The following is a 108,661-nucleotide window of genomic DNA, read 5'->3' on the forward strand; positions in this document are numbered from 1 at the left end:
ACCTACATGGGCCAAAAGAGCCATTCTGTTTTATGTTTCAGTGTACAATGTTTCATGCAAAGGGATTCATTCAAACTAGATCTATATATTCTATAGGCTCAAATATATCGTAATATATATAATATACACTCACCTAAAGGATTATTAGGAACACCATACTAATACTGTGTTTGACCCCCTTTCGCCTTCAGAACTGCCTTAATTCTGCATTGATTCAACAAGGTGCTGAAAGCATTCTTTAGAAATGTTGGCCCATATTGATAGGATAGCATCTTGCAGTTGATGGAGATTTGTGGGATGCACATCCAGGACATGAAGCTCCCGTTTCACCACATCCCAAAGATGCTCTATTGGGTTGAGATCTGGTGACTGTGGGGGCCATTTTAGTACAGTGAACTCATCGTCATGTTCAAGAAACCAATTTGAAATGAGTGGTAACAGTGGTAACAAGACATGATGGATCCATGCTCTCATTCTGTTTACACCAAATTCTGACTCTACCATCTGAATGATCAAGACTTATCAAACCAGGCAACATTTTTCCAGTCTTCAACTGTCCAATTTTGGTGAGCTTGTGCAAATTGTAGCCTCTTTTTCCTATTTGTAGTGGAGATGAGTGGTACCCGGTGGGGTCTTCTGCTGTTGTAGCCCATCTGCCTCAATGTTGTGCGTGTTGTGGCTTCACAAATGCTTTGCTGCATAACTCGGTTGTAACGACTGGTTATTTCAGTCAAAGTTGCTCTTCTATCAACTTCAATCAGTCAGCCCAATCTCCTCTGACCTCTAGCATCAACAAGGCATTTTCGCCCGCAGGACTGCCGCATACTGGATATTTTTCCCTTTTCTCACCATTGTTTGTAAACCCTAGAAATAGTTGTGCGTGAAAATCCCAGTAACTGAGCAGATTGTGAAATACTCAGACTGGCCCGTCTGGCACCAACAACCATGCCACACTCAAAGTTGCTTAAATCACCTTTCTTTCCCATTCTGACATTCAGTTTGGAGTTCAGGAGACCTTGTTGTCTTGACCAGGACCACACCCCTAAATGCATTGAAACAACTGCCATGTGATTGGTTGATTAGATAATTACATTAATGAGAAATTGAACCGGTGTTCCTAATAATCCTTTAGGTAAGTGTATATAGTATTTTGGGCCATTGAGTCACGCTCTGTGACAGTCTCTTGTACGTTAAGCATGCTGTACACGAATGCGAGCACGAGCAATAAGTTGCTGGCTCCAGTTCACTTAACAGCCACTGGTGCCACTAATAACAAGGGTTCTTGAAGACACTTCTTTTCAACCTTGTATCAATTTCTTACTTCTGTGAAACACACTTTCAGTATCATGAACGAGGACAAAGGGCTGCAAAGGCTTTAACATAGGGTTCCTCAAATCCATTCCCAGAGGGCTACTGTCCAGCAGAGTTGAGCTCAAACCCTGATCAAACTTATCTACTTGGGATTTTCTGCCGGAAGTGCTTGAGCACAAAGACACCGCACAAAACTGATTTTGGACAGACTACTGAGGCAGCGTGTTTAATTTTCTACAGCAAAATAAGGCAAGCTTTGGTGAGAAATAAACCAACAAGTCCCCCTGTAGTCAATAATTGTATCCCTTAAACTCATCTTTGATTACCAAGTGACATATTTAAATGTTTTTTTTTCTTCTGTAAAAGGTATTCCTGCCTTAAAATAGCCAATGTACACACAATGGCTGTCCGTCTTCACGCATTTGTTTATATTCACTTCTTCAAGTGAACTAACATAGGGAAAATGATAAAGCGATTTCGGATTCAGCCCTAGTGATCCTGAACAGATTGATTAGCTTGCTCAGGTGTGTGTGATCAGGGTTGGAGCTAAACTCTGCAGGACAAGATTTGAGGAGCCCTGACATGAAAGCAAAATACATTTTTATTTATTAATGAAACTTGCCCTTTAGGGAAATGTGCTCCATGAGAAAATCAGTGATTCTTGGACAATCATTCTTTTGAGTCAGATCTTTTCAATGAATCCAGTTCACAAAACCTGAAAGATCTGTTCACAAATTGGACAGATTTTCAATCGGTTTCAAGTTCAAGTCACTGACTCGGTGATTAACAGCTCAATAGAGGGGAACATTATCAATGAAGGACGACATAAATTACAGTCTGTTCCTCACACAATGCTATTGTATAATCTTCTGAGGACTTTTAATGTAAGCATATGAGATGTATAAAAATACATTTAATATTTTTATGCTGTTTTTGTGTCCTTCTTGAAGCTTGAAAGCCCCTGGATTAGACCAACCTGAGGGTATAATTTAATTTTCATTTTTGGACGAACTAATCCTTTAAACACTCTTTCCATGTGAATATAAACACACACTAGGCATAGTGGGAGTTTAGAGAGGTAACCACGCTAATTTTTATTCATGTCCTCCCGCTCCCACTCAAAGTCAATGGTAAGTGTATGGTGTTGAGGAGTGGAGCCTGTCATCCTCATCTTTATTCAAATGCACCTGTCCTCTCCTGATTTCCTGATTTTACTTTCTCTCTTGGGTCTGAACACTGCTGTTAGCTCCTAAATAATGCCTTCATCCCTCTTTTATTTCACTTTTGTCATTTTCCCACCGCTTTCATCTTGCACTACACTTAGACATGTTGATGGCACAAGTCTGATTTTCCTTTTGCAATTGTATGCCATTATCATTAACTTTGAATTCCACTTCACAAGACGTCTGTATTTCAGTACTTGCATTTCGCCTCTTTCATCTTATCTACCTTCACTTTTTGAGTACATTACTTCAGTGATTTCACACTACTAAAAAAAATTGATTTATTAGCATTATTTAGAAAGAATGCAAGCAGGCCAAAATGGATGCAATCAAATGAACCCATAGATCTACTGCTGTTAAAGAGGTGTAGACCCTTCTATATAAAAAGACCTTTATGGAGCTACAGGGCCTTAGGTGTCCGTTTAGAATTCCTGTAGCGTATATATAGCACAAACTTTACCTCCAGGCATGTGTATCTGTCTGTCACCAAGTGCATGACTTCAAACAGGGGCAGAAACCTTAAAAATAGACTGCGCTGTTGAGAGGACAATTATAAACAATCACTGTGATGAGAACCTAAAATAACAGCTGCGGCTAAAATGTTCCAAATGCCTCTTACCTCTAGGTCACCAGAGTTAAGAGGCGCTTTAAAACACTGCTGGGTATTTACTCCCTTTGTGTAAAATACAATAAAATGCTTTCCGCCCTTGTTTGATCATGAAGGATCATGCCGTTTAAATATTCAAAAAATGTTCTTCTCCAATTTGTCGATAACGGCTAGGCCTAGATGAAATATGCCGTCTTTTGGGGACATTTTCAGCAGGAAAATATCAAATGGATTTAAAAGTGTTAAAAAGAGACTACATTATTATGTATCAAAATATTTAATAAATGAGCAGAATGTGGTGGATGTTTAAGTTGGTGAATGAGGTGCGTTCCAAATCTGCAAGCTCTGCCCATCTATAAGGACCTGCTCATGGCTAATATCCAATTGCAGAACTTTTTTTCTCTGTCTTTGCAGCAAACTCAGCCTTAACAGTGGACTGGTTTGGCAGCCCACCAAAAAGATTTCCTTCTGAAGGTCTTCTTTCCTGTATTTTATCCCTCACAACATTGGCAGATGAAGGGAGGGAGTGTCATGACACCAATTTAACAGACATTTGAAGACAAGAAGAGGACCTTTGACTTCCTTCACGCAGCTGCCTTGTATAATTAAAAGCCATCCACAGTGCTCATGGGATAGCTGTCAGTTGGGAATTATACCGTTTATAAACGAATTGTCCACCACAACACATATTTCTATCTGCTATCTGCCAAATAACACATCTGCCAAATAACGGCAAATATTTTTTCCTTAAAGGGAGTTTCATTGTAGGCGAGAACCTTTTTTTGAAGACATGCTTAATCTTTGTTAGTAACCCCACCCCTAGAACATCACACAGCATCAGCTAATTTGAAAGGCCAAACAATTTGTTGGCATCAGCATCTTTTGGCCAAACTGCATTATTAATGGTTTTTCTTGTAAAGTCAAATGCTAGAATGTTTGCAGCCGGTTTCATTATGTTAATGGGTAATTGCTACTTTTATAGGAATAACTGAAGATAGACTATAACTATATATATTTGTTGTCAGAGATCTCTGTAATCTTTCTAATTTCTGCAGATATGGTAGTTTTTCCAAGAATATGTTCAGCAAATGCTACAGTATGAATAAAGTTGCTGATAGTGAATAGGGCTATTTCATATATTTTCCAAAGATTACCACATTCTTGTAAAAAATAAATAAAGGGATGCTCTCATAGCACTTTGGTTGACAACGCATGCATTGTCAATAGCTAAAGTCACCATGAAATCAAAATTATTAGATATTTCTATAGAATTTTGCAGTTGTTATTATAAGCAATTTATCTGTGCACAGTATTATTTAATTAATGTGTCCTCATAACTTCCCTTCCCACTTGCAGTGACATCTCTTTTCTTCTCTGATGGCATGTTCACCAGTGCAAGGGTTATATAACTCACATGAGATACTTTGGGTATTAGTTGGCTAAATCAGCATGAAAAGGAAGTCGCAATAGTCTTTTCTTCCCTATTGTGGTGCATGTACAAGTGAAACGGCGTCTCTAGATAAAATATAGGGCAGGACATGATTTGGCATCGGGAATTGATTGGATTTTGGTTTGTTGCTGATCTCATGTGAGTGACAGGTTGCCCCGCCCTCGCGCCAGTAAACACGTAATCAGAGAAGAGATGTCAAAGGGAGGGAAAGCTAGTTTGATTAAAGATTATGAGGGTACGTGATTTAAAAAAATAAATAAATAATGATATGCATTGATAAATCTTCTAACTTAATAATAGCTGCAATATTGCATAAAAAAATAAGAATGGTCAATTGACCCTTTGCCGGGAGTTTGATTGACAGGCGATCTGACCAATGCCGAATTCGCCATTTTGTCTGACAAATAAACAACAAGACAGTTAGTAGATTAACCTCGGGGGACTTGAACTTTAAAAACGGTGTGCATTGACATCTTTCACTGTTGAAACAATATACCTTCTTATTTTCCTTCCAGATTATTCATTTAATGCTAACTGAAGAGATGATCAGGTCATGTGCCGCTTGAACTGATTGGTGTAACAGCAAACTGTCAAGTCACATTAAAGAGCTACAAAACGGTATGTATTGTTTGAATTTCTTAAAAAAATAATAATACAAATTTTGACAATACAATATTGAAATTAACGTGCTCTGTCTTGTTACTCGGCACGATGTCAGTGTATTTTTGTATCTGTGTGAGAATATGCATGGTGTGACTGTGCGGGCACCACATTGGACCTTGCAAAAAGTCGTTTTTTTCCAGTGAGACAAGGGACAGTAAACTAAAGCATTTCAGTAAACGGTACGGGTCAAAACAAGGCCATAAATACATCGGATGTAAATACACGCTACGTTCACACAGAGCGCATAATATAAACTGTTTATCCACAGCGAGGTAACAGGACACTATCCCTTTAAACAGAACTTGATGATTCCATCATAGGGAGAGAGAGCGCGCGAGAGAGAGCGCGAGCTGTGCTATGAAGTGTCAGTGTGCACTACCGCAATACAGGCAAACCAAAGACAGGTCATTCCTTACTGTGCGGGGAAAAAAACGAGTGAAGAAGAGAAGCGTTTTAATTTAAACAACCATTTTACTATTTACCCCAGCAGCATTTCTCTGGAGAGGAGGGCTGAAACTGCGCAGCGCTGCTCGTGCGAGGTGGAGCGGAGACCTCTGTGAAACATTCACTGTAAACTTCTCACCCCATCGAGACGCGGACTGCACCCTTACTACAGACAACATGGAATAGAGGACTCCGAGAGAATTCCCAACAACACAAATTGATGTTTTCTGCTGAAAAACCGTTAGAGGGGAAGACACTGATCCGTTAAAATCAGCATCAAGCTCTGTAGTGGATTGAAAGAAGGAGCTCAAGATGTCTGTACCGGTAAGTTCTTCGATATAACCTCATAATCGCGATGTGGAAAAGTTACTGAACTGATTGATAGGAACTTAAATGCATTCTATTGGACGCACAGATGATGGTCTGAAAGAATAGGCAGCTTGCCTGGTTATATGGCTCTGTGGTGATGCACACGGTCATTTGCTACAAAGCAGCTGTTCAGGACGGCAGTGGAACTGAATTTTTCTAGTTCACTCAAGACAATGCACGAGCTGTGTGTCCAAACCTGAGTGAGCTGTCTACCTAAAATCGTTTTGGGCGTCATAGGCGCGTTCCGATGATGACCGACATGGTGCGCGTGCCAATGATGCCCATCAAGTCCGTCTATATGGGCAGCTTAAGGTTTTGACACACGACCTCGGAGTCCACGAGCTGTGCAAAAATGAGCGCACAAATAGGATGCAGAATTTCCTCACGACAGGTTTCCAGCCTACATATTTCACGTTTCTATACAGGTCATTTTTTATCCGTTTTCTTGGAGAGAATACGCTTCGTTTTTTTGTTGCCTATTTGAATCAGGATTTATGACATTGTCAAGAATACGTAAACAAACAAACACTTTTTTTATATAACATAATTTTTTTTATAATGGCTAAATAACTTTTGAAAAAGTGTCCCATTTCTTTATGAGTGACTTCTATGTAAAAAAAAAAAAAAAAAAAAAAAAACCTTTGGCCTTATTAAATTATCCAAATAATTTAATCAAATCTGACATTTTGTAAGATTTGGCCATGCTTTCTATGGCATAATTCAAAAGTAACTAATTACCTCTTAAAACATTACAGCTAAACACCTATAGCAATTATAATAATGGATTTGACTGTTCCATATCGACTCTTCCTGTCACAATGAGATTTATTTGTGAAACATTCATTGTGTTACCTGTGTTTACCTTTGGTGCAAGAATTGATAAATAAATATGGATAATACTGTGCATATTCACAATTAAACATGGTTGAACCTGAGGCAAGATCCGTTTTTTCACCGTGGACCTGCTTCTTCCTAAAGAGGCCCAGCTCTGAGCTCTCCATCGAGTCTCAACCTGTGAGAGCTGTGTTCTGCCTCCCTGCTGCTTTTGGCATCTCATTTCGACATACTGCTACAAGATTTAATGTTTGCCCTCACGGCTGAAGTTAAGTGGAAGAAGTCAGTGGATTGCTAATAAAGAGCTGTGGAGGATGCGCAGCCCTGCAAAACATCATTGCCGATCCCTGTGGGAGGAATGAGGTTAATTTGCATGTCTTGGCAGCTTACCTATATATTTTCCCACTGCTGTTTTTAGGAGAACTGGCATCTTGATGATGTTATGAATAAATAATAAAATCACTTCTGGTCTTTGCACCCGAGTGAGGAACTAGTCTCTTGCTCAGTTTAACTCTTTAACGCTCAATGGCAGTTCGAAAGAATTGTGTTAGTTGAGATTAAGCATTGCATGAATACTGCTGATGTCCCATGCCATTTTCAACAAACAGAAGCCAGATTGCTGTTTTTGCCCCGGGGTGATCGTGCTTGATCACAGCAGCTGCTCTTTCACAAAGACGAGAGTACGCTTTGCGTTTCTTGTGGCTCGTTTTCCACGCAACCGGTGTGATTTAGTTTACCTGAGAACAACAGATGTCACAGAGAAGTGAAAAACAAATGAGTATAATGGCTTAAAGCACTGTAATGGTATTTAATCTGAATCGGTTTATTAGAGCTCGGTATCAATACAGACTTTACAATGGTTTCAGATTACGATTCTATCCTAAATTATTTGGGCATATTCCAGTTAATATTGTTTTTTTTTTTTTTTTGAAATGTATAACCTTGTAACTGGGTATATTACAAAAATATTAATATTTGCTCAAACTAATCAACACAACCAAAATCTGATCTGTGTATAGTTAAGTAAACATTAAATTGCATTTTTTGTGTAAAACTGTTATTGTAACATAATGCAAAATGAATATATATTTATAAATTATGGCTCAATATCTTAATAGAGAAACATTTTTGTTTGCTTGCTATTATTTTGCAGTACACCAACTTTTTAATTCAGATGACAAACACAGGTAAAGCAAAGCATGACTTATTTTTTACCCTGCCCTGTTATCAGATAGCCTTATGAGTTGCAATTGAAATAATTGCTATTATTTATTATTATGAATTAGTATTATTTATATACTTAGATATTTATTATATTTATATTTATATTTTAGGTTACACTTTATTTAGCAACATGTCAACTTATATGTTACATGTACTTACCATAGTAATAACAGTACATTATGCAAAATGACATGCAGCTAACCCTCAACCAAACCCTAAGTACATGTAGTTAATTAATATTACTTAGTACTTAAATATATAACTACACTGTAACAATAACACCTTAAAATTGTAATGTGATGTAGTTACATTGTAGTTACTTAAATAGGTTCTGATACTATTAATCAACTATTATGCATTATTACATATAGTACAGTGTAACTATGTCACCTTAAAATAGTTACCATATTTTATTTCAAATTTATTTCAGTTATCAAAAATATTTTTTTAGGTAAAAATGTGAACACTGTGCCACTGACCTTTTACCAACATGTGTCCAGACCCATCTAAATGCATATTGAATTCTGCAAGTGTGTATAGATGCATACATACTTCCTTTAATACATAAATTCATAAGTTCGAGTTCTACACATGCTCGGCGTCATACATATTGATGAGTATTAATGTTTAGCTGTTAACGTCATTTGCCTCGGCTTTAGATCTTTATCCCGTTCCCTGGACGGCTCCCGGAGTGTGCACATTGCAACTGCAAGCGTGTGCTCATTCCCCCCTGCCGTCCCTCAGAGTTATGCCGCGAGAGGTTAAATGCGACGGCAGCAGGGAACGAGCTTGCTAGATCACTCTCAGACGCCTGACATTTGGTGCTTGTCATAGATGATACTCCACATACATATTAATAATGTTGGCTTAGGTGAGCTGTCGCATTTCAATCAACCAATAAAGACCTTTTGCTATTTGTATGCGTTGCCCTGGCAACTAGAGGCCACCAGCCTTCCACATATGAGTTTCATTTGCAGCTTAACTTATAGTAAACATCGTATAATGCAACACATGCCATGCATGGACAAGCATGACTCCAAAGGTGAATTGCGACAAGCACTTGTGAATGCATCTATGCAATCCTCTCTGAAATCACACTATTCATGCTAGTCCTTGCATAGTGAGTGTCTCCTCTCATAGAGATTCTTTCCTACACGCAGTCACACATCAGCGGCCCCTGCTTTGCCACTCCCGGCAGGCATCTTTATCCGTTTTTAGTGATTAAGGACGACCGTTTTTTCTCAAGTACACACACACACACACACACACACAAACACACACATACACTCTTATACCGGACGCATCTTAATCCAGAAGCCAGCTGACATGCTCATTAGTTTATTGATGTCAACGCAGGAGAAAAATGTGAATTCCAGAAGCAGCTGAAGGTGAACACATGATGAATATGAATGTAAATATTAACGTTTATGTCACCTCAGGAGTCTTTTGACAAACAGCTCTTCATATTCATCTGATTTAAATACCATACGCATCAGTATGCACTGCAGTATATGTGTAGAGTGTGAATATTCCTCATTCTCGTTTATGTCTTGGTACATTGCACACGTTTTTGTATAAGAATACAAATGAAGGGAAGATTGCATTGTGTTAGACATGCTTTGTTTCTATCTATCTATCTATCTATCTATCTATCTATCTATCTATCTATCTATCTATCTATCTATCTATCTATCTATCTATCTATCTATCTATCTATCTATCTATCTATCTATCTATCCATCTATCCATCTATCCATCCATCCATCCATCCAAAAAATTGTTTCTGTGTTTTTGTCTATCGTTCGTTTTATTTAACTAGTCAAGTCACCTTTATTTATACAGAGTTTTTACAATGCAGATTGTTTCAAAGCAGCTTCAAAATGGTAACAGGATTTTATCGAAAGTAATATATTAAATATTTAGTGTCTCCAACTGAGCATGAGCAAGCCAAAAGCCAAAGGCAACAGGGTGTTACTTGTAGCTAGTGTTCATTGTATCTTTCTATTGTTCTGTTATCGTATCAATCTGTTCTATCATTCTCTCTGTAAGGCTTGTAAACCTTTAAAGCTTTACTTTTCTGGTTAAAAATTACAGCTATGCATGTATTTCTTTTCATTAATTGGAATTCATTTTCATTCTACTTCTCTACTGCATCTAAATTTAAATTGCAATTCTCCATCTTATTTGCAACATATTTGCTTTTATATCTATTACACAGAGTATAGAGATTCTCTTTCAGATATAGTGCAATGAAATAATGCAGCTTGTGGAAATTGTGGTTTCAGTGATAATTTTCAAGTCTGCAGACTGGCAAACAAACAGATCTCTCAGAAAAGATAGTCTGACTAGTTTGTCTGAATATAGCTTGACATACTCCCAGCCTCTTCGTCCTCACCAAATGCTTTTCATCCTTTTTTTCTTCATCCGTTCCGCTTAGACCTTCATCTTTTGTCACTCAAGGTTTATACGGCTTCTTTTTGCATGTAATTTTATTTTCCTTTCTATTAACAGTGTGTGTGTGTGTGTGTATGCTTGCTTGCTTTTGTGTTGCACAGCTCTTTTGCTGTTATATTTACAGCAGCGGGGGACATATTCAGTGTGAAATCCAAGTAGGCCCCTTATGATTTCAAAAGCCGGTGTCGTTTTACTCACCCTGGCGTTGACTGTCCTGCAGACGAACGCTCTCAGCTGGTTGGGAGGACACATGCCAGTCCTCACGGGACCTAAAAGAGTCACAGTAAACATGTCTGCTGTAAACAAGTCACAACTTCCCCCTCTTGACTCCAGGGTGTTTAAGGTGTAACATCTTGTTTTCTGTGCATCAGATGGACAGGACCCTTTCCAGAGTTCTGTTTAAGCTGCTGTTTCTGTAATGCATGTGTGTCTACGTGGCTTGGCTGTGCTGAATTGCTAATGAAACGCAGGGCTTTTTCACCATATGATGATTTGAACTCGGTATAACCCGCTCTTTTGTTCCACTGCCCTGTAAATCTCTTCCGTCAGCATTAGAAGGGGGAGGAGGGAGAATATGTGTGCGTGTGTGTGTGTGTCCGTCTGTGGATGGAGATTATGTTGGGTGTGTATGTGTAAAATTTGCATGCCTCGTGTTCATGTTTTGTGTTGAGTGATTGTGTTTGTAGACAAAGAGAGAGATGGTGTTGTGCGAATTTGTTTTGCAGCTCGATGGACACTGGATCCTGATGTGGATCCTCATTATAGTGCAGCTGTGAAAGTGAAAGGGAGATAGAAAGAGCGAACGAGCGTAGTTGTGTGCATGCATCTGTGTTTTTGCCACTGCCTGTGCCAAATCGTCCCGTCGCCACCGTCGTAAATCTGCTGGCTGATGTGCGAGGTGGTCATATTAATGGAGCATCATCAATCACACCAGGCTGTCTGAGATTAGACTGTATTTGCTGGATGGGATGGGGGAGGGAGCTCTAGCTACAAGTGAACCTGACAGAAACATCTGCTTAGACTAGTCCAGGTCAACTAAAATCAGTCCAGATGAACTCAATTCAGCAGTCCAGTCGTCCTAAATCCATTATAATCCAGTTTAGCATGCCCAGTCCCGTTTATCTCAGCTAAATCCAACTCAGTCCAGTTTAGCTAAACCCAGTCAGGTTCAGTATAGTATGCCCCTCTTGTTTGGTTCCAGTTTAGTTAAATCCAGTTGTACTCAGCTAAACCCAGCCCAGCCCAGTCCAGTCTAGTTAAATAAATCCAGTCAGGTTCAGTTTAACATGCAGAGTTCATTCCAGATTGGCTATAACCAGTTCAGTTGTACTCAGCCCAGCCCAGTCTAGTCCAGCTAAACCCAGTCAGGTTCAGTTATCATGCAGAGTTCAGTCCAGATTAGCTATAACCAGTTCAGTTGTGCTCAGCTAAGCCCAGCCCAGTCCAGTTCAGCTAAACCCAGTCTGGTTCAGTTATCATGCAGAGTTCAGTCCAGTTTAGCTATAACCAGTTCAGTTCTACTCAGCTAAGCACAGCTCAGTCTAGTCCAGTTTAACTAAACCCATTCAGGTTTAGTTTAGCACGCAGAGTTCAGTCCAGTTTAGCTAAGGCCAGTCCAGTTGTACTTATTTGGCCCATCCTATATTCAGCTTTAGTTGTCCAGTTCAGTTGTACTCAGCTAAGCCCAGTCCAGTTCCATCCAGTTTTAGCTAAAGCCAGCCCATTTGCCGATTGACCAGCCTCTAAATTGCAGCTTGTTGTTTGGCAGTGATGAATGATTAAGTGAAAGGGTCAGGTGAAGAGCAGGAGGCAGGGAAAGGGGGATGGAAGAACAACAGATAAGACTAAAACTGGGAGAGTCAAGAAAACCAGGAAATAATATGAAAGTTATAAGCAGAAACACAAAATAGAAACAAAAGAGAAGCAGGGTGGAAGTGAAGGACAACACGTAGAAAACACGAGGAAGGAAAGATGACACAAGAAGCCTGGGAAAAGAATATTAAACAGAGGAAATATTAAACGCAGAGGGAAAGAAATTGAAATTTTGACGTAGAGAAGGATGAATATAGAAGATGCTTTATGTTGACTACAGGCAGACCATCCATTTGTATCTTCTGAGACCACCTGAAACCCAAATGTTTCCCAAATGTTTGTTTCTCTATTGATAAGAATTGGGGAGTTATTATTTGACCCGTCCAATTATATTTTTTGTGTTATGCATTTTATATATTTTTTTGTATAAATAGTTATTATCTATTTATTAATAGTTTTATAAAAACAATAGCAGCACTGGTCCTTTCCTAAACCTCTCCGCAGGACATGAGCATGACATCATCAGCTTTCGCCTGTGTTTTAATGAACCTCCCTGTCTGGATCCTCATTAAGAAAGTGTGAGTGTAGAGCACCTCAATCATATCCTCTCAGCAGTGTGTGTGTGTGTGTCCGTATGAGTATGTATGTGAAATATCATTTTGTATATGCACTTGGGAACTCTCAATGCTAATGAGCGTGCTTGAGTGAGTGTGTGGTGCTGGCATGCGAGTGTGTGCCTCTTATTTGATGTGCCTAAGCCACGCTGCTGCAGCATGAAGAGGCTGTAATCTTTAGTTGAAGTCCCGCTAATCCATGTGAAGGTTACTGCTGCGTTGTATGTTGCATTCCCTTCATTTAAGCAGCAGTGTACAGGATGTATGCTTTGGAATGCAGCAACTCAATTTCATAATTGATGGATCAGGCAGATTAATCAACTTCACAACGTATTAACTACATTCCAGGTTTCTGTATCCGACCTCTGGGACAATTTGGGGTCATTTTGTGGCATGCAACGTATGGTGTATGCTAACACTCTTGAAGCTATTATAATCAGGATCCCTTGGATAAACAGCTAGCGTAATGCATAATTAATGTAATTTATTTCACTCTGGTGCTGTAATAGATTAGGTGTGCCCTCTTTGATTCAGCTTGACCTCCACCATCACCTTTGCATGGTCTTCCTGGAGGAAGCGTCTTATTGGGAGTCGCCGCGGATGTGTTCTTGCTCCTGTTGACCTTTTCAATGATGGGAACTTGTGCAGTGTGATTGGGGATTTAGGGAGCACAAGACTGAAAGGAGAGAGAGTGAGAGGGAGAGAGAGAGAGAGAGAGAGAGAGAGAGAGAGAGAGAGAGAGAGAGAGAGAGAGAGAGAGAGAGAGAGAGAGAGACGGGAGGTGATGGGAGAGAGCGAGACAAAATGAGAGACAGTTTTGAAGTGGGTGACTCCATTTCACTCAGCTGCTATAATGTGACCTTTCTGCAGACCGTTGTCGCTCTCCTTCATCAATGCAGTGCGTTGGATTTAAGTTGCATCAGCAGCAGCATGGTGCTAAACTAATGTTGCATCTACCATTTTTCCACTGGATGGGCGACCTTTAAGCCGCTTGTTGCCTTTTTAATACACAAGACAGTGAGCCATGGCTGCAGAAGGATAACAAAGGGACGCTGCACATTATTACTGCAGCTTTACGGTAAAAAAAAAGCCATTTGTGGGCAACAAAGAAGCTTGATGTGAAAGAAAATTGATTTTGAAGATTGGCTTTCGATCTTTCGTAGGAATTTGCAGATCTTGGTTCTGTTGAGTGGCCGGTGACAGCTGGGATCCTGCCTTTGTGGCACTGTTTGGAGATTATCATTGGTTCCTTAATCACAGTCCCACTGCAGCTTACATACATTTCCAACCCCCCCTTACTTGAAAAACAATGTATGTATAATGTATGTTTCCAACTTTATGATAAACCATCTGATATCTATGTAAGCCCGTTTCTGCCTCAGAGTAAAGGAAATAGCATCTGCAACTATATCTTACAATTTCACCTTCATTGCATTTTTATATTCCTCGGTTGTGAGTAGAGCTGCACGTTTAATCATTAAAAGATTGCAATCTTGATTCAAACACCCACAACGATTCGGCTGTGTCTACTAAACTTTTGACTAGTACAATTACAGTGAACATTCAAATCTGTGTTGGTGGTGCTGCTGACTCAGAGCAGTTGTCATTTAAGGTATGAAACGGCTTCAAATTATCAAAAAAGTACTGGGATAAAAATGTATAGTTCATATATAATGTCAATGGTAGTGTTTAAACCACATCAAATCACCATTTGAATGTAAATTGACACTTCAAGTAAAGATTGTATAAAATACATTGTTACACCAGTTGGTGGTGACAAGTAACTGTTAAAAATATTTTTGTCATTGAATCATCATTTATTCAAGAAATTTGTTCAAAAATGCTTATTCATCCAGTAATGAAAAACTAATTAGGTCTTTATGAGTGAGATATTGAATCATTAATTTATTTATTTTTTAAATAGACTGCAGCAATTAACATTTTGTCAGAATCTCTAGTAAATAAATTGTTTTTATTTAGTTGTCTACTGAATTGAGATCTCTATTTTAAACAATTGATATGACTTTTAATTTTTCTAGAATCATGCAGCTCTAGTTGTCAAATTAAATCTGGCACACTGTAAAAAAATATTTAGAAAAAAAGTTACCTGGTTGCCTTAAAATTTTGAGTTCATTGAAAATAAATTTTTGAGTTAATACAATGATTTTTTTTTTTAGATTTAACAGCCTTTATTAAAATATTATTAAAAGATTTTGTAAGCATATTGGGTAATTGTGTGTGTGTTATTTCTGATGACGCAGTGAAACATGCCAAATTGTGCTATTTTCATGATTAATCACATTTTTTATGTGGTTCAGATACAAAAATATTTTGAGTTTCTATTTATTAAACTAATTTCCTTCATTGAATCAACTCAAAATTTTAATTTCAATGAACTCAAAATTTTAAGGCAACCAGGTTACTTACTTTTTTAAGTTAAACCAACAAAAACCACCACAAATTTTTTACAGTGCAGTGTTTTGTTTCTCGTAATTGTAACTCCAAATGTGACTTTATTTTGGAGCATGACTTTATTCCTTGTAGTTGCTTTCAGTTTTTCCATAGTTGTGAGATATCTTTTTATCTCTCAATTTTCAATATATCCCTTGCGATGCTATTTTTTTTTAATTGCAACTTTTTATCTCAAAATGTGACTCAATTTATCATTTGCAATGCCACTCAATATCTCGCTGTTGCTATTTGTATTTCACAATTGCGACTTTAATTGCCCCAATTGCTAAAAAAAAACTATTTGTCATCGTGGCTTTATTGTATTTAAATTTTTATCTCACAGTTACTGGCTTTATTTTTTACTCTATTTTACTCTTAGATTCTCCATTTGTTTATTGTGCACATACAATCATTTTATATTTGCTGAAGTTTTTCTTCCTTTATAAGGTCCTTGTGTGTATGTGTTATTGTGTTAGTCTCAGGAGGGAGTAGCTATTACACAGTTTATGTGCTATAGGAATGCTGTACTTCCTGTACTCAGAGTGCTGTATAAGAGTCCCAGCATGATCTCCGGATCGCTTCCAGACAACCACTGCAAAGTCATCAGTTATCATTAATGAACCACAGCCGGCTTTTATAGATATACCTGCTGGACATTCATATTCTCACTGCCTAGTTCTTCTCCCAAAGGTTCATACAAACTTTTATACTTAATTTAATGCATCTTTATTAGAGTTGCTCATGTGTGTGCTGATATGAGACTGGTTTGGGTCCAAAGGTATACTTCAGTCCTGAAGAAGTATCTTAGATGGAGGTGTTTGGTGTAGTGGCCATTTTTTTAAATGACACTCTCTTAGGTCTGCGATTGTATTGCACTGAGCTGATTGTATTAGTCTCTAAGTAGATAAGTAGCATGTTGACTACATAGATGTGCATCAGTACATGTGGCCTGTAGATCTTGCTATCCACTCAAGCAGGAAAATGATGTGTTTCAGGTAGAGGCAGCGTTTATCAAGGTCTTTAATTTACGTAGCAGGTGGAGGCCCCGTGTTCTTCCCTGTGGCTCATGGATCATTACTACACTTGGCAACAAATGAAGGTAACCAATGTGGCTGATTGCAGAACACAAAAAAAGCCCTTGTTACTCATGACATGAAAGGTTTGCCATATGGGCCCCCTACCTGCATTTATCCTGGTGTCTGAATTTAGCTGCATGGCTATGGGAGTCCTAGTGTTTCTGGAGATCTGCTTTGGATCAGACCAGAAAGTCTGGAAAACGTATTGTCTGCTGGTCACATTTTAAGCATGAAATCTTTTTGAACTTGGGTTGGTCAGACTGATATGCATTAAGAAGACACAGATGAATAATAATGTGAGTATATGGGACTGTTGATGGACAGATGAACCAATCTACAGTGTTCAGAGTCCGAGGAAAAGCTTTCTGGAAAAGCTTCTGTTCTTGTCCTGTGCCCCTTTGCCCTGTTGGCTGGACAGGTAATCTGTTCAACTGCCATGTGATTTAGTTTTGAACTGGGAGGGCAAGCAATTTACTGCTCATTCACAGACCATTCCCCAGCTTATGAGAAAAAAAGAGGGGGGTGAGTTTGTGAAAGATGAAGAGGAAAAGAATGGATTAGATAGAAATGGAGAGTAAAAGATAGAGGATGAGATGAGATCCATAGAAGGAGGATGAGATGAGAAACATTAAGCGAGAATGGGTAGGAGAAATATGAAGCAAAATGGAGGGATTGTGAGGAAAGAGAGAGTCGAGCAATATGCGAGACAGTGGGATCTGTTTGTATGAACTGGTATGATGGTTGTACCAGGTGTAAGATGGCTGTTCCAAGAGTCCCACTGTTTTTCCAGTATTCCTTTTCATACTATTTTGAGTGGATAAACAACCTTTGAGTTATCAGCTGTTTATAATTGTGCATAATTTCTTTGACATTTTCCTCTAAAACATAATCCAAAAGGTATCTATTGAATGCTTGTGAAATGTTAGCGTAATGTTGCGTGTAGGTTCGGGGCCTGAATTTGGTTGGAAAGCTATTTTGCAGACTTTTGGACCACCACACTGGAATGCAAGGTTCTTTTCCTCTCTTTCTCACTTTTGCTCTTTCTCTACCCCCCCCCCCCCCCCCCCCACCCCCCCCCCCCCCCAAGTTCTTTTCTTTTCCAAACTGTGTCCAGGAGCTTTGGGTCTGGAAACTCCCAGAAGCCAAAGTAAGTCTGGGCTAGACTGCTGTCATGTCAACAGCCACTGTGCTGCTAATATACACAGGCACCTCGGCACTGGATCATTTCATCGTCCAGAAGAGCCCCTAATGCCACAGGCTTCACCCCAGTGCTCAGGATAGCTGTTGTGACATAGAACAGTTTCCCGTGTGTGTCACATATCAGCGTCCCAAGGCACGACTTGGTCTACTGATTTTTTTATTTTTTAGTATTTTTAGAGGCTCAGAGCATCTTATAGCTTACTTGGATAGTATCTTGCCAGAGATAACATGTACTATAAAGGATAATATGAAAATCCCAGCATTAATCGCAGCAAGCAACATGTTAAAAGAGGATAATCTGGAAAATATTTACTCCAAGAAAGATGTTTACAGTAATTGCACTGTGGGCATTTGTTGAAAGCCTTGACAGAGTGTAGAAAAAAGAGGCTTGCCTCAACTACGGTCTTGGTAGATGTCCAGAGATAAACAGATAGACAGAAAGAATAATTGAGGCCGAAAACACACAGCTTGCATTCTTGCATTTAAAAAGAGCTCGAAAAGTAAATGCAGGAATCTATTTTTAACTTGACATTCTTGATATGCTTAAACAATGGATTGCAAAGCAAGCACTACCTGAGTCCATAACTATACAGTTAGTTATGAAAGCAGTTATGAAAGCTGTTTTTGGTTATTGTTTGCCTTAGATGGCTGTATATCTGTGCCTCTTGGCTTATTCTACTACCATAAAACTTTATAACACAAGATCATCTCACTTCAGCATTTGGTTTCAGTAATGCTGGATAAGGACACCATCTATTCTGAGATTATTTGTACCTTTATGATTGCACTGCAGAAGATATTGCTCTGAAATGAGTTAGATACAGCAGCCCACTACGCTCACGTGTGATGCTCTGTAGGCAGTGTTGTTCCCACGCGGTGGGATGTCTTAAAGGATTGTCCTCAGGAAGGAAAGAGGCGTTGAGTGGAAATTAAATGAGCATTCCTCCTTCTTTCACAGCATATATCCTCCCGGTGCCTCTTTTTATGATGGATTAAACTTGTGGCTTTACACTAAATATAATTAGCCAACAAATGAACCACTAATTAATTACCTTCACCTTGACTCACTAATGAGTTAGATTTCACTAAATACACAGCAGCCAGGTTTTTCATTAACATTAATGCCAGTCTTTAGTGTCACATGATCCTTCAGATATAATTCTTGTATTTTGAATTATACTCAATTATTGTTATTATTATCAGTCTTAAAGTAATACGTTTTTGTGGAAATCATGTTACCTTGTTATCATGGTGTCTTTTGTGTATCGGTTTGCTCAAAAATATGAAGCAGCACAACTGCTTTCAACATTGATAATAATAATAAAATGTTTCTTTAGTAGCAAATCAGCATATTAGAATGATTTCTGAAGGATCATGTGACACTGAAGACTGGAGTAATGATGCTGAATATTCAGCTTTGCCATCATATGAATAAATTAAAATTTTAAATATATATCATTAGAAGAAAACGGTTATTTTAAATTGTAATAATATTTCACAGTATTACTGTTTTTACTGTATCTTTATCAAATAAATGCAGCCCACAATATGCACAGCTCACATGCAAAAAAGTGTGTGTGTGTGTGTGTGTGTGTATAGGCAATATATATAGGCTGCTATATATTAAAGCATGGTGGGAATGAATAGATAAAAATGTCCATAAAAGTACTATTTAAAACATACAGTACTTTAATAGCTCTGTTTCGCTACTCATTCACTACCTTTATCATTGATCTTGTGAGAAGGACAGGTCTCGATCAGAGGTTTTGTGCAGCTGACCAGTCCTTTTCTCATCTGTTTAGCCAGCAGTCTCTCTTACCAGCTGAATACGGCCTTTGAACTGTGTTTGCTAACTGACCGGTGTGTGTTCTAATGTCTCTTTGATGGCAGATTGATGGTGTGTGTTAGGATGTGCTTTACTTCTGACTGATGTGTTTGTCAGTGAAGGTGCTAAGGCTGTCACACACACACATACATCCGTTTGCTGTTGACACACTGATGGATCTGGTGGTGGCACCAGCTGGGAAGAGGTATTGTCCTGGTCTCCTCCATGTTTCCTCTTCCAGCTCGCTGAGCTGGTCGTTTTACACTGTCATGTGTGTGTATGTGATGAAATAAATGGGTTGTAAATATTTATAGGCGATGGATGCGGCTATGCAGCTCTGAAATGCTGTCTGTGTGCTACATAACTGTCATCTCTCTTGAGTGTCTCTTGATTGTACCGAGATCCCAAGTTGATCTTTGAAAAAATGCTTTGTGATAGAATAAAAAAGAATCTTGGAAATCGCCTACATATATATATCTAATATCTAATATCTAATATGTAATATTATATACATGTATACTGTTTTGTATGGGCCTATATACATTAAAAATGGTTAAATTATTATATACTGTACACTGTAAAATACTTATATTTTTAATTTTTAATTTTATGATTATTATTATTTTTATTATAAAATTATCCGATTTTTGATTTTGATAATATGCACACCCTTGTGTGCATGTGTTTTGGTCAGATCAGCGGTTTCTCTTTTCATACAACCCTGGCATGATTATTCTTGATCATGTGTTCTCATTTTTCCACTTCAATCATGAGCTGAGCTTCACTTTGGATCTGAGCTTTGTGGTTGGCTCACAGAACTTCCTCCCATCATATGGTTCCCTATCAGGATTTTATCTCTTGTTTTCAAGGAGGGAGTCAGACAAACCTTAGACAGTCTTGCAGAAGTTCGATTATCTAGGACGGAGCCCACAGGGAAATCTTCCTCCGCTGGATTACTGCTCAGAGGTCATTCATTGCTCATATGTGGACAAAGCAGAAAACAGCAGTGCAGAACAAACGCAAACACTAGTCTACCCTGAGATCAAATAAAACAGAATAGATGTGGGAAAACGGCACTTGAATCTACTGTGAATCTACTTGAGGTTTTTACGGTAACAATGTGATTGAATCGTAGTGTGTTTACACTTAGCATGTTTGGTTTGATTGCTCTATTGTGCTGTTCATTTGAATAAGTGTGAACGCTGCATCTGAACCCTGGTGCGCACCAAACAAGCAGACAGAGAGAGAAAAAAAGATGAAAGCAACAAGGACCAATGACATGTAAACGAACCAAAAACAGGACATGATGTCAAAAGATGCGACCCTAAAACGGACCGATTGTGATTTGCCATAAGCTCTTTACGAATCCTCAGCTGGTCAAAATATTTTCATATAAGCTACGCACATACAATGAGTGCATTTAGCCCAGCACACAATTGGGATTGTTTTGGATGTTCAGTAAGTTCCATCTCGGAATATATACATCATTAAAGCTGACCAATCAGCTTGTGAACATACCCCTCTGCCTTTATGTTCGGTAACTATAGGTTTTGTGTAAAAAATGATATGAATGCGAATGCAATTTAGTTTTTGTTTTGGTCCAGACCAAATGAACCAAGTGTTAACCCACCCTTAATGGCACCAAACTTGCCGTTATGTTTTGATTTAGAGTTCCATTTTGAAATGAAACATTTGACTGTCCAAACACACTAATCAAGAGGGGTTTTTATACAAGTACAAGTAGTCCTTAAACAGATGGTACGATCCACACAGAGATCTAATGTCACCGTTATCAAGTCAGTCATTACATGAAAGGTCAAAAGCAATTGAGATAAAGCCTAAATTCATGGAAGAACTGTGGTAACTTCTCCAAAGCCACTTTTCTACCATCGGGCCGAACGGTAAGGAGCAGTTCTGGTTATATTTTCATTTAAGTAATCGGCACAGGATGATTGCTGACGGTTCTTGGCCTGGATTTACTTTTGAACTGGACTGGTCAGACTAGAGGAGGATCATTGGTGCTGTGTGAGCTGCCTGGAGCAGTCTTAAGAACAAGACATGATGATGTGAGTTTTCTTGGCATCATCATCATCATCATCATTTTGCCATCTCTCAGCCGTCCTGCACTGGGAATGCTCACTCAACTCTGTGTTATGGGTTAGGAAATGGACCATTCCTTTGTCCTGACTGGCTGCTGAACAGACTGAACTTGTGTGTATATCTGAGATACTGTTTATGTGTATGTGTTGTTCAGTTATGCATGCGTGTGTGTGCTCAGACGAGGGCTTGTTATGGGAGTTTTGCTGGAATGCTAATCACATGCTCACTAATGGACACAGGGAGAAGAGTAGGCAATGTTGACTGCAGAACAGCTAGATAAACAAATGCAGTGAGTGAAAGAGAGGCCTCCTAATGTGCAGTGCCTAATTCAACGTCTGAGAATACTTGATAAGAATACAACCATAATTAAAGGGGTTTTCCTGTTATCGACATTAACATGTTTTGATTTTAACTCATCCCAAAGTTTGTACACACAATCTATAATCTTGTTTTCAGTAATGCAGATGCAATAGAACATCTATAATATGATGTTTGAGCTCTAGAATAAATGTTATTGGGCTGTTTTAAAAGAATAACATAAAAGAAAGAATATCTTTTTTTCCTACTAATTCAATGGGTGCCGTCAACTCTGGTTACCAAGATTCTTTAAAATATCTTCTTTTGTGCTCAATGGAAGAAAGTAACTTGTACAGGTTTGGAAAAACATGAGGGTGAGTAAATGATGACAAATTTGTCATTTTTGCTTAAACTACCCCTTTAAGTATTAAAAACCTGAAATACTTGACCTATAAATATCTCTTGTAAGTATGTTACAACAAAATGTAGTTTTTGTTTTTCTAAATGCCATATTTTTTCTGGGGATTATGGGAAGATGCTGTCGATAAAGCTTAAAACTTGAACACATTTAACCCAAAATATTCCTTTATTACATAGTGACTCAGAACTTCATTATATCTGATATTTAACTGCTCTAAGTGAAGCATGATGCCTGTTTTAGTCATCAGACTTGTCTTGTCAGTATTTTTGGTTTGCAAGTATGCATATTCACTTGGCATGAAATGTTTCAGTGGTTTGTGCTCATAAATCAGAGCTGTTTTTATTTTCAAAGATATGATGAATTGTTCTTTCTGAGTGTTGGCTGACTCCATTCTTTAGCTTCTTGAGTCTTGAATACCCATCGTTTTCAGACTAAAGGGATTTTGTTATGATGCCCCCAGTAGCAATGCATTAGAGCTTGCCTAATGGAGAAACTTCAGAAGTAGTTTCCTACACACAGGGAAGTTGTGTGCTTGTGTTTGTGCATGGATAATTCACACTGCCCTCACTTAACCCTCTTAATCCATTATCTAAATGTAGGTCATTTTGGTGTGAAGTTGTCTCATGTGCCATGACATGTTTTCCATGCTCTGCCCACTCTCAAGCCTCAAAGCTAAAGGAAAAAATTGTCCGCATTAATACATACAGATGCATCAAATGGAATAAACAGTTTGAACAGTGACGTTTCCATGTGGCCAGATATAGTTTGAACAGTTCTTTCTTCCATACTGTCTTGACAGCAATGAGACAGAGATAGCTGCATGTGAAAGAGCTTTGATTGGGTTTCATCTATGGTGGTCGCACCAGCCAGACATTATTTCTCCTTGAGTGGACTTGGAAAGAAAGGGGGGCTCTCCTGCACTTTGCTGTCAGTGGAGCATGTCTGCATATAGATTTGAGATTAAATGGTGAAGTATACCTGATCTCTATGTGTGTGCTCAGTGCTCACTAAGAACAAAAAGTATTTTTAGACTCAAATTCCACACTTACATTGAAATGAATGTTTTTGCATTATCTATCAAAATATGAAACCATATACCATTTATTTTAAAGATGATTTAGCATCATTTGATGGCATCATATGTAATGCAGTGACATTCCGACATTTTTGTCTAAATACATTTTGGGGCTATAGCTATAGCTATAGCTATATCAGTATAGTATTATTTATATACTATTTTAGTATGCATTAGTATTTTGAATGAGGCTTTTTGGTAACACTTTAGTTTAGGGTCCAATTTTTGCTATTAACTATTTGCTTATTAGCATATGTTACTAGGATATTGGTTGTTTATTACTTATAAAGCTCATATTAATTCCTTATTCTGCATGATTTTACACCCCTTAATCCTACCAAATCCTTAAACGTAGCAACTACCTTACTATTATCAAGCAGTAATTAGGAGTTTATTGAGGCAAAAGTCATAGTTAGTATAGTTAATAGTGAGACTCGGACTCTAAACTAAAGCGTGATAATTTTATTTTATTTTTAGTTCACCCAAAAATTTAAATTTTCCCATGATGTACTCAACCTCAAGCCATCCTAGTAATATATGACATTCTTCTTTCAGATGAATACAATAACAGTTATATTAAAAATGTCCTGGCTCCTCCAAGCTCTTCCGATTCGTAAGAAGCTAATTTACTTAATAAAGTTTTAAATATGGATATTTTTCTTACACAAATGCATAGCTTCGCTTCAGAAGGCCTTTATTAACAGTTTTATTATGGACAGATGCAATTTTATGGACTTGACCCAACAGTCACTGCTATTATAAAGTTTAGAAGAGCCAGGATTTTTTTATATAACTCTGATTTTATTCATCTGAAAAAAGAATGTCATATACACTTAGGATGAATTTAGGGTGATTAAATCATGGGAAAAAATTCATTTTGGGGTGAATTAATCCATATTTGAGTTTTTGAGTTTTATTGTGTCATTTTTATTTGTTTTTGTTTTGTTAAAATATTTCTACTCGGCTTTAATATTTTTCAGTTTCAGTCATTTTTGTACTTCAGCTTATTTTATTTCAGTTAGTTGGTGTGTTATAATTTAACATTTTGGTTTAAGTTTTACTTCTTTTTTAATTTTATTTCTTGAGATTTATCTCAGTTAAGATAAATTATTATTATTCATTTAGTTTTAACTTATTGTTGCACTGCACTGTATAAATGTGTAGTGGTCAAACCGACCTCTTACCCTTGTTTTCTCTTGTCCACTTGAGTGTTCTCATCTGTCCATCACACCAACAAAATCAAGTTGTTTTTCAGTGGATGAGTGGTCTGCTCTGGGGTATATGGCATGCTTCTCACATCAGAGCAAAAACACTTGCACATTCGTAGTTCAAATAAACGTTCACAGCTTCATTGATTTACATATTTAAATTATTTGTGCACATTTTTTTATGATCTGTTTACATTGTTTATTCTCTCTAACTACAAATCTTTTTGTTAACATCAAGGTTACCTGAAACACACTAGAGATAAATGGCAGATATTATGCTGTCCAATGCTAAAGATTACATTTAAGAGTACTATTAAATTAGTGTTTTTAAATATTAACTTTGAATGAGCGTTATATCTTCACAAAAGTAATCTTATTGTTAATTCAGATGAAATCAGCATGCAGCAACAGATACAACACTGGCTGATATCGATAACCAATACTGAGCGTGCATCTCTAATATTTCTCTGCCATTACATTTAAAAAAGGCCTTTTACGCTCTGCATAAAATCATGTTTATATTGTAGATACAGTAGAAGCATTTGTGTTTGTGTGTTATAGGCCTTAAGCACTGTAAAACTAGAACAGCACTGACTAAAAATGTCTTGATACACAGTGAGCGTGTGCTGATCAGTGAGGACTGACACTCGCAGCGAGCCAACAGGTCAGGACAAGCAGACTATCAAAGAAAATGTTGCCGTAGGCGGTGAATTCCTGAGGTTATGCTTGTGTTGTAAATCCTGCTGTGTGTTATCAAGGCTCTAGTTTGTGTTCTTCTCTAGTTTGTGTCAGTATAGGGTAGGTAGTCGGATGGACAGTATGAATGGGAGCGTGTTTATGTATGTGTGAGATGAACCAGGAACATGATGCCTGTTGAGGGAGCACAGGAAAGGAAATTCTGACGAACTTACAGACATCTTTCATTAGCAGCAACATTAGGGGCTATGACACCAAGTAGTTATAGGAACTTAGTTATAGGAATCCACCAGGGTGGTTACTAGAGAACTAGATGTTTTCCTGGCTGTATTCGCACCACCTGTAGGAACTCTAATGTGATGCAAGCCATGTTTGTTTTTGTGACTTTTCATTTGACAGCGCTGAGAACACCAGCTCCTGAACACACAGCGCTCCCAACAGTCCTGTCTAATGTGTTATATTAGACGTATTTAAACAATGAACGTAAACAGTATATGCAAAAGTGTTAGCGTTTGCCATGTGGTTGATATCCAATGTCGAAATGTAATGTTTCGCTTGGTCCCCTCAAAGTTGCGAAGGATTTTCTCTTTAACGTAAAGGTTGTGAGATCCATCTTTCACTGTTTTCCATGTTCATAGAGATAGTTCGACCAGAAAGACTCGGGAGAAATATATTGACAATAGTGCATTTATTAACAGCTCAGCAAGCTGATAGTGTACAGAGTCATTTGGCGTAGGCCCCGTCCGAAGAGCATAATCCGAGGGTCTCGGATCTGCAATTCCTGTCTGAAGACGAGGGCAGGGGCGCAGCCGACCCCCCGACAGGGTATGGACAGGGCCATCCTGGTGGTGGTGGGGAGGATGGGGGTAATCGTCGCTTCAGTATCTGCGAACTCAAACATGTGTAAGTACAGAGCCTTTATACCGTGAGCATGAGAATATCATTGGATTAGAGTGAAGGCATTAAGTGACGTAGTAATTGAGTCTTCCCAGCAGAACTTATGCTAAAGCTTTCATTTCTTTGAGTAAATATGCTATAATTTGCGTGTGTACACTGCTTTTTCAAAAATAGCGAATGCTGGTGGTTCGTACATATTCAGTCAATCAGCATACACTTACGTCAATGGTCGTTCCTATTGTGTTTGGTTAGACCCTACTCTGAAGTAGGAACTAAATTAGTTCCCCCAAAAGGCGTTCCTAAAATTGTTCCCAGTTCCTGCGGTTTGAACATGCTAAAAAGCTGGTACGCTATATTGGTTCTAGGAACTAAAGGTTCCTCCAGTGTGAAAGCCCCCATTGTGTATGTCCATCTGCAGCAGGTATGCTTGTATAAATAGGCTTGTGCATGTTTTAGGGATGTTCAAAACTACATATTCTATTTGTCGAATAGCCTGAACATCTACTTAACTAAGTCTTTAAGAGTGTTTTCATCATTTAATCACCCTCAAGTCCAAACCTGTTTGACTTATTTTCCAACATCCAAAAAAAAAAACATTCCTGCTTAAGATTTTCGAAAGGGATTTTTGCAAATTCAATGTACTTTAATTTATGCTAGCCAATGACATTATCTTGATGGCACATCAGATTTTGACAAATCATAATTTGCAAAAACACTGTTTAACCAAATGTTTAAGTTTGCAAGACATAAAAATGGATGAACAAGATCAATGAATGTAAGAATTTCAGTGGCAACCAGCACTAAAGGGCTTTTGGCAGTGGACAGTAGGTGTTAGTGTATGCTCTGTGTGTTTACCTACATCTGCAAGTCTACTTATGTCTAATAGAAGCAGAGAAGTGTGGACAAATGAAAATACACAGAAATAATTCTGTCCTACAATGCCTAGATTAAGCAATACGTCATTGTGTGTAATTGATGCTTTTATTTGCTGTCGGGGAGTGTGGAGTTCAGCCTCGAAGCGTGACATGATTGGCCGATAGGAGTCTAGATGGGGTACTTTCGTAGGTGAGTGGAATCCTAATGAAATCGTGTCCCTCGGGTCTCAGTTTGGTTTCCATAGTTGCTGACTCGGAAGTTGTGTAACCACGGATTTGACATGTTGCAGGTATTACATTGAGAAAGTGTTTGGTGGGTTGAGAAAAGGATTTGCACGCAATAAGCCGCTGCTAGAATGCGATGGAAGCCGTGTCCGACTATTTGTTTTGTGTCCAAGAACTGATTGAAACAAGGATACAAGCAGCTGGTGGCATAATACCAGGTTTGAAGAAAATGAACTGCTTGTTGAGGTTTGTGTTTGGGATCATGGGAAGGATTTTAATCCCTCTGTTTGAGTGCATCCCTCTCTCTCTCTCTCTCTCTCTCTCTCTCTCTCTCTCTCTCTCTCTCTCTCTCTCTCTCTCTCTCTCTCTCGTCCATCAGTGAAGTGTCCACAGCCATTTGAAGTGATGGATGGAGGGTTGGTCTCTCTTTAAGCTGACTGGAGGTGACCTTCAAATTGCCGTTGGTCTCACACCCTCTGGAGTAACCAAGCCCCCTCCATTGCTCTCACACGCTCTGTTCAACTCAATTCAGTTCAGTTCGAATAAGCTTTATTGGCATGACAAATTGTACATTGTATTGCCAAAGCATTTATATGAGCAGGAAAAATAAAAATGAACAAAGCAGAACAGATTGTATGATGAACAAATGTAGAAAAATAGAACATTCATATACTCCTTGGCTACAGTACAGGCATAACCTGTTCTCTATGGGCAGCCAGCTCTGTTTGTATCTGCCTTTCTCTATAGCCAGACTGTGGTTGTGTACCTACCTTGTTATGTTTTTCTCAGTTTGTGGTCTGATGCTCTCTCTCTCTCTCTCTCTCTCTCTCTCTCTCTCTCTCTCTCTCTCTCTCTCTCTCTCTCTCTCTCTCTCTCTCTCTCGCTCTCTCTCTCTCTCTCTCTCTCCCCCCTCTCTGTACACTCTGCTCTCCATCAGTTGGATTAGAGATGATTGGCAATTGTTTTAAGAGTCTAAATCAGTCTTACCACAATTCCATAAGTGAAGTCATCATTCCAAAAATACACACTGCTTCATTTAGTTAAAGGGATAGTTCACCCCAAAACAATCTGTCATCATTTACTCACATTCATGCCATTCCAAACATGTATGACATCTTTTTTTGTACATACAATACTTATGCTTTCATCAGAATTCTGAAAGTTTGGTTTATATGAACCATAAATGTTGCAATCCGATTTACATATTTGTTTACATGTTTTTGTATTAACCCCCTGGAGCCGTGTGAATTACATTTATAATGAGTGGATGCTCCTTTTTTGGGCTTCAAAATTTAATGGCTTGTTTCCACCCACCGGTACAGTACAGGTATGGTACATATTCTGGATAGTAAACCCTGATCCAGCTTGTGTTTCCACTGCCAACAGTACACTTGCTTGATAAGCAAGAAAGAAGAAAGCGTCTCAGTAAACAAAATTAAGAACATACAGGATATCTTGTTCTTGCTTCTCTGCATGTGGCTGTTGTCACAAGAAGAAGACACCCTTTGTTTGAGCAAAGGCTGCAAGGAAAAACATGCAAACACACGCAAGTGACAATTATCTGTCAAACAATCAACATTCTGCAGTGAGTCTAGCTCCACCCTTTATGGCTCGTTTTCACAGAGTGGTACGGTTTAGTACAGTTAGTACTAGTAAAAAAGTAATCTGATTACTGATTACTCCTTTAAAAATGAACTTAGTTAATTTACAGATTACTTGATTTTAAAAGTAACTTACATTATTAGCTACATTCATGCCGACAACACCCCTGCCACCTCAACATAGAAACGACCGTTTTTGCCAACACTTACTTTATTGGAAGTGCATTTTTAACAGTAATATCAACAATGTATCTCCTGGCATTTTAAATCGAAATTAAAAAATATTTCCTGGGAAAAAAAACTCTCCCCGAGACGCAAGAAGAAAGCAAAAATATATTTAAAATTTTTTAATAAGGAAAATGACTAAAATAGTAACTCACGGTAACTTGGATAAATTACTTTAATCTGATTACCGGTTTGGAAATAGTAACGCGTTAGATAGTAGTCAGATTAGAGTAAAGTTACTGGCATCACTGGTTATGGTATGCAATGTTTTGCTGTTTCCATTGTCAGGAGTTGTGAATTTCAAAACGTTCAGAACCACTTTTTTGGCACCCTTTCCATATGGGTACCTAGCACAGTAGTCTGGTACTAAAGGGTAGAGCTAGACTTACTACAGAGCGGTGATTGGTTGACAGATTTGTCACTTGTGTGAGCATACATATTTTTCCTGGCTCAAAGTTAGTCTACTAGTATTTCCTTTTCCAAAGCTAGTCTGTGACAGCATCGACAAGCAAGAACAAGATCTGCTGTATGTCATCCACTGTTGTTTACTGTGTTGCTTTCTTTGCGTGAGAATGACGTTGATCACTACATCAGGCCTAAGGGTGCTGTTGGCAGTGGAAATGCAAGCCTGATGGGGTTTAGCATCCTGAATCGTGCTGAACTATACTGCTCGGTGGAAATGAGCCGTTACTGTGTTAGGTACCCCAACGGTAGGGTCCCTAAAAAGCTAAATGGTGAGGGTTAGCATGAGCATGAATAATGGTGATGCTTGTCTTAGCAAACACTGTTAATCTCAAATATCTCCTGATCATCCTCGATTAAAGCATTAGTAGGAGACTCTGTATATCATACTGAGTTGGGGTGTCTGAAGGGTTAGGATGTGGATCTCACACATTCTTGCTGGTTCTCTGGGTGAGGTAGCATGGCTGTTATTAATATGATTTAAGTAGGCCTGCTTTTCTAATTAGCCTACTCCACTTCCGAAAGGGTATAAAAAGCTTGTCTTCTCTCAGAGGAAACACTGTTCCTTCTCTCCTCGTTTTTTCACTGTTCCAAGCATGGACAGTGACGCTTATTCCAGCTGATGTGTTTGTGTGTGTGTGTGTGTGTGTGTGTGTGTGTGTGTGTGTGTGTTTGCATGCACGCATCACAGACAAACGTGTCGATGTCTGCTTGTGTTGTTGCACAGTGCTGGAAACAATCTATGATTTTAGAATAAAATTACAGATTATATTGTCTTGCCAAGGCTAATCTCATTTCCTGCTCTTCATGTATTCTCAGTACACACAATTAAATAGTACTTTTGGCAAGAAAAATTATGGAAATATGCATTACATTTTTTTAAATATATTTATTTATATATATTTTCTCAAACATGTTTCTTATTATATCAATAATTAAGCATAATAAGATTATAATCTTATTATGCTGCTTAAAGCTCTTGTGTTTGGAAACCGATTCTTTTTTGGGACCATTTCAGGCCATACTGTAGGAACCGCTGCAGAGGAGCACCGTCTCTGTGTGACTCTCCATAGACATAAACAGAGAGAAGTAGCTCCGGCTGCAACGTTCTTCCGCAAGACGTATGCAGTCCTGTTTATTACAGTTTATTAAGTTACGGACTCCAGCTTTAATTTTAATAGTAATCAAACCCATCAGTGAGTGTACCCATAATTGAGGTAATGTGTAGGCTCTGTGCATTAGAAATGTACAAATGTGTATGTCATTCCTTGTCTACATATGTTTTCGTGAGTTTGTGTGGATCCTTATATTCGAATATTGTTATTCGAGCTGCTTTTGCCCGCTGGGAGAGCTTGTCTGTGAGTTAGTTGAACAAATAGCTGGACAGTGTCTGAGCTGTCAGTCTTCATGTTCTGGAGAAGAGATTCCTCTCTCTCTCTCTCTCTCTCTCTCTCTCTCTCTCTCTCTCTCTCTCTCTCTCTCTCTCTCTCTCTCTCTCTCGCTCCCCCCCCCCCCCCCCTGTCTGTCTATTTCTCTCAATCGGTGTGTGTGTGTGTGTGTGTGTGTGTGTATGTGTATTTGTGTGGCAACACATCTAACAACACACAGACGGACACTGGCTCATGGCACTATTCTCTATTCCCCAGATCCACTCAGAACTCACTGCTCCACAGCCACAGGCTGACAAGAAGTGCCACAGTCAGGCTAGAGCAGACCGATTTGACCTCTGTGTTATTGATAAGACATTAGAATTTCATTATCTAGCAGTAATCCCATTAACTGTGGAGGCCGCTGCTTTTTATCACACATGGCTGGGTGTTAAAAAAAATCATATTTGATTTATTAAAATATTTTTGTATTTGTGTTGAAATGAAATTCAAATGTTTTTTAATCAGTCACATGGACCAAACAAAGAGTGTTGGCATATTAAATTTAAAATGTGTAATGCTAGATGTAAAATACTAAAGATCAGGTTTAATCAAAATAGTATTTAAGGCTTAAGTAAATGTAATTTTTGTTGTTGTTGCCTAAAACATTTAATGAAATGCTGGGTCTTCTGTGAATATTTGCTACATTTAATCAAATGAGTGAATTGGTACATTTCATTTAAAAATAGATCTATTCAAATAGAAAATGGCTATTTTAAATGTTGATATGTAGCAAATGAGCCCTATCTCTCAGTTTGCCCTCTTATGAATCATTAGTGATGTTTATCTATGTCTGCTATCCCTTATCCTCTTCATCCATCTTCTCAGTCCCTTTTTCCCTCCCTTTCTTCCTGTGGATGTTAATTGAAGTGGGCTGAAATGTATAGCATGCTGCTAAGTAGACATGCTTACCTACCTGTTTTTGGCAGCATGATCAGCCATTTATTCCCCACAAAGAACAGTGCTCCTCTCAGGGGCCCCTTCCATCACCATCAGCTCAGCAGCCTGATAAAGTACTTTAAAGCATTATCCTCTGAAAATGAAAAGCTTTGGTATAGCATCAGGGTGAATGTGTTTCAGGAGAGCCGTGTGTGGCACAGATAAATGTTTTGTTAGCGTGAGGGATGAGCGGGGTCAGAGGTGAGGACACATGCAGGATCAGCGTTGTGTGACCTGAGCTGATGGATGGTGGTAGGAGAATGTTGAGCACTCTGCTCTGAGTCTCTTATCAGAAGAACTGGGGAACAAGTCCAGTCCGTCTCCACTCCCTTTACTGCTACTCTCTCCTTTGGGGCTGGTAACCATAGAAACACAGTCTGACCCTTAAGCCAGTGTCAGTATGGGTTGTATGTGCAGGAATTTTGCAGATTGAATAGTTACAGTATTGATGTGATTCATTCGAAATAATGTTCAGGCTGATGACATCATCCGCTGTACAGGCTCAGCGTGGTGTTTGTGCGCATATGTGTGCGTTTGATGTTGGACATGTTGCACTCTTGAGCTCGTAGGCCTCTGGCAGTGTGGGGGGAAGAGCTGTAAAATGTTGTGGATGCAGTAAGTGCAGAACACCAGTCCTTTCTTATAGTGGCCATCATCTGGGCTTTTATGCTCTTTACCCTGCAGGATAAAGCTCAAAATGGCAGTTGTTGTGTGTTAGTCTTTCTTCAGCACAGATTTTTTGTAGAATTTAAAACTTTTAAAACATATTTTATCATATTTTACAGTAATATTTTAACTTAATAGCCATTGTTTGGAATAAGTAAATGTAATTGTATTATTTTATTTTTTAATTTAATTTGAATTATTATACATTTTATTCATTGATTATTACATTATTCAATATATGTATTGGTAAAACTTAATTATACAGTATCCTCGTTACATGTTATATGTACTTATCATAGTAATAACAATAAATTATGCATTATTACATGCAACTAACCTTCAATCAAACCCTAATACTACCCTAACCTTATAGTAAGTATATTGTTAATTAATATCACTCAGTACTTTAATATATAATTACACTTTAACAATGACACCTATGTATTTTATATATTTTTATATTATTTTACATTATTTTTTAAGTTAGGCCTTGTTTAAACCTGATATTGATATATTTTGGTTGATCTGATCACAGGTGGATGACGCTAAACAGGGTCTAAAACATTTTGAGCTTGTCCATTTTCGACCACTTCCATAGATAGTCGAAAACGCTTTTTACCGGACTGCTTTCGTGGAGACGCTCATGTCTCCGCCACAAAATGCCACCTGCTCTCCACCTACAGACCTAATGGGTAAACAAACAGTTTCATATATAAATTGCGTGAGCTTGTTTGATCCATTAGCTCAAAAGACCAAAAATAACCCATTCATTTAGCTGCCCATAGAACCTGCCCTCGAAAAAATCCACCAGGTGTAAACAGGAATGCGTCTCCTTTGTGTACTTGTGATCAGAGTGACCAAAATACATCTTAATACCAGGTGTAAACATGGCCTTAGTTTTGGCATAGCATTGCCATTTACATCTTCCATTGTCAGTGTGTAAGCCTGTTTTCTCTATTTCGGTGAAAAAACTACGACATATTTAGACAACATTTTTGGCAGCTGAGATTTCAATGTGTCCGTAGTCACAATGTTGTAATTTGACAAACTTTTAAAATGAACATGATCATCTGTGCGATTACATTGTCTTGAGTTATCGAGTCAAACGAGAGCGTGAGAGAAAGAATGTGCAGCTGTGTAAACAACAGGTTGATTCATCAAAGCCACATCGCGTGTTTTACCTGTGCGGGCAGGAGCCACATTGAACCATTGCCCTGTTTCCACGGCGACCCCAATCATAGATGAGTGCAGGCATGAAAACATGAAAAGCACAGGAACCGCCCTGAGCAGCATATTTACATCTATGACTATTGCTAGGGGGTGTATGTTTCATGCACACGTGTACATTAACACCAGAGCAGAGAAGAAGAACTTTTTTTGGAATTTGTGGTGTTTTGTCTTTGAAAAACACATAGTAATTATTAGATTGAGGGAAGCGTGTCTCCAGTGAGCCAGAACAGGATCCAACAGGTCAGGAATGAGCCATGGCGTCAGGGAAGCCTCCGAGCGCACGCCTGCACGCGTATTTGGACACGCGCCGAATATATTTGCATATGAATGCCGTTTTACCAGAGCATCCTCATTATTACTCCAAAGCAGATGATTTGAGTCAAAAAGCCTTCTAAGGTTTACAGCGTCACATGCCACACATAGGCATGGGTATCGTTAAGGTTTTAACGGTATCTTACCGATACTGCTTATCAATCCGGTACTTTAATGGTATTCTTATTAGTTCTTTTTGTTATATTTTTTTTATAATAAACAGAAAAATTAAGAACATAATTAACATTGCTTTATAATCTGAAAATGTAAAATATCTATAGCAAAGTAAACCAAGCCATGTTTGAACAAAACTAATATAAAACATCTATTTTTGTTTTATATGCATATGATAAAACAAGAACAGAAGTACAAACAAATGGTCAAATAAATACAATAAATATACAATAAAAGATACAAATGAAATACAGTGCTTTAATCTCAGAAAAGTCTAACCTAACTGTTCAGGTAATGGCCTTCAAAAGACATCTTATAAAGGAATCAAAAATAAGATAACACTTTTCACTGTACAAATTAATATTCATGCTTTTTAAAGCTATGTGTATCTTTCTGTTCGCCTTTTGTTGTTTGATTCACATTAATGACACAATCGTCAGGGTTTATTAGACGCTGCCCCTTTAAGACCAAATGCAGATCTATTAATATACACAATATTTTCTCCCAACTATTAACGCCCATTTACGACATAATCTGTGTTTAAGTGGATACTCTCCATGTGGTCAGTTTGACATAGGCTATTTGTTGTCTGTATTTGATGGTTTAGACGCGCACGCGAGTAATACTGGGTTTCGGTACCCATCCCTAGCCACGCATACGTTCTCCTAGTTTAGTAGGATTAGCGTTATGCTCAAGGTTTAGTAGAACTTGCCTTGCATAATCACAATTTCTTAAACTTCATCTCCGGATGCAGCATTTCCTTTGCACTAGAGTACACAATATAGACCTTTTCTAGTGGCTGGCATGTCCAAATCTGATGTTTGTGTAACTTCCTGCAGATGATGATGACCCACAATCCTGTGCAAGGATTTTGGCAGTTGATTAAAAGGATCAAAATGCAAATAAAAATCCACTTATACACACACAAATTCTGCATCTAATCTAGTTCTAGTAATCTAAACCTGGCATTGTGTACTACAACGATTGTTGCCTCTTTGATGAATGCTTTGTGCTCCTGTAAGTCGCTTTGGATAAAAGCGTCTGCCAAATGCATAAATGTAAATGAGATGTAGATGCTGCTCTCAAAAACGGAGGCAGATCATGAAGCAAGCTTGAGGTCGATCGTGGAGGGGTAGACTAAATGACTGAGTCCGGCATACACCACCAGATAGAAGTCAGAGATTTTGCTGGAAGATCAAGTTATGTGGTCAATTTAAAAAAAAGGGTGACACATTTACACAAGATCAGTTTTTTTTCCACATTTTGAACACAAGGCATTATTTGTATGATTTATTAACTGTATAAAGGTACTATGCACTTGAGGCCAGACTATATCGTACATAAAATGTAAGCACATTATAGCATAGACTTTATAGCATACATTCATTTTTGTATGAGTGAGATCCACACCTCCAAACTACATAATCTTAAGCCTGTGATGAAGTCTGTTGTTCTGTGTTGCTGTGCTTTCTGAAGCACAGAGCGCTGTCATATTAAGGTTGATGTGTTGTTTGTCTGAGCGGACGTCTCATCTCATCTCCTCCCTTCCCCTCCCCTCCCCTTCCAGGTGTTCTGTAAAATGTTTGACTGTCTGCAGGGGGCTTCAGCGGAGGTAGGTGCAGCATGGAGTTTGGGATAGTGAGAGAGACAGAGAGAGAGCTGACTACTGATTGCACGACTGATCATAAGATGGATCTAACAGCTGCCGGTTGCACATGGCTGCTGTTGATCTGTTTGCTTTTGTTTGCAGTGAAGTCTCTCAGAGAGTGCTGCATGATGGTGCTGTTTTTATATTGATGAATGTAGATACTTGACAATTAACCACCAGTGACATCCTTCTCCTCTTTCTGAATACTCTTCTTTCCAGCTGATTTCTCTTAATTTCCCATCCACTTCTCTCTGGCTTTCATTCTTCCTTTGTTTACGGCCTGTTACCCCTCTAATCGAGGCCCAGGCTGTGAGAAAACTCCCTCTCTTAATGAAATGGGAATTAGAAGCCCATCAGCAGGGCATTCTTCACTGCTTAAACAGATCTTCATTCTCCATAAAGCCTTGATGTGTTCTCGCAGTTTTCTCGCAGTTTTCTCGCAGTCTGTAAATTTGTATGCTGCCATTCAAAAATTTGGGGTCAGTAAGAATTTTCATCAAATTTATATATATTTAATTAAATGAATGATGATCTTTTGAACTCTTTATTAATTAAATAATTCATAAAAATGTGCATCAAAATTGACACAAAAATATTAAGCAGTACAGTTGTTTTCAACATTGATGATAAACGAAAAAAGCTTTCTCGAGCAATAAATCAGCATATTAGAATGATTTCTGAAGGATACTGTGACACTTAAGACTGGAGTAATGACTAATAATAGCTTTGCCATCATCATCAATTTTAATATATATACTGTATAATAACAAGGTTTGGAATGAGATGCATGAATATGAAGAATTATTCATGTGTGTGTGTGTGATTAAAGAAAGCAAAGTTCCCTATCCAAGTTCCCTACCCTAGCCCATTATAGTGTCCTGGTTCCTCCAGATCAGTGCAGTCATTTATCTCTGTCTCGCTGCTCTTTTGATAGATAGGACCTAGAACGCTGAACCCTTCATCCGCAGGATCTGGAGCTCATCAAGAGCATCACCTACTTCCTACAGAGCCGCTGGTAAGGAGCGACTCTCAAGGCAGCAGTGGCGCCTCCTGCTGACCGGTGAATGCACAGTATTGGCACATCACACATAACTCTCATTAACAACACAACCAGCAGTCGCGTCTGCGTTATCGCTGTTCTTCACAGCCTGATCTCATGTCTAAACAGGGCGTGAAAACGGTATGAAACATGTTTATTTGGCCTCTTGTATTTTTAGACTGAAGCTCAGGCACCTCTCAAAGTCAAACGGAGGCATAACTGTACTAAATTGGAGAGCAAAGAGTGTGTTTATGTGTGTATGCATGCTTTGGCACAAAGCTGAATGACATGTTTGTTTTCCCCTCTCCATTTATCTAACCACTAGCTCAGTGGGTCTGTAATGAGTTATTAGCCACTGGTCAGGCCTTTATTTCCAGCGCTACAGGCAGCATTAGAGTAAGAGCCATATCAGGAAGTCATGGGTCTCTGAGATGATCTCTAAGAGACGTGTTAATGGCACACAGAGCTTTGCAGAGCAGCACAGATAGTGATCTGCTCATTAAAAGCCATTATATTCACACTTTGATATACCCACACACATTTTGGAGTGATTTACAACCAGAGGTTTGTGTACCCTGGGGGTAAGCTTTTGAACATAAAACAGATATTACAACATTAATATATATATTTTAGTGTAATTGTAATATTATACATTTTGAAAATGTAAATTATAATCATATTTAACCTGATATATATAATTTATTTATCATTAATTTAAATAAATGTATTTTACTTAATGAATATAAATGCATATAAACGATATGGGATTTTCTGAGTTTTCTGATTTGTCTGTTAAATGCTGCTTTAGAGTGTATGTGTCTAATACGCTGAAACTGAGCTAGCTCAAACACTGAAGAGCACTTTGTGACCTCTGACCCCGCTGCTCGATATCATCATGAGAGAACAAGAGCGCACCCTGTTATCCATCAGATCTCATTCTCTCATGCAAAATTGCTTGCTCTGCTGTTAAATGCCTGGTATTTAGGCGATATTTGGCTTTGCCCCGTCACCCACTGTCCCTCTCTAATTTCTCAGTCACATTCCAGACCCTTTGATAAATGGGTGTTGTATTTCCCCAGCATGCACAGGGGTCAGCGACCCCACGCTGCACTGTACTTCAGCTGGGGTAATGAATGTGCCCCCTGGCCCAGTGGCCGGCTGGGAGGAGAGTTCAGAGCAACCGACCCTAACCCACTGACAATACTTCAACCCTTGAGACCCAGACACCACGGTGTCTCAAAAAATCTGTCCGTCTCTGTGAGCGTTTGCCCTCTCCTCCTGTGAGCTAAATGAGGTGTGTTAGATTATATGCTGTGGTGGAGAGACAGTCACAAGGCCAGTCCTTGCTCTCCAGTCTCTCACACAGATCAATGTGATGTTTATCTGTGGGTCAGTGGAGTTAATAATTTCATCTGACCCGTCTGAACCCTATAAGCACCGCTGCACTGCAGTGGGACTGACATGACGGTCCATGTATTACATGATGCTGCTGTTTAATGGTGTTTGAAGCATGAAACACTTTCATAATCTCTGTTTTAAAGACATTGACACACTGATTCATGTTCTGAGAATTGAGATCCAGGCGTGATCTGTAAATGCGCTCATGCATGGCTCTGTTCTCACTGGAGCCTCATCAGTGTCTACTTTGTGTAAGTTATAGGGTGGTGTGGTGTAACGGTTAAAGCTGAGGTTGATAACAAGAAGGTTGGAGGTCCAAACTCTGCAATAGGGGTGTTCCATGAGCTGCCATTGTCCCCTTGAAGTTCAAAGAGCTTAATCACAGGATGTTTTAGGGGAATTTCTGTGAAGGGCTAGATGACTAAAAGATTTCAATAGATATGATACCAACTGAAGAGCTGATGGGTGAGATCATGCCCATGCATATTCTATAGGCTTACACAATTTAATTATAGCAAATGAGATGCACACAAAACTTTTAAAAAAATGAAATTTGTTTACACAATTTGTCTGATAAATCACTATAAATATAGTAGTGGCCAAAAATGATAATGATTTGAATATTTGTTTTTTATGACCATAAGTGTGTGTGTGTGTGTGTGTGTGTGGGGGGGGGGGGGGGGGGGGGGGGTTGTGTGTGTGTGTGTTAAATATTATTGCAATATTACAAAACAATATACTAATGTATCTGATGAAATTATTTAGAAGTACAGCCACAGGTGTTATTTTACTATGCAAAGAACATACATAGAAAACCAAAAAGCTCACAGCAAAAAGCATGCATTGACTACAAAATAATCAGTTATTAATATGTTGTTGGTTCTTGTTCTTGCATGCGTTCATCATTTCTTTGTTTAACAGCCTGCATGGGCAAGAATGATGTCCACACAATTTGACATGTTTCATAGCTTTATTACAAATAAAATAGTTGATGATGGTTAAATGGTGAACATTCCTAGGCCAGACATCACTTTTGGCCACTACTGCACTTACTAGTAATGTAACCTTTCCCAGTGTGTCACTCAAAAGCTATAATGCAGATAGTAAAAAGGGTTGATTTGAGATTTGAGTGAATGTGGCAGCATATGAAATGGAAGGGACGGCAGAACTTGGAATTGAGCGAAACCAGAGACTGCATTTCAGACCTCATAACTGAACTCTGACCTCTCTCCCTTCATCTCAAACTATTTTCGTTATTAGTTATTTACTGCTGTGGTTTTGCTCAGCCATCAGTTGTTTCAGCATATCAAGCCATCTTTTCCCTCAAATACAAAACAAAGTTACAAGAATACAAATGAATACAAACTAGAAAATAATATGCTTGCATTAAATTGATTCAAAGTGACAGTAAAGACATTTGTAATTGTCCTTGTTACATATGTTACATATTAACCATAGTAATAACATTAAATTAGGCATCATTTCATACAACTCACCCTCAAACAAATGCTAATCATATACTAAGCTATTAGTAAGTACATATAGTTAATACTCAATAAATACATGTTACCTTAAATATAGTGTAACCCACTGTTCTTTTGAACTTTCTATTCATCAAAGAATCCTTAAAAGATATATACAGTTTCTACAAAAATATGAAGCAGTACAACCGTTTTCAACTCTGGTAATAATAATACATTTTTATTGAGCAGCAAATCAGCATAATAAGAATGATTTCTGAAGGTACACGTGACTGAAAACTGGAGAAAATTATGATATGCCATTACATAAGGGAATCACATTTAAAACTATATTATAATAGAAAGCAGTTCTTTTAAATTCTAATAATATTCACATTCACAATAATAATCACATTATTTCTGTTTTACTGTTTTTGATAAGATAACTGCAGATGAGTAGAGAAAGAGATTTCTTTCAAAAATATCTTTACCTCCATCACAGATATCTCAACATATGAATTTAGCTTGAGTATTAAAACTTAAAGAAATGTTTTATGTGTGACAGAGTATTTATAATCTTAATTAAAAATGTATTTTAAAAGAAGGCCACCATTTTCATGACTTTTTCACCCTAGTGTACCTCAATCTATCACTGAAAATCTATATTTGACAGTAAAGAGTGGCATGAAGACTAATCAGATGAAATTAAGACAGGAGTCGGATGGCAGAGAGACTGGTAATGAGATTACATTAGATGGCAGTTACTGATGGCCTGTCAGCTCTGGCTGGGGTGGTCTTATCTCAACATTTCCTCGAGACCTCCGCTTATTGCCTTATCCAGACACCTGGGACCCAGAGACTCTGTTTCTCACACTGACTCGCACATTTTCAAGGGCAGAGAGCGAAGTCTAGGATACACATGGCATACACACACACACACACACACACACACACACACACACACACACACACACACACACACACACACACACACACACACACACACACACACACACACACACACACACATATTCAGTGAAACGCAGTAGACTAGAAATAAACGTATGAAGCAGTATATCAGGCAATTGAGTTTATATCAAACGTTTCCCATTCCCCACAGATAGCTTCAAACAGCTGCCGCGTTCTGATTATAACTGCGTTTTTTGGATGCCCATTTCCCAAAGTAGGAAATCGCAGTGATTCGTAATGACCCTTTTAGACAGTGAAGCTATTTGTAAGAGAGTGTAATAACACCGTTAATGTCTGGGAAGAGTATTACCTCACAATTCTCCAGACTGATAGTTTATTAACAGGAGAAGTTAAAGCTGTTGTTGTGGAGACCCTTATTAATGCACGTTTGAGGTGAGGTTCAAACAGAACAGGCTACTTGGAGAAACCCAGCCCATGGGAAAACAGTCCCCTTCCTGGAAGTGATGGTCGGAGAGAGTGGCGTTCTGCTAGGGTTAGCTCCACATTCCTGCATTCCACTGAGAGGGGGAGGGGAGGCCGGCTAATACTGCGTCTGTGTTCGTCTGAAGGAGACTCGTAGGATTATTTGCCGTTCTTTAGTCTCTCATGGTGTGTGTTTGCGTGTCTGTGTCTATGCATATCTGATGGGTCTCTCTTTTCATAGTTGTTTTAGAGTTTACTCACTCTCTTGCTTCTGCGAATGCCGCAGTTCTCATTTGATTTATGTATTAGTTGTCTGTTTGCTAAATCATACAACTTCCTTAAAGCAGCCCTCGAAGGGAAAAATGATTCACAATAATGAAGGAAATAATGTTCTTGATTATTTTTAGGAGTATTGTAAAGGTTCAAATTAAGTCTGTTAACATGTAAAAACAATAGAAGGTTCTCTTTTAGATTGATAGGTAAACACAAAACGGTGCTAAACATCCCGAAAAGGGAGACACAGTAAGCTTATTTTTTATCTTGTCAATTGACACATGTGATGAACATTATTATTTTATTGGCTGATTTATTACTAATTATATTGTGAATCTTGTATTATTTTCATGTATTTCTTTCTTTCTTTTTATTTCGTTATTTACTTTTTTATTTAAATATTCTATTTACATTTTCCCTTGATTTATTTTTTCTGTATTTATTTACTACATATTATTTATTTTCTATGCTGTTTTAGTATACACTTCTGCAATATTGTAAATGTTAACACAATATTCATTACATTTATTTTCATTTTTTTATTTCTTTTTATTTAATTTATTATTTTCTTTTTTCATTAACCATTTTTTATTTTGACCTTGTCTTCTTTCTGTCCTTTATTTAATTCATCTCTTTGTTTACTGCAACATATTTCTGTACTGTACTGTACTGAGTACTGTATACACTAAATATTAACAATCATGCGACTACAGCTCTGTTGAAAGGAGGCTTTGGGAGAGAGAGCACTTTCCAATGGGATCCAGAAACCAGAGAGCATCAAAAAAAAAAAAGATTAAAATGAAAAAATCAAATCAGCACTATCTAATTAACCAGCGGGTGCCCAGGTTCATTTATTGTTCTCCTCCATCTTTCCCTTCTTTTATGTATGTGTGTGTTTGTGTGTGTGTGTGTGTGTGTGTGTGTGTGTGTGTGTGTGTGTGTGTGTGTGTGTGTGTGTGTGTGTGTGTGTGTGTGTGTGTGTGCGTGTGTGTGTGCATTTGTGGTGGGAGAGTAAAGGAGGAGGTGCTGATTGGAAGGCTCTCTGCGTTTTTGAGACTGTGTGAAGCAAACACACACACACACACACACACACACACACACACACACACACACACACACACACACACACACACACACACACACACACACACACACACACACACACACACACACACACACCCTCACACAGATTGTGAGTAATATCCCCAGCACTCCTTGATTATGCTCAACTCTACATAATGCCATTTACTTCCTGCCACATTAATGTTAATCTTTTTATTGCAGTGAGGCTAAGAAAAGTGAGCGAGTCGTCTAGTGCTGAAATTGTTCTGTGTGTGTGCTTATTTTGCTTGCTTTGCACACGCCATAAGTCTCATCCTTGCAACTTAAGATTGAAAGAGAGGAAGACTGATTCACTTTGTGGTTTTTAATCATCTTTACCATGACTGATAAGAGGACACATAATAATGAGAACCCAAATCTGAAAATAAACAAATATAATTATCTATGGAAATTAAATTTCGGTAGTGGTCTGATCAACCCTGTTTCTTCTCCTGCTGTGTGTTAAGAGCGCAAAATAAGGCTGTGATTTAGATTGTGATTGATTTTCATAGGGGCTAGATCTTGTTTTTTCCTGTTCTGTACAAATACAGACGCTTATCCTCCTTTTTATGGATAAGGGAAGACCACGAACACTCCAGAGGGGATTTTGGATAGTTGCCTGTCTGTCGCTTGCTGCATCTGCTGCAGTGTCCTGTAGGACAAATCTTTGTCATTTTTGTGTTGTACATGCTTATTTAGACCTGTGCTTTTAAGCAAGTGTGTGTGTGTGTGTGTGTGTGTGTGTGTGTGTGTGTGTGTGTGTGTGTGTGTGTGTGTGTGTGTGTGTGTGTGTGTGTGTGTGTGTGTGTGTGTGTGTGTGTGTGTGTGTGTGTGTGCGTGTGTGTTTTTTCACGTGAGTGTGTGTGTGGCTGAGGATTTTCTCTCTTCTTCGTCATAAGTAGTTAAAAGACTTTGGTGACAGACTGCGCAGCGGGCTTGACAGTCCCAACAAAGAAAGGAACTCTTTATTCCTTTGTCCTTCAAAGCTGCATGAATATTGCTGTTGGCCAGGGGGCCGGATATCTCAATACAAGGATGTGCATTGTTTTTTTCTCAGAGCAGAGACTAGAGCAGTGCATCATGGGCAGGATGCTGCTGCCACTGCTGTTGTTTTCTGGAGCTGCATTAGTAATTCTTGATGATGTGGCACCAAAGAATTAAGCTCCAATACAGCCTTCATTCAGACACAGGAAATGCTTTGAGTGTTTCTCTTGACTTTGACAGTGATCCTGGGGATTATTTTAGCCAGACTTTTCAAAGAATTCATCATAACAAGCCATAAAGTCAAATGTCACTGCCATATTGTGGTCATGTCACGGTATCGGTAGAGAAGCAACACTTGGTGATGGGAGAGCCTAAAGCTTTTTTTAAAAACATTTGTTACGTTTTTTTTAAATTATGCTTGCAGGTTTTCATGGGGGTTTAGGCAAAATATTCTATTAAATTGGGAATGTACAATTTATCTGTATCATATTGGCTATAGGACAATATAATATTTTTTTCTGACTTTGTCCTCTTATGTCCTTAACTGTCATCGATTATCCTTTTATGCATCTGAAGCTCCTCTGTGAGAAATACGAGATGTTCTCTCACGACCCTCGGCCTCGTACTGCTTGCTGAAGCAGTCATATTTACTAAAGAGAGACTGAGAAAAAATAGCACTGAAAAGGTGTGGACATATTTTTTTTCCTTATGCAGGGTTCCTCATATCTTGCCCTGGAGGGCCAATGCACTGCAGAGTTAAGTTCCAACCCTGATCAAACACACCCACCTGTGATTTTCTAATGATCCTAAAGACATTGGGCGCATCTCAATCATCTCACTAGTCCACTAGTCAGGGCACTGATTAGGACATTAGTCAATGGGCTGACTCCCTGATCAGTGCCCTGACTACTGAACTAGTGAGATGATTGAGACACGCCCATTGATTGGCATGTTCAGGTGTGTTTGATTAGGGTTAAAGCTAAACTGCAGGAAAGTGGATCATGTTGGCCAGATTTGAGGATCCCTGCCTTATTGCATATGCATTTGTAGGAGTTTCCCTTTCAGATGAAAAATGTTTGGGAGGAGAGTATTCAAATGAATCATGCAAGGTTTGTCCTAATCAATTTACTGGCGTTTGCGCCATTACTTTCCGCCCCCGCCCCCAAAAAGCATGTCTTAAAGCAAGACTCTAATTTGCGCAGCTCTTGGTAGATTGAATTGGTCATTATGGAAATTATCCGGTCTATCTGTCAGTAGATTACATACAGATCTGTCCACTCCCATCTGCTCTTTTTTGGAATTGCACTCTCGCTAATTTGCCCTTTTAAGTAAATCTGGCTCCTAGTGTTTGAAATTCTACTCTATGCTTCAAACAATGAAATTCTACTCTTGAAGCTTGGTTCTATTAAATAAATCATCTTGTTATTTTGAGATATATCCTAGTTCACCTTCCCACCAGAATTTTCCAGCAGATCCTCTTCTGGAATTTAGAGGACTGATGTAGAAAAATCCTGATAGAGTTGTTTTACTTCTTGGAATGATTCAGAGAATTGGATACCTTGATCTAAAGGGAAATGGGATTTCCATTTTCACATTATCTGACCCACATCTGTATCTCTAAATGCTTGGTCTGTTCTGGGGTGGCCGGGTCCCGGACTTGGCTGAGTCTTTCTTGCCTGATTGCCCTGAATCTCATGACACGCGCGGCATGCGGGGGGTTACAGAGGCCACGGGGCAGCGGTCATGGTTCCAGGGCCGAAACGCTGCCAGCTGAACAACATTGTGCGTAGGTGTGACAGCCTGACCAAACCGAGACCGGGCTGCTCTGACACAATGGACCTACTGTTCCACACTCACTGAGCCATATTACTCTCCAACAGAGGCTAAGGTATGGAAGACGTCATGCATATTCTAGTCATTGAATATTTTATACAGAACAATTTCAACCTTTTCACAAAAGGGTGCAGCGGTCTGTGACAAACAGCGAAGATTGTCTCATTTTCACCTCTCTAGTGCTTTGTGACAGGCAGTTAGACCTCTCACCTCCAGACGAGCATTGCCCAACACCCACCTCTTTCCGATATATAACAGGATTGTGATTAGTTGGCGCTGACGGAGGGGGCTTATTAGCTGAAGAGCGTGAGGGGGTGGGGGCGCTAATTGAAATGATGTCTGATGTGATAGCCTAATCTTTATGGTGACAAAATCCATGCACACTTGCTAATTTCAATGACAGCTCTGATGTCACTCAGGCTTAGCTGATGGAAATAAATAACAAACATCCCAGAGAACATTAGACGGAGAGAATGTCGTCTCAACCATCGAAATCCATCTTGCGTAGCAGACGCCCCGTAGTGCAAGATGAAGTGCTGCTCGATTGTCATGGAGACCAGACACGGCACCTTGTGGCCTGAGAAGACAGCCACTGCGTGAAGATAAGGGCTTTAAATTCCTATGGCACTTTCAATTAGGGAGAATCTTGCTGATTTGACACCAGTTGTGCAGTGTAATTCATGGCTCCAGATTCATAGGCTTCAGGGGATTGTAGTCGTTTGGGTAGGGGTGGGTTGTAAGGGGGCTGCTGTGTCTCAATTCCCACTCTGCCTCTCTAGAATGTGAAATGGTGTATCTTGAGCATGAATTTGGGAACTAAAAAGGGCTTTGATACGCTGAACACTGGGACGCCGATGATGACTCAATTACCTGCGACACAATTACATGGTCATGCATTAAAAGCACTGGTGTTTGATATCATCACTTTGTAACATATTTGTTTTACCTATTCAAAATTACAGTGGCATTATGAAATATGTGCATGTCTTGCATCGTTTTATTATTAGAGATGCAAGAATGTACATACACTACCGTTCAAAATTTTGGGGCCAGTAAGATTAAAAAAAGAAAGAAAAGAAATGAAATTAATGCTATTACTCAGCAAGGATGCATTCAATTGATCAAAATGACAGTAAAGACAACATTTTGTTTTTTCAATTGCAAAACAAAATATTATTTTTTCAAAAGATTAGCTGAATTTCAGTAAAAAAAATCCACAAAAATATGAACAAATCAATAAATTAGAAGGATTTCTAAAGGATTATGTGACACTGAAGACTGGAATAATTATGCTGAAAATTCAGCTGTCATCACAGGAATAAAGGGTATTTTAAAATATATTAAAATAGAAATCGCTATTTTAAATTTTAATAATTTTTCACAATATTACTGTTTTTATTGTATTTTTTAAGAGACTTCTTTCATAAGCATTACTGACCTCAAACTTTTGAACAGTAGCGTACATAATGGACAAAATGTAATAATGTATGACAAAAAACAAAAACAATCCTTAATAATATATCAGTATTTTTTCCACATACATTACCAATGAAAGGTAATTGGGCCCAATATGGCTTTGGACTTAATTGAGATTTATTGTTTGGGTGGAAAAATATTTCAAAATAATTAAAAATAGAAAAATTAAAAAAGAACGAAAGTACTTCAGGTTTGGAACAATATGGTACCATATGCACATAAACAAATTATTACAGAATGTCCTTCTTTTGAATGAATTATCATTTTAAAGACAGAATAAATTTATTCTCATCTCATTTTCCTACATCTCCTTGTATATGTACATGTAAAAAAAAATTTCAATAAATAAAAATTGTGATTATTTGCTGCCTTTTGCTGAATTTAACAGTGCATTCTGGGAACTGGGGAAATACTAGTGAACATTTTAAGTGCACCGGAATGATTTTGACAATGAAATAACTGCAGAAATTGCATCTAAATTGCAAAAAGAATCATAATTTACTCCTATCTTCATGTCGTTCCAAACCTGTATAACTGCCTTTCTTCCTCCAAACAAAAAAGACACAGGATTTTATTCATATATCCAAAATTGAAATGGTAGCCGCTGCTAAATTTTCTCCACAGGGTCATCCATCAAATCATCTATCAACATGTGATAATACAGACTGGGTTTGGAGGTTTCCAATGAGGCAGGTTTCTCCTACCTCACTGACCTTTCTCTTGACCTCAGCACCAGCCCATGATGTCAGTTTGAGGACAGTCCGCCTCTCTTCTGTCACCTCTCTTACATTCCAGCTTTTAGGAAGGAACAGTGACTTACTTTATGCCTTGCTTTCATCTAAGGACTGGAATTTCTATCTGTAAATTGCAAAAGACAGTCCATTAGGATGGGAAGCTTTTGCCTATTTACCACATTGATTTAAATGTGGATCCCAATTTGACCTCCTGACCTGGTCACTCCCTCACGGGAGAATTAAGGAATGATGTCATGTCTTGAAATTCCTGGTAAATTTTGAACACAAAAGGAGAAAGGAATGAATTAGCCAAGTTCATTTACTTAATTATCAGTAATTATTTAAATTCGTTTCATTTTTAAATAAATATATGTGCAATCAGGATTTTTTTGAATGTATGGTTATAGTATTACATTCAAAGGTTTATTTTATTTTATTGCATTTTATATCTTTTATATGTGAAAAATAGTCCAAGTGTCATTTCCCAATAATTCATATGGCATAAATTACTAAATTAATGTAGTTTAGAGTTTTAAATAATTAAGAGTTTTGCTTCGGTAATATGATATCTCTGTCTACCCAGTTTTCCCTTTTTTAATTGATGGTGATTTAAAAATTCAGGTCAGATATATAATGAACATAAGAGGTTAAACATTTCCAAACACTGCAAAAGTCAGTGGAGTTTATATTTTTGTCTCCTGTTGAAGTAGAGAAGAAGGGTTGTGTAAGGGGATTTACTTCTAGAACAAAAGGAAAAGCAACAAAAACTGCAGAAAAGGGAATACAGAACGTTTGAGGCTAAAGGAAAGGGTCTAGACAAAGCTGTGTGTTTGTGTGTGAGGGGTACAGCGGATGGCCAAAAAAAAAAAAATCTGTCTTTCTCAGGTCTACAGAGAGGTTCACTAAACATTCCTCACAGGCAGGGGGAGGAAGAGGGTAAAGCTCATTAACATAAGAACAGAGTCCTAGCGAATCAGCAGCAGGGAGTGGGAATGTCAGGTTTGAGAAGGAACTGGGAGGGTGTCAGGTTACCCTATGCATTCTTCCCTCCTCCTTTTGCCAGAGGGAGGGAGAGAACGAGCACAGGACGGACACCGAGAGAGCGAGCGAGTTCAAGACAGAGAAGTGTATGGGACAGTCTCATTCTTGCCCTCTGACATCACGGAATTGGAGTATGTGTTAGGAGCTGCACAGAGTTTCTGCCCGTCGGAGACGCAGAGAGATTTGACAAAGAGCTGGACGGTCCGAGGGAGTTTTCACCGGGGGTCAAATCTCAGGCAGTTGAGTGCTGTCTGGAGTCCCAGAGACTCACACAGCGGGGCTGAAAATGAATTATCTGGTGAGTGTGTTTGCTGTTCTCATTGTTGTGTGAATGCTTTAAGTTGGTTATGCTAAATGCCCTCGGGTAATATATCTGGGTTGAATGGAAAAGTGCACAGAAGAAAAACAAGAGACACATTTAACTTTTTTTACTTAAGACTTTTTGTCTTATTATTTACATTTTAGATTTTTTAATGAGCATTGGATCCGAACAAGTAGCCTATCAGCCTAAAAATATCTAAAAAGAGGCAATAATAATTGCTTTAACATTTCACACAGAGACCATCAGAATATTTTGGCACCATCTGAGGTTTTTAAAAATGGCTTTTCTTGAGAAGCAGTGAGTTTTGAAAGCTTAGGAGAGAGTGTGAGAAAGCAGGCGTAACGGAGAACGAAGGGAAGGAAAAGGAGCCTTGCCGCTGCGAGCTTCTCTGCTGACTCAGGACAAAGCTGAAAGATTAAGGTTTTATGGAAAGGAGCAGGGGAAAGAAGGAGAGAAAAAGGAAAAAAAGCACAGGGAGAGAAGAACAGCATGAAGCGACTGGCCGAAGCATCCGTTCCTTGCCATTGTTTGAAAGTATTGGCTCTCGTTCAGCTTGTAAGAGTTGGGAATGACACAGTGCTTTGGTATTTGGACGTGAGAGTTGGGCTGTACTGTATTTCCGTCTGTGAGGAATATGGACGCTGGGATTCACCCCCTGCAGAGGCTGGGATATTCCCCGGCCATAGAAATGGACCTTGAAATGGTTACAGTTAATTATTACTGCATTGAATATCAGACTGTGAATTGAAAACATATGATAACTGGCTTTTTAAGAAGTTTGAGGAGTATACATTTTATTTGATTGCATTTTTTATTATTATTTGATATTTTGTTGAAACCTGAGTCAGTATATATTAGTTCCTCCTGAGGTGGTCTGTGATGAAGGTGGGGAGCTACTCTTGTGAGTGGGTTTGAGATCACTTTTGAGTTGAGGTAACCAAGCTGAATCAGTTGCTAAGTTAAGAATGTTGAGTCATGTTGTGTTAGGGATCTTTAAATAAAAGAAAGACCCCTTCTTCAGAAGATAGCTGAGTAACCTGAGTCCATCTCCCCCTGTATTCCCTCCCTGACTCAATCCTGACTCACCCTCCGGAGTTTAAGAGGGAGGAATTCCCCACCGCTGGCCTGAACCCTCCACTCTCTCCTGGGGGGTCTGACGGACAGGGACCTGCTCCTCATCCTCATTATCCTTATAATCGTACACACATGAATGTCAGCATCAGGCTGTGTAGAGGAAACACTGATCTGAGCAAATTTAACCCCTTTGGTCAACATCATGCATTTGATGCCTTGGTCCAAAGTAATTCAAGCACTACAGGAAAACATTTAAGGCATTAAACCGAGGTGAGATCAGAACAAAACAGGTTGCCTGGTGTGAACTTTGATCAATACCAGAATGAAGGAGTGCTTTGGGTGCTTCCAAAAATTTCTTCAACTATGCTTTCCCTTCTGAAAAAGATCCACTTAAACCAGCTGGTTTAAAGCTGGTAATAGCTGGTTTAAGCTGGTTTTTTAAACTGTCCAAACTGTTTTTTAGCTGTAGTGGTTTCCTGAAACTACTACAGTAAAACATTTACAGACATTTAACCAAGGTGGGATCCGAATAAAACAGGTGTGACCCTTTGCTTAATACCAGAACGAAGTGCTTTGATTAAAATTTGAGGCATGGCGTTCGGTTATATTCATATGTTATATGACTTGGATGCCTAAAACAGTCATATAATCTCTTCAATGGAAATCTGATTTATTTAATGTCCCAGATGTTTCTCCTTTGAAATAGGAAATGTGTCTTTTGAAATAACTGAAACAGCTTCTGTCATAAAGTATAAAGCTGTAACATTTGCATAACAAAGCTTAGTAATTTGGTCCAGGGAGAGTTTTTTTTTTTTTTTTTTAAATCTTTAACTTTTTATTCCAGTTTCCAAATCTGAGCACAGTTTTGATCATTTCTGGGTTCTTTTAGAACTTCAATAATTTGCTCTCCCTTCTGAAAATGATCCACTTAAACCAACTGGTTTGCTTTTCTTAAATGGTTTAAGCTGGTCTTCCAGTTTGGAAAAGCTGTTTTTAGCTAGGAAAGTTCCTAAAACCAGCCAACAGACCATAGTGACCTGGCTCCAGGACCATCTAAGACCAGCAAACCAGCACTGGAAGGTTTTTTCCTCAGCTGGGTTTAACCTCATTTCTGTCTAAGAGAAGCTGTTGCTACATTTAAGAGAATTATTTGTGATTTTTCTTTCCTATTGGTCTTTTTATAGCACTTACCGTCCTCTCATTGAACACGGGCAGCAGATATTGTTTAGCTGCAGGAGTTTAAAGTGAATATGATTTTGTGTTTCTCCCCTGAGCATGAGAAATAACCTACAATAGCTTATTTCAAAGACTTAGAACTCTTGAAAGAGACAAGGGTTTCCAATACAATCATTTTTCCAATACACTGTGAAGTCGTACACATTCCATGTGAGAGCTCCTCTTCCTGTCTTTGTATCTCAATTCTCTGTGAGGTTATGGCCTCGTCACTGTTATTGAACTTGTGGAATGGCTGTTTGAGGTCGCAGTGACGCTCTGCTCTGGATAGGAATAATCGTGTTCTATTGAAGTCTGTCATTTTTGGATTTATTCTTTGGCATAGGCAGGATTCTGGACATGTTTGTGCAGTGATAAAGGTCCTTCGCTCAGGGTGAAGACGAAAGAGAGTTTATAGCACATGCTACAGTCCTTATGAAAATTCCTGTGTCCTTGTTACACATAAGTTATCTCTTTTTGACCGCCACAGCTTTGTAAATCATGGCGTAAAGATCAGCACATCGGCATTGTGTTGCCGTGGAAAAACATTGGCAGTAAACCAACACTCACTCATAGCCTGTAGCTACAAGAAGCTGTGTTGCAACCTCACCCTGCCAGGAAAGGAGGGGCAGAGTTTGTTTTTTTCCAGTCAACACGAGTGAAATGGATGGTGAGTGTTAAGTTCACGTAGTTATGTAGTTGTGTTTCTGGGATGAGCTGTGTGTTTTTAGGATTTGGATGTGTTCGTGTGATTTTGGGGTATGACAGTGGTGTCTGAGTGTGACTGAGTGTTGACTGTACTGAGGACATGGAATTAAAAAAGTGCAAAATATGGAAGTGTGACTGTGTGTTATGAGGTGGGCTAAAGGTATGGAATGTTGGCTAATATCTTGTGTTAAGATGAAGCTGTGGAATGTTTCGGGAATGAAAGGATGGGTCTACTCTTGCATTGAGAATGCTACAAACACATCGACAGAGCTATCTAAATGTGACATACCATAGATTTTATATTATAGTACAGTATGGACATTTCTATTTCAAATAAATGCTGCTCTTTTGAACTTTTTTTCCCCCCACAAGCAGCACAACTGTTTTCAACATTCATAATAAGACATTTAATTTAGTACCAAATCAGCATATTAGAATGATTTCTGAAGGATCATGTGACAATGAAGGCTGGAGTAATGATGCTGAAAATTTGCCATATAATGTATCAATTATTTTGTCTGAGGACATATAAATCCATATTTCTCCAAATTTATGAAGTAAACTATGACTGTATCATCTGTTATTGTCTGTTTTTTTGCTTAGGTACACTCAAACTAAGGATTAATTGTGCCTCCAAGCCTTTGCTCTTTGGCTCTGCAGGCCTGTTGTTAATGCTCAAGTCTGGTCTTGTCTGTTGTAAACTCACCTATATAGTAAAAATAGAGCAGGCCACTGGCCCACTGTTTGTCTCTGCCATCAACCTTCTGTTATTGTCTTCCTTTCTGTCGAGATTTTCAGGTCCCTTCCTGCAAACAGAGCCGGAATGTGCCCCATTTACATTGTAAACTTCCAGCACAATTTAATCTTTAAGAAGAGCCATTCATCCAGTTGATATACATCTAAGAAATATGTTTAAGAGAAACAGACACTGCTTATTATGATCTTAAAGAGAGCATCTAAAACGGAAAATTCTGGGGTCATTTACTCACCAGTTTCTGAGACAGATATTAAGAAGGGTTAATAAATTATTACAAAAATAGTTTTTTTTTAAATTTCTTTGTGACTTTCTTTCCATGTGTGTGTCTGTGTGTCATACATGACTGACACAGCTGATAGCGGCAAACGTCCAAACACACGTCTGGCTGTCTGAGTCATATCTCTGGGTCTTAGCTCTGATGACTATCGCTACTGTCTGATACAGCGTCTGCTCCTTGTGTATATGTCTGAAAATGTGTCTACAATAGCTTACCGTTTCTATATTCACCCACCTTATAATTACTCCAGCCAACCTGCTACTTATGCAACCAGTAAGCCCCTCAAAATAACAAGCCGACCGCAGAATAACACCCAAGACTGAGACGCTATATAGATGGAAACATTCAGAAACCTCTTACTGAGTTGTGTATATCCTATGTTCTGGCAACTCAGTTCAGATAAAAGGTCTAGCTTTTGTTCTTGTTTGGTCAGGCTCAGGTGTCTTATGTGAATGATGCGACAGAGACGGCCTTGTTTTGTCTGCAGCGCCCATCTGTTTTTAAACCAATAAAAACTTTTGATGAGGTAGGGAACGTATTCTCCCAGAGCTCAGAAGGTGGATGTGTGATGAGAATAGACCCGAGACAGATGAGACTCAATTTGGTGCGAACGAAAACCAGGCCATGAGGGACAAAAGTACAGCCTGTTCAATATGTCAGATTGCACCTGAATGTCGATCATTTACTCAAGAAGATTTTTAGTGTTTCAGTTGAACAATCAACTCTCAGGTGCACAGCTTACCTTCTGTTTATGATCAGGCCACCTGCACTGATATCAAATCTCTAGCTGTTAAGTTTTATTTATATAGTTTGGTGATATTTATATGTATTATTTATATATTTAATTATTGTCCTATTATGTTCGATGCCTGATATATATATATATATATATATATATATATATATATAAAAAAAAAAATATATATATATATATATATATATATATATATATATATATATATATATATATATATATATATATATATGTTTAAGTTTAATATTTTATTTTAGCTTTATTTCAATGACCAAAAATTATTTTTAGTAGTTTTAATTACCTATAACAACACTGTGACAACCATTATGGCCATATGCATTTCCTAGTTTACAACAACTCATGTTCATGAGATGATCTATAATTTTATGTTTTTGAGGAGTTTTGTAGAGGTGTTCGTATACTGTCTCTGTGTCCTTGAAGCTAATGAGCTCACACACACTTACAATAACAAACAAAAAAACAATACCTGCCCCCACCTTGTTAACTTTACTAGTGTTTGTCCCATGGGGTCATGCAGAGGCACCAGACAAAAGCTGTTCACCCCCCACCCCCCACAACAATACAAACACACACACACACACTCATTGACCTGTCTGTACAGAGCGCGCTCCAGCAGCTGCCACATTACCTCCTGTTCAGTGGCTCTGTCTGAATGAAGCACTCAGCCCCTTCCTTCCTTCCCTCTCTCACAGGTCCACATCCCTCTTTCCTCTCCTCTCCATCCTGTGGAATTCTCTTTCATTCTAAACATTTTTCCTCTTTCTCAGTCACTTTTATCCCCATTATTAAATGGTAGTTCACCTAAAAATGTAAGTTCTGTTATCATTTACTCACCTTTATGTCCATCTAAGCATTGCTTCTTGAAGTCACATGGAGCGTTTATTGTGCTTTTAATAATTTGACAACCCTAGTTCTCATTCACTTTCATTATATTGAAGAGTGACCAGGATATTCCTCAAATAATCACTTTTGGAAGTCAAATGGGTGAGTAAATGATCATTTTGAGTGAACAGTCCCTTTAACACGTAGCCTGCAAAATGCTCTCACACTTATGACCCTTTTAAATGCAAATGGAGGAACATTTCGTCTTTGAAACTCACTTTGGACGATGAGTTTCTTTTTCTTCTCCATTCTCTTTCTCCATCTCTTTCATCCATTTTCTTTGTCTTTTTCCCCCCCAGAGATAATAAAGTTTAGCATCAGTCTCTGTCTGCTCTAGCCACAGGGAAAGTGTTTGACCTGGACATTTCCATGGTGACGATCGGCAGTGAGAAATTAATCAACCACTCATCTTATATAAGCCTCTTGTATAAGTACTTTTCATCTACAAGTACCTTTTCTGAAACAACGCTTAAATGTTGGCCAGAAACTAGCTTACAGTAGTGTGACAGTAACTAAGATTTTGTCAAAACAATGAAGTTTATCCAGGAAAATTTATTTTTCCTAAAAGTTGCATTGTAGTGTTTTAAAATTGTATATTTTATTTACATTGTACACACAGATTTATAGTCGATTAACTGCTCTTTCCTCAAATGTCTCTTTCTTAGGTATCACTGGGGAATCTAATTATTTTAGTGAATTGGTTTGTTAAAAAATTATTAATTGAATGAGTCATTTGTCATATTTGGCAAATTGCTAAATGCTATTGTTTGTTACCATTGTTGGTGGTAACACATTACAAGTAACGTTATGTAACTTCAGATTACTTTTTTCAAGTAAGTAGTCAAGTTACACATTACTTTTGAATTTAACTAAATGATAACTAAATATCAGAGTTACTACTTGAAATAAGTAAGGCATGTTGCTTTGTTTTCCCATTTATTGACTCGCTCCTCTCCTGACCCCATGTTGAAAGAAATCGGGAGTAAGTGCAGAGGTGCAGTGGGAACTTGATGGTTATTGTAGTTCTAGATATGTGAGCATGCATATAGTCCTTTCATTTGTATTCCTCAAAATGAATAAAAACAGTGAAAACACAAACTCAGAATATTACATAAACCTGCAATAATTAAATGTCAAAAATTGATCCACTCAACTTAAAATCTGAAACTGAGTGAACAATTTGCAAGTTGGATTTTTTACAGTGTATAAAATATGACAAATGAATGTGTAAAATTACACAAATATAATCTCAAATTCCTAAGAAAATATTGTAACAGATTACTTATATATATATATATTTAGGAAGCCATCACTCCTTAAATTACAGTGCCATTGCTAATACAATGAAAATAAAAGACAACATACCACGTGGAGTTTGATTCATATTGAATCATTGACTCTTATGAGCAGTTTCTTTGAATGAATCAGTCAGAAAATCTCAGTTTGGGCTCTTTTGTCCCAAAAATATTGTTTTTGCTTACAAAGGTTTTTTTTTTCTCTCCAAAAGTTTAGTTTGACTGTAGCTTAACTGCTTTTAGTGATAAATAGGTCCAAGTATTTTCAAAGCAGCTTCCAATTACTGCTGCTTGATAAATGTTGATGTACACCAGAAAACACCCTTGAGGAACCAGCAAATTTTCTGTTGTTGTTTAATGCACTGTGCTTTAACGTTTTACTTTATAATTGATGGAGAATGAAGGTGTGATTTATTCTGGGCTGTGAAGATGCTAATAGATCAATTGATCAAGTCAAATGTCCCCATCTCTGTTATTTTCCTTCATTTATCCTCCTGCTGTTGCCTTAATGTTCATGTGCTTGTGTTCTCTTGTGTGCATTTTCAACAAATGAGAAAACATTCACTGTCACCGAGTCATCGACTCGCCCTTACATATAAACCCCTGTGAATCACTCCCTAAACATCCAGTCCTGATTGACAGAGAGAGAGAGAGAGAGAGAGAGAAAGAGAGAGAGAGAGAGAGAGAGAGAGAGAGAGGGAATTGTGGAGAAGTGGGAGAGGGCAGAAAGAGACAGACAGGGAGACTTGGCATACTTTCTATAATGGAGGGAAAGTTCAACAGCTCATGATGTCATCAGTCCTCCAGAGTCTTTTTGCTTGGCAGGAAAATATTCTTGTGAAAAAGAGAGGCAAATAGCCCAGAAAGCATACAGCACTCCTTTTCTACGGCAATTTGCTTCTGCTTTTCAAAGGCAGAGCAGGCAAGTGAGATAAGACAGGAGAAGGAAGACAAAGACATCAAACCACATAAAAAACCTTTCTGAAGGTTTTTATCCAATTCCAGCAACAATGTCAATCACCTAATTAATTTATTCGTTATTGTCAGCACAATCAGGAACAGGAAGAACGTAACACTCTACCATTTGTGTAAAGCATTTAGCCTCAGCATTTTTGTCAGTATATAGTCATTTATTTTATTTTTTATTTATGTAATCACTATTTTTTGATAATTCAGCTGAATTACATACGTTACAAATGAATTAATCTCATTATGTTCTTTATTTTTGGACCTTCATGGATGTAAGCCAAATGACATGATTATTTATAACTAATCAACATATTTGTGACTAAATGGTTTTAATATCGATGTGGTAAATTGTGACATTGCTTGTCAACCTGTAAACAACGAAACTCTCTGCTTTGCGTTGTGCCGAGCAACACCCTGCATTGTTCTTTCCTGTATTGACATATTTCCTATTGAAACAGGAAGCCTAGACATTTTTAAGACTTTAGTTAGATTGTAGAATGGGGATGTTGATTCTACGAAAATCTGTGGAGAGCAGCATTAGTCATCCATATGTTATAATATATTTTATCAATATACTGTAATATATATTTGCTGTTGTATTAGAATAGAAAGCATTTTAAATGATTCTATCTGAAGTAAATTTTGTCAGTTTTAGAGTACGTAAATGTATGGCTTTAAAGCTAACACACGTACTGAAAGATTTCATGGCCAAGTTCCTCATTTTGACTTTTTTACTACACACCTCTGTATTGTTGCATTACTCCACATTAATCTTATTTAAATAATATGAAGTAGTTCTGATTACTGCAAATATCTATATCCGGTTGTTAGGTTTGACGTCACGTGGCAGCACTTCCAGGTCCAAATGCTCTATCTATACCACAAGAAAAACTACAAACGGTGCTAATATACACACACAATGTGGTGTAAAACCTTTTTCTCCATACTAAAATCCCAGATGGCCAGACTGTGATTCATCTTTTATAAATCGTTAAAATATTAATGTCTGTAACGCTGTGACCATAGAGACTGTTGTGTAGACTGTAAGTATTTTAAATGTTTAACTTTTTTAAAGGTTTGATGTTTAATATGAAAAAACGGGCGTTGATGGCTTTCTCAAGTGAAACGAGTTGAGGCTTGGACCCAGAAACGGTGTTCCTTACGTCACGACTTAACAAGTGGATACTCTCAGTAGCAAAACTGACACAGTCCTACTGTTGCTCATACGGCTCAGTCCTGGTCAGAATGTCTTGTTCCTTTGCAAAGAATGGATAGGGAAAAAATAAGCCCATGGAGTTAAAGAGCTCTCTCAGCTGGTCTGAGTGCTTCTCATTATTTTGGCATTGTGTGTGAGAGTGTGTGAATGGATAGAGGAGGCTGTGGAGGTATGCACGCATGCTTTTGTGCATGTACAATCACGCATTCCTCCATCTATGCGTGCATTAGTGCTCTGTGTGTGTATGCGTGTGCCAGCACTACATGGTGACATCTCAACCAGCTGCTCGCAGGCAGTAAAGCCTCTCGGGCGCTATTGTGTCCAGCCTCGGTGTCCTCTGGCTTTAAGGGAGACACTACAGGGACTGTCCCTCACCCGGGCAGCACAGGGAGGGCATTCATCTGTCATATATGCCCTACGTGAGCCTCTCCTCTCTCTCCTCCAGCTCTGAGGACAGAGACACCATTCATCAGAGCACTGCCACTCTCCACACAAGACCTTTAAAACACACAGGGAGGGATTCACACGGAATGAATTGCGCCCGCTGATAGCGTAGTTTCTTTGCTGTCTGCGTTGTTTTGCCACCGAACGACGCAAGCAAGACCAAAAATGTTGCACTAAATGCAATTTGTATGGCACAATTCTAGATACTGTGGGTACTGAGGAGTTTCTATGTGTGTACAGAGGTGTATAATTAGCATTATACTACAGGGATCCGAAAGGAAGACATAGCTGCAGGCTTTGACTGCATCCCATTTCACATCACCTACTATCCTAGATATTATGTTAAAAACAGAAGGTCAAAAGTGCTCAGATAATGTACTATTTCCACAGGAGTTTTCCGAAATTTATGATATCAGGTTTACTGATGTTCAAATGGCATAATCTCTAACTACACTCTCAAAAACACACTTTTACACCAACAGTGAAGTACATGAAAGGTGGTAAGGTTTGATAATGTTTTATTTGAAGTCTCTTGTGCTCAACAAAGCATTTATTTGTGAAAATACAGTAAAAAAAATATTCTTGTGATGGCAAAGATACATTTTAGCATCATTACTCCAGTCTTCAGTGTTGTATTGTCCTTCAGAAATCATTCTATGTTGATTTGGTGCTCAAGAAACATTTCTTATTATTATATTTGTTGAAAACAGTTGTCCTGCTTAATGTGTTATTTTACTTTTTTGCACCCGATTCCAGATATTTAAATAGTTGTATCTCGCCCAAATATTGTCCTATTCTAACAAACCATATGGAAAGCTTATTTATTCAGTTCAATTGACCCTTATGATATTTTTATTTTTATTTGTGGTCCAGGGTTCACACATGTATGTAATTTGATGCAGCCTTGCTGAATAAAAGTACTTTACTTTCTTCAAAAAATACTGACCCCAAACTATTGAACAAAATGTACTTTTGTGTGCATATGCAAATTGAAATTCAGACTGTGTAATAAGTATGAAATGAAAGATAGATGCTTACCTCATGGTAAGTTCCAACTCATGAGTCTAAAAATCATTAATTATGAAGTGATTTTGCCTAAAAGCATTCTGCATTCAGCATTTTCTTGTTTCTTTCTCTCTTTAAAACTTCCATAACAAACACAGGAAGATTTTAAGCACTAGTACAAGAAGATTAAGACCACAAATTGTGCACTTTGTCATGCCGCTAAAGAGAATTATGCTATAGACCTTATGTAGGCCCGCTCCTTTTAAGCGCTGCGCTCGTTGTGTTCTGACTTCTTGTGTCTAACAGTACACAAAATGAATACAAACTACAAGGTCAGCCATCACATCACAATGACGACGGCGTAACAAATACCAAATTGCTTCCACCATGATCCATGAATTGACGCCTCCAGTCCGAAGTGAGTTTCCCACTGATAATCACAACTTTGTGATGCCGTTCATGCGGAGCTCATCTTGTAAATACGATCATTCCTACATGACTCAAATGCAGCATGTGTCCTGACAGGGGAGGTCTGTTAGTAATCAAACACCTGCTGGCTATCTGCTGTGTTGCATCAATCACCTGTTAGCTTGAGCTCAAAACTCTTGCAAACCACAGTGGACTCACAGTAGGAGAGCTGTAGACAGGGGTGTGTGGGGGACATGGAGAGCACTGTGTTGGAAATTAGCCATTCCTTTCTGTTCTCCTGCACAATGCCCCTCTCCTGAATCACTCAATACGAGAGGGGAGGCTTACAGAAGAATAGTGGAGAGCCTTGATTGAAGCTAAACTCCTCTCTTTCTTTTTTCAGTTTAGCAGTTTCCGAGGGTTTCTGCTGTTACAATACTGATCACAATCAGCCAATCAAGCACTGTGAATTTGCTTTGAGGACAGTGATAGAGTGCTATTGGTTGACTGTGGCTTCATTAAGATGGGTGATACACGTGTCTATTGTCACTGTGGCAGGCTTTGGTATGTTTGTGCCAGAGAAGGGGGGGGTGCATACTGGTCCTGGGGGCCGAACTGCAAATATTTGTTTTACTGTCAAAGACCAGCCGAACTTGTGGGTGGCATTGTAAACGAGAGGACAGATGGAGTCCATGTTGTGTAAATGTGCCGGGAAGAGGTTTCAAGCAAATAGACAAAATGTAAAAATCAATGTAGCATTACACTATAGTCACAAGCCTTGTTTACACCTGGTCTTGGGTCTAGTGGTGCTAAAGTAGCATTTTAAAATGAATCGGCATGTATTCAGTGCTGTCCACTTGTTGCCAAGAATGGATCCATGTGTAATACGTGATCATTTGTGAATATAAACTCAACCTCTTTGTCTTTCTTCTCCTGCAGAATGTGTTGGCAAAGGCCCTGTACGACAATGTGGCGGAGTCTCCAGACGAGTTGTCCTTTCGGAAGGGCGACATCATGACCGTCCTGGAGCGGGACACGCAAGGCCTGGACGGCTGGTGGCTGTGTTCACTGCACGGTCGTCAAGGCATTGTTCCTGGCAACCGGTTGAAGATCCTTGTGGGTATGTATGATAAACAGCAACAGCAGCAGTTACAGCAGTTGTCGAGCCAGCCCAGCCCAACCCAGAGCCAACTCAACCTGCCTCAGTGTGCCTACAACAAGCTTCCCCCTTCATCCCAGTATACGGCCATGCACCCCGCCTTCACCTCCCCCAGCTCCGCCAACTCGACCAACCCAGACGGAGTCTACATGCTCCCCCCCAGCCATGGTCTGCCTGCCCCCTCCAGCCACTACCAGGTGCCAACCGGCCCCCAACCTCCACAGCCCCAACCTAAAGCCCCCGCTGTGGCAAAAAAGCAAAGCCAGGCACAGTACACTTCCACCCCACAGGATATCTACCAGGTGCCCCCCTCCATTAATGTTCCAGGCCAGGACATCTACCAGGTGCCACCCACTGCAGGAGGGCCGTGTCCCGGGCAGGACGTGTACCAGGTGCCACCCTCTATGAACCAAACACAGGACATTTACCAAATTCCGCCATCCATAGAGAGAAGCTGGGACTCTCCTAAACCCATGGGAAAGGTAGGAAAATGTCTTGTCTTATATACACATGTATATGTAACACATTTTAGGGCATTTAATTTCATAACAAACAGCCAAAAAGACCAAAAACTTGGGTTTTGTGGAAACCCCATATACTATTCATAATAAAGTAAAAATCTTTGAACATGAAATCAACATAAAAGTATTACATGTCCTATTATGAACGATTCATTGGTCTGTAATATAAAAACATAATATACATAATATAATGTATAACTTTGTCCACTGCTATAATAATACATCATATCTGGTAAGTAAAATAGGAACAGCATTTAATATTGACCATGTTTATAGACAAGGATGTGTGGTGAGAGATAGAAAACATACAGAAAGATGAGAAAATATATAGACACAGGGGTGTGTGAAGGAGGAGAAGTGGTGAAGACATAAATAATGCAGAGTTTGATAACGGCGGTATATGTGGGCAGTACAGTGTGAGTAAGCACTTTTTTGAGTAGTAACTACAGGTTGAAGCTGTGGGCAGTGAAGGTCCCTTGAGAGAGCGTTGCAGGCCACTCTTAGGGCACTGAACCATATGCCACGGCTGCCACAGTGGCGGGGGAAATGAAGTGTAAAGATGGAAGGTTGAAGTGAGGAGAGGTTCAGCTGCAGACCTACTCAGTGTTAGCCACCTGTCAAATCTGTTCCACCTACAGCCATAAAGATAGAGAAGTTACCAAATGTCACTGGTTCTGGTCACTGTGACATGGTTGCATAAATATTAAAACTATAGCATAAAGAAATGCTATGCTGTTAGATCATTACTTACTTTTTGATTATATGAAAAACTGAATGTGTTTAGGCCATGACTATAATATTCTTATTGTGTGTAAAGTTTCCATTTCAAAGAAGTTCCTTGATGCAGTAAAGGTATCAGGTTATATGGGGTACCCACAGTTCTGGAAAATCATAGAAACTTAAATGTGTAGTTTCAGGAAAAGTCTTGGAAATTAATCAAATATATTTTAAAGTCTAAGGCTTCCCAGAGTGCGATTTGTGAGGGAACTGCAGACGGTTTGTTGGTAAAAATAATATTAATAACTATTTAAATAATTAATGTAAAAACTTTTAAAATAAAATAAAACAGTTGTGAAATAAAAAAGAAAGTGAAATATATGAAGTAAAATGAAGTACAAAAAAATGCATGTTTAGTTATTGTAAAATTGTTGGCATGGTTTTTGTTGTAATCGTAAAATGGTTCTGTCAGCCAGGAATTTTAATCGATATGACACTGGTGGAAAAATAAATTAAAAACCATCCTGCCCTTGGAATTTTTGGCATTGGAAGGCGAATCTGAAAATAATCAAAGTGAATACCTGAACAAGATGTGAATTCTTAGACGGTTTCTGATTCCTCACATTTTGCAAGTGGTATCAGCTTTAGCTCATCTTTGATTTGATCATTTTGTATCATGCTTTTGTCTATCCCGAGCCATGGTTTTTCAAGCTACCTGTTTTTTCCCTTTACCATATTCCCTTTCCACAGAGTCAGTCAGAAAGTAGTAGTAGTCCCAGCTTCTTTACAACATACTTTACTGTTGACAGTCAGTAGTCTGTGCTGCAAACCCAAAGGCTGGAGGATTGGTACTGATGGCAATGACCCAGGAACTTACTAAATACCATGAATGCTACAGTGAGGGGAGAGAGATGGTGCGGATCAGTAGTCAAAGAGTGGATTCCAGTGAGCAGCGCGGTGCTTACGTTATTCAGGATTTGGTTCTGCAATGAAGCTAAAAATAATGCAGCATGTCTGCTTCCAAAATATTCTGTCATTGCAGTTCTCCATCTTTGAATACTGTTGCTAGAGCAGTTGACTGAAAGATAAACAAGAAAACAAGACTTTTGTTATCCCTCTCAGAAGCATTAGTTCTATGTTTCTATTTGCAATGCTTGTCTTGGGGTTTTTCTTTCATGTGGCTTATGGGGGGAGATTTTGAGGCGTTTTCTTTTAATGTCCTCTATTATGATCACTTGTCCTTGTGCCCACAGTCCCTTCACCACTAGCAGTTTTTCATTATGTGATAAGAGTTCCTGTTGAGAGAGAAGAGGATGGATACATGCGTACGCACACGCATACACACATACACAGAGAGCGCTAAAAAAACACCTTTATACTTTTGCTCTGCTTAATAAAGGAATGTATTTCAAGGCAGAAAAAAAATCCAGTCAGTTAATTCTCTCAAGGCTCACGCATAACAAAATGAATGGCAGCCGTGTGTGTGTGTGTGTGTGTGTGTGTGTGTGTTATGCTGGGGTAAAATAGAGTTCAACTGAGGCTGTCCATTTTTAAGCATGATTTTTATTCTAAATAATTGCATTCAAATAAATAAATAAATAATTGAAAAAAGACAAAAGGATAAAACTGTGAACTTAATGTTTTTATAAGGTGATGAACCACTTCCCTTAACCCATGAAGTGCTCCGAATGTCGTAAATTAATTAGAAACAATGGTACAATATAATGTTGGCTGTGTAGGTCATTGATTATACCTAAAAAAAAATTCACTTCAGTTTGAGTTTGGTAAGATTTTTCAATTTTATTCAGAAAGTATAGATTATTTTGATCAAAAGTGACAGTAAATGCTTTTTAAATGCATAAAATATTTCTATTTCAAACACATTTTGGGACTTTCTAATTATCAAAAAATCATTGAAAAATCATTAATCCTGTTTCCAAAAAAAATATTATCCATCAACTGTTTTCAACATTATTAATTATAAGAAATGTTTATTAAGCACCAAACAAGCATATTCAAATAAATTTTAAAATGTATTTTTTTTCCTATTATATATAGAATTGTATATTATATATTTCTATTATACACAAATATAAGTTCTAATATATTAAAATATATGAAACAATTGTAATAATAATTCACATTATTACTGTTTTATTACTGTTTAATTTTTGATCAAATGAATGCAGCCTTGGTGGGCGTAAAATAATTAATCAAAAACAGCTGTTCTACCGACTTCAACGTTTGGAACAGTAGTGTACATGGTAAACATTTTAGAGTATTGAGTAAACAGTAAACTTATCATATATTCTGATATTTAAGCTGTTTGAAAAATATATTGATTATGGGAGTAAATGGTCACTGTTGAACTCATATGCAGGGATTTTTGCTTTCATATTGACATCAACTTCTCATTTCTTTCTTTGGAATCATAGGTAGTGTAATTTTTAGAAATGTTGTTATAAATCCTAATTTCAATATGTTGTGGTTATGCTTAACTATGGACACATTTAGACAACACTGTGGCAGCAGTAAGAGGAGTTATATGATCATTGTGGATGGGGTCAGGGTTAAGAATGAAGGATTGTGATAAAGCAGCTGGAACAACTGAGCTGTGTGTCACATCAAAGACATGCGCAGGCAGGGTGTGTCAGCACGCGACCCACAAAGCCCCTGCACGCTTCTCCAACGGGCAGGAGTTTAAGTCCTCCCTTACTTTCCCTTTCTGAACGAATCATCATTGACTCTTTTTTCATTGAAGTCATTTCACATCGTGCGATACATTATAAGAAATAGCCATAATTAAATATCACATAAAAAAAACCAGATAAGAATGAACACATTATGGCATGCTTCAATCAAAACCGATTCTTACGAAATATGACCGTAATGCCGGATGTGACCTTCAGTTGCAAGAATAAGATTTGTACATGTTTGTGACTCACCGCCGCTAAGACTCGCCCTGGTGTCCTGCTTACACATTAACCAAAGTGAGCTTACACTATCAACTCAAGTTGCACATTGACCATTAGAGTAAATAAAACTGACGGATGAAGAAAGATTTGAGCGTAAGCTCGTTCCTCCGGTTTAGGACCACATGAGCGTGTCACAAAGAGGGTTTGTGGGGGAGGTATTTAGTTATATTATGGATGCAGTTGAATGGACAGTGAAGAGGGGCAGCAGAGGTGGAGAAAGAGCCTGGCCTTATCTCTTTAATAGGCCCTGCTATAGCCATTCGGTATGCTGGACAGATAGCTGGGGTTTATTAAGGCAAGTTGTGCTGGGAAACAGGAAGGGGGAGATGGCAAAGGCTAGATTGAGATTCTGCTGTTAGTTTGCCATACTGCCTGTTCTGAAAGTAAATGTGTAATCTTTGGAGACTTAGTTGAGGCTGCTCACCTGATCAGGCAGGGGGAGAGGAGGGAGAGGGAGGAGGTGTTGGCTTGGCTTATCTACAGGACCAGGCAGGCAGTGTTTAGAGGAGAGGGAGGGGAGAACATTGCGAGGAGACAAAATAAAGGCAGACCAGAGGGATCATAGATCCCTACTCCAATGACAGGTCCACAGAGCTACGGCGGTATGGAGAAACACACTAGTTTAACATCTGCTATCATAATGTTATCAATGTGTTAAGCAATGTTATGAGTGCATTTCGAGCATATTTTTTACAGCACTGAAGGGCTCTGCTGAGAAGGAATGTTATAACCCAGCCATTCCAGCAAAACTGAGCCATGGAATGCTGTCACCTAGTCATTTTAGCAAAGAGGAAGATGATAATGTTTCCTCACTAAAGCCTGATGTTATTTGCTTCAGTTCAAAACCATCTTTTGCTCTTGCGCACCCAAGAAGTATTAATCATTTCTTGAATACTCCCCTTGCCTGGCATTGGTTGACCAATGGTAATGTAACAGGGACAACAAACACAATTTCATTCATACTACACATATTAATACTATATAGAACATACTTTTTGGTAGACTTTTAGTAGGTGAACACATTCACTATTAACTACCTCAATAAACAAATTTACTGTTTACTAATAGTTAGTAATGTAGTTTTTGTAGCATTTATGTTTATGTATTGGGCAGGATTAAGGGATGTAGAATATGGTCATGCAGAATAAAGCATTATATGTACTTTATAATTACTAATAAACAGCCAATATCCAAGTAATATACATGTTAATAAGCAACTAGTTAATAGCGAGAACTGAACCCTAAAATAAAGGGTTACCTCCTTTTTTATTTGGTCACAATTAAAGTAAGTTTCAAACTAAATGTACCTAGATAGTATGTGATTTCAGACACAGTGACTGTTTTGGGCTGGTTAGGATGCTCAAATAAACAGTAATATTTTCAAAGAATCTACAGAGCCACAGTATTTACTTTGTCTATGCTATTTCTCTCCAGAAGTGAGAGGTGAAAAATTGTGAGTATCTCTAAATCCGTCACACAAACATTTCTCAACTTGGCTGTCTACCATTGTTGTGCTCTTGTGTCTTTTTGACTGTGAAACAACCAGTGTTGTCTGCATATTAGCCAGCATATACTGATACTCACTTTCATTTGGAATCAACTGAATGTTGTTTGTTTAACGTGTCTTTATGATCAAATTATTTTTGCTATATTTTTCACTATTATCGCTTTGCAAAATGTGCACAGGGTATTGGGAATGCTGCTGGGTACTTGTGTGCATCTTATGGGAATTTCCCTCACTGGCTGGCACATCTGTAATCTACTGCTCCTCTCTCCTCTCACATTCCTGAAGACCAGAGCTGCTACTCCCTGCCTTTAGATAGTCTCAGCCTCAGACGTCCCACCCATAGACTGTTGGCGCATATGGCATTCAAAATGGGAAACACTGTGGGAGTTTCAAAGTCTTCATCTGGTTGAATTCTCCAGGATTGCCAGAAAATGTGTGCATTGCGTTCTTCAACAATCCACCTGGAAACAAAGTCATTGTGATGAAAAACACCAATAAATATAACTATTGAATATCAGTATATTTTATTATATAACTGTTAAAGGCAACAAGCCACTCAAGGCCAATGCATTACAGTATTTACCACTGAAAAGGTGGTTTTAGGCTTTAGCAACACATTTTTGCATTCTATGCACTACTTTTAGTCCGTGTGTCCCCAGGAGTGTTTTTAGGCAGCTGAAAAGGCGCTCTGCTGATTCTATATAAAAATGTTGATACAATGTAAAGTATTTGCATTGGCTCTTGTTTTAAATGATTTTGTTCAGTTAATATGCTTCTTCTTCTATTGACGTTGTACAATCAGAATGTGGCAGTTGGTCAGTGTTGTATTTGTCCTGCCCCTCCTCCACTGTGATAGGTCGGTTGTGTAAAAAGTGACAGTGATGAGAACTGTGTTTTACTCAAGGTTGAACATTTGTCAACTCTTGGCGACCAGTAAAAAATGCAGAACGCTCGTTACACTCATTGTGTTGTAAAAACACAACGCTCCCATTAAAAACAATTGAATACGCCAATCAGCTGCCTGCAAAAGCGCTTTTGGTGCTCAAGGCCCTGTTTATGCCTGGTATTAAGATGTGTTCTGGTTGATGGGATCACAAGCGGACAACGCTAAATACAGGTGTAAACAGGGTCTAAAATGTTTTGAGCTTGTCCACTATTTACCACTTCCAGAGGTAGTCAAAAACGCATTTAATATTCATAGTGTAAACACTCATGTGGTCGAATGCTTTCAAACAGCCACAAAAGGCTGACTGCTCTCCACCCACTGACCTCACATGTAAACATTATGGGAAGAGCGCTAGCTAGATGGGAATTTAAACTTTTTCAGCTGAAGACCCAAGTTTGGTTTGAAGAGGAAAAACGTACCAGTAACAATGTTCTCTCCCCATTTCTGATTTCTAACGCTCACTCACAGAGTTTGGCATGATCTTGCGGCTATCAGAGCAGAAACAAAAGCTGTTGTTCTCTGTATGTTTTCCCTGTATGTAAATTGTATGAAATTATTTCGTCCATTAGATCAAAAGATCAAAAAAACTCCATTGCACGACCTGCCAGTTTAAAAAAAAAACGTTCCTCATGGTTTGCATTTTTCGAAGCAAAAATGCATTCTGTGTGAATGGCTCATAAGAGCACCTTATATTTAAATGGCATCATCACTGTTTTTCATTAAGTTACATAGATTGTGTCAAATGTTTTACCATTTATGATTTATGATTCTTTCATTCAAATTAATGCTTCAAATTAATTAATATAGATGATTCATTCATGATCTGGACATCCCTGCCATAGGCATTTAATCTTTCTCTGTGTTTCTGTTTCTCCTTTTGATTCTTTTCTTCTCTGTGAGTACCTCAGAATATTGAATAGAGAGCCCTTAATGGTTGTTTAAATAGTCTTAGTTCCCCTCAGGGGCCTGTGTGTGATTTTAGGTTTGTATCTCTGGGCCTCACTGCAGTGCATTGTGGGCTTTTAAAGAGGGACTTTGATATTGACCTCACATCACAGCACACGAGTGAAGCATTGGCTGCTCCAGGGCACTGCGCCTCACATAGCCTCATTACTCTCTCTTCAGACTGCACACGCTGACTCTGAATCAGCACATATCCACCAGCAGTCTCCTGTACTTAGTAATGCGATGCAGAGAGTGTGTCTGAAGACAACACGGCATCCATTACAAGCAGTGTGCCTGGGCTCAGTGTAGCGGCTGCAGGTTTCTTCTGATGTGGCTCGTGTGGAAGATGGGGAAAGAGAGAGCGACTAAAAGAGTAAGCAAGTGCTGATGCAATGTTTCCCTTACAGCTGGAGGAGATGCAGGAAGTAGCGTGATGACTGGGCAGTTCTGAACACGGAGCTCATCTGGTCCACCGATGTGCTTTATTTACAATTCCCTGAGCTTCAGAGCTCAGTTGAAATCGCATTGTATCCTCATGACTGGGGTTGGGGAGTAAGAAACTAAAAAAAGAAACTAATTTAACTACATTTTTCAGTAGCCCAGCAAGAAAATCTTAAACCAGCCTAAGCTGGTCTCACAGGTCGGTTTAGAGAGGTTTGGGCAGTTTTTAGAACCAGCTAAGACTAGCAATACTGCTGATTTAAGTACAGCGGATCCAAAACAATATAGTTTTTCCAGTGAGTAGTGCTAGCGCAACAGACTGATATTATATATCGCATTGTGTTGGACATGCAGCTTTGCATGGGACCATTTACACAACACCCTTTTCAACTAAAAATGAAAAACTTTGTATGTGTTTTGGCCATTTACACAGCAACAGTGTTTTGGGGTCCTGAAAATGTGAACTTTTGAAAACGTTTCAAAATGCAATTTTTGAAAAACGATACCATTACCGTATTTGCGTAAACTAGAAAAACGTGAACTTGTGAATACAGTGATGTGCATGCGTATTACGTGTTCTTTCTATAGGTGTGTAGTGTTTCTTTACAAAAAGTGACATGGCAAACAACTGGCCAGACATGTATATTACAGTGTTTTAGTTGTTATCGTGGATTGATTGCATGTGGAAAGGGAAAAACATTTTTGTTAGTACATAGTTGATGTATAAACGTAACCTGAGACCATAATCAAAAACCCTCATATGTAATGGTCAGATCATTTTTTAGTGAATCATTCCATTCATTCCTGTTAATGCTCTGGTTCAAAAATCATTCGCCAATTCCTGTTTATTATTTTGTTCCCTATTTTTAGTTAAATCATGGGCAACAAACAAGGGAAATTAGTGAACAAATTTAACTAAAATGATGGAAAAACGAATCTGCATGACGTGCATGGCTTCGTACTTGTGCTGCATTTTATGTATTCAGTATATTTATGTGTTTGGCATTATATGTAATCATATGCATTTCATTTTATGTATGTAGCAATATATTTCATTAAATGCTGCTCTAAATTAGTGTATTCGTTTCCTTTTATTTAGTGTATGTATATCTTTTCAAGTTTAATGGCACACTCCAATTGAGATAAATGCAAATATGACTTGTCAATTATCTATTATTACTATAACTTTTTTTAAATATTCCCCTCTTAAATAGCTTTAATGCAATTAGCTACTTTTTTAGAAGCTTGTAGTTTTGATGGACTGTAGCTTTAAGCTTAAGAAACTTCAGCTAAGTGACTGTCTTCGAGGACACATCACTGTTGGACACATCGTGTGTCCATTTGGCTTTCACCTTCAGGCCTCGGGAGATCTTGGTTAGGTCAGTCAGGATCAGTGAGGGGGTCTTTGTGCTTTGTAACCTTGAGCATGTCACTTTATAAGTTAACACAGCCACACAGCCACAGGTCATGTACAATAGAGTGTGAAAAAGACAGCATGGGTGTCTGAAGAAAGACAAAATATGAATCTTCCTAGCAGGATCTCCTCTATTACCTGCTGTGGTCCCATTTTCTGCTCTAACAGTGAGTGCCGAGCCGGGGGACGGGAGATTGACAACTGAAGGAAACAGAGGAAAACGGAGAGATCAGTGGGACAAAATTAGGAGGCTGAGCGGTGATGACGGGTGGAGCCGCGGGACGAGGTTTCACTTCTCTTGCGCTGTGTCCTGTCATTAACGTCCCCACATAGCCAGCAGCGGCTCGGGGAGAGGAGGGGAGATGGGCCAATCCGGGCCCCTCAGCGTAAACAGCAGACCACTGCGAGCCTTTATTTGTGCTCCAGTGGCCTTCATCAAAGGGCTGGAATATCGCAGGAGGCCACAGGGTTCACTTTGTACTGCAGGGAGTTGAAAGGACTGAAAAAACACAGATCAGAGAGAAGAACAGGGGGCCTAATGGAGCCACAAACTCATTTACTGCGTCTTCACACACGCCGTATGTCTTCCGCTGAAGAGTACACACAACCTTTGCTCCCTATGTGTTGTTCATCATTTTATTTATGTTCATATATGCGCATACTAGTAGGTTTAAAGGAGGCATGGTGTCAGATTTTAATTGGCTCGCTAACTTCAGCACCACAGGCTAAACTCAGTGGTCACCATTTAAACTGTCTCTGTGATGTTTTACATCTTTCCCTGAAGGTCAGAGGATACAGGAAATTACAGCTAGTTCTGAAATGGAGACCAAATGTTGCCTTATGTAAAAAGCTAATATTTATTGTCACTTTTGCTTTAAAAAGAAAGTTCCCACAAAAATAAAAATCCTGTCATCATTTGATTTAATCACCCTTATGTTGAACAGAGAATATTATTTTGTCCATATAATGAAAGTCATTCGGGTCCAAAAAGCTATTTAAATACTATTTATATTTTTGTCACTGTTATGTTTGACTTTAGTTTATTTTTATTGGATTTTATTTTAAATAATTTGTTATCTTTTTTATTTTATTTTATTTAGTTGACAAAGCAAGGCAACATTTCTATTTTTTCAATAGGACCATTTTCCTATTGAACATTTTTTTTTCCAAACAATATTTATGTTATTACAGATTTCTTTCAGTTGATAAAAAACTTGTTTTAATAGATAGAACTTGTTTTATGTTAACTGTACAAAACAAAATCTGTTGTGTTCCTGAGAAGAACTAAAGTCATAAAGGTTCGGAACCATATGAGGGTGAGCAAATGAGGAAACTGAGCGATCACTTTAAATGCACTTTCACGGCTAAACTTCTTGAATGATATCTCTTTTGAGTGTCTTTCACTTCCCCAAACATGCACAACGGTCTAAGGAACTGACTAACCTTTGATCACTGGCCACAGGGACGGTGTGGTCTCCAAGGAGACACACTCATCTCAGTCTTATTAATAGGTGCTACGGACAGGCCTGAGTGTTGTGTTGCCAGGAGAGCAGAAGGAAAGGAAGTGTATGTGTGTGTGTACAGAGGTCTGCACATATGCTGTCTCAGTTATACGCACTATTGCAACCACCATTGGAAAGAAACAAGAGAACAGAGTGGAAGAGCAGTGAGATGAAACCAAGAAAGAAAATGCGAAAACAAAGATAGTAAGACTAGGCTGAGCTTGTTTGAATTCCACAGGTAAATCGTTTGTGAAAGAAATAGAAAAATATTCATTTTCTCTCTCTCTCTCTCAAAAAAAATCAAACTGTGGAGAAAGAATGGTGTTTTTACAGTTTGCGTAATGATCCTTATTCACAGAAATCAAACAATGAATATCAGTCAATGTGTTCCATCACCAGAACTAGCTGGAGCAAATTTGAAGCTGCCTTTTATTTCTGATCTCATTCTTGTCCTCTATATCTTTATAATAAAATGTAACATGAGAAAATGTAAGTGGTGCATTCGTATGCAGGATTTGCTGCCACAGCACTTGAGTAGTAGGTCTGTGGTTTAAGTTTAAGGGATTTTTATGCCTGATTTCATAGTGTCCTAGCAAGCAGCACTAATGAGTGATGGTTAAAACATATCTTTAAGGGATGTTTTACGCCCAGCCTGGTCATGGCAGTAATGTAGGGCATGTGTCAGGGGGCTTTGGGGAGCTGTTACTGGAGATCCGTGTGGATTAGTACTCGAGGGCTCGCTGTCTCCAGGAGCCCCTCCGGCCTCTTGCCCCACCAGCCGTCCCTTCACACACCCTCACATGTGGCACATGCCACATGGTACTGGCCCCAAGCAAAGCTCATATTCACAAGTGTTGAGCTAATTAGCCACTGATTAATTCCACACCCGAGGATGACGTTGGGTTTATGGCCTATAATTCCTCACTGCTACCCTGCTTTTTCTGTTCCATTCTGGTTGGCTGTTAATGTTTCAGGGATGAAGTTTCTGATCTGGGTCAACCAACAGCCATCTTTACTTAAACCATTTTGAGTTTTAACTGACCTAATTTGAAGGATTAGCTTCAGCTGAATTGTGTTTTTGCAACAGGGAAACTCTTTCCATGTAATTGTTTAAAACTATAAAATAAACTAAAAAATATTAATTTTGTAACCAAACTTGTCATCAACACCCGCCAACCTGCCAAATGCGGGTGGATTTCACCAGTGGTGTGTAACACTGTCACTCCTACTAGCCACTTTGGTGGGTTTGTTTGTATGTATATAAGTTCAATATAGTGTTGTCAAAAGTATATATATATATATTTATTGACAAACAAACCCACTTCTCCTCACTCACTAATTTCATTTGCTCCAGATGAATATTGTTGCTGTTACTAGGCTTGAATTTCGGCGTAAGATTGTGCGCATTGTGCATGATATTACTCATTACCGCACATTTTTTGCTCATACCCAAAGTGTGTGCCGCCTCTCAGTACTAAATTGAGTTCTTTTAAGCAGCTTATTGCACTTAAACACCCAAAATACAAAATCTTGGCGAGTATTCATGTAGACACAGTCAGTTATGTAAACAGTTGAGAAAGAAAACATATGTGTAACAGTATAATGGATCATTGTGTCAGGTTTTAAAGTGACATCAGCCTAATATACCAGATTTTTCCCATGGTATCGATGTCAAAATATAACTTTGGAAAACCACTAGACACAGTGGCTGGTGAGCAAAAAAGGTAATGTAAAGCCATGCTTGTAACATATTATTTTCGTTTTTGTCATCTAAAATACTGTTAATATCAGGTAAACCGTATTAAAAATTGTGCTCTGTCATATAAACATCTGGTCAGTGAGATGTTAATTCAGAAGGATTTATTGATTTGCGTTATTTTAATGATTCAAACCATTTACTTGACTGATTCGCTGACCTGCTCTTAAGAGTCATATGTTTATGAATCTGACTGAAGGATTTAGGTTTTGCATGCAGTAATAGTGAAGACAATACAACAGAAGGATGTGTTGTCTGTTTCTTGTCTTTGTATTATGTCTTTTTTAATCATATCTTACTCGGACAGCAAAATCATTTTGCCATGGAACTGTAGATTCAGCTGCTGTGCAGTGCTGGCACTGAATATCCCTGCAGGAACACTGCATTCAAGTGAAACACAACTTTGAAAGACTTCCCACATTAAACTTCTGCTTAAAAACCTTAAAAACAACCATGGTCAAACCTGCACTTATTCAGGTTTACATAAAATTTAGAAGTGGACTTTCAAACCCACTCAAAAGGATTTGGGCAAAATATTCATCCAGTACATCTGTAAATGTGGAAGAGGGAGACTGTTCTTTGGGGACAGCAAATACGTGTGTGTTCATAGTCCAGATGGGGCCCCACTGGCACCCACATCACAACAAGTCACAGAACCCAGCTGATCCTCTCCGCAGGCTGTGCTCACATGCCCACAGCTGGAGACGCCTCAACCCAGTGATGGACAGCTTTCACTAGGGCACGTGTTTACCACTGTTAGACATGACATCACCTCTAGTTAAAGGCATTATTGCAAACGTCTTTCAATAAATTGCACTTGTCCCTTGAAAAAAAAAAAAAAAACACTGTCACACTGAGGCACAGTTTCAATTGTATAGCCACACGATGTAAACATTATGCTTAGAAAATTGAGTTTTGTAGTTATATTAAATTTTACAACTTTGTTACCAAAACAATGTAATTCCACAAACCCTAATCGACTATAAAAAAAAAAAAAAAACTATTAATTATACACAACAGAAGAATTCAATGTTTGGCCCCACTTTATATTAGGTGGCCTTAACTACTATGTACTTACATCAAAAAATAAGTACAATGTACTTACTGTGCCCATATTGTATTGCAAAACACCTATGCTGATATTTAGGTAGGATATGGGTAGAGTTAGGGACAGGTGTGTTGATATGGGTCAGTTTAAGGGTAGGGTTAGGTGTAAGAGAAGTGCCAACTGTGTAATTACAAATGTAACTACAGAAATTAAATACAGAGGTAATTACATGCAGGTATTTTTTATAATGTAAGTACAATGTAAACACATGTAGATACACAATAAGTGCATTGTATTAAATGATTAATTACAATGTTAGTACATAGTAGTTAAGGCCACCTAATATAAAGTGGGTCCCAATGTTTATTCAGTGCTTTTATGAAATTATAAACTTCACATTTCTGCTTTAAAACCCTCTAAAATATGATTCCAAGTGGCTCTCTGTATCTGTGTACCTCCATTTTAAAAAAAAGAAGGAACAAGAGATTGGTTAGCCAGACCCACATCAAGATGTTTGGTCTGGGAACTCACCATTGACAGGTCAATCCGAGGGGCGGGATAAAAGGTTGTCTTTCAAACTCCCTCTGCACGCGATAGGATAGCGCTACAACCAACCAGAGCAACGTGAAGCGGAGCTTTTTGACAGATTAAACATTCGCTGTATCCGGTCGGCAAAACTCCGAACACATCTTCCCTTTTTAAGAATGATTTCAGTGCCGTTCTTTGTTCTTTTCTTAGAGAAAAGCTTAACTCCAAGTCTTCCAGAGTCGCAGTCAAAGCTGATTCGAAAGACCGCCGTTCGCCAGTTTCTGTGTTTACTAGTAGCACGCAAGTGCAACTCTGCCGTCACTATGTTAAGCCCCGCCCACCGAGTCTATACACGATGTGATTGGCCTGACCAGGGTTTGGTTTTTACAGCTCAGAACTGTATTGAGAGTTGCTAGACGACACTCGCGGCAGATTAGATTTGCTACCGCTAGGGTGCGTCTAGATTTCTAGGCTAGAGGTTGGTTGCAAAAGTGAGGAGAAATGGATCTAAACGCAGCAGTTTCAAAAAGAAACAAAACACTCAGGAGCAAACTTGAGGCAGGAACAGAAAAACCAAGCACATTTAAAAATAATGGACAACTGAACTGAAAAAAAAAAAAAACTTGAATAGGCCAAACTAATCAATTAACGAAAGATCAAACAACAAATCATGAAGGAAAATGTTTGCTACTGAAATGGCTACGGCTATGTTCACACTGATTATCTATGTATCCGATTGGAATCTGATCTTAAATTGACATCCACATTGTGTATCAGAACTATAGCAGTGACGTTGCTTTGGTAGACATACGCCAAAAACAACAACATTAACCGTAAAATAGAGGGTTTTGCAATACAGATGTTTTCTTATTTACAACAAGACCATGTGTAGCCGCCGCACTGGACTACTGCATCTTATGAGGTAGCAGCAGAAATGTTGGAGGCTGGTATGGTATAGCTTTATTTCATGCTGTCATCACTGCCGGTCTCAAAACATGTTGCAGCAATTTCTGCTCGTCCAGCACTTTGCAACAACACAGCCTTGTTTCTGCAGCGACTTTCAGCATGCTTTCTATAACAACGTGACATTCACATTTTATGCGCCATGAGAAATTCACACACACCATGCAAAATCCAGTCAGACTGAAACAGATTTGAAGAAACTTGAATATAGGATTTCACATATGAAATGAATGTAGCTCAAAATGGATTTCGGATTTCGGATTTGGACTGACAGTTTGAATGAAGCTTAAATAAACAGAAAAAATTCCAAGACTGGTGGAAATTGAGGGTAAAACTGAAGTGTACATCATGCCAACACACACAGAACCCTGACCTGCACCCCCCGCTCTACACACAGTAAAGAGGACAGCTTGCTCCACAGATGGCCATGAAGAGAGTGTTGGTAGGGGGCTATGGGGGAAAAGCTTATGCACAGCCACTTATATAGAGAAAGAGTGTGTGTGAATATAGCATATGTGAAGGTATGTGGAAGCCCTTTAGCGTTTGGACTTTGACCCCTCATTATGTTTCAAGCCTCTGGACGCAGTTATTTGTGGCACTGCATTTAAATCAAAGCCAAGCTTGGGGCCAACTTTGCCAAATCAAACTTAAGAAAATGATTGAAACTTTGATTCAGAAATATTTTGGGATGATATTGGACTCTGTGAATGGGTTTTAGAAAAGGGGGAACTGAAATGAATGGCTTGTGTGGAATGTGAGACTGGCTGGAATTAAGTTTATCAGATTACTCCATTCACAACCATTTTGCATTTTCTGTTTGGTGTTATTACATTAAAACATGCCATATGGTTTGAATATGGATTCTGAATTGAGTTGTTTTTAAATAAGAAACATTTAAAACTGAAGTTATATATGTAAATGTATAGTATGTGTATGTAGATATAGGAACAGTTTTGGATGTGTTGTGTATGCGTATGTGGTTGGTAAAATGTGACCTTTTTCATGTTGTAATGGTCTTTTAGAATGTATTTATAACTCATTAAGTTTGTCTAGATGTTATGTGTTATAAAGATCAGTCCATGACTGATTTTGTCTTTTAATTTCTCAAGATTTTAACCAATTATTGAACGCTGATTGTGATTGTTTTCATCTGTGAGTAATTATTGACCTTTGCTTACGTTGATGTACCTTGACCAAGGCTTGTTACTGAAACGTTAAAAATATACGTAGAATTGAATGTGCATTTTTTTAACAGTGTTATTATTAAATTAACATAATTATTCTTGCTTCTGTGAGTTAATGAAATTCGCTGACCTCCGATATTTGAAAGCCTGACAGAAAAATTGCATACATTTGAAGAGCTTTGAGTTTAGAATTATCATTAAGATATCTGTTTAATTTGTTGTCGCAGTTAAAATGTAATGTTTTGTTTCAGGTATACATTTTTAATGAGATCCCTCTGAGATCTCAGTAAAAGGTATTCGGTTTGCAGGCATAGATTAAAATTAGTGACATCCATGGTCCAAGGAGCCAGGCCTAGCTGGAATGTCTTCAGCAGACCTGGCTGCACTCTTTAGAGTGGTGGCATGTGTCATTGTGTCAGCTGGGGTAAGGAGGTCACAGCTCGTCGATGCAGCAGGGGGTACAGGGACTTTTGTAAAGCAGCCTTTGCAATCTGTCCCTCTCTTTAGGGTTGAACCTAATGGCCATGTAGCTGCTGTGATTGTGACTCTTGGCCAGCTGTCATGGTGCAGGGCAACACAGTCAGACGGTCACCGCTCCCCTATTGTTTCCTTCCACACCAGGGAGTGTTTACCTCTTTGTGACATCATCATTACAGGCACTTCACCCCGCCCCCCAGAGATTGTTGTGACAGCTGGAGGCCTGGACACACCCACTCTCTATGGCCAGACCCTTTCAGCTATATTGATGAGGGCTGGAAGATGGCAGTCCACCATATGTGCCATCTTTGCTCCCCAGAGCAGCGCTCATTGATAATTCACATTATTGATCGATGGTCATTACGACCGGCCCTTCAGAGGCTCTCAGCAGGATGGAGTGACTATTACTTAAAGCTAAGCACAGGTCTGAGAGGGCACTGAAATAAAACAGGGTGCACAGTACTAAAGGACCACAGTGTTGGCAATATTTATGTATATAAAATCTCAGACAGTGACCTGTAAGCAATAACAGAACGTTATTTCATAGTTGTCGCACAGTGATATACACAGTCTATAAACAGGTGTTGCACATCATAACTGTTAGTGTGTGGTGTATTTTTGCATGGCTGGAACAGTGTGTTGAACTTGTTAGATAAGTAAATATCTAGATAGATGCATAACTGAACTCAACTAGATAATTGTATGGATACACTATATTGCCAAAAGTTTTGGTAGGCCCGCCTTTACATGCACATGAACTTTAAATACATCTTATTCTTAATCCATGGGGTTTAATATTAAGTTAGCCATATTTGCCGCTATAACAGCTTCAGCTCTTCTGAGAAGGTTTAGGAGTGTGTTTATGGAAATTTTTGACCATTCTTCTAGAATCGCATTTGTGAGGTCAGACACTGATGTTGGATGAGAAGGCCTGGCTCGCAGTCTCCAATTTAATTCATCTCAAATGTGTTCTATCGGATTGAAGTCAGGATTTAGGACTACACAAGTTGTGCAGGCCAGTTAAGTTTCTCCACACCCAAACTGTTGCCACATATTTGGAAGCATGAAATTGACTAAAATGTCTGCTGAAGGATTAAGAGTTCCTTTCACTAGAACTAAGGGGCTAAGCCCAACCACCGAAAAACAACCCCACACCATAATCTCCCCCAACCAAACTTTACGCTTGGCACATTGCAGTCAGGCAAGTACTGTTCTCCAGGCAACTGCCAAAGCCAGACTCGTCCATCAGATTACCAGACAGAGATGTGTGATTCGTCACTCCAGTGAATACGTCTCCACTGCTCTAGAGTCCAGTGGTGGCGTTCTTTACACCACTGCATCCGATGCTTTGCATTGCTTGGTGATGTAAGGCTTGGATACAGCTGCTTGACCTTAAAAACCCATTTCATGAAGCTCTCTATGCACTGATCCTAAGCAAATCTGAAGTCCACACGAAATTTGGAGGTCTGTAGCTATTGGCTCTGCAGAAAGTTAACGACTTCTGCGCTCTGTGCGCCTCAGCATGAGCTGACCCCACTCTGTGATTTTAAGTAGCCTACCACTTCGTGGCTGAGTTGGTGTTGTTCCCAATTGCTTTAACTGTGGAAGTTAAACTGTGAGTTAACTGTGGAATATTTATTAGTGAGGAAATTCACAAATGCACAGGTGGCAACCTATCACGGTACCACGCTTGAATTCACTGAGCTCCTGAGAGGGACTCATTCTCTCACAAATGTTTGTAGAAGTGTCTCTGCATGCCATGCTTGATTTTATACACATATGGCCATGGAAGTGATTGAACACCTTCAATGATTTGGAGGGGTGACCCATTGCTATTGGCAATATAGTGTATGTAAATAAGTAGATAGATGGATTTCTAACTTAAATCACCTCTGCCAGGCTAAGTGAAAATACAGAGTGTGACAGCACCAGAGGTCGTGTACATGTGGAAGTGTCAGATGAAACACCTGCAGTTCATCCTAATGTGTGTGAAAGTGTGTACGGCACCGTGGAGAATGCAGCCATTTACCACAGCGGTGTCAGAGAGAGGTCGTGGATATGTGGATGTTCTGGAGATAGGGACGGTGTGGTCCACGGGTCACAGGGTTTATCCAATAAATCACACCAATAACACGCTTTTACCTCACAGACAAAAAATCCAAAGGAATTTATCATTGATTTTGCAATGCCATTTGGGAAAAAAGGGCAAGAATCAGGCAGAGGGGTGAGATACGTGAAGAGAGAGAGAAGGATGGGAATTAACAGTGACAGATTGCCAGCTTTCTTTAATGAGAACGGCTTAATTGGATGGTTAGCAGGGATCTAAAGTGACAGTCTGTGTGAGTGGGAGAGTAAATATTAATACAAGATCTCTGGGATTTTCATTTTCCTACTGTCTTCTTTCTTTCTTTATGTTACACTTTCTGTGCATGACAAGCAACATTGCCAAGTGCTGTGTAGACAGTATAGTTCTTTTAAATGCATTTTACATGTGTGCACTTGTGCTTCCATTGTGCTCGCCTTGTCGTCGCTCGTGCCTGGTTACCATAGTCACTAGATTTAATCTAACAAAGCATGAACGCCTCACAAAGAAAAGCTTCATTGAGTCTGTGTGGTTAATCAGCACTGCTCTGCCCTCCCTCACTATAAGTGAAGAATCTCACTGATCTTAACCTATATTACATTTTGCACAAAAAATTAAGCATATTTGTTGTACCATCAAGAATTTCTTCCATTTTCATGCAAATGTACCACATTTCTTCCTTATACTGTTTATTCGTTACGTAATGCAGTTTACTTTTTAATGTTTTTGCAATTTCTATTCTCTGTGTTGATTCTAATTAATGTCATGCAATACAAAATTAAATGTATATTATTATATATATATAAAAAAATACAACTTAATTGTCATGAAAACTGTCACAATGCGTAAAATCCAAAATCCTAAATATCTGCTTATTTCAAGTAAAACATAATTTCTTGTTTCTTTCTTTTGATTTGGGGTGGAATATGACCTGGTCATGTGAGATTCACCCCATACTGGTATTCTTGAGTGTCCTCTACCAATCTGTGTCTGTGTCCATGATGCATGTGAGTAACTGTTGTTTAGTATGCGAGAAGTGACACCCATACACAAGGCTGGCACAGTGCGTTCTTATAGACTGGCTGGTGTGAACTGATAAAGGAAGGAAAGAGAGCAAGAATGAAAGCGCAAGTAATCTCATTAACTCAGTGTTATAAGTGAAGGCCAGCAATCATGCACAACTGGCCTGCGGGGAATCATAAAAACGACATAAATCTCACTCCACCTAAATAATTACAGTACACACCTCACCTTTGCACACAAACCAGTACCGCCCCGTCCATACATGTTTTATTTCAAGGAGCAAATTCTTGTTTCGCAGAGGGCAAAGGGCAGAGGGCATTACTAACATACTCAAGCAGTAAACCTCGTAAGGCCATTTGTCACGGTGATTTTGCTCTGCTTCGTGCTGAACAAAACCTCTTGACCGTGGTATAAGCTTAGTGCCAGATTATTTTCTGTTTTTATAAAACATAGGGATGCACCATATTAAAAATCTTTAAAAACTTAAAGTAAAAAACTTTACTATTTTGTCAAAATAAATAAAAAACACTAAAAACTAATATTTTAAGGCATTATAAATCTATTTTAGATTTTGTAATGTAAAGTATAAATAACATTTTTATCATTGCTAAAGATTAAATTTTAAAGTTATTATTATGAAATGTTTATAAGATTATTTTAGTTTATAAGATTAACTTTATGTGCGCTTTATATGACTGCAAACGTACATAAATAGTTAATAATAGTTAATAATAATGATAGTTAATAATAATAATAATAATAATAATAATAATAATAATAAAGGCGAGCACAATGGAAAGCACAAGTGCACACATGTAAAATGCATTTAAAAGAACTATACTGTCTACACAGCACTTGGCAGTGTTGCTTGTCATGCACAGAAAGTGTAACATAAAGAAATAATAATATGTGCAACTTTTTAAACTCACAATTCAAGATTTTTTCTTGCAATTGCAATATATTTGTCAAAATTGCATTAAAAAAATTGGAGAAAAAAAGGTAAAATTGTTTATATCAAGTAATTCTGAGGGAAAAAACTGAGAAAAAGAAAAAACTGTGAGTTTATGTCAAGCAGCTCTGTCAAAATTGTGAGTTTATATCATGCAGTTCTGAGAAAAACAAAACAAAATCACAAGTTTATATCATGCAACTCTGAGAAAAAAGTCAGAATTGTGAGACAAAAAAATCGGAATAACCTTTTTTATTTTTTATTCAGTGGTGGAAACAAGCTTCCTTAGGTAACTGATATGGTACCAATATATCTGGTATCCCTAATATCACACATTGGTAATATTACATATTCTGAGAGCATGCTTGAGTGATAATATGTAACTGTATTATCACCCAACTCTTTATATAAAGTTGGATATATAAGTCCATCCAACTTTATCCGCATACATACAGTCTTTACGCATACATTGCTCAGCTCCAATCTGCTAAATGGGACAATAAATCACAAATAAATATTAACATAATTTTCTCTAAAGCTGCTTTAAACTGTTTTGTGAAAAGTACCATTTGCCTTAAATGCGTTAGCTGCATTATGCTACAATCCTTGTGAAGGATTTCAACATCCTGAACAGCTCTTCTGAGTCTGTGTTGTGATTGGTATTATGTCTCAGGCATTGTACAAATTTGGGGTCGTAGCTTGTTTTCTTTTCCCAGGCTCACACGATCCACACAGTCCTCGAAGCGTAAGACAGAAGGTAAACAGGCAGACAAAAGAGTGGCCCCTGTTCCCACGGTGACCTTTGAGACCCCCGATTTGTTGTAGTAGAGTCTGTGTTAACCTGGTGTGAACGGCGCCATCAGGGCAGCGTCTTTATCCTCCTTTACGTGCCCACTCATTAATTCACACAGTCTCATGCAGTTGTTTTTCTCTTTCTCTGTCTCAGGTAGTTGTTCCCACACGGGTTGGTCAAGTGTACGTGTATGACACGGGGAAAAACGAACAGGATGAGTATGACGTCCCCAGACACCTTCCACCCACGCAGGATATCTATGACGTGCCGCCCACCCGCACCCAGTACAATCAACAGGTAAAGAGCTCACCTGATTACACTCTGAACAGAAGCATCACATGACTCGTGTGTGTACTGACTAAGTCAATGTGTTGAGGTTCACATTTTCTGTAATATTCTTGTGAAATCATTACGCTGTAGGTTATTTGATATCTAGTAATTTGTGGATGAGCCAGTTGAAAATCGTTATTGATGATAATAGCCTTTAAGTGTATCTCAGATATCTGCGGTGTGTGTGTGTGATAGATGATCATCACACTGCCAGACTCTAGCGAAAAACCTCCTTGCTCATTAATAATACAAGCAATGAGAATATAAATTCTTTCTTTCTTGCTTACACTTTAACTTTCTCTTCCACCTTAGAAAATTTCATTCTTTCGATGTTAAGTCAAAGATTTTTTTGTTGTTGCTTTTTTCCTAACATGCTAACTCTTTTCACTATTTATCACAATTTTTTTCTCACTTATCACTCTTTCTTTCACTATTTTGCTTTGTTTTGTCACTCTTTTTAATTCACTCGTAACTTTTTCTAGGCGTTTTTTTTATGAAATGTTTTACTTGTTTGCTTGTCATTTAAAATTTTCTGCATCTTTTTTTTTTTTTTACTTTATCACTTTCTGTTTCTTGCACTCTTGCTTTCACTCTTTCACTTTAATTTGTTCTTGCTTTCATTGTTCTTGCTTTCAGTTCCTGCTGTCTTTCTTTTCTCTGTCTTTCATCTTCACTCTTTTGCCCGTTCTTTTTTCCTAGATCCTTATATTTCTGTTGGCTCGATGATTGCATGACTATTTTTAGATGAGGTCATGCATTACTTGCAGTGGAAGTAGATATTTCAGTGTCTGGAGGCATTTCAAAAAGAAGGTCAGCATTGTGCGTGTGTGAAGCAGAATATCCTGAGACCACTGTGTGCACACACACACACACACACGTGTGCATATGAGAGAGAATGTGCTGTCAGCGAGATCAGTCCTTCAGTGCAGCACGCTGCAGCACGCACACATACACACACACACACACACACACACACAAACGCACATGCATACAGTACACATCCCTGGGAGAGAGAGACAGACAAAGCCTGGCTCACGGCAAAGGCCATAAATACCAGACCACATAATTCCAACACACATGCAGCCTTCAGCACAGCCATACAGAGAGAATGAGAAAAACAGGGATAAAGGCAAAGACCTGAGCACATGCTGTATATGACAGACAGAGGGGTGGACTAAACAGATAAGACAAGATCACTCATCATTTTGTGGGCAATACACAATGTTAGAAATAATATACAAACACAAACTGTGTAAAAGTTAAACAAACATAAACTAAGAATTAATTGTGGCTGCTGATAACATCACTAATCATAAAACCATCTAATTCGCTAATCTATTGCATCAAGTAAAGTAACTATTTACTATTATAATAACTATTGCATCAAGTAAAGTAACCTTTATTCATAAAGTGCTTTATACAATAAAGATTGTTTCAAATCAGTAATAAACAGGAAAAATAACGCTGCAAACTTTATCAAATATGAGACCAATTCGAATTCTGATGTAAATCCAAGTATGCCACACAAGTCCTGAAAAGTGAAGTCAGAGCAATTCAGTCGCCCCTGGTGGCTGGCTGCAATATAGGTCCTAAACTCTGCCTCCTCTCTATAGCCCCGTTTCCACCAAAATTACCGGGAACAATTTGTACCAGGAACTTTTTTACAGGAACTTTTCTCTCCCCCAGACCTGCAACTGTCTGCGTTTCCACCGCTAAATAAAGTACCGTGAAGATTAGGCAAATTAGTCCGGTGATGTAGGACTGCGCGCGACTGCTCCTCCAAGTCAGTGATGGACAGTAATCATTTTTGCGTGTACCGATTGAAAGATTTAGTGGACTGTTTACATGAGACGTTATCTAAACCGATCTGGTGTTTACATGTGATGACTTTCAAACGCAATCATTTTGTCACATGCAGTTTGTCTGCCGCATCAAAAATGTCAACGCTGTTTTCTCCAGCAGCTGGAATGTGTTAACTGTAGCCATAGCAACTCTTAACGGCCACCAGGACTAATACAGTAGTATAAGCTATTTATTTGTTGTAAAGTGTAATAATCATCTCAGAAAAAAAAAATTCTTCTGTCAGGCGCAGTTAAAGTAAAAACTGCCTGGGGCAATATACGCTGTGTCATTATTCCAACATTATCTTCATAGCTTATCATAGAAATAAAAAGTTTAACCCTCAAAAAAATTAGCTTTCCTCTCTTGTCAACATGAGCGCGGCGCACGCTGTCACGTCATGTAAGGACGCACACTTAAAAGTAATCGGTCAGGTCGTTTACATGGTGAAAAATAGACTGTAAAAAAATTAATAACGAGTATGGAAGAGATTCAAGCTGTGCTGCTTTTGTATAGGTTTACTAAGAGGTAATTAACAACGACAGAAAAGAGCACTAATATGCAGATTCAGCAGCATGCAGCATATTCAGAAAGCTTGTAAAGCTAGATTTAAAATGACAATGTAAATTATTATCAGCTATTACAGACATTGCACATGAGATGGCTGAGACGAATGCGCGCCATCAGACAGAGAGCAAGACTGATATTTACTGAACGTAGACCGAACCTCGCAAAAGACTTTCAAAATGCCGGTTGAAATAAAATGCTAAACCAATCAGCATGTTCAGCGCCCAAGTCCCACCCTCGAAAGTTCCTGAACTTTGAAAAAGTACTACCTCGCGAGCAGGGCCGTTTGGAGGGGGAAATATTTACCCGGAACTTCATTTAGACCCTGGTTCCTGCGGTCTAAACACACCGAGTACCACCCAAAGTTCCTGATTCCTGGGTGAAGTTCCTGTGGTCGAAAAGCGGCTTATGTAATTGAATGAGACATGATCCAAACAATCAAAAAAAATCTAATTACACTTCAAAAAATTGTTTCCCAAAGATGGTTTCTGGCATTTTAGGTAGTTCTCATCACACAGGCATATGTCCGTTTTCCCAATAAGTTTGAATGGCTGTAAAGTCATGATTGACAGCTGTGCTTGAGATTGAGTGTGGGCAGGACCTTGATGCCACGGCTCCACCTCAGGATCACTACAGTGACATAATTAGCAACGAACGTTACTGGTTAGCAGAGATGTGCTGTCCATTTTTTTTTTTTTACAATCTATGTGCTCTATAGAAGACAGTGGTGTCATCATTCAGCTCAAGTCCTTTCAGTGTTGATTCATTTCAATAACTGTGTAAAGTTTATCAATCATGAAATGAGTTAAATTCAGCAATAAGCAGCGATAACAATAGTGTCATTATTAAGCCAAGTCAGTTCAATGCCAGTTTCAGTGTTGCGAAATTCGTCAATTATGAAACAAAGTCAATTTAGCTATATAGCTTTTGTCATTGGTGTCATCGTCCAGCTCAATTCAGTTCAGTTTTGTTTTCATCCTATGGTGTCAGTGCAGTCAAATTCATAATATTACGGAATATTAAGTGTCTTTTAAACCATCATGCAAATTAGGGTCTGAATACAATGAATGCAATTTCCTCATGGTAAGCAGACTTTGGAATGTTAAGTAATTGAGGATGTTGCCATATTCAAGATTAAAGGGTAAAGCATTGGGTATTTAATTTATTCATGATTGAATGGCACAGCTCTACACCAGCATCTCCCTAATCTAGTTCATCAGAAGTTAGTAAATACATTTTTTTTTTTACACTAAATAACCATACGGTTTGTAAATTCGCCCCTCTCAATTTTTCATACAGAAAAAAAAAAAAAAACGCTGCAAGCCAAAACACTTTCTTCCCAAAATTGCTCAAGATATTCATAACAAATCGCCGTCTCTCCGATTAGAGCGATTCAGAGGAAAAAACACAGTCGTTTAATCAAATGGAGCTGGCAGAACGGCTGCGAGAGGTTTTGGTATTCATGGTTTCTCCTGCCTCCGTCTCTGGCTGCAGGCTCTCCTGAGGGCGCACAACAGATTGAGAGCCATTGTTTGGCCAGCATTATAAATGCTAATGGTGTTTGTGTAAGGATGTGTGTGTATGTGTGTGATTGGAGCAGTATTGATAGAAGTAGCGAGGACATGACTTCAGAAATCTCTAGTACACATTAAGGGCATGCATTAGGAATGTTCTTTGAAAATGTGTGCTCTTTACCTGAGCTGTAACTTGTTTAAATCTGCCTGAAAGTTGCGCAGTACTCTGATCATAGAAAACTATAATATTCAAATCTATTTTCACTTTGTGAGCAACATATTTCTGTTATAAACAATAATTATTGCTGCCAGCAGGAATCAGGAGCTCTGGAAAGTAATACATGATGAAGGAAGGGTATTTTTCTATCTGTAATGCTTAAAATAGGACATTTTATCCCTATGCAAGTCCATTATATATGATATCTAGATATCTGTCAAACAGCTATGTTCATAATGATAATTGTTCTGCCATTACAACCCTTAGAGGGCAGTTTGTGAACCATTGGTTTAAATTATTGATGCGTAAGTATTCAGCTGAAATGTACTATTGAAATTTACCAGTCCCTAAGTGTGTGTGACATTAACTCTATCTCAGACAAGATTAGACTACAGTTTAATCCAAATTCCCTCAACCTCATTTCACCCATATCAGATGCAGTAGTGGAAAAATCACACTTTTACTGCTAGCGCTATAAAACATTTATTTGGTTTTAATCCTTTTACTAACATTAAAGCGCTGTGTGTGTGTGTGTGTTTGTGTGTGTGTGTGTGTGTGTGTGTGTGTGTGTGTCTGTGTGTGTGTGTGTGTGTGTGTGTGTGTGTGTGTGTGTGTGTGTGTGTGTGTGTGTGTGTGTGTGTGTGTGTGTGTGTGTGTTATTTATTTTTTTCTACCAGTTGAGCAGGCATTATCGTCACAGTTTGACAGTGATAGAGCATTGGGACAGGAAGTCACAATTAATTTATAGCACATTCTGAAACTCGAGTCTGTGCTGTTTTTGTACCTCAACAGAAAATAAAATAAAATATAAAGATTGATTACTACAATCATATAAATAGTGTTAATGTTATTTATATTACTACTGTTATTTTAATCAGATAAATGCAGCCTTGATGAGTATAAGAGCAACACATGATGTAATCTTTCATCTTGGTGTTAAAAACACTATGAAGACATAGAAGCCTTTGGTTGCGCTGCATACAGTACCTCCTCTAAAGGTTTTCCCCAAAAAACTCTTTAACTATCAGCCATGATCAGCGACTCAGCCTTGACCACAGAGCCACTGGACAGGTAGCAGAAAGAGAGAGATGGTGGGTGAAGGTAGAGGTCAGCATCTCTGCAGCACTGCTGATTTCCCCCAGCTGTTCCTGTCTGAGATCGTGCTCCTGTAATCTCTCCACATCAGCGGGAGTGTGTCCTCTATTGTGTGTACCTGTGTTCTCTCCAACATGCACAAAAAACTACGGACAGCAGGAAAAGGGTGAAAAAGACCAAAGGAGCTTTCGCACTGGGTAGTTCTAGGAACTCAGTTCTCAGATCTAGCCACCAGGACGGTCCCTGAGAACTACATTTTCCCCTAGGGCAATTTTCCTGGTTTTATTTGCACTGCCAGTAGAAAATTTACGTCACATAAGTCGGGAAAACATAATTTAAGTGCGTTATTTAACAACACCAACAACTGGAGAATGGAGGACTTGTGAGATGTGTCGTGAGTTTTGTGATAACGGATATTTGAATTTGCAATTGAAAGAGCAAAAAGGAGAAAAGATGAAATCTCCTATGACAACTTGCAGTGCTACATTTCACACACACTTTCAGAAAAAAAGGTACATTGCTGTCACTAAGGGGAACAAACTGAAAAGTTATTAATATGTACCCTTAAGGTACTAATACGCACTCTTTACGTACTGATATATACCTTTTCACTTTTATACCTTAGTGTACCGCCCAAGTGAGAGCAGTGTATGTTTTTTTCTGAGAGTGTACCATTGACAAAAGTTAATTCAGATGTAGTATATATAAACTGCATTTACATGGCTTTTTTAAAATGACGGGTGCCGTTCCCAACATCGTTCCTAGTTCCTGCAGTTTGAACATACCAAAAAGTGATTACTTTCACCAATAGGAACTATGAAAACGTTCCTCCGGTGCAAAAGCCCCTAAAAAAGGACGAAGAAGAAGGTAGAGAGCAATCAGGGCCCCTGGGGTGTTAACTAAATGAGAGAAACAGACAGAAACAAATGCCCCTCCCAGGCTTGCTTCGACATTGCAGACATATTAAACTGTATTCAACTAACACAAATGTGTTTATTAAATGGCTTCCTTTTCAGGTCAGATCTACTAATAGTCACTGATTTATGTCTTAATTGTGTATTTAATCCATTTAACCTATTCAGTCAAGTAAAATGGGTTTACACCTTTTTGACCCTGTTTCTTTCTCTGCGCCACAGGTTTATGATACTCCTCCAATGGCTATGAAAGGCCCACCCAGTAGAGAGGGTCAGGAGATCTATGACACTCCACCTAGTGTGGACAAGAGCCAGCTGCACTACCAACAAACGGTAACAATTACTCTTTGTCTCCATACATGACGTACACAAATCAATTACACTGTGGTTCTATGTGCACATTTGATCTGCACATTAATGTGGATTGCAGAGATCTAAATTCCCTGAAACAAAACACGACTGATCGTCCAACAATGACAGAATGCATTTTGAATAGGTTCTGTAAGCAATTTCAATCATTTTGCTGGCTTCAGTCAGACTTAGCAAATTAATTCAGCACCCACTTCAAACACGTCGCCCCCACCAAAACTGCCCACTGGCCACTATTGACATCCCAGCTGACCAAATGACAGTAAAACTAGAGTGTAAAATAATTCACAAGCAGAAGGAATTTTTGATCGGCCCTTAAAGCCATTTTATGCACACTGTTCCAATGCAATTCACATTTAGTGTTCATTTAGCAAATGCTGTGTATAACTTAAATCATTATAGAAATATTAGAGGTAAATATTGGACATATATTGGATATTTAATTGCCTATGATCATTTCATTTATTTTTACATTTAGATAACGTTTTCTATCATCTTATATATCTTAAAAATAACAGTTGAATGTAATCTTTAAAAAGCCATACTGTACATTTGTACACTATGTTGTGGTGCCTAAGTTCACTTGTAACATGTAAAATGATTGACTAATTATCAACAGTATCTGCCAGAATTTTAATATCGGTACATCCCTAATGAGCTCAGTTATGATTATACTAGACTAGTTTTGGTAAACACATTATTCCTCTTTACAGGTATATGACATTCCTCCATCTGTCAGCAAAGATGTTCCAGATGGTCCAATCAGGGAGGAAACGTACGACGTTCCTCCTCACTTTGCCAAGATGAAGAGCCTGGAGAATCAGAACCAGGCCTTTCTTTCTCAGATCGCTGGCGGTCCCGAGCCTCCCATACCAGAGGACGTGTACGATGTTCCTCCTCCTCAGCTAGTAGGAAAACGGCAGCCTGAGGGTCAGGAGATCTATGACATCCCTGCCAGCCTACGAAAGAGTGGCCTACAGGACCACCACCCTGGAGACGTGTATGACTTCCCTCGTGAACGGCCGGCAGCCGAAGAATCGGGCGACTACATCTACGATGTGCCTCCGCAGGTGGTGCGGGACGCAGCGGCCACAGAGGAGCTCACGGTCAGCTTCAAACGCCTGTCGGCATCCAGCACAGGAAGCACTAGAAGTAACCTCTCCACATCCTCTCTGGACATGGTGCCAGTGCGTGAATCTTCTGGGCCAGGTCGCCTGCTGCTCTTGGATCTGGACCAGGCCATGGAGCGTTTGTCCCGTCATCAACAGTCCGTGGAGAGCTCCGTGTCCCTCCTAATGTCATTCATCAGTGGGAACTGGCGCAGCCCTACTCAGATGGAGTCCAACCTCCCTGCCATCCGACAGGCCGTGGAGCGCATTCGTGTGGCTGTCAGGGACCTGCTGGAGTTCGCTAGAGGCGCTGTGGCCAACGCCACCCAGGCCACTGACCGCACACTGCAGACCAAGCTCGGAAAGCAGGTGCAGAAGATGGAAGAGGCCTTCCAAGGTCTGGTGAGGTACAGTCAGGCGCTGGACTCTCTGGGTTGGTCCCCCACAGCCCTGATGGCACCATCTACAGGCACCGGCGGGGACGACCTAGACCGGCTGGTCATGTGTGCCCGCGGCGTGCCCGATGACACCAAGCAGTTAGCATCGTTTCTCCATGGCAATGCCTCTTTACTCTTCAAACGGACAAACAAACAGCAGCAACTGCCGTTGCCACCCGTCCCCCATACCGGTGACGTGCTGGGTCAGCTGACCAACAACAACAACATCTCAGCATATCAGTCAGGCACACCTGAACGGGCCAACATCCAGTCCCGCCCGTTACCCTCCCCTCCTAAATTCTCAGCTGAGGAAGAGACTCCAGACAGGCCGTACGAGACAACAGAGGAAGGCTGGATGGAGGACTACGATTATGTCCATTTACAGGTACGCTAAAAATGAAATCTTTACAAAATGTGAATTTGTTTTTTTTTGGAGAACAAGATCTAGGTGTATGTTCTCACTCAGCCATCAATATGATCAGTGATCTGCATGTCGACCCTATGTGGGCTGTGCCTGTGATCCCCACTGTGTCGAGCCTCAGGCCTTTTCATCAATCACTGCGATTGCATGTGCAGACCTGCTTTTCCTTAAAGCTCACATACATCTTCCTTTAGCACCAGCTGTTATGTGTCTGTTTTGTGGTTCTGTCAAATGTTTTGCTGAAACTGTGAGGATAAGATTAATTTTGTTGAGTCACACAGATATTTCTTCATCTTTCAGATGTCATGCAAATGACAAGTTTTATTATAAACGGTTATGTGTAAGGGAAGGGTCAACAGTGTAATTATAAATGTATCTACAGAAATTAATTACAGATGTAATTACATGCAGGTAATTTCTAAAATGTAAGTACAATGTAAAAGCATGTATGTACACAATAAATGCATTGTATCAAATTATTATTTAAATGTTAGTACATTGTAGTTAAAGCCACTTAATATAAAGTGGGTCCTTTTTATTTAATACATTGCAAAAATGTTAGGTGAAATTTTACCTACAATCGTGCAGATATAAATACTATATATATATATATATATATATATAGTGAATTCTTCAGTTCTTTCAGACTTTTATACAGAACTGAAAATGGCTGAGTTTCACTGTGATATTATACTGCCCCCCAATGGAGTGAATGGAAACTTTTCAGTGCACAGTGTTTGCAGTCAAAAGAATGGATGGATGAATGTATAGGATTTACCTTTGTTCTTTTAAAGAATGGTGGGAACAGTTGCATGCTGATTGTGATTTTATGTAATAACAATGAATTAACTCATGAATATGAATTAGGTCATGCACAAATAATTTCGCACAATCGTAATACTCTATTGCTCAAATCAAGTCGACACATTTTGAGCATGCATTACAAACTGTAATTCACCCATCTATTCACAGACTGTAAACAATTTATTCATTAAAAATGTATGTTTACTTTACATTATAGGGTAAAGAAGAGTTTGAAAAGAACCAAAGACAGCTGTTGGAAAAAGGGAGTATCAAACACAATAAGACGCTGCTGGAACAGCAACAGGTATATGAGACTATAACACCGTAATCACAGAACTAGAAAGTTCTTATGATTCACAGTATTATTTTCTATGGCCTCAGAACACAATTCACTGAAACCCTCAAATACTTACCTAAAATACAAAGTTGCTATAGAATTGCATTTACTTACATACATAATACTTACTTGCTGCTGCTTTTAAACATTAGCATTGTTTGAATTTTTGTGTGAAAGTATGATCAAACAGTAACTGAAAGAGTTGAAATACCCCTGTTATACCACCAGTGTTGGGTAAGTTACTCTAAAAAAGTAATTTATTACTAGTTACTAATTACATCTTCAATAGTGTAATTAGATTACTGTACAAATTACTCTCTGCAAAAAGTATTTAATTACTTATTACTAATTACTTTTTAATTATTTTCTAAATCAACCCTCGAGTTAAGCAATTCAAGGTTAGACATGAAACAGCTCTTAATTCATTCAAATACATGATATAAAACTACAAAAAATTACTCTTATTAACTGACCAAAGTATTACAAATGTGAGAAGGATACATAAAAACATGCATTTTAAAGTTAGACTTTAAATGTTGATGTTAAGTCCTCTATTGAATTATGTATAGATTATATATAGTATTTAGTTCAATTACATCAGAAGTAACTGTAATTAAATTACAGAAAAAATAAGAGTAATCCCTTACTTTACTTTTTCAAGGGAAAAGTAATTACATTACAGTAACTAATTACTTAGTAACTAGTTACACCCAACACTGTATACCACATACCAACCACATTATACACTTTTCCTAATTCTATGGCTTTTATATTATTTAAAGGGATAGTTAAGCCAAACATGTCAATTCTGTCATAATTTTCATAATTCTGTCACTTACAATCATGTTGTTCCAACCCTGTATGAATGTAATTCTTCTGCCAAGCACAAAAGAAGATATTTTAAAGATCGTTGGTAACCAAATGATGGGACCTATTGACTTTCATAGTATGGAAAAAATACAAAGAAAGTCAATGAGGCCCGTCAACTGTTTGGTTACCAACATTCTTCTAAATATTTTTTTTTGTTCAGCAGAAGAATGAAATTCATACAGGTTGAACAACTTGTGGGCGAAATTGTTATTATAAGTACATTATATACAAATGTCATTACTTATATCTACACTTACAAATATTACATATTATATAAATAATCATTTGTTTATTCATGTATACAGTCAAATCAAAAATGATTCAGACCCCAGATATCATATTTAACTAGTGGGTGCAGGACACTGTAGTCCACTTATGTAAGTGAGGATACCAAAGTAAAGTAAACTGTGACATATTATACACAAAAATTCTTCAAACAGGGGATCAAAATTATGGACACATTGACCTGACCATGTTTAGCTTAAAGGAACTGCATAGAAATGTATTTTCATTAATCATAACATGGCCCTAATATGTCACTAGACATTAAGAAATCATGTTCATTTCAAATACTTATATTGCTGAAAACAGTACTCTGGCCAGGATATTGTAATTTAAAAGTTGTTGTTGCTGCCCTCAACTAATGTTGATGTTGTCCTGTTGTGTTTTGGCCTGAAGCTCCACCCTCCACCTATCGACCAATCACAAAGTCAGTAGTGTTTCGGCATCTGGGTTGCCAGCTCTGCTCTATTTACCACAGCTGGAGAAACAAACATTCCTGCTGATCCTGCAGAATATCTGGCAACCTTGAGTCGGGGGGGGGGGGGGGGGGGGGTAGCTTGGGGGATAGTGATTGCAGTACCAGTTTTGGCCATAATCTTACAAACACTTCCTTTAAGTGTTTTTTCTTTCTTTAATTGCTGATACAACCTTTTACACCACAGACTGAACAAATGAAGCACTGCTTGGTTGGTTGAACTGAATAGGTATTATCTAATTAAATTTAACAGCTGACAGTTGATTAGTTGATTGTAATCTATTACATACCTTTCTATCAAAGTTATCTGACAGTTATCTGACAAATAAACTGCGATAATGTGAGAAAAGTTGAAGGTGTCTGAATAAATTTAGATTTGACTGGATATGTGCAATTTTTTACAATGTATTGTTCATCTTTTAAATGCAAAATTATTCACTCATGTCCCTGACCCTCAACAGCTGAATCAGTTTGAGCGACTGGAGCAGGAGGTCTCCCGACCCATCAACAATGACATTTCGGGCTGGACTCCGCCCTCTCAGCACCCGCAGACGCCGCGCAGTAAGCTGTGCATGGGCGACCGGCAGCTGCTGCTCTTTTACATGGAGCAGTGCGAGGCCAACATCACCACGCTCACCAACGCCATCGACGCGTTCTACTCCTCCATCAACAACAACCAGCCACCCAAAATCTTTGTTGCCCACAGCAAATTCGTCATCCTCAGTGCTCACAAGCTCGTCTTCATCGGAGACACGCTGTCCAGGCAAGCCAAGTCTCCCGAGGTGCGCACCAGGGTGGCTCAGCACAGCAACACGCTCTGCGACAAGCTCAAAGACATTGTGGTGAGCACCAAGACCGCAGCCCTGCAGTACCCCTCACCAGGGGCGGGCAGAGACATGACAGAGAGGGTGCGGGAGCTCGCGGGCTGCACCCAGCAGTTCCGCATGGCACTCAATCAGCTACTGGCAATGTGAGTGCAGGGTCGAACGGGCCCCGGGACAGTACAGGCACACGGAGCCTCTTTTAAACCCACTGGACAAACGTACCCTGTGCCATGAGCTTTTTATCTCCAAAAAGGACAAAATGATTAATGGGCAGAGCCATTGGTTGTAAATGAATCATTGTAAATATTTAAGTTGCTGTATGTCGGGGACAATGTAATGGGACGAACGCAGACATTTGAGGAACTTTTTGAACAATTGAGAAGGAAGAGATGGAACATATCTAAAGAGTAGATTTAAGACATTATGCATTATTATAGCTAAACTGTAATTATTGCTCTGATTATTATAATTGTCATTATTATTATTATTATTATTATTATGAGATGCTGACTAAAGGTGTTTAAAATTTTAAATGTGTATGTAGAAGTACAAACATTTCCATCAAAGATCAGATTTTTTTTAATGAATTGTGCCTGTTGGAAGCAAAAATGGTGTTTAATGTTTATCCTCTTGCTGTTGATCAAAGAGGCTGGGACAGTGTGAACTCAAAGCATGCTGGGAGTGAGCTGATTTACAGACGGGCTGCGTTTAAGTCCATTTTCATGCCCTTCTCTCGCTATCTTCCCTCTGTCTCGTTCACTCGGACGTACAATTGATTGCGTTGCCCTCTACTGGCGGAACCCTTGCAATGGAACACCATCCGCAATAGAGCTGATTTATTATTTAAAGGTTTTTTTTCCTTATGAATTTGCTTTACCAAGGGACCATTTGGTAGGCATCTATGTATGCTTGGGCTGTTGTAGAAATTACTCAATGATAATTACAAAAAAACTGTAATATCTCCAATGGGGGTTGGGGGTAAATTCAGCATCACAATCATGTTGCATTGTGGTCTAAGGATCTGTCTGAAGTGAACATATTGACTAGACTCGTTTAAGCTTGAGGGGGTGAGGGTCTGTCCAAATAATCTTCCCTCGCACACTTGACGAAGTTGAACGCACTTCAAAATGCCGGCGAGATTGTGTTTAGGGAAGTCGCGAGTGTGTGTCTAAAAATTGAGTTAAACGCAGCCATTCTTTTTATTTACTGTGAGAGTTCAGATGACCCAGATGTACCAATGCAAAGTGACAAAATCAGTGGAGAACACATCATCCAATTTGGACCACCTTAGAAAACAAATTCAGTGAAAAATCAGGATCATGCCTGTAAGCTCCACAAATGCCTGCTCATGGCTGCGCCCTTCTGGCATGTTTTAGGCTAGTATGAAACCTTATCTTGTTATTGTTTGAGATCTGATGTTCAAGAGTCAATATTCAGTCCTTCAGCATTTTTTGACCTGCCACTTCCTGCTGGACAGGTGCATTGTGGCAGCAACGTCCTGAGAGTCCTTGACTTCATTTCTAACCTTTGTCTCTCAGATGTCAGAGATCGCACCACATCCAACATAGACTGAGGCGTTCAGTGCACAAATGTACTATATCCAAAACCAGCTTCCTCCACTGCATCTGAACCACCTGCCTCAACCTCCCTCGCCTTGTCTTCTAGCTCCCTGTTGGTTGTATTCTAAATTTATGAATATGTCAGAGAAAGTAGTTTAATGAAACTTATTAAACTTTTTTAAGTACTGCAACATGTTGTTGTGCATATAGTCAAAATCCTTATCCAGTTGAAAAAAGAAAGAAAAAAGAAGCATTTAAGCCAAACGGTGACCTGATGTATGTTGTACTGTTATTCTGTTTTCAAATCTGTGTTCAAGGATTTGAATGATATTGACATATATGTTACTGTAAATTGCATAACTGGAAATATATGTTTAATATATTTTCATTAAAAAAATAAATTCCAGTCTATCTTGCTATCATGTTTCTTAAAGGGATAGTTCACCCAAAAATGAAATTGATGTCATTAATGACTCACCCTAATGTCGTTCCACACCCGTAAGACCTCCGTTCATCTTCAGACACAGTTTAAGATATTTCATATTTTAGTCCCAGAGCAAATGCATTCTATGCACACTGTACTGTCCATGTCCAAAAAGGTAATAAAAACATCATCAAAAAGTCCATATGTGACATCAGTTAGTTCATTAGAATCTTTTGAAGCATCGGAAATACATTTTGGTCCAAAAGTAACAAAAACTACGACTTTATTCAGCATTCTCTTCCGTGTTCCTCAAATAAAGATTCAAACGGCCATGAATCAGTGAATCGATCAATGATTCGGATCGCCAATGTCACGTGATTTCAGCAGTTTGGATCGCGTGTTAAACTGCTGAAATCACGTAACATTGGGTTTTAGGTGAACTAACCCTTTAAGTTCTAAGCTTATGTTCTTCTTCTTAATGTCCGGTACTCTTTTGTGAATCTTAACACTTTTATTTGTATAGCGCTTTATGCAATACAAATTGTTTCAAAGCAGTTTTACAGTGATAACAGGAAAATGATTCAGTGATGCAAACAGAGTTTTTCGGCGGTATGGCAGCTCTAAAAGAAAATAGTTTCATTGTTCAGCTGAAGTCAGTGCAGTTTTGAGTTCTGAGTTAGAGCATTTAGCGTCAGGGTTATGAAGCAAGGGTGTGGAGTCTCCCATAATGCTTATGTTCTATTACAGAGACAAAAGAAATCGGCCTGCCTTTCAGTATCATAGAGCAACAGCATTTATTAAGACACTATAGCAGCAATTAAATTATTCCATTACTGTAAAAAGAGAAGATGGTCGCACTGTGCAATGCATTGTGCATCATCTATACCGCGTGTTCCTTAAAATAATATAATCTGATAATACTGCAGTTAAAAACAATCAGAACAAGGTTGTTTTTGACTGAAAAAAAAAATGCCAGAAATGCAAAATGCAGTTACAAAAACAAAAACACATTAAATAGATCCTAAATCATTTAAGTAATTGTAAACGAGACATATTAAACCTCAGTTAGAGAATTATTAAAGCAAACCGATCTGAAGTTTGTTAGCACACAACTCAAACAATAATAATTATTTGAATTTGTAACTGAAATAAACAATGGGGTTCTACTTGCTACATTTTATGACATTCCTTGAAAAGAAAACATACAGAAAAGGATCCAGACAGCAGTTTAGCAAAATCAGAGCCTTGCTTGTATCACCATTAACTCTACGGAAGGACTTGAGTTGGTCATGAACATCTGGATGAGAAGTTTTAGTCAGAGTTGTAACTATATCAATCACATTGATAATGTGCACAGGAGTCCAAAACAGAAGGAAAGCCACAACGATGCTGACCACAAGTCTCTTCTTGTAAGTCTTAACGTTTGCCCCCTGATTTCTGGGCTTCTGGTCCTGTGGAGCTCTAGTCAAGCCTTTGTGCAACCACAGATAACATGTTAACATGATCAAAAATGGAATGACGAATGCCAACAGGATCTCAAGAAGCAAAACAGACACTTCTACAGACCGTGACTTCGTTGTCCTCTGACATCTTTGGAATCCATCCTGGTTTTTGAGTCCTTGAGTGAAAATTATTGGCAGGGCAAAAACAAAGGCTAGAATCCAGATGCCAATCATCTGAAGGCGCCTGCGCCGTCTTTCCAGTCTGTGCAGTAGCTTCCTGTTAGTGACCCTTGACTTGATGACATTGTGATAGCGGTGCACACTCATGGAGGTGACCGTCAGGACACCAACATACAGACTCCAGTGACCCAAGAAGAACAGGATCCTACAAGACCAAATGTCAAGTTTCCATCCAAACAGTATTCCACACAGCACGACAGGAGCCAAGCAAAGGGTCAACGCATCAGAGACAGCAAGGTTTAGCATTAGACTTAAGGTAAAGCTCACATTTTTGTTCCAATCACGAGCAATGCTGATGATTACTGCGATGTTGCTTGGCAAACCCACCAAACAGCACAAACCGATTACTACAGCAGGAGCAATCTGTCCTGAACCCACAGCAGTGCTGTTAGATGTGGAATTCAAGCCTAATATTAGCTCCATCATCAAGAGCTTTTGGAGTATGAGAAAAGAGTCTGGAAAAGGCTGAATCTAAACTATGACTGCTGAAGAATAGAGGCTATGTTGACTCCTCCCACTTCTGTAAACCAAAATCAGCTTTGCTCTCATCTCAATCAAGAAAAAACAAGGTGCTTGCAAATACAAAAGGACAAAAAAACATCAATACTAACATTTGATTCGCTATTGTAACATGTGTCTATGTCTGTTTGGTTTCACTGTGTTTTGGTTCTGTTTCCCTGTTCTGCTTTGGTTTCCATTAGTTTCCATAGTTTCTAAACCCCCACCCCCCACAATTCTGCCTAGAGCAGAAGGGCCGCTAACTGGAGTATAGGGATGGCAATCAATGGGATATTGATCATTTCAAAGGTCGGTATAATCAATAACAATAACTATAACTCTAAACTTTTAGGCCTAGGGGTATTCCACAGGAAAGCAAGGTTAACTTACCGTCACATATACCTTGAACTCTTGTTTGATTAACCCAAACCTTGCTTACTCAAGGTATGCTGGTTCCAAAAACACCAGGAGTGAGTTCAGACAACTCAGACTATGTTCCCGGCTAACACACAAGACATTCTCAGCAAAGCAACAAATCAATGATTCACCATAGACACGCGAGGAGAAAGCGCGCCATTGTACTTTCTTCTTTTGTTTAATGGCAATTTACATGTAATTCGAACTTTCATTGATCAACTGCCAAATTAAAAAAAATCAAACCTGCTTTAGTGCGTTGACTGTCCCTGAGCCAGAGACGGAGTGAGTGAGAGACTGACTAAGGTCAGTGTCTTATAATATTCATTTTAGGTTTCATACACTTTAAATGACATTAGACAATCACAAAAAATTCACATATAACAGGAGAAGTGGATGATCTTGTGTTGTAAATCCAGCAGGCTCTGTCTCCGTCAGTGTTGAAAACATATAGGCTAATGGCGGCACGGATGCCCACAGCCCGTGATAACTTTACCGATTAACCAACACAACCATGTTGTTCCCTGTTCCCTCACGTAATGTCACATATCAGGAGAAGTGGATGATCTTGTGTTGTAAATCCAGCAGGCTCCGTCTCCGTGCTCTGTGCTGTAAACATTAGAGCCGCTGAAAGTTATTAAACGCAGTAACTTGCAAAAAACAACAACTTGCAGTCTCGCTCTGTCTGACACACACACACGACACGTGTGCACAAGCCGCCGCTCTGAAAGTGTTTGATCCCTTCAGTTCTGTTTTGTCTTGTTACACACTCAAACTATCAAATACACAGAGTTATGTCAAAACGTCTGTCTTGATGAGTATTTATGTAAACCCAGTCGGTTATGCTTTAAAGGGGTGGTTGCATGCAATTGCACTTTTTTAACTTTTGTTAGTGTGTAATGTTGCTGTTTGAGCATAAACAGTATCTGCAAAGTTACAGTGCTGAAAGTTCAATGCAAACGGGGATATTGTCTTTTAAAGTTATGGCAGTTTATTGCCTACAAACACGGCCGGTTTGGACTACAACAAGCTTCTTCCCGGGTTGGTGACATCATAAACCCTTAGTCACCGCAGATGTGACTTCTGCCTGTAATGGTAAGGGGCGTGGCGTTTTCGGAGGGATGGACTACATAGAAGCAGGAAGCAAATTAGCCGTTCAAAGGACAGTAATTTATTTTTGTAAATTAATTATGAATTACTTTCAGGTGGTTTGGGGAATTTTGTCAAGGCTTATTGTCTAATGTAAACTATCACTAGACTAACTATGGAAATGTGGATTGTTTTAAGAGACCCTTCAAAGAATGGCACACACATCTCTCGCCGTATGTTTGTTTAACATTTAAGCAAAGGTTGACGACTTTTCACCCTATAATAATAGATTTTATTTATAACCTATAAAACAGAACCGTGCTGATTAGTACTAGGCTATAGATAAAACCAACACACTAGTACATATGCATAAATTATTTAACCTGATATGAAGTGTGCACTGCAAACACGAGCATCTTGGTTGCCTCGGTAAATGCCCCGCCCCCAGCCCGTATCAACTAATATCATTTTATTAGTATTAAAACCATTAGGAGCTCACTTGCATGTCTTTAATTTAGTCAGTAAATATTTTGAATAAAATAAAATAAAAAATAAAAAATTTGAACCGTCATGCATTGCTGTCCCCCCCCCCCCCCCCATACACACTGACAAGTTATGTGTCTGTGTCACTGTTGACGTCACTTACCTAACGATTGAGGTGATACCTCACTTGAGACACGATTTTAATACAATTGACCAGTTGACGATTGTTTTTTTATCTACTTAAAGACATTTTTTTAACAGAAGACTGACAAATGAGGAAATGGAGGACCTTTTTTATTCTGATGAGGAGACTTTTGACAGTGTGCCAGTGAGAGTGACAATGAGGACTTTACACCGAACCTTGAAGCCCAGGACAACATTGAAAACGATACTTCGTCCACAACGTCACTTAATGTTTTACCCATGTCAAACCGATGTCAAATGATGACGCAGCCGAGGTAAACTCAACATCCTGAAAGGTAACCAACCTTTATAATTCTCCTGGCCCAGCCAATTTTGACAACCAACTGTGTGGTGTGCAAAATCCACCAAAATCCCCCAGTGAGATTCCGACTTGCAAGAAAAAGAAGTGAAAGGAAAAATGGTTAAATGGGTTCCAAAAAATATTCCTGAAATGTACACATTTTTAGTGACGGTTCTTATAATGGGGTGACAAAAAAAATTACTTCGTGACTACTGGAGCACAGACCCCATGATGACACCATTTTCGGGTTTTTGTTCTCACAGGACCGCTTCCTTCTGCTCCTCCGCTGTCTTTATTTTGCAAACAATGCAACAGCAGTTTTCAATGATCCTCTGAAAAAAAACACTGAAATATTTTTACTGCTCTCACCTCCTCTTTTTGTCGCATTTTTGGGCCACACAATGTGTGTCGATGAGTCTCTGATACAGTGAAAAGGTAGGCTGGCATTTCGTCAGTTCATTCCTTCTAAACGGCTCAGATTTGCGGTCAAGTTTTTTGTTTTGTGTGATGTGATGTGCTCACTGGTTATGTGCAGGACATAATACTTTACCTCGGATTTACCACGGACTTGGGATATCTGGGTCTGATATAATGACCCTACAAGCACCATACCTCAGAAAGGGTCATGTGTGGATAACTGGTATAGTAGTCCCAGACTTTTCCAGCACCTCTTGTCTCTTAGCACTTGATCTTGTGGGACTGTGCGTGCAAACAGGAAGGGGATGCCAACATTCCCCTGCATGATGACAAAGGGTAAGGTGGAGTTCAAAGAAAAAGGACCACAGGTGGCAGTCAAATGGCATAATAAGAGAGTCTTCCATGTCCTTACCACAGTCCACCCAACTGGTATGGCAGCACAGGGAAGATTGATCACTGGGCAAGCAAAGATGAAGCCATTCTGTGTGCTGGAGTATAATAAAAAGATGGGGGCAGTTGACAAAGCTGACATGATGTACAAGAAGGGCGTCTTTCACCTGCTTGGCGCGGTTTTACTCAATAGCCACATTGTCTACTGACGAATTACTGGTGAGAAATTTCTATAAATCAAAAAATATAAGCAAGATAAAAAGTTATTACATTTTTGATGAATGTAAACATAAGTGTTTTAAAGGGTATGCATTCATGTCACTTTCCAGCCGCAACACGCCCCTTTCAGAGTGAGTGGCAAAAGAGGTATGAAGGTATTTTTGGTGCAAAACACCTGAAGACACGTGAGAGTAAAAATTGTATCGGTAGAGCATATCCACACATGTGTATCGATAAATTTGGAGTCACAGAGAAAAATCTTTTAGAAATTCTAAACTTGTAGCTTTTTTTTCTCTCTCCTATAAACATCTGCAAATTAGCATGTGAATCCATGCAGTGAGAGTTGAAGACTTGTAGAATATTTGGTCACTTTTGCACCGTATACACCATGAAATGTGGAGCAAAAGTGACTTGTGCATCTGTGATAGGGCTGTACAATATATTGAAATTATCGAAATATTACAAATGTACATATCGCAATATGCATATTGCAACGACACGCAATATCTGAATGATTTTAAAGGGGTGATGAATTGAGGAATCAACTTTTCCTTGAGCTTTTGATATATAAAAGGTCATGGTAATATAAGAATATCCTCGATAAGTTTCAGAGCTGAAAACTTCCTTGTTAGTCAAAAAACCTTTATAGACACCAGGCTCAACAAATGGTCCTGTGCTTCTACTGACGTCAGTGCGTGACGAAACACTGCCTATACAGAATAATGAGCACATGTAGTTCAGTTGCCCTGCCCACCGACTCATGGAGGGCTCGTGCTAGCAGCTGGTTAACAACAATACATTGAGGAAAATTAAAGGGTTACTTCAGCTATTAGCATATGGCCTAGTATCAGTAGAAACCCTGGAGTACATTCAAATGATTGTGCTGTCAGACTCACGCGGTGACTCGATCATTATATTGAACAGACACGTTTAGTATTTAATTGTAGTGTCTGTTCTCTAACTCAGTCACAGTAATCCAGTAGTGGTGGCTTTGGGAATGGCCTCGCAGGGCAGCGAGGCATTTTGGGAATTGTATTCTTTCATCCCCATGAGACAAAAATACATTTTCTGTCTTTTCTCAGTCTAGAAGGCACCAAATTCAAAAATAATTTCACATTTCTACTACATAATGACTACATAATGTGTGTTTAAATACACATTCATCTTCCCAGCGCTGAACTGCTGAAATCACGTGACATTGGCGATATGAATCACGAATCAATCTGCTGATTCACGACCGTTTGATTCTTTATTTGAGGTTTGAAAACAAATGCCGAAGAGAAGACTGCTGAATAAATTTGTATTTTTTGTTATTTTTGGACCAAAATGTATTCTCGACGCTTCGAAAGAGTCTAACTAACCAACTGATGTCACATGGACTACTTTGATGATGTTTTCATTACCTACTGGACTTGGACAGCAAGTGGGCACACTGTAAAAAATTTCTAGTGCTTTCAACGAATTATTATTTAGTAACTAGTTCCACAGATATTTTACGTTCAAACAATTTCGTTCTAGAAATTGTTACCTGAATTAATATTTTTTAATTGGCTCAAACTTGACTTCAACATTAAAATGTACGTTTGCTCAATTCTTTTTAAAGTTAATTGAATTAATAATTTTGAGTTGAATTAATAAAATATCTTAAGCTGTGCTCCGAGGATGAACAGAGGTCTTATGGGTGTGGAACGACATTGGGGTGAGGCATTAATGAAAGAAATGTCACTTTTGGGTGAACTAACCCTTTAAATATGCAAATCCTCCCACTTCTGCTAGTTTTACTGACATGTCCTGAGGTAAAATGACTTTACCCCCATGTCCCCATGTTAAACTAATCCAGTCCGAATAGGGCTTATGACTGAAATAACCACTCGTTAAAACCGAGGTATGCGGCAAAGCATTTGTGAAGCCACAACACGCACAACCTTGAGGCGGATGGGCTACAGCAGCAGAAGACCCTACCGGGTACCACTCATCTCCACAACAAAAACAAAATTGGACAGTTGAAGACTGGAAAAATGTTGCCTGGTCTTATTTCTTTGAGACATTCAGATGGTAAACTCAAAATTTGGCGTAAACAGAATGAGAACATGGGTCCCAAAATGCATGTTACCACTGTGCAGGCTGGTGGTGGTGGTGTAATGGTGTGGGGGCAAACTTTAAGCCCCTTAGTGCCAATTGGGCATTGTTTAAATGCCACAGCCTACATGAGCATTGTTTCTGACCATGTCCATCCCTTTATGACCACCATGTACCCATACTTTGATGGGTACTTCCAGCAGGATAATGCACCATGTCACAAAGCTCAAATCATTTCAAATTGGTTTCCAACATTTCTAAAGAATGCTTTCAGCACCTTGTTGAATCAATGACACGTACAATTAAGGCAGTTCTGAAGGCGAAAGGGGGTCAAACACAGTTCCCTCACAAAGATAATGTGCCGCTGGCCATTTCAAACAGCTCAGTTCGTTAACAATGGAGCGGTTAGTTTTTTATTTTAAACTTGACATAAGTAGGCTAGAAATACAGTCAGTGCTTAGTTCAGTTCGGTAAAATTGCAAATATATTCAGTTTCAAACTTCCCGAAACAATACCTCATGATCTAAACGTTGTTAAAACACTAATGACACTTGAACGTAGACAACAAGCTACCCAATTTTTTCCAACATAATCAAAATTTTCCTCAAAACAAGCCTTATGAGAGACAAGTACAAAGGGACCGTCTGCAAAGTGCAAAACCCGATAAGCGTTGCTACAAAAACAGTCAAAACTTCAATGTTACACACTGTAGTGTCTCCAAATTCAGTTTACATGAACTCGCCTACTTGTCATACAACACTTAGTTAAGTCAAATGTGTTTTTGCATAATTGTTAGGATTTTTTTATTATGAAAAATATTAATCTAACTTCACTGAAATGCACTGTCACCAAATTCAATTCACACATCTCGCTCTCCTGCTGGTTATACTACAGGGTCTGCCGCTTCCTCACCGATGCACAAGTCACTTTTGCTCCACATTTCACGGTGTATATGGTGCAAAAGTGAGAGCGTGTGGAACTTGACATTTGAAGGTGGAAAAACTGCACGTGAGACTCGTAGCAGCAGATAGTATTGGACTTGTGATTATGTTAGAAAAATATCCAAGAAAAGTAATGCAATTGTGACCAAATATTCTACAAGTGTTCAACTCTCATTGCATGGATTCACTTGCTAATTTGCGAATGTGCAAAATTTTTCCGTGATTTCACATTTTTGATACGGGTGTGTGACTATGTTTTGCACCATTTGCACTGCAGCAACTGTAGCAAAAAATGTGAGCGTATGAGTTTCTTCATGTGTGATGAATAGGATTTGTGCACCTGCTGTGAAGAATGTGTGAAGGTGTAGCTGTTGTGTTTTGTTTGTAGGAAAGTAAAAAAGTTTACAACTCCTAAAAATCTTTTCTCTGTGACTTCAAATGTATTGATACACACACGTGTTGATATGCTCTACCGATACAAATTTCACTCTCACGTGTTTAGGTGTTTTGCACCAAAAATTCCTTCTTTAAACAGCTACTGCGTGACGGGATTTAATAGGGGAAACTGGAAAACAATTAGTAAAACAAACAAGTTTCAGTTTAAACTAAAAATTGGACTTGATATATAGTGTTCCTTACAATTTTACTAAAGATGCAGCGATCCATGGATATTGACAAGAACATTTCCTGACATTTATATGTGCCTGATTTTTACTAAACAGTGGTTTACTGAACAAATTGTGTCTGTCCTTAAATTAATTAAATTATAACTAAACATTTCTTAAAGATAAAAAAATTAGGGCCGGGACTCGATTAAAAAAATAAATCTAATTAATTAGAGGCTTTGTAATTAATTAATCGTAATTAATCGCATTTAATTTGCATATAAATGTTTGACCTGGAACAATGAGATGTAATTTTTCACATGGATTTTTAGTATACCATTGAATAATGACTGAATACATAAGCTTAATCAACAAAATATAGTTTATTTATTTCAGTCCAGCAGACCAGTGCAATGTTTGCCATTAAGTGTAGCAAAAGCATATTTGTGATATTTGAGGCTCGATGTGCTGCGGTGATACACAAATTCCTTGTTGTATAGCTTGCACACAACCATGCTCTTGTCGACGGTTCCATCCTTTCGTTTTTTAAAACAAAATTTCACATCCATGGGGCCAAGCAAAGCGGTCTCATCAGCTTCTTCGTTCATGTTCAAACAATGTTTGGTTTGTTGTTGTCGTGACTCGTGAGGTGAGCGCTAGTTGGTGTTCCAGTATAATCGGTCCGTCGAAACTCATTTATTGAAAAACGTTCCGCGGTGCAAAAATAAGTGTGGTTAAAATTGTTAGTTATTTTTTTGCGTAATTAATTAACGCGTTAAAGTCCCGTAGTTAATTAATCTTAATTAACGCGTTAAAGTCCCGGCCCTAAAAAAAATGTATCTCTGCTAATGCTGTAAAGTGTAAACTATATAGGGAGCCCTTACTTGCAAATTACTATAATGTAACAGAGTCCAATTTATCCCAAATTCTAGTTTGTTATAGAAATATAATCATTTATACATATCATTTATTTAAACACATTAAATAATCAAGACATCACTAACAGGTTCAGTAGAATATAGTGAATATATAGGCTAATATAGTGCATATATTTAGAGAAAGAGCTGATTTTTCTAGTGAACTACAGCTGTGGACACTGAATGACTTGTGAGGGAAATGCTACGTGACATTGACAACATCTAATTGTGCACCAATAATGCGATTATTTATAATAATCAGAGTATGGTCTTAATTGCAGTAAGATTTTTACATGAGGTTTGCGATCTCTATTTTTATCGGACACAACAAGTTACAAGTCGTTCTGTGAATTACAATAATCCATTTTGTTTTCTGTAGCTTTCATCAGTCTTTCAAAATATACCTCAGATATACAGTCAATCTCAAAGCTCTTCCCCAATTTAGATGTGTTTTGAGTGCTTTTCACAGCATTCACAATGAACCAATGCTGCCTTTCAGTCTTTCTGCAGTCACTCCGGCCAACGGTGACGTCACATGCATACTATCTATTAACAAATCTACAATAATAAACCGACGACACGTCCCAGTGAATCGGCATTTACCACTGAGGCAGAGGGGACGTGGTTTAGCAAGGTCTGTACGGAGAGAAACCCTAAATAGTACTCAAACAGAATTAGTGTGTCCCAAATCGTAGTATCTTGAAAAGAGTATTCCAAATATTCCCGAATGGTTTACTATTTCTGGTCCGAATTCGAAGTGCAGATCGATGCGCACTCTAATTGCTAATATTGCCCACAACCCATTGCGAGAGGATTTGATTAGAACTACAAACACGGATAAAAAGCGTTAAAAAACTACAAACATGACAGATGTGCGAGTCCAATGGTTAAGTAGAGAGGTTTAGATAAAGGGGTTTGAGTGACTAACTATCAGTATTTAACCTGAAAAAAATATATTTATTCAGTGTTGTCCACATTATATTTCACCTGCAGCAGCATTGAGAACTTTTGTAAT

General features: G+C 38.7%; 2 protein-coding genes across 3 annotated transcripts; one reads left to right on the forward strand and one right to left on the reverse strand.

Moving 5' to 3' along the window:
• Positions 1–5,584: 5,584 nt before the first annotated feature.
• Positions 5,585–97,410, forward strand: bcar1 (BCAR1 scaffold protein, Cas family member). Of its 2 annotated transcripts, none has more exons than XM_067418883.1 (7): positions 5,585–6,022; positions 61,050–61,751; positions 83,195–83,338; positions 89,740–89,850; positions 90,600–91,817; positions 92,875–92,961; positions 95,083–97,410. In XM_067418883.1, exons 1-7 carry the CDS (start codon positions 6,011–6,013, stop codon positions 95,593–95,595), a joined length of 2,787 nt encoding a protein of 928 aa, XP_067274984.1. In that variant the 5' UTR covers positions 5,585–6,010; the 3' UTR covers positions 95,596–97,410. The 2 variants fall into 2 exon arrangements, with proteins under 2 accessions (XP_067274984.1, XP_067274985.1); XM_067418884.1 differs by lacking the exon at positions 5,585–6,022 and adding an exon at positions 48,783–49,064.
• A 1,177-nt stretch (positions 97,411–98,587) lies between these two features.
• Positions 98,588–99,679, reverse strand: LOC137043624 (leukotriene B4 receptor 1-like). Its single transcript, XM_067419920.1, has one exon. The coding sequence runs from the start codon at positions 99,534–99,536 to the stop codon at positions 98,592–98,594; it is 945 nt and encodes a 314-aa protein (XP_067276021.1). The 5' UTR covers positions 99,537–99,679; the 3' UTR covers positions 98,588–98,591.
• Between the last annotated feature and the right edge of the window lie 8,982 nt (positions 99,680–108,661).

The sequence above is a fragment of the Pseudorasbora parva genome, chromosome 16, assembly GCF_024679245.1.
Source record: "Pseudorasbora parva isolate DD20220531a chromosome 16, ASM2467924v1, whole genome shotgun sequence".
In the NCBI taxonomy this organism is placed as follows: Eukaryota; Metazoa; Chordata; class Actinopteri; order Cypriniformes; family Gobionidae; genus Pseudorasbora; species Pseudorasbora parva.

What these genes read in the sequence shown, in the direction of transcription:
- bcar1 (XM_067418883.1), top strand. An exon ending in ACGATTATGTCCATTTACAG is followed by an intron (nt 91,818 to 92,874) that starts GTACGCTAAAAA and finishes TTTACATTATAG; the next exon opens with GGTAAAGAAGAGTTTGAAAA. An exon ending in CGCTGCTGGAACAGCAACAG is followed by an intron (nt 92,962 to 95,082) that starts GTATATGAGACT and finishes GACCCTCAACAG; the next exon opens with CTGAATCAGTTTGAGCGACT.
- LOC137043624 (XM_067419920.1), bottom strand. Translation starts at nt 99,536, where the DNA reads ATGATGGAGCTAATATTAGGCTTGAATTCCACATCTAACAGCACTGCT.